At 38.0% G+C, this 127,621-nt stretch overlaps 2 protein-coding genes and 1 long non-coding RNA gene across 6 annotated transcripts; 1 reads left to right on the forward strand and 2 right to left on the reverse strand.

Moving 5' to 3' along the window:
• Positions 1-29,812: 29,812 nt before the first annotated feature.
• LOC115216600 (ran-binding protein 3) lies at positions 29,813-81,183 on the reverse strand. 3 transcript variants are annotated; one of them, XM_036506632.1, is made up of 19 exons: positions 81,041-81,182; positions 80,693-80,735; positions 73,032-73,087; positions 61,114-61,147; positions 58,852-59,010; positions 57,282-57,311; positions 56,000-56,101; positions 54,846-54,902; positions 53,739-53,792; positions 50,835-50,918; positions 49,804-50,008; positions 47,361-47,502; positions 45,803-45,947; positions 40,570-40,691; positions 37,265-37,385; positions 32,691-32,827; positions 31,585-31,730; positions 31,344-31,441; positions 29,813-30,611 (listed from the first exon to the last, which is right to left on the reverse strand). In XM_036506632.1, exons 2-19 carry the CDS (start codon positions 80,709-80,711, stop codon positions 30,559-30,561), a joined length of 1,764 nt encoding a protein of 587 aa, XP_036362525.1. In that variant the 5' UTR covers positions 80,712-80,735; positions 81,041-81,182; the 3' UTR covers positions 29,813-30,558. The 3 variants fall into 3 exon arrangements, with proteins under 3 accessions (XP_036362525.1, XP_036362526.1, XP_029641934.1); XM_036506633.1 differs by lacking the exon at positions 58,852-59,010 and having other exon boundaries at positions 81,041-81,183; XM_029786074.2 differs by lacking the exon at positions 81,041-81,182 and having other exon boundaries at positions 80,693-80,754.
• LOC118765121 lies at positions 42,388-58,923 on the forward strand. The gene is made up of 4 exons (XR_005000972.1): positions 42,388-42,877; positions 55,215-55,364; positions 57,239-57,366; positions 58,790-58,923. It is a non-coding gene; the product is annotated as an uncharacterized LOC118765121 (long non-coding RNA).
• A 9,923-nt stretch (positions 81,184-91,106) lies between the features above and the next one.
• LOC118765122 lies at positions 91,107-109,776 on the reverse strand. Of its 2 annotated transcripts, none has more exons than XM_036506634.1 (2): positions 108,989-109,776; positions 91,107-92,840 (listed from the first exon to the last, which is right to left on the reverse strand). In XM_036506634.1, the coding sequence occupies exons 1-2, from the start codon at positions 109,069-109,071 to the stop codon at positions 92,000-92,002; spliced, it is 924 nt and encodes a 307-aa protein (XP_036362527.1). In that variant the 5' UTR covers positions 109,072-109,776; the 3' UTR covers positions 91,107-91,999. The 2 variants fall into 2 exon arrangements, with proteins under 2 accessions (XP_036362527.1, XP_036362528.1); XM_036506635.1 differs by lacking the exon at positions 108,989-109,776 and adding an exon at positions 92,983-93,145.
• Between the last annotated feature and the right edge of the window lie 17,845 nt (positions 109,777-127,621).

Raw genomic sequence — 127,621 nt, forward strand, 5'->3', positions numbered from 1 at the left:
ATAATACGCACCACTTCTCTACCTTGAGTTGTGCGTAATTAAGTCAGCAGCACCTAGTCGAACAAACACTTTCGCACATGCGTAATACAATAATGGTGATGTTCTTAACTGTTATATGGGAATGTAAATATGTTTACAAACTGTTTTTGTTACATGTTATTCTGTGTTCTGAATACTTTTATTTTAATAAATGTTGCTTACTGCAAGTTATGGATGATTCTTTTATGACTTCATTGCTTTCAGGCTTAGCTTAAGGTATTTTCGCGCTCAACATCACAAAATGCGTCTGAATAAACATTGCCGGACAGCAAATAGAGACTCGGACATTGCTTAGAGATATTTTTCACTTTTAACCTTGTATATAGTACGCACTAGGGATTTTGACCTTTAAATTTTGGTAAAAAATGCGGATTATACTCGAGGATTTACAGTAACAAGAAGTTGGATGTTTTACTGTGGATGTTGTTTACAAGTTGCAATGATATATTTCAGAGCAAGGAGCTCAAATACTGATAATGTTGTCAAAAACTTGTAATATTTGTGATTTTGGAAGAATTTAAAAGGTTGTCTGTTTTTTTTATGATTTGGGCTGTACCCATAAGAATGATCTTTTGAGACTCTGATAATTTTAGGTTTCCTGGTATTTGACTATAGTATTTAAGAATGCCATTTCATACGTATCCTCAAAGCTCTGGAGATCACAGGTACAGTTGTCATTCTTTGCCATCACATTTTTGACACCTCTATTTCAAGGTCCTTGTATTTAATTTTTCAGATGTTTTTACAGAATTTGTCTTCTGATTGGATTCACTATCTATGAGCACACATTTTATCAGTGTGAGTTTTCACCTCAATATCTGGCCTATTGGCCTGAAAAGCTTGATCTATGTAAGTACCAAAGTTCCAAAGAACAATGATATCTCTTTTTTCTATTAATTTGAAGGGTTATATTCCCACCTTTTCTTCTCTTCTTTTCTTCTCTAAGTCCAAACTGACAGCATATGATTTAGTGCAAATACTGAGTCTACCATGACAATTAGTACAATCATTTGAAGCTAACGAAGATGAAGTGGTTAATTGGGCAAAGATGAAGTTGTCAATTGTTTCTCTGGTTTTGCCGTAAAAGTATCAGGTAGGATCAGCACCATTTTTAAGAATGTTTTCCTGGTAATTCTTATGAGCAGACACTCACTCTGAGCTGCTATAATGAAGCTTGCTGTTTCCAATTTCAATCCAGATGCAACCAACTATTTATGGGTCATATTTGTATCAACAACAGGATTGTCAGGCCTTGTAGGATATATATTATGTAATGTGTATGTATAAAAGAAGAACACAAATGGGGTTCAAAATTAACAACAGCTGTTTCAGCACCATTTTATTGATACATTCTTAGATTACATCATGGTAAAAACCTACCTTCGTCAGGTGATTTTAAACAGACAAACAGGTAAGGCAGAAGATATAAACTGACTTGCTCAGAGATTACACTTAATTTGACTCGGAATTCTATTTATTTTGCTTTCACAGTGGATGAGTTCTGTTCCATCTAGATGCACCTCGTGCTTTTTTTTTTACAGACAGTTTTAAGCATCACGTCATTGGTGTTCTTTAGATAGGTGTCTGACCCTATGGTTGCTGTTTTTAGAGACAGTTGCAGCTGCATCAGTTCACATTCACCATCCTTTTGTGGGATGTATAGTCTGTCTACATCTACCTTTAGGTGATACATACCATAAATCCTCGAGTATAGTCCACCCTTGAGTATAATACGCAGGGGATTTTTAGGAGGCTGTACCTCTGAAAAACCTAAACCTTGTGTATAATACGCACCTCTTCTCTAACTTGAATCAAGGAGGTCTATAAACGTCCTTGGTTTGTAAAAATGTATATGGTAACGTCCTTTATTATTATTGTATATATAACATAATGCAAATGTGTAGCTTTTTTGTGCATTTTGTTTGCAGAAAATAAAGAAATAACAGTAATAACGTTTAATAAATGTTGCTTACTGCATCTTTTATGACTTCATTGCTTTCAGGCTTAGCTTAAGGTATTTTCGCGCCCGATATCACAAAATGCATCTGAATAAACATTGCCAGGCAGCAAATAGAGACTCAGACATTGCTTAGAAAATAATTTTCATTTTTAACCTCGTATATCGTACACACTAGGGATTTTGACCATTAAATTTTGGGAAAAAAATGTGGATTATACTCGAGGATTTACGGTATGGAAAACTTGCATATTTTGGGGTCAGTTTTACTGATCTCATTCATGGACCATTTTATGATATTAAATCTGTAGATCACAACGTGTATAGCCAAGATACTGATGGCATCAGTTCAGCTTCTCTCATCAATTTCACTTTTCAGGATAGCTCTGACTCTATGGCAATATTCTTTCCTCTGAATTCTGTGTTGGAATTTTCTCCCAAAGCTTCATACTATTTGAGAGAAAATTATCAATAACCAGAGAATTATTGTAGACTCCCAAACATTTCTCAATTCAGCTTTTTTGTAATCAATCCATGCAATGTAAAGATTTTTTTTTTTTGTCGTTTATGGCAGTCCTTTAGAATCATTTTATTGATTAAATGCTAGTCTTTATATTCATACAAGCCACGTTTACAGCCATTTTTATTCATTGAGGAATATCTTGTTATCCATCAGAAAGGTATATATGTATTCAGTAATGATGGATGTTCATACTTTGTACATGCTTGTAAGACATGTTATTGGTCGGTAGTTTTGGCGGTTATTAGTTTCATCAGTTTTGTAGAGTTAATATTATTATTTTTATTATTATTATTATTATTATTATTATTATTATTATTATTATTGGCAGTGAGCTGGCAAGATCGTTAGCATGCCAAAAAAAATGCTTAACAGCATTTCGTCTGTCCTTGCATTCTGAGTTCAAATTCTACTGAGGTCAACTTTGCCTTTCACCCTTTTAGGGTCAGTGAAATAAGTACTAGTTATGCATTGGGGTCGATGTAATCAACTTACCCTTCCCCCAAAATTTCAGGCTTTATGCCTATAGTTAAAAAGGATTATTATTATTATTATTATTATTAGGGTAGAAGTCAAAAGAACCATCAGAAAACCTGCTTTGCAGTGTTTGTTCTGACTCTTTACATTTTGAGGTCAAATCCTGCCACGGTCAACATTGGTTTTCATCTCTGTGGGGTCAATAAAATGTAGTACCAGCCGAGTACTGGGGCCAATATAATCAACTAACCATCTCTCATTAAAATTACTAGTTTTGTGCCAAAATTAGAACTTAATATAATTATTGTTGTTGTAGTAGTTGTTGCTTGACCATGCCCAAACCAGCCCTGATCAGACCTGATGAGGTACCTGAGAACTCTACCCTAACACCCTTTCAAGAATAGAGGGTGGGAAAGATATATGGATAGATTATAGAGTAGTGTAGCATAGTTTTATGTAATGTTAGGCCTTTGCCCTGTATTAGGATTCAGAAGTCTTCGGTCACATATCTGATATGAATAGTGTATGGAAGTGTTGGGTAAGTGTTGTACAAATATAATGCAGAACTTTATAATTTCCTTCTGCTCCTCCTCCTTTGTTTTTAACATCCACTTTTCCATGTTTGCATGGGTCAGTTGGAATTCTTTGAGACAAATTTTTCTAGTAGATGCCCTTCCTGTTACCAACCCTCACTGATTTCCAAACAAGGAAGTATTTCACCCTGAAATGTTATGTTTTCATGGAAGATTTGCAAATAAATAACATCACTTATATGACAGTGATCTACATTTACAACTACCATACAGTGTCAAGACAAGGAAGTACAAACACACACATGCAACAAGCTTCTTTCAGTTTCCATCTATCAAATCCACTCACAAGGCTTTAGTCAGGCTGGGACTATAGTGGAAGTCACATGCCCAAGATGCTATGCAAGATGCCAAAGAAAGTTTCTTCTCTACACAGCCATGCTTGCTCCAATATCTTTTATTTTTTAGAATTAATGTACAAAGAACACTGTTTCAGTTGGTAAGGTGTGATTTGAAGACTTGACTGCTATTTCTAGCAGGAAGGCGACCATATAGAGGTTCTCTCATTTTTAAGCTAGACCAGAAAGTTTCAGTACATGATGGGTCTGGGAATTTCAAGACACAGTGTCTGTGAGTTGGTGGAGAGAAACAGATGATTACATCTAGAAAGTTTTACATGGTGGCTAGGTTACAGAGTTATCAAGTTCAATGAAGCATAAACTGAAATAGTAGTAGTGGCATTGTTGTTGTTGGTGGTGGTGGTAGTTACTGGAAGTGGCAAAAAGAAGACATGTTTGTGAATTTGATGGGAAGTGAATTAAGTGGTTAAAAGTGAAAAGTACCATGACTCCAAAAACTCTGTCGAGGGAGGGGAACCTCGAGGAGTGGTGCTTAGTTTTGTTTTCATATGAGCATGAAGCAGATACCTCTTGAGACCCCTGGTTTTTTTTTGTTTTTTTTAGGGATTGGTGAGCAGATGTGATATGAAGGAGGAAAAGATGTTGTGTCAAGTTAAGTTTAGCAAGCAGATATCTACTTAAATCTCATCCATGAGTTTTTTTTTAAGAGCTGGTCCCTAATTCTGGCTTCCTGACATGAAGTGGCTGAGAGATAGACAACTTAGTTTATGGCAGATAACATTTCCAGATGATCTGGTATGTGCTTCCATTAGCTATGTGAATTGAGGTAGCAAGGGATAAAATGTTCTGCTGAGGAACGTAATGGAATGCCTGAAATGGAATTCAGCTCTAGATCCCGACATAGTTGCATCCTCAATCACATGGCTCTCCAACCACAAGGTTTTCGGTTCAGTCCTACTGCATGGCACCTTGAGAAGGTTTTCTGTTATACCCCTGGACTAATTCCTTGTAAGTGAATATGGTAGATGAAAACTGTGTCCGTTTTCCATGCTGGCATGGTTGGATGGTTTGACATGAAGCTGGCCAGCTGGGGAACCTTCCAGGCTCCAACTGTCTGTTGTGGCATGGTTTCTATGACTGGATGCCCTTCTTAATGCCAACCACTTTGCAGAGTGTACTGGGTACCGATTTTACATGCCATTAGTATAGGTGTGTTCATGCAACACTGGCATGAGTGCATTTTATGTGGTACTGATTGATTTGTGAGCATGTGTATGTGTGTGTGTGTGTGTGTGTGTGTGTAGGTGCAGTGGTGTCACTGGAAGACTAACAGAGAAAATGGTCTTTACATGAGGCAGATGTGCAAATACATTAAACACCAGGAATATACAGAAAATAGACTCCCACAAATATCAGGGGTGGATCCTTAGAAGTAGTAGACAGTTTCCGTTACTTAGGTGACCAAGTTAGTAACGGGGGAGGTTGTTCTGAACGCATAGCTGGTAGAATAAGAATAGACCTGGCAAAGTTCAGAGAGCTACTAAATCTGTTAGTAATGAAGAGCCTCTCCCTCAGAATGAAAAGCAGATTATATGATACCTGTATACAGACAGCTATGCTACATGGTAGTGAGACATGGGCTGTGACTACTGAGGATATATGAAGGCTTGAAAGAAACGAAGCCAGTATTCTCTGCTGGATGGGTAATGTCAGCGTGCATATGCAACAGAGTGTAAGTGGTTTGAGAGAAAAACTGGTATACATAGCATCAGATGTAGTGTGCAAGAGAGGAGACTGTGCTGGTATGGCCATGTAATGCGTAGGAATGAAGACAGTTGCATCAAGAGGTGCCAATCTCTAATTGTGGAAGGAACATGTGGAAGGGGTAGACCCAGGAAGACATGGGACAAAGTGATGAGAAAGGATTTACAGACACTGGGACTCACAGAGGTGATGACAGGAGACCGAGACTTCTGGCGGTTTGCTGTGCATGAAAAGGCATGTCAAGGTAAGTAAAAATGTGGTTGTCCTTGCATACAGGCTCATCCCCAGCATCCCTCTTCAGCTGAGCATTCCTAATCTTGCAGGCTCATAGGTGCTGGTACCATGTAAAAAGCACCTGTACTGGTACCATGTACATGCACCCATATTGGTGTTGTGTAAAAGCAGCCAGTATACTCTGTAAAGTGGTTGACATTAGGAAGGACATCCAGCTGTAGAAACCATGCCAAAACTGACATGGAGCCTGGGCAGCTCTTCAGCTTGCCTGCTCATATCAAACCATCCAACCCATGCTAGCATGGAAACAGACATTAAATGATGATAATGGTAATGATGATGATGATGATGTGTTTGTGTCCCTGCTCACTGCTTGACCATCAGTGTTGATTTGTTTATGTGCCCTTAACTTAGTGGTGCAGCAACAGAGATTGACAGAATAAGAATCAGACTGTGAAAAAAAAAATACTGTTAGTCTTCCAGTGACACCACTGCACCTATAGACACAGGAGTGGCTGTGTGGTAAGTAGCTTGCTTACCAACCACATGGTTCTGGGTTCAGTCCCACCACGTGGCACCTTGGGCAAAGCCTTATGAGTGGATTTGGTAGACAGAAACTGAAAGAAGCCTGCCGTATATATGTATATATATATATACATATGTGTGTGTATATGTTTGTGTGTCTGTATTTATCACCCCAAAATTGCTTGACAACCAGTGCTGGTGTGTTTACATCCCCATAACTTAGTGGTTCAGCAAAAGAGACCGATAGAATAAGTACTAGGCTTACAAAGAATAAGTCCCGGGGTCGATTTGCTTGAATAAAGGTAGTGCTCCAGCATGGCCGCAGTCAAATGACTGAAACAAGTAAAAGAGTTAAAGAGAGTACTGGGGCTGATTTATTCAACTAAACCCTTCAAGGCAGTGTCCCAGAATAACTGCCGTCCAATGACTGAAGCAAGTTAACAATAAAACATTGAAGTCTGAAGTATTCTCAGGACTTAATAAGCAAGCAGTATCATTTAGATAAAGAATCCTTCAAACTAAAGTAACGAAATACTGGACGAGCAGCTGAGAAGTTCGTAGCTTGTATCTTATCACCAGCAGTATTGAATTGAAATGCTTCCCAAACAGCCCATTCAACTAGTCACAGCTAGCTATTCTAGAATTAGGAACAAGCCACTACTATGCTTTGTGGTAGCTCTGTGCTGGTTGATCATTGTTTCTGCCCACTCTGAGATATTTCTCAGCCTGTTTCTGTCTGAATTATGCAAATTACTTAGGCTATAAATGTGTTCTGTGAAGGTGCATGGCTCAGTGGTTAGAATGTTGGGCTTACAGTCATGAGGTAGTGAGTTCCATTCCTTAGGCTATAAATGTGTTCTGTGAAGGTGCATGGCTCAGTGGTTAGAATGTTGGGCTTACAGTCATGAGGTAGTGAGTTCCGTTCCTGGACTGGGCAATGTGTTGTGTTCTTGAGCAAGACACTTCATTTCCCTTTGCTCCAGTTCACTCAGCTGTAGAAATGAGTTGCAGTGTCACAGGTGCCAAGCTGTATCAACCCCTTTGCCTTTCCCTTGGATAACATCAGTGGTGTGGAGAGATGAAGCTGGTATGCATGGGCAACTGCTGGTCTTCCATAAACAACCTTGTCCAGACTTGTGCCTCAGAAGGGAACTTTCTCAGTGCAATCACATGGTCATTCATGACTGAAGGGGTCTTTACCCTTTTTAAATGTATTCTACTCTTTTTTGTATAAGTCTTAATCCCTTGACTGCTGGAGATAAGGTTGGACAACTGCTGTGCTGATGATGGCTATTGAGTCAGGAACATGTGTCCATGACTATCTCCTTCAAACAATAAGCTTGTCCTTTTCTTCAATGGTAATTATGACACATTCTTAAGAGGCAGCGATAATTTTAATAAATCAAAAATGTATTATATATTGTATGGTATTTGATATACCTGCATTTGTCTTTAGCTATCTATGTGTAGTTTGGAGAACACATGGGGTCTGCCAGCTTCACTCTAAAAGCTAAATGGTAACTAAATTGGTAATGTATCAGACAAGATATTGTGTGATTGGTAGTTCAAATCTTATCACCAGCACTGTGTAGTTTTTTTTGATATTTTTGACAACATGCTGGAGTACACAACATAGTTCACTCCTGTTGCATTTTAAGAAATACTCGAAGCAGCAAATACTTGAAACAACAATGGAACCTCCACACATTCATGCAGCCTGATAGAAATAGCAGCCTAATTCTTTAAAAATAAAGATCACATTAGCAGACAGTGTATGTCCTAGATAAACACTCCCCCACCCCCATCCCCCACACTCAAAGATCATGGTGGTCAACTCTGGAATGACTTTGATTATAGTTCTGCTCACTCAGGGATGACCTAGAGTTAAACATCAGCAGTAGCAGCTGTACATACTGTAGATTTCTTAAAAGCTCTATTCTTCTTTCTCTGCTGTATAAAATCCAATAGCACAGTTCAACTATCTATAAATAGGTACCAGAGGGAAGGGCCATCTCACTTCTATCAAGTTTGCATTTCCAAAATTGATGAGTACTTTATGATCCAGTGTAGATTTCCTTATTTAAGGCAGTAAGATGTGAACTGAGGAAGATGTAGCTGCTATTTCTGGTGGGTAAGAGGGATTACATTGAAACCTTCTCGTTGTATCATGCTGCGTGTAGTTTTATTCAAGCAAACTACTCATAAAAGGAAAGATTACATTTCAAGACAGTAATTTGAACTTGCACCTATAAAATTTGACCAGCTGCTTTAATTAAAATCAGTCAGGTTATTTTTAGTAGCTGATATTTGTTATCAATAGCAACGTTATGGAAGTAAAATTTTGTAGGTCAAGTTCAAATTACAGTCACAACCAAATATAGTCTTCCTTTTAAGAGTGATTCACTCCAATGGTGTTCCCATCAATAATGCTCCATTCATTTAGGAATAGCACATGTTAAATAAAATTCTTCAAAATTTGTCTCACGCATGAAATTCTATAGCTATTTATGACTCAAGATCATTTACCCACTTATCTTAAAATCAGACAATTTTCCACCATTTTGCAGAGGACAAATATAATCTATGAGATTGTGTTACAGCAGAACCAAAATCAAACTCACCTGTGGCAATACTCTTATATAATCAATCAATAATGATGTGGCTGGCATCATTATGTCGGCTTTGCATTCTTCCTTCAAGTTTTAATGATCACACTTGATACCTGCATAGGTGATTACAGAATCTAATGACATATGTTCATTGTTCAGTCACTCACAACTCTTCATTACTTTCACCTGTAACTCTAAATGGAAAGAAATTCAAAAAAATCTTTTTCAAAGTGAAACATGCAGTCACAGGTATGACCTCAAAACCAGGGATTTCCACTTAAGAACATTATATATTTTGGCCAGTTAGTCATATGTATGCCCAAAAATGGTGAGAAAAAATGGGACTTGCTATATCTTGTTATGGTTAATGAAACAGATTCAGTCCAATGAAATATATTCCTTCATATCAGCAGAGCTCCCACATCCTGGATGAGATAAGCTCTTCAATGTTGTTAAAACCCAAACTGTTCATGGCTTAAATGATTTCCTCAACAGGAATTAATCTTGCATGGAAAGCAAATGCATCCAATGGTTTCCAAGTCCATTCGCCAACGAATCCCAAACAAATGAAAATGGTTATCCTTCTCATAGATGAATAACATCAAAGTATACAGGATTCTAAGATGTGGTTGAACAGTATTAAAATTGAAAACTTTTGTTATTTTTGACAACATGCTGGAGTACATAGCATAATACACTCCTGTTGCATTTTAAGAAATACTCGAAATAATTTTCAGAAATACTCAAAGCAGCAAATATTTGAAACAACAATGGAACCTCCACACATTCATGCAGCCTGATAGAAAGAGCGACCTAATACTTCTTTAATAATGGAAGGCAAGGTTTACGATATCGGAAGAATATCGTCTCCTTCCATCATCTTTTTGTTCTTCATGTAGTTCAGGCTTTCGACAGGCAAAGAGAGAAGACTTCAAGTACAAACGCTATTTGCAACTGGTTTATTTACAGGATTCACAGGATAGGTGTAGTGTGCTGCTCTCCACTACCATCTTTAGTGTGGGCACATTGCCTCTGGAGATAGACAGGCAGATAGCCTCAGCCAGTGGTGGTGTCCGCAAAGTGACGCCAAAAAGGGAGAGATTTGAATCGGGTTTTCCCTTTATATGGTCTCCATTGCGAGCCTCGTTGTGATCTCACGCATGGCAAATGGATGCAGGTGAGGTCTCGCTCCAGTCTCGGAGATGGCAATGTCTGCCGCGAGATCTCATCCAATACGGCGCTGGCTGCTTGTGCCGCTACACTTTTAAAATAAAGAACAGATTAGTAGACAATGTACGTCCTAGATAAACACTCCTCCACCCCCATCCCCCATACTCAAAGATTATGGTGGTCAACTCTGGAATGACTTTGATTATAGTTCTGCTCACTCAGGGATGACCTAGGGTTAAATAACAGCAACAGCAGCTGTACATACTGTAGATTTCTTAAAAGCTGTATTCTTCTTTCTCTGCTGTACAAAATCTGGTTGTTTGTTGATAAGAATTAAAACATAGACAATTTGCTCCTTATGGTAGAAAATAGGTTCCTAGTTACCAAAGAAGATTGCACAAGTGTTGTTATATATATATATATATATATATATATATATATATATATGTGTGTGTGTGTGTGTGTGTGTGTGTGTATATATATATATATATATCTAGTGCCAAAGGGCTGCATTGAGTTAAGGCAAGAGACTCACACAATTCAAGATCACCAACACCACCTCTATTCATCATCATCACCATCACCATCACCATCATTATTATCATCATCATAACCACCACCACTACCACCACCATCAATCATAAAGCAAAAAAAAACATCTTCATAAGCATCAACATTATCATCATCATCTGGAGTGGCTGTGTGGTAAGTAGCTTGCTTACCAACCACATGGTTGCAGGTTCAGTCCCACAGCATGGGACCTTGGGCAAGTGTCTTCTACTATAGCCTTGGGCTGACCAAAGCCTTGTGAGTGGATTTGGTAGATGGAAACTGAAAGAAGCCCGTCGTATATATGTATATCTATATATGTGTGTATGTTTGTGTGTCTGTGTTTGTCTCCGCAACATCGCCTGTCAACCGATGCTGGTGTGTTTACATCCCCATAACTTAGTTGTTCAGCAAAAGAGATCGATAGAATAAGTGCTAGGCTTCCAAAGATAAGTCCTGGGGCCGATTTGCTCGACTAAAGGTGGTGCTCCAGCATGGCCACAGTCAAACGAATGAAACAAATAAAAGAAAGGGGAGAGTATCATTCATCGTCGTGGTCATCATTGTCATTATCATCATCACTATCACCGCCACCATTATCGTTATCATCATCATCATCATCATCATCATTTAATGTCCATTTCCCATCCTTTCCATCATTTAATGTCCATTTTCCCATCCATTCATCTTCCACATCACAGTCATCATCACCATCACCATCACCATCATCATCATCATCAGCAGCAGCAGCAGCAACATTATCATCATTATTGCTTCTTATAGACAGATTCAAGTCAGTCAGTATTTCTCTGTAGACATTGATTTATTTATACACAAAAAACAAAAAGAAAGACTGCAATATGTCATATTTTCATCAATCATGAGTCATTACCACCTCAGCGTAATTTCACATCCTTTTTAAGTTTTGAACTAATTACTTCATCTAAGGTATTCTTTGGCCTCCTCACACACTGCAGCAGTGTGTATATATATATATATATATATATATATACACACACACACACTTCACTGTGATCTCACCACACCTTTCACTCAGCATGCTTGCTACTGGCACTAATTCTCATTTGCAAATATATCAAGCAACACCAATACATGCAATTTCCAATTGCAATTTTCAGCTCATTTCTTCTTCTTCAGCGTCGGCATTGGTGGCAGCGTCGGCGGCGGTGTTTTCTTCTTCTTCTTCTTCTTCTTCTTCTTCTTCTTCTTCTTCTTCTCATATCTCTAAATTTAATGTTTCATGTTTATTTATTCGTTCATTTATTTATTTATTCATTTATTTATTTATTTATGTTGAGTCAAGTATGTCAACACCAAAATGGAAATCAAATGGAAATTGTAGCTGTGATACCTGTGCCGGTGGCATGTAAAAAGCACCAGCCGATCGTGGCTGTTGCTAGCCTCCTCTGGCCCCTGTGCCGGTAACATGTAAAAAGCACCCCCGACAAATAACGTGAGTTCATGTCTGTTTCCTGCACCAGCTTCACATAGCAGGCCCAGCATCAAGCTGTAGAAACACTGCCAGATCAGACTGGAGCCTGGTGCAGCCTCCTGGCTTCCCAGACCCTGGTCAAATCGTCCAACCCATGCTAGCATGGAAAATGGACGTTAAACGATGATGATGATGATGTTGTTATTGTTTTCCAATTTATTAATTTGAATTCATCAATACTCACTTGTAAGTCTTCTTACATTATACATTACTTTTTACTTGTTTCAGTCATTTGACTGCGGCCATGCTGGAGCACTACCTTTAGTCGAGCAAATCGACCCCAGGACTTATTCTTTGTAAGCCTAGTACTTATTCTATCGATATCTTTTTCTGAACCACTAAGTTACAGGGACCTAAACACACCAGCATCAGTTGTCAAGCGATGTTGGGGGACAAACACAGACACACAAACATATACACACACACATATTTATATACATATATACGACGGGCTTCTTCCAGTTTCTGTCTACCAAATCCACTCACAAGGCTTTGGTCGGCACAAGGCTATTGTAGAAGACACTTGCACACATGGCACTTGCAGTGGGATTGAACTCAGAACCGTGTGGTTGGTAAGCACTCCTGCGTCTGTTCATGAATCATCTTATTAATCTTTTTATTCATTCATTTTTTTTTTTTAATGGGAAGGAAATCACTTTAGTAATAATAACTGTTTCTTGAAATATTCCTTGCTGTGGATCCAACCATTCATCTACACACACACACACACACACACACACATACCTTTTATATCTTTGATCTTTTACTTGTTTCAGTCATTAGGCTGAGGCCATGCTGGGGTACTGCCTTGAAGAATTTTAATCAAATGAATTGACCCCCCACCCCCACCTCCAACTTATTTTTTTTAAAGCCTACCAGTCTCTTTTGTCAAACATCTAAGTTATGGGGATGTAAACATACCAACACTGGTTATCAAGCAGTGCTGAGGGACAAACGCAAAGACACACACGTGCGCGCGCACATACACACACACACATGATGGGCTTCTTTCAGCTTCCATCTACTAAACTCACTGACAAGGCTATAATGGAAGACACCTGCTCAAGATGCCATATAGTGGGACTGAACCCAGAACCATGTGGTTGGGAAGCAAACTTCTTACCACACAGCCACAAGAAATAGATTGCCAGTGACTTCAAATTTTCTGGCTCAGTTTCCTTCGCTGAGACTTCAAACTTACTGTCAACTATTCTTTTGTAAAAATAAAAATATATGATATTCTGCTTAATTGTATTGACTTATCTTTCATTTAATTTCTGACTGATTTTCTTTTTTTTTTTTTGGTGTGTGTAATATATAAAAGTGTGTGTGTATGTATCTGTATGCACGTATATGTGTGTATGTATATTTATACCAGTGTTTCTCAACTGGGATTCCTCTCCACAAAAGGTTCCTAGGGGTTCCACGAGAACGAGTGAAATAAGCTAAAGCTAATTTCATTATCGTAATATTACTATGCTCCGATGGATGTGTAATGCCGGTACTCACACTGGGCAGAGTGTAAGTACCTTGAGAGAAAAGCTGGACCTAAGAAGCATCAGTTGTGGTGTGCAAGAGAGACGTTTGCGCTGGTATGGTCATGTGGCGAGAATGGATGAAGATATTTGTGTGAAAAAGTGCCACACCCTAGCGGTTGAGGGAACCTGTGGAAGAGGCAGACCCAGGAAAACCTGGGACGAGGTGGTGAAGCACGACCTTCAAACTTTAGGTCTCACTGAGGAAATGACTAGAGACCGAGACCTCTGGAAGTGTGCTGTGCGCGAGAAGACCCGGCAGGACAAGTGAGTCCATAACCCGTGGCCTTCTACATGGGATGGAGCCAGCCTACGTATGCATACCTTCCCTTCTTGGGACACAAAACTCTACTTGTGAAGACGTGTTGAGGCAAGTGAGGATCAGAATCGAAATCGATCAATGGAAATTGCGGATGTGTTACCAGTGCCGGTGGCATGTCGAAACTCTACTTGTGAAGACCCGTTGAGGCAAGTGAGGATCAGAATCGAAATCGATCAATGGAAATTGCAGATGTGTTACCAGTGCCGGTGGCATGTAAGAGAACTTTCCATTTCGCGACCGTTGCCAGCACCGCCCCGTTTCGTGTCCGTTGCCAGCCTCGCCTGGCCCTCGTGCTGGTGGCACATAAAAAGCACCATCCGTTCGTGGCCGTTTGCCAGCTCCGTCTGGCACCAGTGCGGGTGGCACGTAAAAAGCACCCACTACACTCACGGAGTGGTTGGCGTTAGGAAGGGCATCCAGCCGTAGAAACACTGCCAGATTTGACTGGGCCTGATGAAGCCTTCTGGCTTCACAGACCCCAGTAGAACCGTCCAACCCATGCTAGCATGGAAAACGGACGCTAAACGATGATGATGATGATGATGATGATGATGCATTGGCTTTGGTCGGCCCGAGGCTATAGTAGAAGACACTTGCCCAAGGCACCACGCAGTGGGAATGAACCCGGAACCATGTGGTTGGTAAGCAAGCTACTTACCACACAGCCACTCCTGCACCTGTGTTCAAATTCCGTTTAAGGTTGACTTTGCCTTTTGTCTGTTTGAGGTCAATAGAATAGGTAATTGACTTAGCCCCAACCCTCAAAGTTGCTGGCACAGTGCCAAACTGTGAAACCAATATTATCTTACCGTTATACCATATGTACCCCCGCCACACACACACATACATATACACATGCGCACCATATTATGTATAACATACACACATATACATTCTAACATTTGGTCTTGGCCTAATTTGGAAAAAGAACACACACACACATACCCTTTCTTCTAATGACTTAATAGATTAGAGGTATTGTCAGTTTGGTGTTTCAAGTAATTAGGTCAATGCCTGTCTCTTCAGACAAAGATAGATAGCTACACAGATTCTCAAGCTTTGTTATATTATCATTGGCAGCAACTGCTATTGGTAACTAGGAAACCTCAGCGTTCAGCTTGCAATCATACCACAAAATTCTCATGATCAACAAGTGATTGATAAACCGCTTCGAAGCTATATCAAGCATTTAAAAATTAACGTCATTTGATGATGATGATGATGATGATGATGATGATGATTATGATGTTGGTGATGATGAAGACTGCTGCTGCTGCTGCTGATGATGATGATTCATAGCCACCATTATTAATGAATTTTAATCAATTTATCTTCATAAAAAAATATGTTAAATGTGTTCATTAAAGGAAAGCATATTTTCTCAATTAAACTAAAAAGATAAATTTAGAAAAGCCATATTGATGAATGGTTGTGTGGTTAAGAATCTTGGTTTGCAACCACATGGTTTCGGGTTCAGTCCCACTGTGCAGCACCTTGGGCAAGCCTACTATAATCCCAGGCTGGCCAAAGTCCTAAGAGCAGATTTGGTATGTGGAAACTTAAAGAAACCCTTTGTGTATATGTATACATGTGTGTGCATGTATGTATGTATGTATATATATATATATCTGTACTCTTTTACTTGCTTCAGTCATTTGACTGCAGCCATGCTGGAGCACCGCCTTTAGTCGAGCACATCGCCCCCAGGACTTATTCTTTGTAAGCCTAGTACTTATTCTATCTGTTTCTTTTGCCGAACTGCTAAGTTACAAGGACATAAACACACCAGCATCGGTTGTCAAGCGATGTTGAGGGGACAAACACAGACACACAAACATATGCACACACACACACACACACATATATACGATGGGTTTCTTTCAGTTTCCGTCTACCAAATCCACTCACAAAGCTTTGGTCGGCCCGAGGCTATAGTAGAAGCCTGGAAACAGGTAAGGGTTGGCAACAGAATGAGTATCCAGCCACAGAACATTTGTCTCAATGGAATCCATCTAACCCATGCAGGTATGTAAAAATGGACGTTAAAACAATGATGATGGGGATGATATTTAACTGTGTTTTATAATGGTCTGGTGCAGTCAGCCATCACTCGCAAGTTTGGTCTTTGCAAAACCATACTTTTGTGAATTGTTTTAGATGTCTATGATATAGTTGCAGACATAGATGTGCTCTTGTTCTTCCATACTACTCAACCTATACCCCCAGTGGAACATCTAGGATGTGATAACTGGTGTGAATGAGGAATGACCAAACTGGCACTCTGTTGGTTACAAGGACAAGGATTCCAACTGATCCAATCAACGGAACAGTCTGCCCATGAAATTTATGCATATTTGTGGCTGAGTACTCCAGAGACATGCATACCCTTAACGTAGTTCACAGGAAGATTCAGCATGACACAGAATGCGACAAGGCTGGCCTTTTGAATTACAGGTACAACTCATATTTGCCAGCTAAGTGGACTGGAGCAATGTGAAATGAAGTGTCTTGCTCAAGGACCCAATGTGCCACCGGGAATCACTCATGACCTTACAATCATGAGCCGAATATTCAAACTATTAAGCCATACACCTTCACTTGAGGGATGACCAAACACCCAGCTGGACTCATTAGAGTTTAATTGACTGAAGCAAGGGGAAAAGAAGTGCCTTGCTGAAGGTCACAATGCACTGCCTGTTTCAGGAATTGAACTCATAACTTTATGATCATCATAAAGTTATGAACATTCTAACCACATTCCTTCGCTATGACAATCAGAAATGATGATTTTAGAGCATTTCATTCATATTTAAGGGTCTTTAACCCTTTCGTTACTGTATTTATTTTGAGATGCTCTGTGTTTCTTTCAATTAATTTAAATATAACAAAGAATTTAATAAATAACTTTGTTATCATTCAACTTGTGTTAGGAACATAAATTGTGACTAAGGTTTGGTGGAAGATTTTAATTCAAAGCTTATAAAAACAAGACATTTGTACTACAAAGCGAGAGGCAGTTTCAGCCGGGTTGGTTTCAAAAGAATTAAGAATTGCTTCTCCATATATTTTGACACTTTTGTTACCATATTTCTGTTGATGCTCTGTGTTTCTTTCAATTAAATTTAAATATAACAAAGAATTTAGTAAAATAACTTAGTTATCATTTAACTAGTGTTAGGAACATAAATTGTGACTAAGGTTTGGTGAAAGATTTTAATTCAAAGCTTATGAAAACAAGACATTTGTACTCAGAACCAGAGCCGGTTTCAGCCAGGTTGGTAATGAAAGGGTTAATGGAACTCCTTATCTTGCAAGTTTGTGGAACAGTCTTGCAAGTTTCTTCGACCACTACCATCATCATCATCATTCTTTTAATGACCACTTTTTCATGCTTGCATTGGTTTGACAGAGTTTGTTGAGGTAGATTTTTCTACAGCAATATGCTCTTCCTGTTGCCAACCTTCACCTGTTTCCAAATAAGGTAATATTTTCCATGGACAGACACGTTTCTCATGGAAGACTTGAAATGAATAACCTGTGTAGGAGGCCTTCAAAGGTGATGGGCACTTCTTTACCTTTGACAAATGTATTGGCTCCAAATTATGGCACAAGGTCGGCAAGTTTCAGGGTATGAGAAATTCGATTATATTGACCCCACTACTCAACTGGTACTTATTTTATCAGCCTTGAAAGGATGAAAGGTGAAACTGACCTTGGCAGAATTTGAACTCAAAATGCAAAGATGGACGAAATGTTGCAAAGCATTTTGCCTGGCATGCTAATGATTCTGCCAGATCATCACTTTCTACTTGACTAATACATTGGTTTCAAATTTTGGCACAAGGCCAGCAAGTTCGAGGGGGGGGGGGAGCAGGAGAAAATGAACTACATTAACCCCACTACTCAACTGGTACTTATTTTATCGACCTCAAAAAGATGAAATGCAAAATTGACCATGGCAGAATTTGAACTTGAAACACAAAGACAGACAAAATGCTGTTAAGAATTTTGCTTGGTTTGTTAATGATTCTGCCAGCTCAATGCTTCATCCTTGACTGATATTCTTTTATTTGTTTCAGTCATTTGACTGCAGCCATGCTGGAGCGCCACCTTTAGCCGAGCAAATCGACCCCCAGGACTTATTCTTTGTAAGCCTAGTACTTATTCTATCGGTCTCTCTTACCAAACCATTAAGTTACAGCAACATAAACACACAGCATTGCTTGTCAAGGGATGCTGGGGAGACAAAAACAAACACACAAACATATACATACATACATACATATATATATATATATATACACGATGGGCTTTTTTCAGTTTCTGTCTACCAAATACACTCACAAGGCATTGGTTGGCCTGAGGCTATGGTAGAAGACACTTACCCAAGGTGCCACACAGTGGGACTGAACCTGGAACCATGTGGTTGGTATAAAAGAAATAACGATAAATTCTTTGTGAAATCCTTGATTGGAAACATTTCACTGATATTGCTTTCAGAATATTGATTTTTCACAGTAGTATGTCTTTTAGGTCTAACCAATCTGCAGACTTTTGTTGTAGGAGTGAAATTATAAACACAGGAATAATCAAGGTTTTTAGTCTTATAATTCTATTCACATCTAGGATATGTTATTAAACAAAATATTACAAAAGGTTAAGCCATTTAGCATTTAAACTGGCCATAGTTGACCTAGATATTCTAATTGTTTTATGTTCAAACTGACTAGATCTGGCCTCACACACCTACCCTACACTGTCATTCTAAAAATAGATAATCACACAATTGAAATCTTGAAGCTACAAGGTAATGCAAGATTAATTCAAAACAATGTGGATAGATAAACATTACATTTAACAGAATAATCTGAGGGTTAGAGTTCAATCAAATCTCCAGTACTTCATTATTTGTACATTATTCATCAATCCAAAAAAAAAGAACAAAAAAAACCGAAAGGCAAAATTGACCTCAAAAGGGCTTGAACTCAGAATGCAAAGGTTTGTAATTAAATACAGTAAACATTAAGTGCTGACACTCTAACAAATCTACCAATCAACTACCTGTTTTTCTAAAAGGGATTTTTATCCTTATACAGGACTTCATCACTTCTGAAGGATGAACCCCTCTCTGGGCTCCTTCCACCAATGGCTGTCTCTGGCCAGTTGTGGCCATGTAGGTCCCAGGTAGTAGCTGAGATCATCTTGCCATCTTGACCTTGGTCAACTTTTTGATCTTGTCCATTGTCTTGGTATCCATTCTGTCACCCTGATTGTCTGATTGTCTATCCTTTGTTCTTCAGTCATGCAATATGACCAGTCCATTTATATTTGTTCTCCTTGATGGTTCTTTTGGGTTTTTTTTTATTTATGGAAGGATTAAAGTTTATACTATTTCTTAGTACAAATGTTCTGAGAATATAAAATCTCCGTTTGCTATGATCATACACAAATCAAAGTTGCCTCTCCTGAAATAGCATTTGGCAATGGAGTATGAGTGGGGTTGTTTATGTTGGATTTTCACCTTGGATTGGAAAACATATCACATAGTTTGTTAGCTAGCTAGATATATTTATGTAGATAATTGAACTGATAAGAATTAGCCTAACAAAAAGTAAGGCACAGTCCTGGTGTGGATATAACTACTGCTTGCTTTAAACTATCCTTAAAAGGTAAATATCTTTCAAAAGAAGAAATGTAATTTTGATGTTTATGTCCTCAAATGAAAATTCAAAAACAGGCAACATTAATAAAACCCACCCACCACACAACAAACCAGTGTAGATTGTTATGCAATGTGTCCTAGTTATTGTGTATGAATTAAGAAAAAAAAAGATCGTGGAATACAGACCATATGGCTGTAATTTCAATGTGTACATGTGTGTGTGTTTGTGTGTATATGTTGTGGGAACTAGGATATTAAAAAGCTGTCCATTATATAACTTTCATCGTTGAGTCATTCATGGACACTAATTATATTCCTTTCTGCAGTGAATTTCATGTAAAAAAAAATAAATCTTAAGGTCTTTTATATATCAAATATATTCATATACTTAACATGATTTTTTTTTCCATGACATTTCTGTCAAGCCACTGTCATAAGGTTGACAAATCTCCTTAACAAAAACAACCTCCACACACCTCTTATTTTATATATCCTACTTTTTTTTTTTTCTTATCAGAGTAAATTAGAAAATCGTTTATCTCAATCCAGTCATGCATACAATTATAGTCAGTATTAAAAACTGTCCTTTTTTTTATGACTACACACAGCTAGACAACGAAACTTAAGTGTTATTAGTGACTTGTGACTCTAACAGTATATAGATTATGTGTGTGTGTGTGAGCGTGTGTGTACTATTAATAATAGACAGAAGGTAGAAAGTGACTCAAGGCTAAGACTTTTGTTCATTGGCAATACATACAAATGTATGAAACTCTCAGTCCTTGAGTCACTCACTTCAACCAACTATTCATATATATATATATATAGGAGTGGCTGTGTGGTAAGTAGCTTGCTTACTACCAACCACATGGTTCCGGGTTCAGTCCCACTGCGTGGCACCTTGGGGAAGTGTCTGCAACTATAGCCTTGGGCCGACCAAAGCCTTGTGAGTGGATTTGGTAGACGGAAACTGAAAGAAGCCTGTTGTATATATGTATGTCCAACCCATGCCCCGTCCAACCCATGCCAGCATGGAAAGCGGACGCTAAACGATGATGATGATGATGATATATATATGTATGTGTGTGTGTATGTTTGTGTGTCTGTGTTTGTCCCCCCAACAACCGATGCTGGTGTGTTTACGTCCCCGTAACTTAGCGGTTCTGCAAAAGAGACCAATAGAATAAGTACTAGGCTTCTAAAGAATAAGTCCTGGGGTCAATTTGCTCGACTAAAGGCAGTGCTCCAGCATGGCTGCAGTCAAATGCCTGAAACAAGTAAAAGAGAATATATATATATATATATATTATATATATATATATATACAAGGTGGCCCAAAAGTAGGTTTACAGTTATCATGTAGGCACTTTAAATTTTTTGTAAAACATTTTATTACATTAAAATTTTTATCTTACAAACTGAAAATTAACTAAATTAGCATAGAATAATGGTTTCATATAATTTTTATAATTAAGATCTAAACTGTTAAAATATGAATGCGGAAGTGATAGTTGAATAACTGTAAACCTACTTTTGGGCCACCCTGTATAAATATATATATAATTCAAAGAAGAATACAGTGTACATTCAAACACAAAAGAGATAAAGTTTTTATTTTTCAATCACTTTCGGAATTACAATAATTGGTGGCTTGGAGTTTTAACGTACACTGTATTCTTCTCTGAATAATATATAGTCTATTGACTAATTTTTTCTTTCTTGCTAGACCACTGGTAGCAAAGAATTTTTCAAAATTTTTTTTGCTACCCTAAGATTTATTAATTTATGATAAAAGGTTTATATATATATATATATATATATATATATATATATAATATATATATATATATATACAAGGTGGCCCAAAAGTAGGTTTACAGTTATCATGTAGGCACTTTAAATTTTTTGTAAAACATTTTATTACATTAAAATTTTTATCTTACAAACTGAAAATTAACTAAATTAGCATAGAATAATGGTTTCATATAATTTTTATAATTAAGATCTAAACTGTTAAAATATGAATGCGGAAGTGATAGTTGAATAACTGTAAACCTACTTTTGGGCCACCCTGTATAAATATATATATAATTCAAAGAAGAATACAGTGTACATTCAAACACAAAAGAGATAAAGTTTTTATTTTTCAATCACTTTCGGAATTACAATAATTGGTGGCTTGGAGTTTTAACGTACACTGTATTCTTCTCTGAATAATATATAGTCTATTGACTAATTTTTTCTTTCTTGCTAGACCACTGGTAGCAAAGAATTTTTCTAAATTTTTTTTGCTACCCTAAGATTTATTAATTTATGATAAAAGGTTTATATATATATATATTATATATATATATATATATAATATATATATATGTATATACATATATTAGGGGTCAGCATGGCTGTATAATTTGCTTCCAAAACACATGGTTCTGGGTTCAGTTCCACTGCATTGTACTTTGGGTAAGTGTCTTCTACTATAGCCTCAGGTCAACCAGAGCCTTGTGAATGGATTTAGTAGACAGAAACTGAAAGAAGCCCAACACACACACACATTTATATATATTTTGCTTAGGCATTGCAAGACTAAAAAACATGGTGTAGAACTCAATATACGAATGTCTCAAAACAAAGTGTTAGAATATGGAACTACAATAAAAAAGAGATAACATGAGTAAAAAAAAGTTTTTGTTAAGAACTCCATTGGCTTGCAGCTGTTTCTGCTATTTGATGCAGTGGACTCATAGTCGAGTGCCTGGATAACACCCTACAATATGAAGTGCAATTTATTTTGTAAAAAAGAATGACATTTTTAGAATATACAAGGAAAGAATTACCAGTGAGAAAGTCATCACTGAAGTATATGGAAAAGCGTATCCAAAAGGCAGTTTGAAACAGCTGTAAGCTGTTGAAGTTCATAACATACCCTTTGTTTTTCATGTCGTATTGTTGCTATTATGTTAAACTGTCGTATGTCCAAATGCCTTTTTTTCAATAGTTATTTTTACTTGCAGTAGCCAGTTCTTTTGGTCAAACTGGTATCTCCAACTGCTTCAGATGCCAAGATATCAAAAATTGTCAAAGTGTAGTACAATGGTTTTGGAATGGAATGGTAAAACAATTTTTTCATTTTCTGAAACTTAAGACACTTTTGCATAATAGCAACGATATATAAGAACCCATGCCAGCCTGGAAAGCAGACATTAAATTATATATATATATATACATCTTTTACTTGTTTCAGTCATTTGACTGCGGCCATGCTGGAGAACCGCCTTCAGTCAAACAAATCGACCCCAGGACTTATTCTTTGTAAGTCTAGTACTTATTTTATCAGTCTCTTTTGCCAAACCACTAAGTTACGTGGACATAAGCATACCAACATCAGTTGTCAAGCAATGGTGGAGGGCAAACACACACAAATACATACACATATATATATATGGTGGCACGTAAAAAGCACCCACTACACTCATGGAGTGGTTGGCATTAGGAAGGGCATCCAGCCGTAGAAACATTGCCAGATCAGACTGGGCCTGGTGCAGCCTTCTGGCTTCCCAGACCCCAGTTGCACCGTCCAACCCATGCCAGCATGGAAAGCGGACGCTAAATGATGATGATGATGATGATGATGATATTATATATATAAAACAGGCTTCTTTCAGTTTTCATCTACCAGACCCACTCACAAGGCTTTGGTCAGCACGAGGCTGTAGTAAAAAACATTTGCCCAAGAGGTCATGCAATAGGACTGAACCCGGAACCATGTAGTTGAGAAGCAAACTTCTTACCATGCAGCCACTCATCCTCCTCATCATTTAACGTCTGTTGTCCATGCTGGCATGGGCTGGATGGTTTGACCAGGGCTGGCAAGCTGAAAGGCTGCACCAGACTCCAGTCTGATTTGGCATGGTTTTTGCAGCTGGATGCCCTTCCTAACACCAACTACTCTGAGCGTGTAATGGGTGCTTTTACGTGCCACTGGCATGGGTGCCATTTGCGTGACACCAGTATCTGCCAACACTGTCATTTTCCTTGGCTTGATGGGTCTTCTTCTCAAGCATTACATAATGCCAAAGGTCTCGGTCATTGCTTCCATGAGGCATAACACTTGAAAGGAACTCAGCCACTTTGCCTCTATGAGGCCCAATGCTTGAAAGGTTTTTTTTTTATGTGCCACCATCATGGGTCTAGTTACGTGACCACCAGATAAGGGATTGGGGGATCCTGTCAAAGGCTTTCTCCAAGTCAATAAAAGCCAAGTACACAGGTTTATCTTAGGATATGTATTTCTCCTGCAGCTGCTTTACCAGAAATATAGCATCAGTGGTGCTTCTCCCTGGCACAAAACCAAACTGCATCTTATCTGGGCTACAACTCTCTCTGTAACTTTCATCACCTGATCCAACAATCTGATACCTCTGTAATTATTTCTGTCTAAAGTATCAACATTACCTTTGTAGCAGTTGGCTATGGTGCTGTTACATCAGTCACTGGGTATGACTCCTTCGTGTACCACCTGATTTATACTACGGGTGACAAGACCATAACCCACACTGCCAGATAATTTAAGCATCTCAGCAGTGATTCCTGATGGGCTGGGGTCTTTCCTTGTCTTCATATCCCTAATTGCTTTATCTGCCAAGATACTGTTGATTTGGGTAGCTGGTCCCTCGATTGGATCAACATTTGACAAACTCTCCTCCTCCTATTTATTCAGTAGTCTTTCATAATGGCATTTCCAAGCCTCTTTCTTTGCAGAATCATTAAATACAAGTGCACCATCATCCAGGCTGACACATTTCTCTCCTATGACATCACAATTTTCTCTTGCAATCTGAAACACTTCAATTCTTTAATCCTCATGTCGCTGAACTTAGGCAAACTTCTTTTCTGCTTCTCCCTTGGCTAGATATACCTGTCTCCTAGCTTCCCTTCTGGCCATCTGATACACTCTCTGCTACTCCACCTCTTCCAGGCTTCTTTCTTTGCTCTACTGGCCCTGTCTACAGCATTGTTCCACTACCACACCCTAGGTCTGGATGGGACTTTGCACCAGCTGCTTGTGGGGCATAGGCAGATATAACAAAAACTATACTATTCTGCAAGACAAGCCTGAGCCTAAGTACTTTATCACACACTCTGACCTTATCCACCCATTTTTCTGCAAGGGGTATGCCCACACCACCTGCCCAATCACTGTTACCTTCCCAGAAGATTTTATACCTATGTGCCTTACCTGTGAGGAACTTGGCTGAAGCTCCTCTCCACCTTACCTCTTGGATGCAACATACATCAACACGTCTCCATTCAAGCATCTCAACAATCTTGCAAGACCTATCTTTCAATGTGCCAACTCTGAAAACTGGGAATGGGATGTGGGAGTGAACATGGGAAGAAGAGATGGTATTCAGCACTTGAAAAGGTTTCAATGATTGTTTGATAAGACATCTCACATCAGTTGTTCTTGCTTTAACCTACCAGCATTCAAACATTAAAATTGTTGCCCTTAGTGGGGGTGAGTGTAATGTAAGCATTGTAAATATAGGTGTTACTACTGCAAATATAAATAGGCCTATGTTTAAATTAAGTAATTGAATAAGCTGCTATTGGTTAATCCATTATATATAGAAAGAGGTATGCGGTTTGTTAATTTACTAAGTAACACATCTCCTTTTGATGCATGCAGTAATGTTGATGATTGGTGATGGTGGGATGGAGGTATGCGAGTCTTCTGGTACAATAACACTGCTGCTACATAAATGGCCACTTGACTTCCTAGAAATAGCAGTCAAATAGACCTCCAATCATACTGTCATCTCAAAGAAAGGAAGGATACATTGGATGATTCTAAACACTGCCTGAATACCTTTGGGAGCACCGGCTTTAGTCAAGCAAATCGCCCCCAGAGCTTATTCTTTGTAAGCCTAGTACTTATTCTATCGGTCTATTTTGACGAAGCGCTAAGTTACGGGGATGTAAACACACCAGCATCGGTTGTCAAGCGATGTTGGGGGACAAACACGGACACACACATATATATATATATATATGACGGGCTTCTTCCAGTTTCCGTCAACCAAATCCACTCACAAGGCTTTGGTTGGCCTGAGGCTATAGTAGAAGACACTTGCCCAAGATGCCATGCAGTGGGACTGAATCATGACCAAGTTACTTACCACACAGCCACTCCTGTGCCTATATGGATACATTTCCTCACAAACTTTCCTTGTGGTGAACTCTATTGCAATGAACTTACCTGTAATCATAGTGGGGTGCTTACAAATGTAACCTTGATTGTTGAGCAATATTATTGTTTTACTTTACACTAAAAAAATAAAAAGCCAATTAAGAGCATATCACTTCTATGTGGACAAAATAAAATCAGTTGTTCTTTATTGAACATTTCCTTTGATGTTGTTTCACAGAAATGTGCACAATCTTGCAGTCACAATCCCAACAGAAACCTGGCATCTCAACACACTTCGTGTTGCAAATCCAACTTATCTCAAGAGAATCATGCTGTAAAGACACACTTCTTGGGTTTGTACGTGCAATGAAAGATGTACACAGGCAAGAAAATCATAATAAAGTTAGTAGTGTGCTGAACAAAAAACATCCAGGATATTTATTACACCCAAGTGGCACAAACACACCCTTGCCATCAAAGACATGAATCAGTTGACTAGCGAAATGAAAACTTATAACCAACAATGCTAGTGCTCATAAAAAAAATACGATAAATAATAATAAAAAACTAGCATAAGTGATTAATGTAACATCAAACATAAAACTAAGCTTCTCAAAAAGTCCCACGCTTTTTTTTTTTTTTACTGTAGTTTCAGCTCATAGCTGCAGCCATGCTGAGGCACCACCGCTTAACTAAATTCTCTCAATATTTTTTTTACCAATGGGCTTTGGGTTCTTAATCTATATTACTGATTCAGTCATTCCTATGCCTCTTTTCTGTTCATTTCTAGTAGGGTCACATAAGACCAAATAATTTTGAACATAATTCTTACTCCAATGACATAACTTTCGTCATTAGTTTTGGAGGTTTTTCATTCTCTGATTAAGCTATAAATAAATTGGGGTTAACATTTTTATATCAGGCATGGGCAACCTTTTTCAAGAGGCAGGTTCCATGAGACATGACTCATCATCATGGCTGGCCATGCTACTAAAAAAATGCAAGTTAATTTTTCATTAGGCATGTTATTCAGAAAGTTCCATGAACTGCAGTTTGCCCACAACTACTTTACATTGTTAGCAGGTCTGAGTCTTGTAAGCTGCCAGATAACATATCTAAGTATTGACTCCAGTTCAGTTTCTGTAGGAATGGCTTAGGAAACTGGAGGCGAAGAAAAAGCTTGGAAGAAGCCATGACACATGGATTGCAACGATAGGAAGTAGTGCATCCAATATCAAGTTATCTTCAGACCAGAAACCAAGTTCAAATCCTTCCATCCGAGTGGATTCTGCTAAAGGTAAACCCGTTAGCAGTTAAACCAGTCACATCTGGCTCAAATATTTTACCTGTTTTATGTTGGATGACATTAGGAAGAGCATCCAGCTGTAGAAAAACCATGCAAAATCAGACTGGAGTCTAGTGCAGCCTTCCAGCTTACTAACCCTGGTCAAATTGTCCAACCCATGCCAGCAGTAAAAACATCATAGAAATCTTGAAGCTTCAAGATAATGCATGATTAATCTGACAGAATAATCTGAATGCGCAGGAGTGGCTGTGTGGTAAGTAGCTTGCTTACCAACCACATGGTTCTGGAGTTATTCCCACTGCGTGGCACCTTGGCCAAGTGTCTTCTACTATAGCCTCAGGCTGACCAAAGCCTTGTGAATGTATTAAGTAGACGGAAACTGAAAGAAGCCCGCCATATATATATATATATATATATATATATGCATGTGTGTGTTTATGTGTTTGTTCCCCCAACATAGCTTGACAACCGATGATGTGTTTACATCCCCATAACTTAGCGGTTCGGCAAGAGACAGATAGAATAAGTACTAGGCTTACAGAGAATAAGTCCTGGGGTTGATTTGCTTGACTAAAGGCAGTGCTCCAACATGGCCACAGTCAAATGACTGAAACAAGTAAAGAGCTAGAGTTAATCAGCTAACAGATTCAGATGAGTACATCATCATCATCATCACTTAATGTCCGCTTTCCATGCTGGTATGGGTTAAACCAGCGGTTCTCAAACTTTCCAAAAAATTTTACGTGCTGGTCCTCTTACAGACTTTACGATGATTCACAGTCCCCTACAAAATACAGGATAATCAACATGGAAAAAAATGACATGTTCATGTACCGTAATTTCCAGACTATGAACCACACTTCCCATAGACCCGCAACCCCGAAAACCACAACTTAATCCAGGCAATGCTCCAATGGGATTACAATAAATGCACATGAAAATATGGGGAATCAGTTGATCCGTTAGTTACAAAACAAATGAGAAACAAAAAAATATCGACAGCACATGCATAATCAACCATTATACCTGTATATTTTCTAATGGCCAATCACACTTGTACAAGTGTGATTAGCAAATGAGTGTGTAGGAGTGGTGTGGGTTTTTGAGGCCAACAATGAAAAAGGATAATAGCACGGGAAAAATTGAAAGCCTTGAAATTTTAAAACTTAACTGTCTCAAGCCACCCTGTTTTCATGATACTTCAGCATCCCTTCGCGGTCCCCTAGGGGACTGCAGACCCCAGTTTGAGAACCACTGGGTTAGACAAATTGAGTGGAACTGGTAAGCCAGAGAGCAGCACCAGTTCCAGTCTGATTTGGCATGGTTTCTTATTTCTTTATTGCCCACAAGGGGCTAAACAAGGACAAAGGGATTAAGTCGATTACATCGACCCCAGTGCATAACTGGTACTTAATTTATCGACCCCGAAAGGCAAAGTCGACCTTGGCAGAATTTGAACTCAGAACGTAATGGCAGATGAAATACCTATTTCTTTACTACCCACAATGGGCTAAACACAGAGAAGACAAACAAGGACAGACAAAGGGATTAAGTTGATTATATCGGCCACAGTACGTAACTGGTACTTAATTTATCGACCCCGAAAGGATGAAAGGCAAAGTCGACCTTGGCGGAATTTGAACTCAGAACGTAATGGCAGACGAAATACTGCTAAGCATTTCACTGGGCGTGCTTACGTTTCTGCCTTATTTGGCAGCATTTCTACAGCTGGATGCCCTTCCTAATGCCAACCACTCTTTTTATGTCAGTGGCATGGGTGCCATTCACATGACACCAGCCAAGGCCATGACAATTTCACAGGTGCCATTTACATAACATGGACAACAGCCACGATTACTGTTTCACTTGGCATCGCCTCCATGAGGCCCAACATTTGAAGATCATGCTTCACCACCTCGTCCCATGTCTTCCTGGGTCTACCTCTTTCACAGGATCCCTACACAGTTAGAGATCGGCAGTGCTTTACATAGTTGTTCTTCTTCCAATCAGGACTCACGCCATTAGCCACAAAGAATAATCTATAATTCGAGCCTACTCTAATCTACTAAGAATGCATGTGGCAACTTGAAGATCCACCCACCACACGCAATAGACTGGTGGTTGCACGGGCATGAAAGCTACGTTGTTATCCTCATTCCGTAAATGGTGGCTTTTAACGGGTAGAGAGCTGAAACATCCTGGGGTACAGAGGATTCGCCATCTAGACTAAGGTCTGAAAGTTTATCACACCATAGTGGGTTAAACCATGGTTCCTCTACTTTGTGGCAGAAGTAGGAAGAAAGAGTGAGAGAAAGTTGTCGTGAAAGAGTACAATGGGGTTCACCACCACCACCCGCCGGAGCCTCGTGGAGGTTAGGTGTTTTTGCTCAATATGCCTGGACCGGGAATCGAAACTGTGTTCTTACAACCGCGAGTCCGCTGCCCTAACCACTGCGCCTCCACTCATAGCTGTTCCTGCCAATCTGCATGATATTAAAATGAATTTAAAGCCAAGTACAAAGCTGAAATGCAAAAAAACATTACGAAATAAAATGTTTCAATTTTTTTTTTATTGTCTTATCAGAAAATGTCCTTTGTTTTTGCTGTACTCTCCTATTTTATAGTTCAAATAAACTGTCCCCTGCACTTTTCCAATATTCCTTTCAGTTCATAATAAAAATGTATCTTTTAGTAACCCCAACCCCCATTCCCAATCATCTTTCTCTCATTTTCCTCAACATTCTTCTTAGTAATTTGTGTTGTTTTCAACAAGTTTTGCTTGGAGTCCAAAAAAAAAAAAAAATAAAAAAAAAAAAACAAAAACAACAAAGAAACCCTGAAGAAAGAAATGCTACAGAGAACAGGTGCCAAACTGCCAGCCTGTATAGGTGAATATATATCCAATTCTTGCACTGGAAATGCCATCAGGGAACATACTTTTATGTCACCGCAAGCACTGACCAAAATTCCAAACACTTTCTTGTCCTGTTGGATTAACCTAAAGGTATTTTTCTGGAGATAATTGATCACTTATACGCTAATTACATCACACCCATACATACAAAGTATACCCACATGCATGTATGAGAATATGTGCATGCATACTCACTCACATACACACGCAAACATATGTACGCACACACATCAACACATACACATACATATTTTGTTCAGGCTCTATCAAATTTATATTTTGAATCTGCAGATGTAATTTCCATAAGATTTTATTATCTTCCACTTCGAAAGTCAGATTATCCAGAAGATTGTTAACCACTCAGTTTGCTGCAATTATTTTTCTTAGTCTGATTCCGATCTAACTGTCTGGGATGAAGTATAACTTTCGTTGGATGCTGGAATAAAAAAAAACAACAAAAAAACACAATTATATATAAATGTTAAACTGCGGTTATGTTATATTTTAAAACAAGTTTAACCCAACAGCATTTAAATTAGCCATACCCAGCTAAAATACTCTAGCCGTCCTATGTTAAAACTGACCAGATCCAGCCTATCACACCTATCCTACATTCTCATTCTAAAATAAACAATCAGGTAAAGATCCCCTTCAGTCATGAATGACTATAGGATTGCACTTAGAAAGTTCCCTTCCAAGGTACAAGTTGGGACAAGGTCAGGTTGTTTATGGAAGACCAGCACTCGCCCATGCATACCAACCTTCCCTCTCCATGTCACCGATCTTATCCGAGGGAAAGGTAAAGGCCAATGTAGCTTGGCACCAGTGACATCACAATTCAGTTCTACAGCTGAGAAATGTGGAATATAGTGTTTTGCTTATGAACACAACGCACAGCCTGGTCCGGAACTTGCTACCTCATGATTGTGAGTCCAATGCTCTAACCACTGAGCCATGCACCTTCATGAAAATAAGCAATCCCAACATTGAAATCTCAAAGCAACAGGATAAACATGATTAATTCAAAGGAATGAAAACAGTATTCATCCTGTTGAATGTGAAGGAGGCATTCTACTGGATGGGTGTGAACTGTCTCAATTTAAACAAAATGGTAAGTTATTCTTAATAATGATGATGGTTTTCAAGAAATAATAATGTCTTCCTTCACCTTCTGTCTCAGGGTCCAGTACACTACTATCAGATTCTTCTTTTGAGATTGATTTTGATTCCACAGAAGAAACACTTGCACTCAATTCTGGAAGTTTCCTACAAAGAAAAAAAAGTTTCCATGAAAATTGTGACAACACATGAAAATCTTTAGAAAAAATTTTAAAAATAAAACTTCGTTATGATGTAAAATAAATTGAATATTTCATAAGATGTCTATAAAAGTTTTGAAAACAACCTACTTTAGTTTCTTAGGGGAAACTCTGTCTTGAGATTCTGATTTTCTTTTGGATGCATTTCGTTTTTCAAGTTCCTCTTCTTCAGTTTTCAATTGTTGTATCCTCCATTCGATGGCTCGCATTATGTTGTCACTGTCTTTAGGGTTAGCCTGATAACATACATTATGATAGCAGTTGGCAAAAGGAATGTTTTATAACATTCATGCTAGTCTATAATATTAATACAGCAAACACTACAGCTTCATTATAAATAACACTTGATCTTCAAACTCAATCACCTAGAACAGAAGCTATAAATGGACACTTTGTCTTTAAGGGGCAAAGCTTAAATTGAATTAACCCTTTCGTTACCAACTTGGCTGAAACCGGCTCTGGCTCTGTAGTACAAATGTTTTGTTTTCATAAGTTTTGAATTAAAATCTTCCGCCTTACAATTGCGAGCCGAATATCCTAACCATTAAATCATTACTTTTAAGAATTGTTTCAATAACACATATTTAAATCCTTCATTCAGTCTAAGTATAGCTATTACATGCACTCTGTTTTAGATCCAGAACCATATCAACATTGTCAAACACAGATCATCTGAATAATTAGTCTGTAAGACATCCAACAAGCAGAGTTATTTCTTTCAAACGAAAAATCTAAGATCAAGATAACTCAGCTGAGGAATCATGTTAACAGCATTACACATCTTACAACTGAACTGAGTGTGTGTGTGTATATATCACACATACAGCCAACATGTGTATAAACTGGGTCTATATTTAGTCAATACAACTCAAGAAATGAAATGAAATCAGTACATTCAGGTAAACTAAAATGAAAAGATTCACAACTGAAACAAAAGTTCAGCCCTGTTAAGTTTTACAATTAAGAGAAACAAAGAGCAGAATTAACATATGGTGAGAGTAAACCAAATGGGAAAAAAACAATGCAAAGAAAATTTTCTTTTAATTATAATTACAATAAATTTAAATGAGCTTTAGCTAATAATCAAAGGTACAAACTGATGAAAGGAAAACCTCTGAATAAAGAGAATGCATAAGTGGGGTTTGGTATAAATAACAACTAGGATTTTCATGACAATTAATTAATTAAATACTTACTACGATGAGAAATACTTTAACTCCATCACCATCGGTGGCAGTTAGTCGTACACTCTTCTGACTGGCTTTTTTCACGGTCATTCCTGTCCAGATTTTAGTGTTCAATATCACTCGTAAACTTCCTTGTGATCTCATTACTGAGGTATAATAGAAGCACAGATTAGATTAACCACAAAAATATCAAAAAGAATGTCAGTTATAAACATCAGATTACTTAAAAAAATCCTTTTGCATGTCTAAAACTATTTTCAAACAGATCTTATTACAGATTGCCTATTCTCTTAATTACCTCTCAATGTTCAGCATTCTTATCAGTATAAAAGGAAGACAGAGAATAACAACAAGTTAGTGAGATAACCAAATACTCATAAGACAAGACACCCTCAACTGTGTGAGGTATAGTATTGTGGGATGTGAAAGTATGATAGAGTGACAGGAACAAGTGACTTGCTGAAGAAGGGAACACATGCGTCAATCCTACTTCATGGTCATATTATGATTAACATGAAGAGCATCCAACTCATCATCATTGTAACATCCACTTTTCCATGCTTGCATGGGTCAAGCAGATTTTCTACAGCTGGATGCATGCTCTTCTTGTAATTCAACTCTCACCTGTTTCCAAGTAAGGTAATATTTCCCCTTGGATAAAAAGGATAAACATCCTTCCCAAGTCAAAGAGACTCAATATATATTTTCTCCCCCAGGATGGGACGTGTCCTTTACAGGATTATACATATTTGGCAGCTGAGTGAACTGGAGCGACATAAAATGAAGTTATTGTTTTCAAGAACACAATGCATTGCCCAGTCCAGAAATTGAAAAATCAACATTTGAATGTTTGGCCTCATGGAGACAAAGTGGCTGAGTTCCTTTTGAGCACTGAACCACATGGAGGTAAAGTGGCCAAGATCCTTTCGAGTGTTGGGCCTCATGGAGGCAAAGACCAAGGCCTTTGGCATTATGTTGTACTTGAGAAGACCCAGCAAGCCGAGCAAAATCAGTCGTAGCAGGCACCAATGTCATGCAAATTGCACCCATGCCAGTGGCACATCAAAGCACCCATTACACTCTCAGAATGGTTGGTGTTAGGAAGGGCATCCAGCTGGCACCTGTGTTGGTGGCACATAAAAAACACCATCCGAGCGTGGCCGTTCGCCAGCCTCGTCTGGTACCTGTGTCGGTGGCACATAAAAAGCACCCACTACACTCACGGAGTGGTTGGCGTTAGGAAGGGCATCCAGTTGTAGAAACACTGCCAGATCTGACTGGCCTGGTGCAGCCTTCGGGCTTCCCAGACCCCAGTTGAACCATCCAACCCATGCTAGCATGGAAAGTGGACGTTAAACGATGACGATGATGATTGGAAAATAAATGACACTAATTCTATGACAGTGACACTTTTTCACAACTATCACATGATGTCAAGAGGAGACAAAAACATACACACACACACACACACACATATATATATATATATATATATATATATATATATAATGAACTTCTTTCAGTTTCCATCTACCGATCCACTCACAAGGCTTTGGTTGGCCTTCAAACAGCAGACAAAAATAGAAAATCAAAGTCTAGCAATTATCTCTTCAAATTTGCACCTTAGAATAACGAAAGACATACTTTCTAGCATAATGCATTCTTCCACCTCCTCCTTCCTCTCTCTTTTCCACCCACCCTGCCTCCCTCCCCCTCTCCCTTTCTCTCCGTTGCAACCTGACAATATGAAATTAACTCATTTCTTTTTTTTTTACAGCTGCTTTGAAAAGCTGTCAAACGGATAAATTTAAGAAAACAATTCACAGAGAAACAGTGAAATGCAGAAATGATGTGTTTTAGAGATTAGATCACAACACATCTGATGGGTTGATTGGTAGAGAGGGAGTGGGTAGACATTTTATCAAAACCTGAACTGTTTCTGCTATTATATCATGGGTTCATGGTATATAGTCTAAACAAAAACATGCACAACCTTTGGGGGTATATAAAGTTCAAAGTTTACAACAGCAACTCTTCAAATAATTTATAATATTTTATAATAGAGAATTACACAGTGAAAATGTTTTTCTTTTTTAATTTTCCATATTTATTTTTTTTCAACAAAAACCACAGAAACTTGTGAGTTAACCTGTGCTGGTAAATTGATTACGATAGCAATGAATGAATCAAGCAACATATTTATGATGGCTATGACAAACACCTGTCACACTTTTAAATAACCTTTTAATTCTCCATCGTTTCAAAGTTCATTTTTCCATGCTTGCATGGGCTAGATGGATTTTGTTCAGGTGGATTTTCTATGGCCTGATGCTCTTCCTGTTGCCAACACTTATCTGTTTCCAAGTAACGTAATATTTCCCCATGACCAGATACGTTTTTATAGAAGATTAGAAACAAAGGACATTGCTTGTACGACAATAACATCTATTTACAACTAACATGGAATGTCAGGGGGGGGGGGAGGGTTTTTCGGTGAGTCAAAATACCAGAGTATGAAGAAACTGCAAGTGAGAGGTGTCAACTAACTGACATGACAACGAAAGGTATGAGAAGATAGTTAACATTTTCTGAATTATTTAACATAAAAACATACATGTGCTTAAAAAGTTAGCATTGCAATTACGTAGCTAAAAATCTGTGCCCTTACCGGCATCATGAAGGGCATCCAGCCATAGAAACCATGCCACAACAGACAGTTGTTGTCTGGAGAGCACCCTGCTAGCCAGTTCCACATCAAACCATCCAACCCATGCCAATATGGAAAGCAGACATTAAATGATGATGGTAATGATGATGATGAATGTCGCACTGAGGAGGCTCATCAGTACATTATGAATGGAACTGGTAGATAGAAACTGAATGAAGCCTGTCGTGTATGTGAGTATATATACTCTTGTCTAGGCATCACATGATGGTTGTAAATGAGCATCATCCTCATACAAGTGGGATTCATTTTTTTTTTCCCAGTCTTCTGTGAAAAACAAGTCTAACAATGGGAGATTACTATCTTGCTTAGAAACAAGTGAGGGTTGTTGACAGGAAGGGCATCCAGCCATAGAAAATCTACCTCAACAAATTCCATCAAACTCATGCCAACATGAAAAAGTGGATGTTAAATGATGATGATGATGATAATCATCATCATCATTATTTTACAATTCTTATTGGGATCCACAACTCTCATAGACTGGTGCTCATGTGTCATTTTGACAGAGTCTCTATGACCAGATGCCCTTCTAGTACCAACCACTTTACAGATGTATAGAGTGTATTGGACACCAGTGAGGGTTGACAATAGGATGAGCATTAGACCAAAGCATAAAAAAAAGACAAAACAAATGCTTCTATAAATTTTATCGTACCATGACAAAATGGAAAAGTGAACATTAAAACAATGATGATGATGATAAGCTAAGGCATGAACAGGCTGGAAGATCATCATCATCATCATTTAATGTCTGCCTTCCAATGCTGGCATGGGTTGGACAGTTTGACAGGAGCTGGCTAGACAGAAGACTGCACCAGACTTCTATGTCTGTTTTGGCATGGTTTTTACAGTTGGATATTCTTCCTAACACCAACCACTCGGTAGAGTGGACTTACAAAAAAATCCCAATCTCACATGGCAACCAAGTCTTCTCCTTGAGAAAGGCAGATTATATGATTGTGTATGAAACCTGATGTAACATGATAGTGTGATGTGACCCTTTAAATAAAGCAGATTTGTGAAGACTGGAAAGAAATGAAGTGAGCCTGCTCCACTGGAAGTAAGTACCGGTCAAGCATTGGAATTGATAAAATCAACTGGCACCCAACCCCATTTCAGGGCTTGTGCCTATAGTAGAAAGGATAATTAAAAGAATACATGCAAATAAGCAGGCTAGTTAAATGGATAATTTTTCAGTATTATTTGGTTACTAGAAGCATACTGGAAATACTGGTTAAAAGCTAAACTATGTACATCATAATAAGCTCTGGATTGCTCACAACTATTTACTAATACTAACTCATTCAGAATTATATTCTAATGTTTGATGGTCATATCTGAGGTTGTCTCCCTCCCTAACTGATCAGATGCAATTCAAGAAAAATTATCCATAAAATTATTTCATTTTAGTATTTGGTTTACAAGATTCTTGACGTGAATTCATGTGTTGAAAAAATTTTATCTCAGGAGGGTCATGACACCAATATAATAAACACATGCACTGGTTCTATTTCACTTCTTCATTTGTCAGTTGGTTAACCAATTAACTAATCTATAGTCTGATTAATCATTCAGTTGATTATTAATAAGGTTTGTCAAAGTCCTTTTATCGCCATTTATAACCTCATCAATGATAAAACCCCTCTCTATTCCAAGTCTGCTTCAGAGGGCATGTCACTGATTAATCAAACAATCAATTAGTTAATTCGTTAACCAATTAACAAATAAGAAATGAAATGGAACCAGTGCATGTGTTTATCATTGGTATAATGACTGTCTCAAGACAACAGAATTAGACATAAAAATAAGAATGCGAAATGTAAAACAACCTGGAGCAATGGTTGTCACAACTCACCTAATCGGGACTGAAATTTTTCTGAGTCATTTCCCACTAAATCATTCAACCGTAAAACTCCCTGGCCTCGCTCTATCCACACCAAGGTAGGTTTGTCAAATACAAATAATTTGCAGTTTGACTGGAAAAAGAAAATATAAATAAAGTCTTTAAATATCTCTTCATCACGCATACAAAATACAAATGACATAATCTATGTTAAATACTCCTCAAATACATCTTATAAATATACTGTAAGCATTTCCAGAACAACCTGAATATACACAATAATTTACATTATTATCGTTAGCCTTTGCTGAGACCCCCCCCCCCTTGGTCATGACTGACCATGGGATTGCACTTAGGAAGTTACCCTCCCAGGCACAAGTCCGAGCAAAGTTGTTTATGGAAGACCAGCAGTCACCCATGCATACCACCCTCCCCTCTCCACGCCACCAGTGTTATCCAAGGGAAAGCCAACAGCCGATACAGCTTGGCACCTGTGACATTGCAACTCATTTCTACAGCTGAGTGAACTGGAGCAACATGAAATAAAGTGTCTTGCTCAAGAACACAACACACAGCCCGGTCCAGGATTCAAACTCACAACCTCGCGATCGTAAGCTCGAAGTTCTAACCACTGAGCCATGCGCCTTCACATTGTTAACCCTTTAGCATTCAGATTACTCTGTCAAATGTAAAGCTTATTTATTCACATTGTTTTGAATTATCTCTTAAACGGCAGGAAAGGATTGCAAGAATGTGTGTACAAAACAGGCAAAATACACGAAAGATATCTTTTTCTTAAGGCTAATTTTAAAACTTATTTTAATTTTGAATAGCTATAAAAAAAAAAGCTATAATAATTTTTAATCTCTCACGCAATAACATTTACAATCTCATCAGTGAAAAGTGCTGTAAAATATCCATGATCCTCTACATCTGGTGTGAGCATAAAATCATTTGAGATCCCTTCATGGCTGTTGTCAAACAATGTACATTGTTCATCATTGTCATCATCATCTATCTCATCTGATGATGAGAGAAAGTCAGAAAAAAACCCCCACTTCATTTCTGTATAAATTTTCCGTTTGCAACTTGATTTCCGTCATCAGTAAGGGCCCCCTTAGGCTTATGTGCATTTGACAAAGTAGACACTTGGACATCAAATGGTGATGACCATATCCATGTAAAATTTTAAAAAGAAATCAACTGCTGATGCTCGCCATTTAAGGGTTCATCGTGCATATTCTCATAGCTTCAAGATTTCAATGATGTGATTTTATGTTCAGAATGACACTGTAGTATACATGTGAGAAGCCAGATATGGCACATTTAAATACTCAGGGGTTAACATGTTGCCTATCAAGTTCATTTGGCGCCATATTTTCTTTTGTACTAGTGGTCTAATTTTGTTATAAATTATGTGTTTTTTTAATTTTTTAACCAGGCGCAGAAGTGGCTGTGTGGTAAGTCACTTGCTTACCAACCACATGGTTCTGGGTTCAGTCCCAGTGTGACACCTTGGGCAAGTGTCTTCTACTATAGCCTCGGGCTGACCAAAGCCTTGTGAGTGTACTTGGTAGACGGAAACTGAAAGAAGCCCGTCATATATGTGTGTGTATATTTGTCCCCCCAACATCGCTTGACAACCGATGCTGGTGTGTTTACGTCCCCGTAAGTTAGCAGTTCGGCAAAAGAGACCGATAGAATAAGTACTAGGCTTACAAAGAATAAGTCCTGGGGGGTCGATTTGCTCGACTAAAGGCAGTGCTCCAGCATGGCCACAGTCAAATGACTGAAAACAAGTAAAAGAGCATATATACATTCTAGTTCACTATATACACTACCAGGTTGATTTACAGTCAGGGTGTCAATGGTGACGCCCATGGCACAGAATATATGTTCATACTGTATTGTGGAAATCACATTAAAAAGGGTCTAAATGTCTACTATACCTCCATTTGTGGTTTTACAATTCTTCTAAGAATAACTTCTTTTAGTTTATAATTTGAGCTTTACAACTGCAAATGGGTAGTTCTTTTTCTTAATTTTATTTGAAATTATACTATATTCCAGTAAAACATTACAACTGTATTATAACAAAGCATACATAGCAGCACTATCTTACTTATGAAAGGTATTTATTTTTTGACTAGGTCCTACCTCAGTTTCTATTGATTCAAACTGAAAACAATCCAAAAAATACAGAGATGTGTTCTGTATATTTCCTAAAATTTCAACAATGTAGTTTGAACCACAGTAATATGAGGCTCTGTAAAAAACATTCCCCTTGGGAGTCACTGATGACTCCCATGGTGAATATAAAGCATGGGGAGTCAGTGGCAACTCCCATAGTAGGCAGTGTTAAGGAAAACGCTACAATTGACCTATCTTTCGGTTACTTTTCCATCAGTTAATAGGGGGTGGTTGACAGTTTGGTGACAGCCAGTCACTATTGTATTATTATCAATTGTAAATTTTGTTGTCAATGAGGGAAGAAAGCATAAAAAGTAGAGCTTTCAAGAAGTACCCTACTTAGACCTCTCTTGAAAAGGATAAAAACCTATAAAAGCAAGAATTGTGAGGAAAAAGTATAGGAAATTATAATAAAATTGCATGGTCAATCTACAGTATGTGGCATACTGTAATTTTATGAACTATTTGCTAAAGAAACAATACTGATCAGCAGAATTAGACAATTGGGCTTGTTGTTTGGATGCTGACAATTTGGCATGGTTGACTGGATATAGACCTGTTTTGGTAACCATGTTCTGGTACTGAGGCAAACACAAACATGCATGCTCACAGAGAAATACACACATAGGTAAATTGATAGAGAGAGAGAGAGAGAGAGAGAGAAAGAGAGATTGCACATGCTTGCAAAATATGACTAGATGCTCGCATGCACAAACAGAAAGAGAGGGAAGACAAGAGAGAAACACTAAAATATCAGATGTCAACAAAAAAGTCAACATTGACTCAGTGACGTCAAACAGGCAGTGCCAAAACATCTCATATCCACAGATCAGCTAGCATCAATAACTAGGATCGAAGGTGGCTGGCAAAAGAGCTTCAGTGGTTTTTGAGTGGAGCCCACTCTGTTGCAAACCTTCAGTTCAGGTTTCGGTAACTTGACACCTTGACATAACATCCCCTGTATTGATGTCAAATAAGTCAGCATTGAATTAGTGATATCAAAATGACCATGCCAAAAAGTTTCATAGTCATAAAGGAATCATAATACAAACATCTTTCAGATAGCCCACCTGAATATTGAAAAATCTAATCAGCATAATGAAATGAGAATTAACAAGGAATATTACCTGTAAAACATTGGACTCATCTTCTTCACCAGTTTTTACTTCAATCTCTTTGTATTCTGTTCTGACATCATGTTTCATTTGATATTCTCGAGCTGATTCTTCAAGAGATTGGCAGGGTTTCTCTGAAATTAATCAACAGAAACAATGACAGAATTTTAACTTCAGTGATTACTAAATTTTTCTGAGTCAGTGTAAAAAAAATAAAATAAAAAGAGAGAGAAATAATACAGAGACAGGCATGGCTGTGTGGTTAAGCAACTTGCTTAGCAACCTTGTAGTCTCAGGCTCAGTTCTACTGGAAGGCATCTTGGGCAAGTGCCTACTACTATATAGCTCTGGGCCAACCAATATTTTGTGAGTGAATTTAGTTGACAGAAACTGTGTGCAAACCCATTATATATATATATATATATATATATATTGTCGCCTTACGGGCACTTGTGCTGGTGGTACATGAAAAAAAGCATTAGAGTGGGGTCATTGCCAGTGCGCTAGACTGGCTCCTGTGCAGGTGGCATGCAAAAAACACCATTTGAGCGTGGCCGTTGCAAGTACCGCCTGACTGGCCCTCGTGCTGGTGGCATGTAAAAGCACCCACTACACTCTCGGAGTGGTTGGCATTAGGAAGGACATCATAAGCTGTAGAAACTCTGCCAGATCAAATTGGAGCCTGGTGCAGCCATCTGGTTCCCCAGTCTTCAGTCAAATAGTCCAACCCATGCTAGCATGGAAAGTGGACGTTAAAACAATAATGATGATGATATATGCATGTGTGTGTGTGTGGGGTCTTTGTCTCACCATCACTAGATAACTAGTGATGATTTATGTCCCTGTAACCAAGCAGCTTGGCAAAAGGAACAGACAGAATAAATATCAGGCTTAAAAAAGAATTAAAAAAAATATTGGGGTTGATTTGTTCGACTAAACCCATCAAGGCAGTGTCCTAAGCATGGCCACAATTCAATGACTGAAACAGGAAAAAAAACAATAAAAGATAAATGATGTGTTCAATTCTATTCCTCACACCCATTCCATTTTTTTCAATCATTTCAGATTACAAGGAGACAGAAATATTTGTAGGGTTAAGAAGTTTCGTTTGCAACCAGTTCTGGATTCTATCCTGTTACACGGCATCTTGAGCAAGAGAATTTTATCATAGCTTCAGGATAACTAATATCTTCTGAGTAGAATTTGGTAGGTGGAAACTGTGCAGAAACCTGCCCTGTGTCAACACCGTTGTTTTTATAGATGGCGACCCTTTATGATACCAACCTTTTTAGTCATCTCTTATAACACATAAAGATACAGAGAATTCTTCCCAACCACATGTTTACAGGTTCAGTCCCACTGTGTGACACCTTAAACAAGTGTCTTGCACTCTAACCATGGGCTGAAGCCATGTGAGTGGACTTAGAAGATAAAAACAGACAAAAGCTCATTGTATATGCATATGTACATCTCTCTCTTTCTCTCTCTCTCTATATATATATATACATATCTGATCATTGCCCAATGGACAAACAACATCTCAAATAACAAATTTTCCCCTTATATCAATATATCAGTAACACTTCAGCCCAATTTCAATTATACAAAGAAAATAAGCTTATTCAGAAATATACTAAATACTCAACAAGACAACAGAATCAGGAAACAGTTAATTCAATCCAACTAAACAACATGAAACAATAAAAATAACAATGATACATCAAAAGTCAAGGCAAAAGGCTTCCTGTGGGATTTGAAATTAACTTCAAACCACTGTATTATTACACAAAGTATTTTTTTTAAACATTTTTTGGTGTCACTTCACGAATGATAAATTGGATCTTAATTTTAACCAAAAGCAGACCCTCAGGAAAATAAAAAAGTATTAAACAAATGCTTTTAAACATTCAGCTGTCAGATGACAGAGAAACAAGAGATGCCTTAAAGAAATCAGCCAACTGGAACAATGAACATTTGATAAGCAAATGACGTAATCCATAAATCAACCAACCAGAGCGTTGGACTACTACAGAACAGAAGACTAGTGATCAAAACAATTGATGGAAAAAGGACATCCCCAGGTTGTCGACCAATCAGAATGCTGGACTACCATTACTTGACCAGAACATTTTAAAGGAATGATATACTCAGGTAGTCATCTAACAAGAATGCGAGGCCACAGGTGGATAAAAACAACTCGTGTCATTGAGTTAGTAACTAATCAGGACTAATTTAAGACCTAGGACTTGAGAACCTATATCTTAAAACCTATAGGCGGACAAGCAAAACAAACAAAGAACAATACACCGCAGCAGAACTGGTAAAAAGATTATTTTATTTTTAAAAATCTTATTTGTATCTAGTTGCTAATATAACATTGCTTTGAATCCTATTGGAACTGTCAACTATATATTATTACGAAATTTGTAGAGCAACTGAACTTTTATAATTTCCAAATACTGTGAAGTTTATGGACATTTGACTTTCTCAGCATGTTTTAACTGCTATGGAATTTTCTCCTGTTCCTTCATTTTCTTTTTAATTTGTATCTTATGTATTTCTTTATTTATTTACACTTGAAAAACAAATAAATTATTGAAACCAGTTTTAATAAATTAAAAAAAAAAATTCTTTTAAACTACAATTCATTCTAAGACTCAGGTGCATTTTCAACCCCAAAACTAATTCTCAGATACGCTTACTTACATGACAACAAACTTTTTTAGACACACACACACACATATGAGCACGTTATGTTTGTCTCCTATCAAGTGATGTTTAGACAAAGGGCATACACACACACACACACGATAAGCTTCTGCCAGTTTATTTACTAAATCCACTCACATGGCTTTGGTTGGCCCAGGGATAAAGTAGAACACATTTGACAAAGGTGTTGTGCAGTGGGAGTAACCTGAAGACTACCAGGTTGTGAAGGAAGCTTCTTAACCACAAAAACTACACCTGTGCATGTGTATTCACATACATATGTATATGTCTCTATGTATTAATGCTTTCCAAAGAATCATACAAATCAACAATGCTGCAAAATAAAAACAAAAAGGAAATCCACTCCCTACTTCACAGTTGAATGGTTAATGTAACAGCAGTAAAGCCATCCAGCTGTTAAGGCTATTGTTCCAATAACACACCAGCTGCTTTATGAAGCACGAAAAATGAATATAAAACACATAAAAAAAAATACAGATATTAATTACAAATCTCCTTTCCTTGGTTCACCTACCAATTATAACATGGAATTGTTTCAGTTCATTTATCCATAGCTAGAAACGACTTACATTTGATAGAAAAGTGTCCACAAATAAAGAAATGTTCAGAAATTAAAGGACAATGGACATGAATTTTCAGAATTATTCACCCTAAGCTAAAACAGAAAATATATTTAAAACAATGACGCGGGCACAGGTGTGTCTATGTGGTAAGAAAGCAGTGGCAAGCTGGCAGAAACATTAGCATACCGGGTGAAATGCTTAGCGGTATTTTGTCTGCCGCTATGTTCTGAGTTCAAATTCTGCCGAGGTCGACGTTGCCTTTCATCCTTTTGGGGTCGATTAAATAAGTACCAGTTACACACTAGGGTCGATATAATTGACTTAATTCATTTGTCTGTCCTTGTTTGCCCCCTCTGTGCATAGCCCCTTGTGGGTAGTAAAGAAATAAGAAGTTTGCTTCCCAACCACATGGTTGCGGGTTCAGTCTCACTGCGTGGTACCTTGAGCCAAGTATCTTCTATTATAGCATTGGGTTGACCAAAGCCTCATGAGTGAATTTGGCAGGAAGAAACTGCATGAAACCTTTCATGTGTATGTGTGTCTGTGTTTGTCCCTGGCCACCACTCAACAACCAGTGTTGGTGTTTACATCCTTGTACCTTTGTGGTTCAGCAAAAGAGACCAATAGAATAAGTATCAGGCTTTAAAAAAAGTACTGGGGTCGATTCATTCAACTAAAAGCCTCTCAACATGGTGCCCCAGCATGGCCACAGTCCAATGAAAAGATTAAAAGACTGGTGCAGGTATGGTTGTGTGGTGAAACAGCTTGCTTTGCAACCATGTGGTTTGAGGGTCGGTCCTACTGTGGGACACCATGAGTATGTGCCTTCCGTAATAGCTCTGGCCAACCAATGACTTGAGTGGGAATCTGTGTTGAATTCCATCATATGTGTGTCTTTGTGTTTGTTTGTCCCACATCACCTGACAACCAGTGTTAGTTTACATCCTGGTAATTTATCAACTTGGCTAAAGATACTGATTGGAATGAGTGCTAGACTCTAAAAAATGAATATTGGGGTTAATTAGTTTGACTAAACCTTTCAAAACAGTACCCCAGCATAGCCACAGTCCAATGACCGAAACAGGTAAAAAATGAAAGAAAGACACGAGAATTTTCAGAATTATTCAACCCAAGTCAAGATAGAAAATATATTCTAAACGTGAGATAGTGATATGTTGGGCAATATGCTAAGCTTGAGAAGACCCATCAAGCCAAGCGACATCGTAGTCATGGTCAATGCCAGTGTAGCATACCTGGCACCCGTTGCCGGTAACATGTAAAAAGCAACCTTTGAACTTTGGGCCTGATGGAGTCAGCGACAAGTAACCGAGACCTTTGGTAATGTACTATGCTTAAGAAGACACCAAGCTGGCAGAAACATTAGCAAGCCGGGTGAAATGCTTAGGAGTACTCCGTCTGTTTTTACGCTTGAGTTCAAATTCTGCCGAGGTCAAATTGGCCTTTCATCCTTTCAGAGTCGATAAATTAACTACCAGTTGCGTACTGGGTTGATCTAATTAACTGGCCTCCTCCCCAAAATTTCGGGCTTTGTGCCTAGAGTAGAAAAGAATATACCATGCTAAAGAAAACCCCTTCAAGCCAAGTGAGATTGTAGTCATGGCCGATGCTGGTGTTTAGTAACTGGCACCTGCCACTATATTTGGAGTGGTTGGTGCTAGGAAGGGCATCCGTCTGGAGAAAGCATGCCAAATCAGACTGAAACCTGGTGCTGCTCCCCAGTTTACCAATTTTCAATCAAACTGTTCAACCCATGCCAGCATGGAAAACAGACGTTAAATGATGATAACGAACATGTTAACTGTGCAATCTCCTATGAAAGAACTGGTCATGCAGAGCTCACAGCCCATCAACCGACACCCTTACCTGCACACCCACCATACGATGACAACCAACGCTTCCATTAAATGTCCAAATATCAAAAGAACACTTACCGTTATTTGTGATTTCTTCAGACGAGTCATTGTGATCTGGAAGGGGAGAGGATGGTTTGTCGGCAGCCACAACTCTATCAGCAAGATTTTCCCCAAACACAAATCCAGAACAATTATTACTCTTTTCTGAATTTTGATTAAGACCCTATAAAAATTGCAGACAACACAATATTAAAACAAAGTGGATACAAACTATAATCTTAATTTCTGCGGGAAGGTGGTGGTGGTGGGGGGGGGGGAGAGCTTTTCCTTAACCCTTTAGCATTCAGATTACTGTCAAATGTAATGCTTATTTATTCGCTTTGGTTTGAATTAATCATGCATTATCTTGTAGCTTTAAAATTTCGATGGTGTGATTGGCTTATTTTTTACAATGACATTATAGGGTAGGTGTGAGAGGCCAGATCTGGCTAGTTTGAACATCAAACAAGTAGAATATTTTGGTTGAATATGGCTGGTTTAAATGCTAAAGGGTTAAAGTGACAATGGTAAATTAAACAGAAACTACTGACAAAAGAATAACAACTGCAAATAAGAAGAGTTGTTAGTTACAAGATGTGGCACATAATTTGTATGTGATTATTATAAGGACCTGTCCTTATCCCATGAAATTAAGCCCCAAAATGCATTCAATATTGCTACAGTAATATTTAGTTCAAGTTAGCAACAACATTTTAATGTTAATAATAGGAAAGAGTTTAGTTTTTACAATATGTGACTATTTAATGTAAAATTGAATTCTTTTGAGTCTAAGATCTTTCGCAAGAGACAAAAGTTATTGCATTTTAACATGTATAAGGAACCCCTAATTTTTGGGGCTTAAAATTTGAAAAAAAAAGTTTTATAAGGGATTATAATACTTATCCATGTATAAGAAACTCCCATATTTTTTAACCAATTTTTGACAAAGAAGGGTTCCTTATAAATGTTAAAATATGGTAAATAGCTTTCCATTTCAGACATAACCACAACCAAAAGTTATTTTGATTTTTTAGAGAAATAGCATCATTTAACCATTTTGTTACAGCATTTTCAATGAAATGTAACACTTTGGTTTCAATTAATTTGGAAAATAATGAAGAATTAAGTTTGATGTTTTGAACACAAAATAACAAGAAATACTGGTTTCAAATTTTGGCACAAGGCCAGCAATTTTGGGAGAAGGGATAGGTCGATTACATCGACCCCAGTGATCAACTGATACTTATTTTATCAGTCCTGAAAAGATGAAAGGTGAAGTCAACCTTCTGGAATTTGAACTCAGCACATAAAGCAGATGAAATGCAGTTAAGCATTTTGCCTGATGTGTTAACGATTCTGCCAGCTCGCCAACTTAGATTACAAAAAATATTAATGCAAGGTTTAATTTAGATGACTTTAAAACAGGAATTTTTTTTTATCATAGAACCAAGAACAGGGTTAGGTAATTTGGTGTGAAAGGGGATTAAAGAAATATACTGCAGGTAAGACTAAGAATGGAATAACAAGTAAAATTTTGGTGTCACTTGTCATCCATAGAATTTGTAGGTAATCTTTAATAAGAAAGCATGAAACTCACAACCACACGTTCATGAAGATTGGTACCAAAGAGAAATTCTCCTCCAGTAGAAGTAGTAGTAGTGGCAGCAGCAGCTTCGGTATTATTATTTACACTAGTCTGGCCAGTGTGGAGGTTCACAGGACTGTTGTTATTGCCAACTCTGCAAACAGACAGTTTCAGTTTCCAATAAACATTTACAAGAAACATTATTTTGATGAAGTCAACAATTTACAAACCAGATCATGAGACACCAGCATGTCCTCTCTCTCTCACACACACATAAATTAGCATATTTGAGGGCATGGAAGATGCCCTTTTTACCTCTCAAAGAAAAAAAAAAAACTGTCTCAAAACCACACTCTAGATCCTATCTAAGAAGTTGGACCTCTCATAAACTTTAATGCATTAAAAACACTTTTCTCCTGAATGTGCACTGCAGAAGTTGTGGTGGTGCATCTAATATGCTCATGTGGTTTTTATGCAATCAAATACAGTGTATCTCAGTACAGAAATAGTGTTATGGACCTACTACATACTCATGCATCTTTAGAAACTTATATCTATTATGTAACAGGAATGAGTGTTTCCTATTTATATAAGTGCAAGCTTGGATTGAACCTCGGACCATGAATCGACTAATGTTTTGAGTGGAATTTAATAGATGAAAACTGTGCAAAACCCCATTATGATAATATTCTTTCTAATGCTGTTGCCACAATAAAATGCACTCAGTAGAGTCTGTAAAGTGGTGGGTCATCAGATAGATACATAGCAGTAGAAATCAAGCCAAAAATGTATTATACCAGTAAGACATTGTTTGCCCCACTTAGGAGAGTAGTAACTTTGAATAAGAATTGATTCAAACTATGACAACCCATCCAACCTACATTAGTATGGAAAGTGAATGTAAAAAAAAATCATCATCTAATGTCTATGTTTTCATGCTAGCATGATCAGATGAAATTTGTCAAAGCAGATTTTCTAAGGCTGGACGCCTTTCCTGTTACCAAGCCTCAATTATTTCCACGGTAATATTTTCCAAAGCAAGACATGCTTTCCATGGAAGACTAGAAAGGAACATCATTTGTATGACAGTGATGTTTGCTTACAACCATCATGTGATGTCAAAGCAATGGAACACACAAACACACACATACATACAGCAGCCTTCTTTCAGTTTCGGTCTACCAAATCCACTCACAAGACTTTGGCTGGCCTGGGACTACAGCAGAAAACACTTGCCCAAGGTGTCACACAGTGGGACTGAACTCAAGACCATATGAATGGGAAGAAAGTTCCTTAACTACACACCCACACTAGCATCTTAATAAAACAATGATGATAATTATGTGTGTATGTATTTATAATTATTGGTGTAACCTAATGTGTGAGTTGTATTCCTTAATGTCAATTAAGTAACTCAGAAGTCTGACAAAAAGAGATCAATAAAATAAGTACCAAGCTGAAATAAGTATGGGATCTATATGATTGACTAAAAAACACTTCAAGCTGCAGTCCATTAAATGAAACCAATAAAATAAAGGGAGAAGGCAAGTCACTGAGAAGGTCAGAAACAGAAACAAAAGGACTTTGACTAACAAATAACTCATTGGCATAGGAGTGGCTGTGTGGTAAGAAGCTTGCTTCCCAATCACATGGTTCCGGGTTCAGTCCCACTGCATGGCACCTTGGGCAAGTATCTTCTATTATAGCCTCGGGCTGACCAAAGACTCGAGTGGATTTGGTAGAAGGAAACTGAAAGAAGCCTGTCGTATATATGTACATATATATATATATGTATGTGTGTGTGTGTATATGTTTGTCCCCCCAACATTGCTTGACAACCGATGCTGGTGTGCTTATGTCCCCATAACTTAGCGGTTCGGCAAAAGAGACCGATAGGCTTACAAAGAATAAGTATTGGGTTTGATTTGCTCGACTAAAGGCAGTGCTCCAGCATGGCCACAGTCAAATGACTGAAACAAGTAAAAGAGACTGATTGTTAAACCAGCACATTAAACAAATGATCAATCAGTTAGTTGGTCAGGTATTTAACCAACTGACTAATAAAAGAGCTGATTGTGGACTTGTTATCATTATTATTATTGGCATAACGATCATCCCAAGACCAAAAAAAGAAAAAAAAAATCCCTATCTTGCTAATGCAATTATTTTTACAGTGGATGTGTTTCCTATTACTAATAACTCAACCAGGAAAATAAGAGTGATACCATTGTGAAACAAATTGGAGGAGGCAACTAGTATCAAACACAACAGTTGTTTAAAGCAAGAGGGATTGAACTCATGGCCATGTAGTCAGTAGTACAAAATCTTTAACTAACTCACAGCAATAATTTTGGATCAATATTAACAGAGAATTAATGAAACGAACCATTAATCTTAACATCATATTATGAAAAAGCAAAATGGGGAAATGTCAGTTAACACTGTGTTGTATTACCTACTAAAAATTGGTGTGGAGAACTTAGATGATGATGATGATGATGAAGATGATGATGATGTAGTGTCATTATCACCAGTTGTGGTTGTAATTCCACCATCAGCAGTTTTCTGCTGGTTTAAATCGCTGTTGGAAGAGACATTTTCTTTTGGCGCTGCAGTGTCACCAACTCGTTTCGATGACGACGAGTCAGCATCTTGTTGACCTGAAGACAGAAAACAATGGAAACTTGCTCAGTTTTAAAAGAAAATTAAATTAATGCTTTTCTAACCATATTTAGAAAAAAAAACATTGTTAATTATAAAAAAAAAATACTAATGAATGTTAAATACAAATGGTAAACAATGTAGTCTCTAACTGAAATATTTAGTTGTAACAAATATTCAACAAAACAAGGCGATATATTTGTAACAACAGACATATTTTATCTATACACACAGATAGACACGCTTTTGGATAGAAAAAGCCAAAGGCTGTCAGTAGGCACCTCCCGAAGCCATGACGGGCAGCCTTTGATTTTTCTTTCCAAAAGAGTTTTTCAAAGCAAAATTTACAAGTTACTACTCATAGCTCTATGTGCTTCAAGACCCAATGTTCCAAAATGTAACTATGTATACATATATATATATATATATATATATATATATTGATAAAAATGGTAAGATAACAAAAGAAAGAAAGAGTCCTTGATATTATGTAAAATAGAGGAACTTAGCTGTAAATGAGACAATTATTTGGTAGCCATGATAAAACTCTGAGTTTCGGATGCCAAGGTGGAAATCCATGCCATTATTTTCATAGCATTTTTCCGATGGCTGGATAACTGAAGAGATGGCAGCGTGGATTTCCACCTCGGCATCCGAAACTCGGAGTTTTATCATGGCTACCAAGTAATTGTCTCATTTACAGATATATAAATATATACACACACACACACACATAAAGAACACATTTGATGGCAAAGCTTCAGTATGGTTATAGTCCAATGACAAAAACCAGTAAAAGATTACGAAGCGATAATCCAAACTTACTTTTATCAACAGAATTTTTATTTGTAGGGTCTGGTAAAGTGGCAGGTTTGATCAAAGAGTGAACATTCTGAGAAGACTGAACATCTAGAATGGGAAAAAAAAAATCAATAAATAATTCAAATAAAGATTATCTCCTTTTGGCATATATTTAAGCTATGTGTGTGTGATCATCGTTTAACATGAGCTGATGAGCCAGAGGATATGCCAAGCTCAAATGTCTGTTTTGGTATGGCTTCTACAGCTGGATGCCCTTCTTAATGACAACTTCTACCCAAAGTGTACCAGTTACATTCTATATGGCACCAGTACTAGTGGGGTCACCAAGTAACTTGCAAGAGAAGACCTTTCAGCCAAGGGAGGTGGCTTTACATCAAGTGATGAAAGAAGGGTAAACACAGGTGCCTTACAATAGAGGAGATACATGGCTACTCCAGTAGAAAGAAAGAAAATAGTGAAGAGGTGTCAAGGCATACCCACAAGTTACAGGAAAGTGAATATATTAAAACACAACAGATACCCTAGAATATTAAACTGAATGATCAGGAAAACGAATCCCACCATCCATTTCAATTTTGTAATTTGGTAAATTGCTCTGTAAGAACCTCCATTGCCCTCCCCAACTTCTCAGAGTTCAATCCTCTTGTCCACTAGCATGAAGCTAATCCTTTCACCCCAGAATCTGTAGTTCTGGGAGTTGCCTGGCAACCTCAATAGTGTAGGTGACATAAAAAAAGCACCTAGTCCATGCTTAACCCTTTTGTTACTGTATTTATTTTGAGATCCTTTGTGGTTTTTTTAGATATGACAAAGAATTTAGTAAAATAACTTAGTTACCATTAAGTTAGTATTAGGAACATTAATTGTGACGGAACTTAGGTGGAAGATTTTAATTCAAAACTTATGAAAACAAGACATTTGTACTACAAAGCCAAAGCCGGTTTGTAATGAAAGGGTTAAAGCAGTTGGCATTAGGAAGGATATCTAGCTGCAGAAACCATGTCAAAAGATACTGGAGCAGAATGCAGTCCATGGACAAATTGGGTCCTGTCAAACCATGTGCTCATGCCAACATAAAACACAAACGTTGAATGATGATGATATCTTATGGCATCTACACCAATGTTACTGAAGTTATATGAATAGACAACATCAGCTTCAACCAATCACATCATCATCGTTTAATGTCCGCTTTCCATGCTAGAATGGGTTGGACGATTTGACTGAGGGCTGGCGAACCAGATGGCTGCACCAGGCTTCAATCTGATCTGGCAGAGTTTCTACAGCTGGATGCCCTTCCTAACGCCAACCATTCCAAGAGTGTAGTGGGTGCATTTTCGTGCCACTGGCACAAGGGCCAGTCAGGCAGTACGGGCAACAGCCATGCTCGAATGTTTTTTACATGCCACGGGCACAAGTGTCAGTAAGGCAATGCTGATTTATAGTTACTGAATGTCACTGGTTGGATGTTTTTGTCTTTTCTTCATGGCTCTCCATCAACTCTGATGAAAATTTCTGATAGAAGTTCTGGTTATTAAGCAAACCTATGATGGAAGCCATTCCAACTATGACTATCCTGATTGTTTTCATACTCAAGATAACATCATCCCATATGTTCTTTCTTTCTTTCTCTCTCTCTCTCTCTCTCTTTTTAAAATACTGTAGAGAGTAATCCGATGATATTTTGTTACTATTTAGCAGGTTGAATGATTGCTTTGTTAACTACTATTTGTGCTTTCTGATGTCTGTCTAGTTCAACATAAAGCAAACACTATTTGTCCAACACAATAATTTCATTATTAGGTATTTAATGAACACTTTAGACACAGATTGCATGCCAAATGTACTGAGAAAGTAACTAATTGCTAATATGCAAGAAAGACTACTGCAGTGCTAAGAGCACTTAATGCACATGGGAAGTAAAGTGATTGAAAATGTTTAAGATATTTACAAGATACTATATGGACTACAGGCAAATTGAAGAAGACTTGGAATTTAGTAGTTAACTGGAACATAAAAAGTTACAATTCACAAATGAAATAAAGGATAATGTGTTGGTAAAACAATAAGTTTGTACATCATGTGATGTGAATACAAACAGAGGCTCAGGAGTGGCTGTGTGGTAAGTAGCTTGCTTACCAACCACATGGTTCCAGGTTCAATCCCACTGTGTGGCACCTTGGGCAAGTGTCTTCTAGTATAGCCTCGGGTCAACCAAAACCTTGAGAGTGGATTTAGAAACTGAAAGAAGCCCATTGTGTGTGTGTGTGTGTATATAAGTGTTTGTGTGTCTATGTTTGCCCCCTCCTCTATAGCTTGACAACCGATGTTGGTGTGTTTGCACCCCCATAACTTAAGCAGTTCGGCAAAAGAGACCAAAAGAATAAGTACTGAACTTACAAAGAATAAGCCCTGGGGTCAGTTTGTTTGACTAAAGGCAGTGCTCTCGCATGGCCGCAGTCAAATGACTGAAACAAGTAAAAGAGTAAAAGAGAATAAGTACAGGCATGGTTGTGTGGTAAGTTTCCTTCCTATTCCAGGTAAGTCCCACTGTGTGGCACCTTGAGCAAGTATCACCTACTATAGTCCTGGGTCGACCACAGCCTTATGAGTGGATTTGATAAGTGGAAATTGAAAGAAGCCTATTGTATATACATATATATATGTGTGTGTGTGTATGTGTGCTTGTCTCCAGTATCAAATGTCTAGTCATCTGTGCTGAACCATCAGTATTGAAACCACCACATCTTATTGACTGATACCAGGCGGTAAAAGACTGTATTACCATAATGATTATTAACCTCATCATCGTTATCATCATCAATTAAACATCTGTGTGTTTTGTTTTCTTTTATACTGGTATCAATAGGAAAAAAAAATAATAAAAGAATTGATAATAATACTTACTAAATTTAGAGGGAGCTAAAAGGGATGTGTTCCAGAAAACACTACGTTTTCCATCTGTGGAAAGAGGAAAAAAAATATAAGTATTAAAATGCTCCACAACCACCTATCTAAACAAAGCCCATAACCCGCAGACCAAAAATAGTAACAGTCCTTAAAATACAATTTAATATATTTAAGTACTGTCAATTCTTTTTAGAGGAGGCACATGGCTTAATGGTTACGGTGTTTGATTCACAACCATAAGATGGTGGTTTCGATTCCTAGTCTAGGTGATGCATTGTGTTCTTGAGCAAAACACTTTATTTTACGTTGCTCCAGTCCACTCAGCTGGTAAAAATGAGCAATCTTGCAAGAGTTCAGCGTCCCATCCAGGGAGGAATATAAGCCAGAAAAAAATGGGAAACCAGCCCTATGCTCCTTACGGGGCAATGTGAACTGATCTAACCATCTCCTTTTAGCTGAGCATAATTAGAAAACAATATGCAAAGTTATATTATGGCAGTTAGTCTGAAGTGTTAAGATATAATGCTTGTTAGTCCTATAGTGTCAATAGTATCATTGTTTGTAGCAAGTTTCTAATGAGCCAATCATGGGTTTGCTGCATTTCAGAACAAATACCACAAGGCAATTTTTATTTGAAAGTACTGGTTTATCAGTTCACACCTTATGATAGATGTAAATCAGTGGAAAAGCCATACACATAAATTTGTTCATTCGTTTTGTCTGCTTTCCCATTCTAGAATGGATTAGGCATATTGTTGAAACACTGTTTTACAGCTAGATGTCCTTCCTGTAACTAACCCTTTCTTGATTCTCGAGTGAGAGTTTTCTTACACATACATATAAATGTATCTTAAGATAAAAGATTTCGAAGATTCAAGCTGCATTCGTTCTTGTCATTATTATGGGACAGACAGGAAGTTATAGACAAAAGATATGTTTTAATTACATTTCAGTTATATCATTATTTAAAATAATACTCTCACAGAATTATCTCCCTTAGACACTTCCACAACAGTGTATTTGTCTTGCGCCCAGAAATCCTAAACAGGAAAACCAAGTATGTTATTGAAAAAAATTTATAAATAGTAATTGGTCTCAACATACCAGTAGAATCTGGATCAGCTTGGCGGGATGCACCAAATCGACTTGGTGCAATAATACCTATGAAATAAAAGGAAATAAAACAAAAGATGTAAATATAAGAGAAAGGAAAATCAATTGAAAGATGAACTGTAAAGGAAATATCAAGCGGTTAAGTCAATCTGTCATCAAAGCCCAAGAAAGAGTCACTAGTTGGTATCTAATCATTAGTATGATGCTGAGCCTGTAGCAAAGATATTTACCAATCAATATTATAATCCAACTGCAAAGAGGTTGTTGATTAGGTTTACTCCTTTAGTATTCAGATTACTCTGTCAAATGTAATGCTTATTTTTATTCATTGCTTTGAACTAATCATGCATTATCTTGTAGCTTTCAGATTTCATTAAAGTGAGTGTTTGTCTTCAGAATGACATTATTAGGCAGATGTGAGAAGCTGGATCTGGCCAGTTTGACCATAAAACAGCCGGGATATTTGGGCCAGATATGACTGGTTTAAACACCAAACAGTTAATCCAGTAGGTATGATCATTGGTTTTCCAACTGTGACCACCTCATCTTTTTTATTCAGATATTGTACACTGAACTAAATTATCCATATCTTCTCTTGTGTTAAAGAATGATTTTTGTTTTTTGAAGGAGATTTTATCTGGGTTATTTTGAGTTTAGACATTCATAAATTTAAAAAAGACACTTTTGTTGAGGTTAAAACACTAATATATTTAAAATTAAATTTATATTTGCTTTACAAAAACAACTGGGATTCACAATTATTTTAAGAATTAACTGAAATACAGTTTTTCTACAAAAAATATAAAGCTCATACCAGCGGTGTAAGGGACAGTTGTCCTTGGGAGTAGGTATAAGGGGGCACAGAATTTCCTTTGATGTCAAAAATATTTTTGTCTTTAGACTCTGAGAACCCGTACTAAGCCACTAATTAAGGTATTGATTTAACAACGGGCTTCCATCACTGATGTTTTTGAACTGCTCAGCTATGGTCTCTTTCAAGCAGCTTACAAGGGAGAAAAAAAAGACCTAAACCTTGCTGTAAATAACCCTTAAAGCAGATATAAATGACAAAATCAATAGCTAGCTTCATGTCAACAACAATTAAAAGAGAAACAAATACTAAAAGTATAAAGAAAATAACTGACCTTCACAAGACTGTGATGTTATAGATGCCAGTGATACAGTTTCACTCTTTAGGGAGGCTTTAGGAGCAAAAGGGTTTGGCATCATTTTACTAGCAGCAAGAACTGTAAGATAAGATACGGGTTGGCATTTCAATAGAACCATAATAAAGAGGGTAAAGATCGGCATCAGACACAAAGCAAGATAAATATTAACTTCACACATTATTCCTACAATTAAAGGAAGATTAGTGGGGGGGCATATTAAATTTTATTGTATTCCTGCTCCTTTACACATCTGGTTTCAGTTTCCTTTCGTAGCAATTTTTCATTACAAACTAATACTAGCTCTGGGGTTCCTGATTTGTAAAGCTATTCTGAATTGTAGAGGCAATTCAGATAGAATTTTCATGACCTTCTCATCCAGCAGATAACAAAGATGGTGGTTGTGGTGTTGGTGGCGTGAGGGTGTTAGGTTATCTTAAACAAACACTTCAAGAAGAGACAGGAGTGGAAGTAAAAGGAGGGTAGCCAGATAGATGTTATTACAGGGTGGAGAGAGTGGCATGATAAAAAAAAAAGAACCACTAGGAGAGGCAAGTGCATCATGTAAAGTCGATAAATGCAACAGTATACTTTTTACAAAGTATATCTATGCAACATCTACTGCTAGCTAGTAACCATAGCTACAGAAGAAAGTGGAGATTAGGAAAAAGGAATTTTATAGCTGTCACTGATAATGCAAAGAGAGATTTTGAAATAATTTATGTAACAATGAAATTGAGATAACCAAGGCATAAGTATGGCTGTGTGGTTAAGAAGCTTGCTTAACAACTACATGGTTTTGGGTTCAGTCCTACTGTGTGGCACCTTAGGCAAGCGTCTTCAATTAAGGCCTTGAGCCAACCAATGCCTTGTGAGTGAATTTGGTAGATGGAAACTGTGTGGAAGCCCATTCTATATATATGTACATATGTGTTTGTGTTTGGCACACACACACCCCACTGCCCATCACTAAGTAGTTTGGCAAAAGAACCAATAGAATAAGTACTGGGGTCAATTTGTTCAACTACACATTTGAAGGTGGTGTCCCAGCATAACTGCAGTGCAATGTTTGAAACAAGTAAAAGATAAAAGATAAATTAAGCTAGACCAGAAGAGATTAAGAAAACATGACACCCTACCACAGTGATTTGGGTCCCTAAAATCCCAGAATAATAATCAAATCTATACAGAAAACTAAAACTATTTTTACATTTTCAGACAAGAAATAAGAAAATAAAAATTTCAAGTCTTCTCAACTTACCTGGGTTAGATGATGTGGAAACACCCAGAACTGTAATGAGACAGAAATGTATATTAAAAAAAGGTGAAACTTCATAAACCAGCAAGTAAATGATTTTTTTTTCTTTTTATGCCAGCATATTAAAATAGTTTGTCTTATTTATTTTTTTAATCATGCTAGGAATCAGAGATTCACTTAACAACCATATGGTTCTGGGTTCAATTACACCGTGCAGCACCTTGGGCCAATGTTACCTAGCATATATTTGGGTCAACCAATACTTTCTGAGCATAAATTGGTTGATGGAAACAGTAAAAGCCCAGTGAATGTACATACATATATATGCATGTGTGTGTGTGTGTGTGTGTGTTTGTGTATAAGGCAAGCTAGCAGAATTGTTAACCTGCTGGGCGAAATGCTTAGTGGTATTTCGTCAACCTTTATGTGCTAAGTTCTACCAAGGTTGACTAAGCTTTTCATCTTTTTGGGAGTCAATAAAATAAGTATTAGTTGAGTGCTGGGGTTGATGTAATTGATTTTACTCTTGAGTGTAAGTAGTGATATATATATACATATATTAAAAAAAAAAAAAAAGAACCTACATCCTTCTTATTTCTGTATTGCCCACAATGGGCTAAACATAGAGGGTACAAACAAGGACAGACAAATGGATTAAGTCGATTACATTGACCCCAGTAAATAACTGGTACTTAATTTATTGACCCTGAAAGGATGAAAGGCTAAGTCAACCACGGCAGAATTTGAACTCAGAACGTAACGGCAGACGAAATACCACTAAGCATTTTGCGCAGCGTGCTAACGTTTCTGCCAACTTGCTGGCTTCATCCTTCTGCCAAACCACATCAAGCCAGTGCAACAGTAAGCTCATCAAACTGGTATGGTCTCAAGCTCAAAATCACAGCCTTCACATTGGACCACGGCTTGTGGAAAGAACATACTGAGGCCTTCATCCAGCAATGGACCAAACATAGGCTAGGCAATCCAATCCAACACTATTTGCATGAATTGATGCCACAAGTTTTGTCTGGCATCTAAGCCTCTCAACCACTAAATATTGCAGTTCTGAGTGTTTGTCAAGCAACAGCATTACATGGCTTGGGTAAGCAATAAAAAATACTCATCATCATCATCGTTTAACGTCCACTTCCCATGCTAGCATGGGTTGGACGATTTGACTGAGGACTGGCGAACCAGATGGCTGCACCAGGCTCCAATCTGATCAGGTTGTGTTTCTACAGCTAGATGCCCTTCCCAACGCCAACCACTCCGAGAGTGTAGTGGGTCTTTTTATGTGCCACCGGCACGAGGGCCAGTCAGGCGGTACGGATAGCGGCCACGCTGAAGTGGTGTTTTTTACGTGCCACCTGCACAGGAGCCAGTCCAGTGGCACTGGCAATGACGTCACTCGAATGTTTTTCACGTGCCAGGAAGGCGGTGTACTGAGTAACATGGAATCATTCCTTCTTTTATTTTAATGCCATATCTTTTTTGTTATATTTCTTTTCAAGCAAGCCAATCAGTATTAAGATTAACATGAAGTCAAAGCTGAAGTAAAGTAAAACCATCATACCTGTAACAGAAGGCTTACAAAATCTAAGACGAGATGGTGAAATAAACGAAGATGATACAGTCTGTGGAGAGGCTATACTTGATGATGAACTTTGACATGAACCCAAAGATGAAGTTGAGGAGACCACACCATTTGTGTCTCCAGTTTTACTTTCTGAAACTAAATAAATTGATAAAATAATTATAAGCAGAAGAATATTGAAGAAAACAATTGTTTCAATCAACATACAGCAACTGGAAGCTAAGAAATAGATTGCACCAATAAATTAGTGATGCCTGTAAAAAGAAGCCAAATTCATAATTATTCCAGACTAGGGATTATTCGACTATATTGAGTTTCTTGTATGCTTTATATTATTTCACCCCTCTAGCATTCAGGTTACACAGTCAAATGTAATGCTTGAATTAATCATGCATTATCTCATGGCCTTGAAACTTTGATGATGCAGTTCTTTTATTTTTAGAACGACATTTTAGGGTCAGTGTGAGAGGCCAGATTTGACCAGTTTGAACACAAAACTGGAAAAATATTTGGGTTAAATATGGCTGGTTTAAATGCTAAAATGTTAACTCATTTCATTAAATCATTCCTCCAAGGAATCATCTTAAATATAATAAACTAGTCTATAAACATTATTTTACCACAATAAAAAAATCATTTTAAAATGACAATATTCTACCTAGAAAAATATGATCAGATATAAGGGACAATAAGAGCTGCAATGTGAGAATCAAGAATTTAGATTTTAATTGTTTTCAACCATAATCTGTTCCTAATTTTCTACATAGGCGTAGGAGTGGCTGTGTGGTAAGTAGCTTGCTTACCAACCACATGGTTCCAGGTTCATTCCCACTGCATGACACCTTGCACAAGTGTCTTCCACTATAGCCTCGGGCCAACCAAAGCCTTGTGAGTGGATTTGCTAGACGGAAACTGAAAGGAGCCTTTCAATATGTGACCGGGTGTGTATTGTTGGCGATTTTTTTTTCCTCTGTCTTCCCTTCCTTGAATCTTTTCCTTTTCTATGTTTCTGATGAAGAGCTCCGCCTTCTTTCTTTCCTTTCCTGAGCGTCCAATAATACTATACTTGTTCCATGTCCTCGCATCGTTAGGTTTTCTCTGTTTTCACGTTTAGATTATTAACTGTGTGCGTGTGTGTGTGTGTGTCTGTGTTTGTCCCTCCAACATCGCTTGACAACTGATGGTGGTGTGTTTACGTCCCTGTAACTTAGCAGTTCAGCAAAAGAGACCGATAGAATAAGTACTAGGCTTACAAAGAATAAGTCCTGGGGTCGATTTGCTCAACTAAAGGCGGTGCTCCAGCATGGCCGCAGTCAAATGATTGAAACAGAAAAATTTATTACAGAAAAATTAGGAATTAAAGTTGTTATTTCATTTTATCATAAATAATTAATTTTTGCATTTCATGGTTTTAGAATTTCTTTACCAGATGTAATACTCTTTTACATGTTTCAGTCATTTGACTGCGGCCATGCTGGAGTACTACCTTTAGTCGAGCAAATCGACCCCAGGACTTATTCTTTATAAGCCTAGTACTTATTTTTTATCGGTCTCTTTTGTTGAACCGCTAAGTTACGAGGACGTAAACACACCACCATGGGTTGTCAAGTGATGTTGGAGGGACAAACAAGGACACGCAAACATATACACGCACACATATGTACGATGGGCTTCTTTCAGTTTCCATCTACCAAATCCACTCACAAGGCTTTGGTTGGCCCAAGGCTATAGTAGATAACACTTGCCCAAGGTGTCATGCAGTGGGACTGAACCCAGAACCATGTGGTTCATAAGCAAGCTACTTACCACACAGCCACTCCAACGCCTAGTTGTGTAAACCTTTGAGAAAATTTACAAAACTGAAGCTATGAGAAGTGTTTATCAGACTGATTACACAATAAACATCGAAGTAATTATCTTGATAATAATAAACATAAAATGTGCTGAAAAATCTATTTGGGACATAAAGGTGTACAGTATCAGTGCTTCAAGATGACACTTTAATTCCGTTTAAACATAATTTTAAGTAAATAGAACAGAACCACGTTATTATTGCTCTTTTTGACAGTAGTTATAAAACCATGAGAGTGCCAAATGTGCTACAACAGAATATTTTAAGACATGCTTATGTGTAATAAAACATTCAATGAAAATTTTAAAGCAGATGCTTTAAATTTGAATAAAAAAAATAAAAGGGGTACATAATTAAAATATAAAGGGGTATAATATGTAAATACTGACCTGATGGGCTTGCATCTTGTGTAGTACTATCGGCCTAGAATTTAAGAAAAAAAAAAAAAATTTTGAAAAACATCTAGAGAGATGTTGTAACCGGGACATAATGGTGAGCACCAAAGCCACAGAATGGAATATCAGAAACTTGAGAATTAAAAGTGACAAACATAAACATTAACAGTCTATGCATGTGGCAAACCCACCCACATGTATGCAGATTAGAGCTAAGTTCAATCTACATTTACTCTTGATAAAGGATTTTTAACTCTTCAGCATTCAGATTACTATGTCAAATGTAATGCTTATTTTAGTCACATTGTTCTTCATTAATCAATGCATCATCTCATAGCTTTCAGATTTTGTTGATGTGAATATCTATTTTTAGAATTACTTTGTAGGGTAGATGTGAGAAGCCAGATCTGGCCAATTTGAATATAAAACAGGTAGAATATTTGCATTAGATATGGCCGGTTTAAATGCTAAAGAGTTAAGGCTTCAGTATCATATATATTTTTTCTTTGCCCTTTTAAAGCCAAGCCAGGCTCATGGGCCTGGTTTCCCGGTTTTTATGCCATATGTGTTCCCAAGCTGGACAGGACGCCAGTCCATTGCAGCGTTACTCATTTTTGCCAGCTGAATGGACTTGAACAATGTGAAATGAAGTGTTTTGCTCAAGAACACAATGTGTCGCCCGGTCCAGGAATCGAAACCACAATCTTACGATCATGATGCTGATACTCTAACCACTAAGCCACATGTCTCCACCATCATAATATATATTTATATATAAAAAAAAGATTTTTTTTTTTTGTCACTTCTATATTTCTAACTCACATTGATTGCTGTGATTTTCTAAAACACTTTCCACTCTAATTTTAAATTGCTTCTTGTAAATATTATATTGCTTTAATATATTATTGTTAATGCCACCAAAGCAAACACCATCACCATCACCATTAAGAGAGCATCTAAGAATAGCAACGAAAATCTACCCTCGAATTGTACACTCATCTCTGAAAACATCAATCTTAGTAACTTCAATATTTATAATCCTCGGTGTTTGCACTTCCTCCTACATCAATAGAGCTGCTGTGCAACTATTGAAGTTATTTGTGTATGATACAAGATATTTAACATAAAAAAAATAAGCACTATCAATATTGGGGGAGTAGATATTATACTCCAGTATAATAAGTATATATATATGACTGAGACCTTTGGCATTATGTTGTGCGTGGAAAGAAAACACATCAAGAAAAGTGAAATTGCAGTTGTGGCAGATACCAGTGTCATACAAATGACACCTGTGCCGGCGACATGTAAAAGCACCCATTACACCCTTGGAGTGGTTGGCATTGGGAAGGGCATCCAGCAGTAGAAACTGTGCCAAATCAGACTGGGGTCAGGTACAGCCTTCCAGCTTGCCAACCCTGGTCAAACTGTCCAACCCATTCTAGCATGGACAACGGACGCTAAATGATGATATATATATATATATATATATATAAACCCACTCACCCTGTCCAATCCTCCATACCTCTCTTTAACTTGAGGGTTAATTCCATGGGTATGATCATTAGCTTTCCAGCTGTGACCACCTCATCTTTTATTCAGATATTGTACATTGGACTAAATTATCCTTGTCTTCTTGTTTTAAAGAATGTTTTTTTTTGACACACCTTCACTATCATCTTGTCCTCATCTCTTTTACAACTAGGGTAGCCATGTCTCTCATTTACAGCAAGATACCTGCTAGTATCACTCTATCATACTCCAGCCATTCACTATCTAGGACAAAACCATATCCCTTAATACTACCCCCCACCCACCCCCGTCAGTTAAAGGGCCTAGTCTTGCAAGATATCAACAAGTTTATTTGGTGTCTTCATTGGTGCCAGTGCCACACAAAAAGTACCTAGTACATTCTGTGAAATGGTTGGCATCAGCAAGAGCTTGGCAATCCTCTGGCTAGTCAGCTCCAGTTGAACCGTTCCACCTATGCCAGCATGGGAAATAGATGTTAACTGATGACGGTGATAAACACAACAAACCTCTGTAAATTAAAGATAACAAAGGCAGTAACCTTGAAACAGCTAACATCTAATGTGTACACTTCATTGCCTGCAGTTATGAAACACTACGCATAATAAGGACATTTAACAACAACTGTAAACTGCATTTATACACTATTGTTTGGAAGTGATTAATTTAAAAATACAGCTTAAAACATGCAAGTTAATGTCACTGACATATATATGCTGGGAGTGTGAAAATCCTCAGAGTATGCTCTTGTAACAACAATACAGATGTGAAGAAATGAGATGTACTGCTTACAGTGCAAAAAATTTCAATTTGAAGACAGTGTGCAGTTGGTGACGTTTTAGAGTAACATTAATCTATGGAGAAACAACAAAACTCAACTAAAGGAAATGTAAGGCATTAAAATCTCCAAGGAGGAAGCAAGCTATCAAGAGCTAGTAAAATATTTGCTGGAAGTGTGTTTGTGTGGGGAGGGGCAAATATAACAAAACCGCAAGTAAAGAAAAGTTGAATCAAAAGGAATGACAGGATAATCAGATGATGACTAAGATTTTGGGAGTTTTTGAATAATAAGGATTTTGTGAACAACGACCTATTTATTTTTAACCTGTTTTGCAACCTACACTCAACAGCTTTTAAACAAAGGTTACTGAGCAAAAACATGGAAGCATGCTAGTATTATTGTTTGTATTTTCAGTTGTTTAGCTTTTGTGTCTTAAACCTTTTGATATCAACCTGTTTGAAACAGGCCCTGGCTGTATGACAAGTTTCTGTTTTAAAATGATCAGAATAAAGAAAAAACCTCCCATCAGAATTTTATGTAAATTTAAGTTACAAACACCAGCTTAACCCTTTTGATACTAATCCGGCTGAAACTGTTCCTAGCTCTGTAGTACAAAAGTCTTGTTTTCATAAGTTTTGAATTAAAAATCTTCCACCAAACCTTAGTCACAATTTATGTTCCTAACGCTAGCTGAATGATAACTAAGTTATTTTACTAAATTCTTTGTTATATTCAAAATTAATTGAAAGAAACACAGAGCATCTCAAAATAAATACGGTAACGAAAAGGTTAATAACGACTAAGTTATTTTGCTAAATTCTTCATTACTTTCAAAATAAATTGAAAGAAAGCCATTGTATTTCAACAGAAATATGATAGCAAAAAGATTTTAAGATTTATAAGAATTTTACATGCTGGCCCCACGTAAAAAGCACCCATACCACTGTTATGTTAAAAGCACTCATTCTGGCACCACATAAAAAGTACCCAGTACAGTCTGTAAAATCCAGCCATGGAGACCATGCTAAAACAGATGATTGGAGCCAGGTGCAGCCCTCTGGCTTGCCAGCTCACATTAAATAATCTAACCCGTGCCATCATGGAAAACATGTAAAATCACGATGATGATGATGATTTCTTTAAAACAAAAAACAAAAAAAAAAACTAACTATAGGTGTACTCGTCAATCACATTATATAAAAGGATAGTCTTTTCAATCTTTCAGCCTTTTATTTGTTTCAGTCATTTCACTGAGACCATGCTGGAGCACCACTTTTGTCAAACAAATCGCCCCCAGGACTTATTCTTTGTAAGCCTAGTACTTATTCTGTTGGCCCCTTTTGCTGAACTGCTAAGTTGCGGGGACATAAACATGCCAACATCGGTTGTCAAGCGATGGTGGGGGGGACAAACGCAGGCACACACACACACTAATATATATATATATTTGTGTGTCTGCATATATATATATATATATACGCGATGGGCTTCTTGTAGTTTCTATCTACCAAATCCACTCACAAGGCTTTCGTCAGCCTGAGGCTACAATAGAAGACACTTGCCCAAGGTGCCATGCAGTGGATAAAAATACATAAAAATATTGTTGGATTTCAGTTACAGAAAGTCATCAACCTCATCAGTTAATGCCCAGTTTCCATGCTGGAATGGAAAATAAGGATTGTGTTATATTTGAAACTGAATCCTACCCAAGTGAATACATTAGTAACATCCTCCATACATATTCCTGTTTAGCATATGGATATGCTAAATATATTTGATATCTTTCTCCACTCTTAATATCAGATCATCCAACAACAGCCTACAACAAATTACTCACTGCACATTCATATATCAATTGCACCTCCAACCCCACCCCACCACACACACCAGTGCCATTGGCACTTCTGTTGACTGGTCAGAGCTCTACAATTTCTACACAAATTATTTATGGCAGCAAATGTGACACACCAGAGAGCAGTTAAGTAGGTAACTGCTAACGTCTGTCCACAGACGTTAAAGGGATTGAGTGGGGCCACTGTGAGAACTTTTCTTTTGTAGTTGCTCCATATAGCTGATTGAGAGAAAGATAGAAGAGGAGAGAAGAGAAACTAACCTCGGTACTTGACTGGCACTTTATTGACTCTGAAGAGAAGAAAGGTGAAGCTGACCATAGCAAGATTTGAACCCAGAGCCCAGAAAGCCAGAACAAGAGAGTAAGGTATTCTATCTAAAGCTCTAATGCTTCTGCCCAGTTCACCAGTAGGCAACTGAAAGACATGACCCAAATCCCCTAATTGCTCCATTTGTAGCTTTACAGCAGCAGTACAAGCCAACAACATGATCCATAAAGCTTGCAACAGAAGTGCCCCAGCATGAGCTGAAACTTGGAAAAGAAAAAAAAATCCTGGCTAGAAACACACAACTCCAGCAAGATCCCTTACAAAAATGCTTACGCAACTTGCAACTCTTCTAAATTCTTTTGGTTTCTTGTCAAAAGGGTCTCTACTGATTTTACCAGATTGTTCTACTCACCATTCCTCAATGGTTTCATAAATAGTTCTCCTGCTGAGAAAAACCTATACATTCGAATTTCAACTCCACACTAGACTAAACTCCTTCAAAACTCATCTTATCTCCTCCCATATGCATACCAGAATACCATTGAATACACATACTTGCTAAAAGCAAAAGTAGCTCTGGCCACCTCAATCAACAAGGCCAACAGCTTGGACAGAATCCCTTTCATTACCTTCAAACAATGCAACCCAAAGCTAGTCCCTATCTCTTCAATCTCTCTACCGGCATCTATCCTGATTTTTGGAACAATAGATTCCATTCTCATGAAGGGCAATCTCTCCGACACTACCTGCTACTAATTACTCTCATTTCCAATACCCCAAGAATGATAGAGACATCATTAATAATCATTTTCTCTCTCTCTCCTCTCTATACAATATCTGTAAAGCTAAATCTTCTTTACCTATGTCAAAAGCAGCCTTTGTCCTTGATAAATTTGGCCAAAACAAGGCGGCGAGCTGGCAGAAACGTTAGCATGCAGGACGAAATGCTTAGCGGTATTTTGTCTGCCGTTACATTCTGAGTTCAAATTCCGCCGAGGTCAACTTTGCCTTTTATCCTTTTGGTGTCATAAATTAAGTACCAGTTACGCACTGGGGATTGATGTAATCAACTTAATCCCTTTGTCTGTCTTTGTTTGTCCCCTCTATGTTTAGCCTCTGGTGGGCAATAAAGAAATAAGAAACCTCAAAAACATTCTCCATTGAGAACATGTTAACTTTGTTCTCCTTTAAGAGTAGGTAATATGCTAGTGGAATATTGTACTGGATAGAAACATTACTGATAAATCAACAGATTTATGATATGGACATATAGTTACCCTCTGTGACCATAATAACACACTCTCAAGCATTGTCAGAATGAGATGATTGCATGCAGCTGCTTGGATGTTGAAAACTTGGCATAGCTGACTGAACATTCAGCCTGTTTTGGCAATGGTACCTTTTGGTATCAGAAGCAAACACACACACACATATATATATATATATATATATATACTCTCATTACTCTGTCTAGCTCAAATATGTTTTTCGTTTAGCCTTGTCTCCCTGTTGCTCCCGGTTCATAGCCACTTATCTTTTCCCTAAAAATCTCACTTTTTCAGATTTTTCAAACCTACTTTCTTGCTCATACGATTAACAGAACCTCTTCCTAGTTTATGGACTAGTTAGATTGCTTGACGAACTCAGATTTTACCTTTTTTGCCCCAAGTCTATATTAGTTATCAAATAATAATTATTATCGACACTGCTGTCCATTTTCAACTATGCTAGTCAAAGTTCCTCACACCACTTCCTCCCACGTGTTCCCTGATCACCTCTCTCCCCCCCTCTCTAACTAACGCTATGTTTCTCTATGTCCCCCTCTTTCCATAACCACCATTGCCATATATAAACGAGCGATCGCATTATCGTTAACCCCACTCGCTTCCAAATATCTAATGAAGAAATACGCACAGATCATGAACGGTTAAAGTTAAGAAATTCTTCTTTCAGCCTCGCTTTCCTCTACCTTCTATCTTTGCACGTATCATCATTATTCTTCGATTTCTCTCTCATTATATTGTTCTTTCAGTACTCTCTCATTATATTATTCTTTCTTTCTTTCTTTCAGTATTCTCTCATTACTCTGTCTAGCTCAAATATGTTTTTCGTTTAGTCTTGTCTCCCTGTTGCTCCCGGTTCATAGCCACTTATCTTTCCCCTAAAAATCTCACTTTCTCAGATTTTTCAAACTTACTTTCTTGCTCACACGATTAACAGAACCTCTTCCTAGTTTATAGACTAGTTAGATTGCCCAACGAACTCAGATTTTACCTTTTCTGCCCCAAGTCTATATTAGTTGCAAGTCTATAAAGAGCAAATGCTCTTTCACCATCCCTACCCCTAGTCTCGACCTATGTAAGGTAATGTTCATAGAGTGCAAAATATGAAAGGCTAGCGTTATGCAGATTGAACTGAAGGCTACTGTATTACTTGCCCATGAATTCTGCCAAATGCGAGCTTTCTTTTCAGGTACATGAAGCTACTGTCCACCGTCCCAGGGTCTCTAGGGCCCATACCTCCCACACCCTCAAAGGTAGGTCTGGCGAGATAGACGAGATGCTTGAACGGAGATGTGTGGATATATGTTGCATGCAAGAAGTAAGGTGAAGAGGAGGATCTGCTAGGTTCCTCACAGGCAAGGAACACAGGTACAAGATTTTCTGGGCAGGGAACACTGACGGGGTTGGTGGCATGGGTATACTTATCGCTGAGAAATGGGTAGATAAAGTAATTGAGGTAATCAGAGTATGTGACAGAATACTTAAGATTAGATTAGTGCTTCATCATAGTTTAGCAACCATTATATCGGCCTATGCTCCTCAGTCGGGGCTACCCGATGGACAGAAAGACCGATTCTATGACACTCTACTGCAGACTACCTCGTTGACGAATGACAGAGATCTTCTCTTTGTGGCTGGTGACTTCAATGGTCACGTTGGACGACATGCTGGGGGCTTCCATGGCGTACATGGAGGCTATGGTTCCCGCAACGAGGAGGGAACCAGGCTGCTGGAGTTCTGCGATGCAAATAATCTTATGATTTGCAACACTAACTTCAGGAAACCTACCAGCCACCTAGTTACCTACCGATCGGGCCAACATACCAGCCAAATTGACTACATCCTTGCCAGGCAAAGGGAGAGATGGCTGCTTATAAATGCCAAAACCTTCCCAGGCGAAGAATGTACCCCACAACATAGACTGGTAGTTAGTGACTTTAGGATCAGGACTAAGAGGACAATCAGAAGACGACCAACATGGAGAAGAAGGATCTGGAAGCTTAAAGATCCTGCGAATGGACAGAGATTTAGGGACATGCTACTTGAAGCCTTTGACGAAGTAGAAGGGGATAGAGTATCACATGGGGTAGAAGGCAACTGGACGTTTCTAAGGGACAACCTGCTGAGACCACTGACCAGATCTGTGGCTGGTGCAAAGTCCCCTCTCGTCCCAAGGTAACGTGGTGGTGGAACAGTGTTGTAGACAGGGCTATTAGAGAAAAGAGACAGACTTGGAAGGACTGGAAGAATGGTGGTAGCAGGGAATTGTATCAGACTGCCAAAAGGGAAGCTAGGAGACAGGTCTATCTAGCCAGAGGGGAAGCAGATAAGAAAAAATTTGCCAATGTTCTGCGCCGTGAGGACCAAAGACTGGAGGTGTTTCGCGTTGCAAGGCAGTGTGTGAGAGAGAATTGTGATGTGGTAGGAGAGAAGTGTGTTCGCATGGAAGATGGTTCACTTGCGCTAAATGAGGATGCAAAGAGAGAGGTTTGGAGACGCCACTATGAAAGGTTGCTGAATAAAGAAAATGAATGGGATAAAGAGAGTCTGCTGAATGTTGACCCAACAGAGGGACCAGCTATCCGAGTTGACAGTTCCTTGGTAGTTAAGGCAATTAGAAGCATGAAGACAGGGAAAGCCCCAGGCCCATCAGGAATCACTGCAGAGATGCTCAAAATATCTGGTAGTGTCGGCTATAGCCTAGTCACCCGTATAGTTAATCAGGTGATACACGAAGGGGTCATACCCAATGACTGGTGTAGCAGCATAATAGTCAACTGCTACAAAGGTAAAGGTGACGCCCTAGATACAAATAATTACAGAGGTATCAAGCTGTTGGATCAGGTGATGACGGTTACAGAGAGGGTCATAGCCCAACTAATTAGAGAGAGAGTTAGTTTAGATGAGATGCAGTTTGGGTTCGTGCCAGGGAAAAGTACCACTGATGCTATATTCCTGGTAATGCAGGTGCAGGAGAAATACCTAGTCAAAGATAAGCCCCTGTACCTGGCTTTTGTTGACATGGAGAAAGCCTTCAACAGAGTCCCCCGATCCTTTATCTGGTGGTCAATGAGGAAACTAGGGATAGATGAATGGTTAGTGAGAGCTGTGCGAGCCATGTACAGGGACGCTGCTAGTAAGGTGAGGGTTGGCAACGAGTACAGTGAAGAATTCCGGGTAGAGGTAGGGGTCCACCAAGGCTCAGTCCTCAGCCCCCTCCTATTTATCATAGTCCTCCAGGCAATAACGGAGGAATTCAAGACAGGATGCCCTTGGGAGCTCCTCCATGCTGATGCCCTTGCTCTAATTGCTGAGTCACTATCAGAACTAGAGGAGAAGTTTCAGGTGTGGAAGCAAGGATTAGAATTGAAGGGCCTTAGAGTCAATCTAGCTAAAACCAAAGTCCTAATAAGTAGGAAGGTAGACAAATCACAAATGTCTTCAGGTAGATGGCCCTGCTCGATCTGTAGAAAAGGTGTAGGTAGAAACTCTATAAGATGCACCAAGTGTAAGCTATGGACACATAAGAGGTGCATCAATGTCAAAGGAAGGCTAACTAGGAAGATGGTTTTTGTATGTGGTAGATGCTCAGGAACAATAAACACTGAAAATGTGCAGACCAACTTCTACCACATTCCAGGGAGAAAAATTAGAAATAGTTGATAGCTTCCGTTACCTAGGTGACCAAGTCAGCAGCGGGGGCGGGTGTGCTGAAAGTGTAACTGCTAGAGTAAGAATAGCTTGGGCAAAGTTCAGAGAGCTCTTACCTCTGCTGGTGACAAAAGGCCTCTCGCACAGAGTAAAAGGCAGACTGTATGATGCATGTGTACGAACAGCCATGCTACATGGCAGTGAAACATGGGCCGTGACTGCTGAGGATATGCGTAAGCTCGCAAGAAATGAAGCCAGTATGCTCCAATGGATGTGTAATATCAGTATTCATACTCGACAGAGTGTAAGTACTTTGAGAGAAAAGCTGGACCTAAGAAGCATCAGATGTGGTGTGCAAGAGAGACGTTTGCGCTGGTATGGGCAAGTGGCGAGAATGGATGAAGATAGTTGTGTGAAAAAGTGCCACACCCTAGCGGTTGAGGGAACCTGTGGAAGAGGCAGACCCAGGAAAACCTGGAACGAGGTGGTGAACCACGACCTTCAAACTTTAGGTCTCACTGAGGAAATGACTAGAAACCGAGACCTCTGGAAGTATGCTGTGCGTGAGAAGACCCAGCAGGACAAGTGAGACAATAACCCGTGGCCTTCTACATGGGATGTAGCCAGCCCACTTGTGCATACCTTCCCTTCTTGGGACACAAAACTCTACTTGTGAAGACCTGTTGAGGCAAGTGAGAATCAGAATCGATCAATGGAAATTGCAGCTGAGTTACCAGTGCCGGTGGCACGTTACAGAACCATCCGAACGTGGCCGTTGCCAGCACCGCCCCGACTGGCCTCGTGCCGGTGGCACGTAAAAAGCACCATCTGTTCGTGGCTGTTGCCAGCGCCGCCCCAACTAGCCTCGTGCCGGTGGCACGTAAAAAGCACCATCCGTTCGTGGCCGTTGCCAGCGCCGCCCCGACTAGCCTCGTGCCGGTGGCACGTAAAAAGCACCATCCGTTCGTGGCCGTTGCCAGCCTTGCTTGGCCCCCATGCCGGTGGCACATAAAAAGCACCATCCGATCGTGGCCGTTTGCCAGACTCGTCTGGCACCTGTGCCGGTGGCACGTAAAAAGCACCCACTACACTCATGGAGTGGTTGGCGTTAGGAAGGGCATCCAGCCGTAGAAACATTGCCAGATCAAGCTGGGCCTGGTGAAGCCTTCTGGCTTCCCAGACCCCAGTTGAACCGTCCAACCCATGCTAACATGGAAAGCGAACGCTAAACGATGATATATATATATATATATATATATATATATATATATATATAGAGAGAGAGAGAGAGAGAGAGAGAGAGACATGGGTTGGACAGGAGCTGGTAAAACCTGGGGACTGCACCAGGCTCTATTGTCTGTTTTGGTGTGGCTTCTACAGCTGGATGCCCTTCCTAACGCCAACCACTTTACTGAGTATACTAGGTGCTTTTTATGTGGCACCAGCACCAAGTGACATAAACGCTCTCCCTCTCCTCACACAGAGAAATTTGCTCTGAGACAGAGAGAGAGAGAGAGAGAGAATGAGAGAAACATTAAAATGTTATATAAAATCAGCAATGTCCAATTAGCAGCACCAAAACATCTCAAACCCAAACACTGTTAATCAAATATGGATAGAAGAAGAAGAGCTACTCTCAGAATCAGCAAAGAAACCAGCAAAAGAGAAATCAGATATAACATCAAGAAAAGCAATGAAGGCTATGAAAGCTGAAGCACTAAAGATTGCGGTTCTGATTTTGTAGAGAGTCATTCAATTTTGGTCCAGCTAAAACCATGTCTGCTCTAAGAGTCAGATTGTTTAAATATATATATCCCGAAGACAAATTATTTAGTAGTGTAAAGTACATGCTCTGAATGGCTTTAATTGTTAGCTGGCTGCAGAAAGTAACCAATAAGCAACACACGATGTTAACCCACAGTTAACCAAGAAGGTAACAGGATAACAGCTGCAACTTACAGGACACCATCTGTGGTGTCCAGAGTTGACTGTCAACCAAGTCATCATATGGGGTCCAACCCATTAGAAAATGAATACTTAAGTGTCACTAATGGTTAAATCTTGACAGAAAAGATAGTGGTACTGCCAGTTGCTGATGAATTTAAGGAATAGGAGATGTAAAGGAATGTAGTACATCTATCATCATGCTAGATTCTATTACATGTCTTAGCCCAAAGCTACTTAATATATTTTTATAATACATATGTTATCTAGTGCACTACACTACAATGATTTGAGAAAAAATACTTTGCATTAGCATTGTGAAATGGAACCAAAGGAACTATATTTCAAGTGAGACTGCAAGAAATATATTTGGCAAAGAACTCTATTTTGCAACTGATGATTATGGTGACAGTGATGGTGAAAGCACAGATGATACATGATTATAAAGAGCTACAAAATACACAAAACAGTGTGTATGTATGTATATAATAGTTATAGTATGTATATAGTAGTTTTCTCAGTCAGAAACTGAAGTATTATACTGAGCAATCTTGCAAGAAAACTTATTGTATAAAGTTGATTAAGAAAGCAAAGATATCTTACTAGTTTCTCCTTATTACTTGATCCTGGCTCACTCTCTAATGAGCCTTGAGTCGGATCTGAAATAAAAAGATAAAAAAATATTACAAAAATAAGTTAGTCATGCTTTTGTAAATGAAAAATATAGTCATGTTTATAAATAAAAATTGCAATGATGACAATGGTCATTACTAAACCCAATTATTGGTTATTTCACTGAGAGACACTGACAGATGTTATAACTGAAATGCTATTAAATACTAATCAACTGACTGTTTTATACCTGAAGGTCATAAACCAATATTAACAACATATGTAAAGTGTATAAATTACATGGATATGAATCATCATCATTGTTTAACGTCTGCTTTCCATGCTGGCATGGGTTGGATGGTTTGACTGAGGACTGGCAAGCCAGGAAGCTGCACCAGGCTCCAATCTGATGTGGCAAGGTTACTACTATAGCAATAAGCTGACAAAAGCCTAGAGTGGTTTTCGTAGATGGAAACTGTAAGAAGCCTATTATGTGTATTAGTGCCCCTTTGCTTTGACATCGCATAAGAGTTGTAGAAAGACTGTTGCTGTCATACAAAGCAGTGACATTAATTTCCAATATTCTGCAAGAACATGCTGTAACCATGGGTGAGGATAGGCAACAAGAAGGATATCCAACTGTAGAAAGTTTGTCTCAATAAACTCTGACCCATGCAAACACAGAAAAGTCTATGTTAAAATGATGATTGAAATTCTTGTTTACAATTATGTTGTTCACTACTTGAGATTAATCAATCATCTATGTTGTGAGATAAGATTGATTAAACAAGCAAGTATCCAGCTCAATGGATTAGAGAATTTTTTCCATCAGAGGGAATGAGCAGAACAACAATTAGTTTGAATATAACATCCATCTTTGATGCTGACATTGGTTGAATGGTTCAACAGGAGCCAATGAGCCAGAGGACCGAATCATTCTTCATTTATACTAAGCAAACAAACACTTGTGTGCCAAGAGAAAAATAAACCATTACCTCAAGTTGAATGCTCTATTAACCATTTAGTAATTCAACTAAACTGACAAGAATGCTCATTTCAAGACAAAACTTAAAAACAAACGTTCCTTTTGCAGAGCTTCTAACTATATATATATATATATTTATAAAACAAAAGCATGTTAGAACTCAGTACTATTGTCTTTCTGATGATTTCCACAATTCTTAACAGTATTAAAACAGTATTTTTTGTTCAAAAGTACTGAAGCAGAGATTGAATAGATACAAATTTCAAGTAGTTTTCATCTTTGGAACAATTGGTTCTTAATACATTTTTTTTGCTTCAAAAATCTGAGAGAGCGAAGGTTGGGTTGGGGGAGTGCTTGTATACATATTTAAAATCCTTTCATACTTTTGTTAAAGAGCCACTTGCCACACTGCTTGTTCTGCTATTATTATTGCTTCAACAAGCTTTTGCTTCTGTCAACTTGCTGACAAGTTCTCATCCTGACCATCCCAGTTAACTAACATTTACTAATATTCAACATTCAACTGTAATTTGGAGATGGAAGTATATTGAAATTCCATCTTTACTGATGGAGAAAAACAGCAAACAAAACACCTGTTACTATAATAGCAACCTTAGAAAAGTTAAATTGTAGACAATGGAAAAGTAAACATTTCAATGTATACAATGAAACGTGTACTGAAATTTGAAGAAAATTTGAAGCTAGTTGACTGCAAATCAATAGCTGATAACAAAGTCCAAATTAAATATTTTGTCATAAGTTATAGTTTCCTTGTTGAGAATGACCAGTATACTCGTCTTAATCAGCTATCCATAACTATATGAAAAAAAAAGAGTAATCAACAAGTCATATACAAGAGAAAGGACTGTATTGGTATAGATAGGTGATGCATATGAAGGATGACAGCTGAATGAAGAAAGGAAATGAGTATGTAGAAAGAGGAAGATATTATTGAAAATGTTGAGGTCTGTCTGACCTCAGGACACTGGATCTCACAAAGAACCTCAGTAAGTAGCAAAATGCTGGAACAAACTTGTCCAATCGCTATCAGGAAGGAAAAACAAGCGTAAAATTATATATCTAATATAATAAATGCGAATGTCAGTGTATCACACTTTTGCAACTTTGCTCCTACAGGCTGTAGCCCAACATATCATACCATTTTGGAATCAGGCCGACTCCGTGAGTAAATTAAAAACATTCCAGGCCAAATGGGAACTGCAATACCGAAATTTTGGATTCCCAAGTTTTCATTACTGTGAATGTTTTCAGCAACAAATTTTTTTGTACAATAACAATTTTTATAACTTGGAAATAAATTTTGAGAATAACTGAAATTAATTGCAAAATCCAGCAATTGCTTTTGGCAATTTTTTTACATGATTTTTTGTGACAAATATGATCATTATTGGGATATGACTCTGGAGGAAGCGATTGCAACAAATTCTCCAAAACAAGTCAGAGATCTGTTTGCAAATCTTCCCATTCAGGGTCAGTAGCTTAAAAGTCGCTCTATCAAGCGGCTTTTAAGCTAGTATATACATATATATATAAACCTTCTCCTAAATAGGTGCAAACATGCTGGGTGGGTATGAAGTGAACATTGTAATCAAATAAATTTGGACTCAGTCACACTGTGCATGTGTCTTCTACTATTGTTCCAGGACAACCAATGCCCCATGAGTGGAATTGGTATATGGAAACTATATGAAGATCCTTCGTGTGTGTGTACACACCTATATGTTGACTTTTCACAGCTGCACTTGCCACTGTCTAAGCAAAATGTTGATAAGATGCTTATAATCTATGCTGATATTATGACCAGTTGCTGTGCTTTTGAAGGCCAATAGAATAAAAAAAAAGCAACACCTCTTATTTGTAAAACAAGTAAGTGTTGGCAACAGGAAAGCATCTGGCTGTAAAATGCTGCACCAAACAAATCATCTGATCCATGCAAGCACAGAAAAATGACCATTAAAACAAAATAATACATAAACATGGATGTGTGTGTGTCCATATATATTATGTTTTCACTCTATAGCATTCAGATTATTCTGTCAAATGTAACACTTATTAACTCATAATGTAACACTTATTAACTCAGAATTAAACATGCACCATCATGTAATTTCAAGATTTCGATGATGCAATTATTTATTTTTAAGAACTACATTATAGGTTCAGTGTGAGAGGCTGAATCTGGCCAATTTGAACATAAGTAGAATATTTTGGCCAGATATGGCTGGTTTAAATGCTAAAGGGTTAATGTTTATTTACATATTTCAGTATGTATGGCTAAGCTTCAATTTGCTATATTTAAGTTTATATTCTCAAGTATATTATACACACACGTATGTATGTGTGTGTGTATCATCATCTTCGCTTAACATCCATCTTCCATGCATGCATGGGTAGGTTGGTTGACAGGAGCTGGTCAGGTAGAAAAACTACCCTCAGCTGGTGTGTCATATATATATATATATATATATATATAATATATATATATATATATATATATATATGTATAATATACAGAGTTGTTCATGTGTCCAATCAACTGAGTTACCTACTTAACGAATTATACTATCAATGGCTGAATATTCCACAGGCAGGTACCATTAATGTAATCCTCAAGCAGAATCAGTGTGGCAGGACTAGCTCCTTGAATTGAAGGCATGGCCTGTGTGGTGAGAAATTTGTTTCCCAACCACAGGATTCCTGGTTCAGTCTCACTGCATTTCAACTTGGGTAAGTGTCTTCGACTATAACTCCAGGCTAACCAAAAAGGCTTGAGTGAATCTGGGAGATGGAAACTGAAAGAAGCCCAACATACATATGAGTGTGTATGTTACTGTCTCCTTGCCATGACATCACAGAATAACTGTAAACAAGTGTCACTCATGCAAAGTGTCCTTTGTTTCCAGTATTTTATGAGAAATGTATGGTCATGAGGAAATATTACTTAACTTGGAAACAGGTGAGGATTGGTAGTAACAAGAAGGGCATTTGGTCATAGAAAACCTGCCTGACCCAGGTAAACATGAAAAGTGAATATTAAAACAATGATGATGAGTCTATCTAAGAAGCTCCACTATTTGTCTACCCATTTTCATAAAATTTGGGTTAGCCTCAGACTAAGGTAAAAGACCCTTGCTTAAGATACTATACAGATGGTCCAAGCCCAAGATCTCATGATGACCAACCGAACCTCTTCGACTACTTGGCCTTGCTTGGGTTTTTATATATACACAGATATGGAGTTTAAACGAGGAAAAGTATATTATGGAATCTACCCTTATTCAAAATTTACTTCGAATAGCAGACTATATCCAATAGCACCTGTCTAAGATATTTCATCTTGTATATCATACATACATCACCCCACAGTTATTAATAAAAAACCAATGTAGGTGAAAAATCTTCTTCACACATGGGTGATTATTAAGGCTTTAAGAGGATCTCGTCTCTTGTGAGCAAACTGCATTCTAAGCTTTCACCAGACAGTCATTAAATTCAACCAAAGAACAATTGCTGTGATGTTGTGGTGTGCTTCTGAACAAGGTACATAACTCTGTGCGTGCTCTCGTATGCCTGATCAAAACAAATCGACTCCTATCTCTTAGCTTGGGGAAGTATTACAATATCCAGCAGCAAAAGTAGTCAACCAACCTTACAAATAAATAAACAAATAAAAACCTATCCCAAAATAGATAATTCATCATTAAAACATAAACACATCTACTATATATTATAAAATATATTTTTTAATAAACTCACTATTCCAAGCTAGTTAAGGTTTTTAAAAATTTTTATACCAGCCACATCTTTTTATTTAACATATTTTACTCATAGTCCTACCAACTTCAAGCTGTATACATTAGAGAATCCAAAATGGCTATGTTGATTAAATATTTTATAATTTATTAATTATAATTTTTTTAAATATTTTGAGTAAGTTTCCTTCAACACAGAATAAAGAGGAGATATTTGGATGTTACACTTCACTGTTCAACTAATTCACTTCTTGATACTTGTGAGGTCGCTGTTCTGGTAAAGGCTTGATGCTATTAATAAGACAATTTTGTGTGTGATACTTATATAATGATAGGTAGAAGACAAGACATGTACGTGGGATATTAAAAAAAAAAACTTTGTTTATATATCTTAGCAATATGCTTCCTTATTTTGGCGTGAAGCCAACAGTTTTGATGAGAGGTGGGGAAAGTCGATAACATCGACTTCAGTACTGGCATTCTTTCGATATAACTCGACAAAATCAAAACATTTCACTTTGGGTATTTCCGTGGGTTGTGGAGTATAGATATAACGAAATTATGCCAGCAATGTCTCATTTTAAACTTGCATATTTGTTCTTAACTGTTTCATGCGTGTATGTAAAATCCGCAAATTTCCAAGCAGAAAACAGAATCAAAACTGTCATTTGCTTCCACGGAAATACCCGAAGTGAAATGTTTTGATTTTGTCGAGTTATATCGAAAGAATGCCCCAGTACTTAAATGGTACTTATTTTATCGATGTATCTTAGTAATATTATTCGTAAATAGAGTTTCATATCATCTCTTAATCCCCTAAAACTAGGCAGAGATTTCAGTTATTAGTTATGCCCCTAACACCATTATTACTACTAATACAGATTTACATCCATTACAGTATATCTGCAAAAGCAACACACAAATAAAGCTATGTAACAATATATATTTAGGTTGCTTCGCTTATAGTGTACAATAACCTGATACGTTAATTCACAAGCGACAGAAGTCAAAAGCAGAATATAGACTAGGACATCTAAAAAAAATATTTTAGAAAGAATTATTGTAATATATAAAAATGTAAACATATTTCTCATCTCTGTACGACCATGAATGACATTTACCTACTGGTATTAACATGAAGACAACAACCATACAATAATTATCAATATAGAATTTAATTTACTGAATTTACATATGAGGAACTAACTCTTCTAACATGAGTATTTTAGAATAGAGGGGGGGAAAACAGGAAATGAGTTGTGCATGTTTTTCTCGCTTAGATTAGCGAACTGAAATTACTCTTGTTAAGATATTAAATTACATATAATTATTCTAAAACGTTTTTTTTTTTTTATTTAATATAATAATTTTATTCCCGAAAACAATCTAGATTTTGTTTTTCTTTTTTTTTTCAACAAGAATGAACTATATAGAAATGAAAGCAATTTGTTTCCATTCGATGTTCTATGGAAGATAATCCAGATTCAACTACCAAAATGCTTCTCTCTTTAATTGCCAACAATCTATCAATCCCAAAGACAGGAACTATTTATGTCACATGACTAACGTTCAAATTGTGGTTCGTTTCGTTAGATTTCGATGTAACCTTCACGTCATGTATGTTTTCTAAGTTGTGGTAGTGCACTGTAAAATTTAATAAACATCAAGACAAACTATTCCAATAGTAAAAGAGCACATATCTTCATAATATAATCAACATATATATACCTACACATGAACGGCAATTGTTCTAAAACACGATTGTTTTTTTTTTTCGTTTGTTTTTTTGTTTTTAAATATCCAAGTTGAATTTCTAGTCATTACCAAAATGATTTACAATTTTACATTAAGTGACTTAACCTCTGTAAAAAATATAATTAGACCGGGAGACAACGTACAAACTAGATCTATGTGAAGATAATAAGATTTCCAATAAACAAAACAGAACAACAAAAAAAAAACAATAAATAAAAGCAAAGTTGAAAGTATGAAAACAATAGAAGAAACCGTGATTAAGAGGATGGCTTAAGAAAACTAATGAAAAATAACACTAATCTGTTGGGAAAAAATTAACCATCTAAGTAAAAACTGGATTAGAAGTGTTGACAATAAAATATATGCTTTTAGCTTTTATTAGTTTACCTGCCAGAACAAAAACAATGTCAGCGAATATTCAAAACCAACTAGACAAAGAAACATCTAGTCTTCATGAAATTAAATCTAGATGAAACCCGTATTTTTTTTAAAAATTGCTTTTTATTATGTTTCTGACACAAATGCAAATTATGAAGAGTAAAGATTGCTGTATTGTTGAATTCTTTTAAAATCCATTTTCTATGCACATTAAAATATTTTAGTGCTATTAGTTGAAATACACAAGATTTTTTTGGTAAAAAGCAAAGTGATTATGGATACGAGTAATTAAATGCATTTTAATAATTCAACTATTATTTATATGAATAATAGTTTTTAATACAGGTTAACAATTATTGGTTTTTGTTTCGGTGAAATGGGTGGGAAGTGTTATTGAAATAAGTGAAGGGGGTGTCGTTAATATTTTGGTTTCGGATTGATTGGTGTTTTAACCTCACACCCGCTTATCGTTTTCAGAAAGATAATAGGTTTAAATGTTAAATTAATAATAAAAAGGTGCAAAAAAAGAACTTTAATAATGAGAAGTCGGGGATTATTGTATATGGAGCTTCTTCCAAATCGTTGGTACTGGTTCTCAATAAGCGGCGAAACAAACTAATATAATCATTGGTTGAACGATAATTATTCACAAAAGGGAAGGAAACTGAACAATGCTTTGTTGCGAAGAAAATATACTTCAAATAAAAGTAATTAGACACATAAAATCACACGGAAAACCTATTGTTTTCCCGCGCGCTTACCTGCTTCGGTATCCGCCATATTTCTTGTAAGTAATCACGTGACCTGTTACATTATAAAATAAGAATTGGAAATTGGTGGAAAACGAAATAAAATTGTATATTTGTTAACATTATATAACACCCGCCACTTGCAATCTAGGTTGCGTAAGATAATATAATTTTTTCTGTGATACTGTGTAACCGAGGGGTTAAAACTGCTTTAAAAGCTTCCATTTTTTTTTTTCTTCGATAATCTAAATAATATTTCATTCATTTTGAAATGAAAACAAGTTACTCAAATTTATTTTCAAACAGATTTGCCAACGTTAAGTTTCTCTGAAGTTTTCAGTACATATAATTTTGACATACCTATGCATTTTCACATAACTATAAGTTACTTCTAGTAATCAATTATCGATATCGAGGCAATATTTAACAGACTGGCTTGATTCCTCCTGAACTCTTAGCATCTGCTGATTTTTCGCCGGTATTTCTGGAGTTTGCTCCTATATTGTGATGACGGTTCGAAATAGAAAATTTTCAAAACAAATAGCTAACAATCAGATTTGTTTTGCTTTTAGCACATGCGCAAATAATATTTGCGATAAAAAATTTTCGGCAGAAAAACACCCTTTCTGTTTTCGAGGAATTAGAAATTATTTAAGCTTAATATCTAGAGGAACTTTCCACTTGTGACCAACTCTAATCCTAAACCGTAAATCATAACCCTTAAACTCTAAAGGCCTTAACCCTAACCAAACCATCATCATCATTATCATTTAACGTCCGCTTTCCATGCTGGCATGGGTTAGACGATTTAACAGCAGCTGGCAAGTCAGAAACTGCGCCAAGCTCTACTGTCTGTTTTGGCATGGTTTTTACGGCTGGATGCTCTTCCTAACTTTACAGTGTGGACTGGATGTTTTTTATGTGGCACCATATCCAGTAATACATATTATAAATTGTTTTAAATTGTATTTAACATAACTGCATGCATAAAAACCAAAATGAATAAGTATTTGTTTCGAAAATGTTTTGTTTCAAACCATGAAGTCTGGAAATGTTGGCGTAATGTTTTATAATTCCATTCATGTCTAGAATGCTTTGTAGAAATATTAAGTTGATTATGGTACCATCGCCTGACTCGCCCCGTGCCGGTGGCACGTAAAAGCACCCACTACATTCTCAAAATGGTTGGCGTTAGGAAGGGCATCCAGCTGTAGAAACTCTGCCAGATCAGACTGGAGTCTGGTGCAGCCATCTGGTTCGCTAGCCCTCAGTCATTCGTCCAACCCATGCTAGCATGGAAAGCGGACGTTAAACGATGATGGTAATGATGATGATTATATAGCTGCCACTTTATTTTATCATTCTCATTGAAAGATTATAACCAAAATTGATCATTGGTGTGTTCTAAACACAGAAGATAAATTGCTATCCATAAATACCATAGACACTTTATTCAAATCTCTTGTGATTCTGTCAAACTAGGCTTGTGTTCATAGCTGTAGCCCAGTTGAGTTTGAACCGAAATGTGCTGGATTAGATCTTGCTCATAACGAATTTGTGAGCCTGTCTTTCTTAAATCCAAATACAGGTACAGCACTGACTTTCTGGACACTGATAATCCATACTAATTCACTTCAAATTCCTGTAGCCACCAGACTATTTTACTGGTACCTTGCTTAGTACAGTATTAATAAATTTGTATATTTTATACTAATGTACAGGTACTTGTTTTTCATCTAGTTATTTAAGTAAATTCAGTATTTGTTTGATTTAGAGTTTCCCCACACCTTGTTCTGTAATCTGAAATGACTCTAGAACTAAAAGCTCACAAAATTTCAACTTTTTACTTGTACTGCTTTCAAGTAGTAAACTAACAGTATACTGTCCATTAGCAATCTTTTCACATCAGTGGTTCCCTTAATGGCTACGGTGATCCTATCTCCTATGTTCATACTTTATCATCTCTGATTCAAACAGCTATTGAAAGCAAAAGCTTTTTTTGTTACTTTTGTAGTAATTATTTAATGTTTGGGTGAATGTTTCATTACAAACTACTCTGCATCTGTCCTTTGCAGCAGACTTCCATAACAAAGCATGTATTAAATGGTTGTTACATTACAGATGTTAGCAGACTCATTTGTATGGAGACACACATGTTTATACAATTATACAGACTCACTTGTATGGATGCAAACCAGCATACCTATGCATAAAATCCTTTATGCACCACATGCCTACTGATTGAGCATTTCTTTTACAATTCTAGCATTAAAAGAAAATTGTGTTCACCATATCATTGCCTAATATTCATGTCATAAACATTAAATTTCTGAATTACATAACTTAACCTGAACTAACATGTCCTAATATTAAAATGGAAGAGCTTTTACTGTCTGCAGCGCCTTTGTTTTATTCTGCTCAGACTAGTTACAGCCAAAATTAGTAATGCTATATAGGAAATGTGTGGAGGCGCGTGGCTTGGTGGTTAGGGTGTTGAACTCATGATTGTAAGGTTGTGGTTTCGATTTCTGGACCCGGCGATGCATTGTGTTCTTGAGCAAAACACTTCATTTTTACATTGCTCCAGTCCATTCAGCTGGCAAAAATAAGTAATCCTGCAACAGACCGGCGTCCTGTCCAGGTGGGGAATTTCTACGCCATTGAAATTGGGGAAACCGGCCCTTATGAGCCTGGCATGGCTCGAGAAAGAACATTTGTGGAGGCGCAATGGCCCAGTGGTTAGGGCAGCAGACTCACAGTCGGAGGATTGCAGTTTTGATTCCCAGGCCAGGCGATGTGTGTGTTTATTGAGCGAAAACACCTAAAATCTCCATGAGGTTCTGGCAGGGGGTGGTGGCGACCCCTGTTGTACTCTTTCGCCCCAACTTTCACTCACTCTTTCTGTTTCTTGAGTAACACTGTGATGGACTGGTGTCCCGTCCAGCTGGGAGGAACACATACGCCACAGAAACCGGGATACTGGACCCGTGAGCCTGGATAGGCTTGAAAAGGGCGCATAAATAAATAAGAAAATATAGGAAATGTATTTCATTCAATGTTTTCTATAGAATAAAATTAGCTTCTATTAATCTGTGTTATGTACTTTTCTACATGCTCTCTAATATCTTTTACCTTGTACTTGTTTCAGTCTTTGGATGAACTCATGCTGGAGCACTGCCTCGAAGGGTTATAGTCAAGCAAATTGACTCCAGTACTTTTGTTTTTAAGTCTGGTACTTCTACCGGTCTCTTCTGCCAAACTGATAAGTTGCAGGAATGTAAACAAACCAACACTGATCATCAATCAGTAGGAGGTGTGCAGACACAAACACAAAGACATACACATAGACATATGCATTAGGAAGGGCATCCAGCTGTAGAAATCATTTCAAAGAAGACGGTAGATCATTGCACAGTCTTTGGGCTTGCTCACTTCTGTCAAACTGTCCAACACATACCAGAATGGAAGATGGATGTTAAATGATGATTATGATACAATGAGCTTCTACAGTTCCTGTCAATCAAATTCACTCACAAAACATTGGTCAGCCCAGGGCTACAATCGAAGATACTTGCCCAAGGTGCCACACAGTGGACTGAACTCAAAACCATATGGTTCCAAACTGGGGTTTTTAAACGCAGCCATAACTATTTCTATCCAGTTTTTTTCTTCATTTTGTCATTTCTGCAGTCTTTATCTTTAATTCTTTCAAGATTAAATAATTCAGAGATATTAGCTACATAAGAAAATCAATACATCTTATTTAAACCACACTACAACTTCAGGAGGTATGATGAAGGATGTGTTTAGTTGATGAGGTCAGAATAATACCAAAACAAATTCAGAGTTATCTCTCACACTTACAGAAAAAAAATGAAAATATTGTTACTCATTGGCTAGTATAATTTTCTTTTCATCCTCATTGCATATTTTTTTCTAGCTAGCTTTTTAATATTCCACACATTAAATATATTAACTCTGACTTACAGTCCTAATGCTTTAAATAATTTTTTTAAAGAATTCATTTAATGATTTAATGTCCAACACATCTCTGGTGGCGTTTCATGTAATTACTTAGCATCGTTTTTGAAGAATATACTTATCTCTGAAGGAGTTACTACTTCCTGTTCAATTTTGAGCTTTCAAACCTCTTGACATTTGCTTATTTAATTGGTTGTTGATTCCAGCACGATTTGATTGTAGGATGTAGTGAATTGCAATAAAATTTCTACCAGAGCCTCAGGCTGACTGAAGCTTTGTGTATGGATTTGGTAGATAGAAACTGAAAGAAGCTTGTCATATATATGTGTGTGTGTGTGTTTACATTCCCATAACTTAGCAGTTTGGCAAAAGAGAGTGATACAATAAATACCAGACTTCAAAAAAGGATGAGTACTAGAGCTGATTCATCTGACTAAAAGATTCTTTAAGGCAGTGCCCCAGCATGGCTGAGGTCTAATGACTGAAACAAGTAAAACACACGCACATATATATATATATATATCAAAAGGATATGTTATAATACTATTCCACAGCCATACCAACAATCCAACATACCACCATCATCAGCTGCCCCACAGATATCATTATGGTTTTGACACCTGGGCAGTACCATTCAATCTGGCAGTGCAACAGCACTAAAATAAGTGTTGTTTACTCTTTTACTTGTTTCAGTCATTTGACTGCGGCCATGCTGGAGCACCACATTTAGTCAAGCAAATTGACCCCCAGAACTTTTCTTCGTAAGCCTAGTACTTATTCTATTGTTCTCTTTTGCTGAACCACTAAGTTACGGGGACGTAAACACACCAGCATTGGTTGTCAAGTGATGTTGGTGGGACAAACACAGATACACAAACATATATACGATGGGCTTCTTTCAGTTTCCATCTACCAAATCCACTCACAAGGCTTTGGTCGGCCCGAGGCTATAGTAGAAGCCACTTGCTCAAAGTGCCACGCAGTAGGACTGAACCCGGAATCATGTGATTGAGAAGCAAGTGTCTTAGCACACAGCCACTCTTGCGCTTATGTTTGGGAACAAACAAACCAAAGAAACCACAACTTTCAAACACATTTACCCTATGTACAACCGTATCAGTAAATAAATATATGTATCATTTGTAGAAAACATAAATCTGGAGAAGAAGCACACTCTAAGAAGTAGAGCAGTATATATTTTTTACTGGGGAAGGCTGGTTTATGGGATTACTCTGGGTTTCCCATCCATAAAGTGTTTAACTTTATGGCATATCATCAAACTCCAAAACCTGTTGGCCTCAGGCAATATGCCATAAAGTTAAACCCTTTACGGATGGGAAACCCAGGGTAATCCCATAAACTGGCCTTCCCTAGTAAAAAAAAAATATATATACATATACACACAATGGGCTTCTTTCAGTTTTTGTCTACCACTTACAGTTTGAAGGCACATCCCCAAGATGCCTTGCAGTGGAACTGAACCCAAGAACATTAAGCTGGGAAGTAAGCTTCATAACTACAGTCATACATGCACCTTATGAATTTCTAACATAAAAATCCCATTTGGTCATTACAAAATATCTGTTTTCTGTGGATTTCAATTTCAATTTATTCACAAATTTCATTCAGTAATAAGATGCAGCAACTTATATTTTTCTTTCATCAGTTTTTCCATTTATAAAAACTGAAGGAATATAATAATAATAATAAGGATGATTTCAAATATTGGCACAAGGCCAGGAGCTTCAAGGGGTGGGGTAAGCTGATTACATTGACCCCAGTGCTCAACTAGTATTTATTCTATTGACCCCTAAAACATGAAAAGCAAAGTCAATCTTGGCACCATTTGAACATAGAACATAAAGAGCTGGAAGAAATGTCGCTAAGCATTTCCTTCAATATGGTAACAATTCTGTTAGTCTGACATCTTAATAATAATAATAATAATAATGATAACGATTTCAAATTTTGGCACAAGCCTGCTATTTCAGGGCAAAGAGCAAGTCGATTATATTGACCCCAGTGCTCAACAGGTACTTACTTTATTGAGCCCTGGAAGGATAAAAGGCTACGTTGACTACAGAACATAAAGACAGACAAAATGCTGCTAAGTATTTTTTACAGTGTGCTAATAATAATAATAATAATAATAATAATAATAATAATAATAATAAGAGTACTCAGAGCACAATCCTCCACCAAGGCAACACCAATAACTTCTCAATGATTAGTCAGAAACGATTTTTAAAATGGGAATATTTGAAATAAACTCGATTCCCCTCACAAATGAGAACATTAAAAATGAACCTGACGGCTCTCAAAAATTAAGTAAAAAAACAGGAAAAAAAATCCAGAATCCTTGTCCGGTACCAGATCGATCCCAAAATCTAATCAGTTTGTGTCAGTCATGAGGCCAAACATCCCTGAAAGTTCCATCCGAATCCATCCAGCAGTTCTTGAGATATTTTGTACACAGACATAGGCTCAGGAGTGGCTGTGTGGTAAGTAGCTTGCTAACCAACCACATGGTTCCGGGTTCAGTCCCACTGCGTGGCATCTTGGGCAAGTGTCTTCTGCTATAGCCCCGAGCCGACCAATGCCTTGTGAGTGGATTTGGTAGACGGAAACTGAAAGAAGCTTGTCGTATATATGTATATATATATATGTATGTGTGTCTATGTTTGTGTGTCTGTGTTTGTCCCCCTAACATTGCTTGACAACCGATGCTGGCGTGTTTGCGTCCCTGTAACTTAGCGGTTCGGCAAAAGAGACCGATAGAATAAGTACTGGGCTTACAAAGAATAAGTTCCAGGGTCGATTTGCTCGACTGAAGGTGGTGCTCCAGCATGGCCGGCCGCAGTCAAATGACTGAAACAAGTAAAAGAGAGTAAAGAGTAAAGAGACAAACAAACAAATGTGACTGAAAACAATACCTCTGCCTTAGTGAAGGCAGAGGTAATAAAAACTTTAATTGAAATACATAACCTTGTAATGAAATACACAAGTCAAAGTAATGATAAGATCTTTATTTACATATATATATATATATTTACAGTTGGCACTCTATCATGAAATACCTACCAAATATCACTGAGTGTGAAACACATTGAATGTTTGCGAAGTTAATGATCTGCAGAGAAAAATCATGAAATTCTTAACCCTTTAGCATCCAGAATACTTTATCAAATGTAATGCATATTTATTTACATAGCTTTTTGTTAATTATGCATCAACTCCTAGCATTGAAATTTTGTTCAATGGGGTGATTGTTTATTTTTAGAGTGACATTGTAGGGCAGGTGTAAGAAGCAGGATCTGATAAGTTTGAAAATAAAACAGGTTGAATATATGGGTCAGATATGACTAGTTTAAATGCTAAAGGGTTAAAGTGTAACAAAAAAAAAAAATAACAGCTGACTGGCTGAAAGAAATGAGGTAAAATATATATATATACACAATAATCTCTCTCACTCATACATATAAAGTAAAACATATATATATATATATTATATATATATATATATATATATATATATATATACACATACAATAATCTGTTTCACTCATACATATAAAGAAAAACATATATGTGTGTATATATATATATATGTGGCACGTAAAAAAAAGCACCATCCGATTGTGGCAGTTTGCCAGTCTCGTCTGGCACCTGTGCCAGTGGCACGTAAAAAGCACCCACTACACTCACGGAGTGGTTTGAGTTAGGAAGGGCATCCAGCTGTAGAAACACTGCCAGATCAGACTGGGCCTGGTGCAGCCTTCTGGCTTCCCAGATCCCCGGTCGAACCGTCTAACCCATGCTAGCATGGAAAGCAGACACAAAACGATGATGATGATGATATATACATACACAATATCTCTCTCATCTATACATAAAGTAGAAGTAAATATACATATCTGTCTCATCTATACACATATATAAAGGATAAAAAAAAATGGATAAAGCTCCGTTTTGAGTCATACTGACTCATAGGGCTGTTTTTCTGGATTCTTTGGTGTATATATCCCTCCTGGACGGTATGCTGGACCTTCACATGAATACTCACTTTTGCTAGCTGCTGTGGATTGGAGCAACATGAAATGAAGCGTTTTGCTCAAGAACACAATGCATTGCCTGGTCCAGGAATCTTACAATCATGCATTTAACACCCTAACCACTAACTCAAGTGCCTCCACATATACAAATATAAAGCCAAAGTAAATAGATTTTTATCAGTTTCAAGGCTGAGTACTATAGCTGCTCAATCAACTGAGCTGCCTGCTCATTGACTTATATATGTTGAGTATTCCACAAACACTTATATCTTGTACCCTTATTATATTAAAATCCTCAAGCAGAATCAGTGTAAGTCCATCCAGTCAGCTTCTACATAGTTTTGTCTACCTAATTTCTCTAACCGAGGCAAGAGTTGACTTTGAGGATATGACAAACGGTACATAATAAAATACCATGCAGTGGGATTGAACCTGGGATTTCATGATTGCAAAATCAAGCTCCTTAATCATTCAGCCATGCCTGTATCTATATATGTCATTTCAGTGCCATGTTTGGGTCATTGTATAATAATGCCCATTTCTATTCATAATTTGATTCCCTACCACAAAGGTGTCTTAACCAACAGAGTTAAATACATCATAGTGTTAACCTTTTCATTATCAACCCAGCTGAAACCGGCTCTGGCTTTGAATACAAATGTCTTGTTTGCATAAGTTTTGAATTTAAATCTTCCACCAATCTTAGTCACAATTTATATTCTTAACAATAGCTGAATGATAACTAAGTTATTTTACTAAATTCTTTGTTATATTTAAAGTAATTGGAAGAAACACAGAGCATCTCAACAGAAATACAGTAACGAAAGGGTTAATGACAAAATACAAACTCATTCATGACTTTTCAGTTGTGAGGTTTGATACCTACTCAACTTATTGTCTTAAACCTATATTTTATATATGTATATTTCATGATATGTATATTCATTACTACAGATGGCTAGTGATCTACAGCTATGGATGCCACAGCATGGCCATACTCGAGTAGGTCGTCCAAACACAAAATGTGTAGATCAACTCATCAGAGTCACTGGATGCCTCCTCGAAGACTTCCCTGAACTAATGCAGGACCAAGATGGATGGCATACATGGGTTAGAACTGTCCAAGGAAGCTCAACCAGATGATTACTACACAATGTTTTTTTATAATTTATGGAGGTGTTCATGAATATTCATATATCATTAACTACTTTTAGTACCAAACTGCTTGAACCAACCCTGGTTTTATGATATGAATTTCCTGTTTTAAAATGATCTAAGTTGAAATCTTTCATTAAATTTTCATGAAAATACATACTCCAATCACCAAGTTAATGATGAAATTATTTTCTGAAAATCTTTCATTATTTTCAATATTAATTAAACAAAGACAGTGTATTTAAACAAAAATATGCTAATAAAAGGGTTCTGAGACCCCCTTCGGTCACGATATTGACCATGGGATTGCACCTAGAAAGTTACCCTCCCAGGCGCAAGTCCAGGCAAGGTTGTTTATGGAAGACCAGTAGTCGCCAATGCATACCAGCCTCCTCTCTCCACACTACCAGTATTATCCAAGGGAAAGGCAACGGCTGATACAGCTTGGCACTTGTGATGTCGCAACTCATTTCTACAGCTGAGTGAACTGGAGCAACGTGAAATAAAGTGTCTTGCTCAAGAACACAACACGCAGCCTGGTCCGGGATTCGAGCTCACAATCTCATGATCGTAAGCTCGATGCTCTAACCACTGAATCATGTGCCTTCACTTAAAAATAAAAGGGTTAAGGTAATATAAATTAAAATCTTCCATCAAAATCTCACATTACTTTATGTTCTAAACACTAGCTTAATAACGACAAGGTTAGTCTATTAAATTCTTCATTTTTTTCAACATTAATTCAAACAAAGGCAGTGTATTTCCACATAAATATATTAACAAAATGGTTAATAAAGACTAGGTAGGTATTTGGATCCATTTGTGCTTCATTCCTGAGTATCAATTCTCCTCCACCTGGAGGTTTTCCTTAACTATATATAGTTAGACACTATAGCAATATATTCAGTCAGTGAAAAATTTTAAGCATAATGAGAGTGGTGACTACTATCACTAGCCTCTAATCATTTTTGTATATCCTTTTCTGATTCACAAGGTAACTGTAGTTAGCTCCAGTTTCCATAGCAGTGGATCAGAGATAAGTTTCTCCTTGGATAGTATAGTGGTCTAAGGTAGATATATTTTCCCACAGGAAGAACTGAACCTGATATTGTAATACCCATTACTCATCAATTTTCAACAATACTCTATCTTTCTTTTTATACACACACATTCGTGTGTGTATTTGCAGAAGTTATGAGTAGGTAATTTCTTTGACGTGACGTATATGCATGCTTTCATTTTTTTCTGACTTCAGCTTCATCATAGCTTTTTTTTTTTAATTTCAATTCACAGAATAACAATAATCCGTTTTGAAACAATTCCTGATATCATTGCTAATTTAGTATAATGACTTTTTTTTTCTTAATGAACCTTTATAAAGCTTTAAATAGCTAATTAGCACCAACGTTGACAGTATACTTTTAAATTTTAACAAAAATTTAAAATTTATAACACCAAAGATCACTAACAAAGGGACTTAACCAATGTATTTTTATGCCTGCACAAACACATATAAATAATTTCTTTTGTTTTGAGAAAATGCATGAAGCATCATGAATTTGAAATGTGAATACAAGAAGCAGTTACTTTTAGTCAATATATATATATATATATATATATTTTCATTATATATATATAATATATACATTATAAAGTCATTTTTGTTACTGTTTGCTTCATAACCTTGATCAGCAAATGTTGCTTAGAGCAATGAAAATAAAGTTGAACATTTAAAAATTTTTAGTTAATGTCCCTTAAATGATACATTATTAATCTTGGTACCAACATTTCAGTTGATATTCTGTAAACTGAAGGGAAATCACGTCAAAAATTTGTAAAACCGGATTAAAATATGTAACGTTTCACTCATTTCAGTGTTTACAATAGTGCATAACCAAAGCTCAGAGTTTGTAATATTTACAACCAACTTATAGTTTCCAAGCAAATTTTATGGTTTTCACTATCAATAATATTCTCAAGCACTTAATACCTTTTGTGTCATGAATTCTAAATAATCGAATTCTGAATCACGCAAAGCTAGTTTTGATAGTGGATACTTAGTATATTTTTCTTGTTATGATTTTGTGTGGAAAAGTTAATGGAAAAGTTAGTGTGGAAAGCAGAGTTATGATTATTCATGTTTTAATCTAAATGTTGAGTTGATGATCATGTGTTTTGCTCGGCGCAACATTTTTCGCAGTTTTGTGATTTTATTCCGACAGTTATTTGTTTCACGGCAATTTGAAAAGCACTGGAGTTGTTTAAGAATACCAATAACATCAGAAGAACAGTTATGGTGTTTGTTATTTTGGTTGCAAGAGAGAGAAAACTGTGATTCACGATCTTGAAAGTCATCAGCCACTTGTCGGTATGCAGAAACAGCAAGCTTGTATAAATATTTCCCTGCAAGGAGATAGTCCTGAATGACAGTCATAAAAGTTGTGTATTCACTATGGTTGATGTAGGAATTTTTATTTTTATCAACTAACTCGAATGTACATATTGCTCTTTGAAGAAACTGAATGAATTCAGAAAGACGCTGTTTGGCCCACTGCAAGCGAGCTTTTTGTCGACCATGATGATGGGCCTCACTTTCAATCTGTTTAATCAAACGTTCTCCAAGAGAAGCAATCACACAACCAACAACAGTTTTCAAAGAAACGTCATTGGTGACTACTGGTGTAGGTAGGATTTGAAACCAGTTATTGCGAGTAGGTTTTAATTTCCCAGGAAAGAAATTATTCATATTTCCTTCAATTATTCTCAAGTAATGGGTGTCAGGGTCGATTTTTGGTTGTGCTTTGTTTGAGACAAGAGACGTGAGTATTGTGGTCAACAGACCTGATGTTTTCTTTGCAGTTTCTTCCACGGTTTTTCCAGAATCTTTAGAACGATCATGAGGGTTATATGCCTCACACCTGAGAAAACCAAGCAGGTAGAACAGAAGTATTACTCCAATATTCATATTGATTCTGAAAATAAAAAAAAAAAATTTAAGTTAGTCTTAACTAAAAGAGAATTTGACAGCTTTGAGCTAGCCAAGTATGATGACGATAATGATGATTATGATGACAATGACCAGTAAAATTAAAAGAACGCAAAGTTTTCATCTACCTGTCAGCTATTTCCAATCAATAGATGACAATTAAAACCATAACAGTGGTACACCACCCTGGTGGCTTATCACAGCCAGAATCACGAATTTTATATTCTGTATGGCAATTGTCTCGACCAAAATGTAAACTATACAGTTGATCTGAAAGAGGATGCAGTTGAAATATTGTACTCCTGTAACGTAGCATCTTTATGGTAAATTTATAGTTTCATATTTTATTTCAATATACTCTCACAATATTGTGTATACATGCACAGAACCAAATCTCCAACTCATACAAAAAGAAGACTAAATATCTTTGATGCATAGGAGTGGCAGTGTGGTAAGTACCTTGCTTACAAACCACATGGTTCTGGGTTCATTCCGTGGCACCTTGGACAAGTGTCTTCTACTATAGCCTCGAGCCGACCAAAGCAGTGTGAGTGGATTTGGTAGATGGAAACTGAAAGAAGTCCATCGTATATATGTTTATGTATATATATGTATGTGTGTGTGTATACATTTGTGTCTGTGTTTATCCCTCCAACATCTCTTGACAACCGATGCTGGTGTGTTTACATCCCTGTAACTTAGAGATTCGGCAAAAGACACTGATAGAATAAGAACAAGGCTTACAAAGAATGTCCTGGGGTGATTTTCTCGACTAAAGGCGGTGCTCCAGCATGGCCACAGTCAAATGACTGAAACAAGTAAAAGAGTAAAAGAGATGGAGCAAACTAAATATTTTCTCCACAACTGTAAAAGAGTGGTACCTCTGATACAAGCGTGAGCTTATATATGTTGGTAAATGAGATAAATAGTAGAATCATACACAGCTGCCGAGGATAAAACAGACAAGTAAATTCGTTCATAAAGAAAGATTTCATACGATCACAATTTAATGTAGGGGAAATTAACTACCTAGGCATATTAGATGTTAAGAGCGAGTCTCTTTTTCTCATGGAAAGATCTATGACAATCTCATCGATTTTCTTTTTTTTTTCCCCTCTCAAACTTATAATAATAACAGAGTAATTATTAACTTTTATGAAAAGTTTAATTACTGAACTTTTTTTTTTTAATTGCTATGTAACCCCTGTAGATCATAATTTGAAGGAAATTAAGCAGACAATTTTAATAACGATTGTTAACAAGGGTTTACAGGTTGAGTTACTTCCCTTCATACAGAAAAATCTGGGCAGCACAAAGAAAACTATTGGCGAGCTGGCAGAATGTTAACCGATTATGAAAATAAAGAAAATACTCGATCTTATTACACACTATCTTAGAGAAAAGGATAGAGGGTTATCACGAGAAAATTGAATAAGTTTTTCCTTATTTGCATAATTTATATATATTTATTTATATTAAGGGCATTACTATACATAAATACTTCACGCTAGGATGACTCTTAAAGTCAAAACTACCATAATAAACACCGATTAGGTTTATTATGGTAGTTTTGACTTTAAGAGTCCCTCCTAGTGTGAGGCATTTATGTATAGTAATGCCCTTAATGTATATATAAATCTATTTAAAAGGAATACTTAAATAAATTTTTCCCTTATGAGGTTTTTCACGCTAACTACTTGATAAATTCTTATAAAGATTTTATCCTATTTTTCAATTATATATATATAAATACTCCGAATGCCCGAGTGCTGCGATATTAGCTTTTTTTTTTTTTGGATGAAGTATTAACAGCATTTAATGACTGAAAAATAGAATGGGGAAGCGGGTAGTACAACATTTAAAAATTGTCAAATAGTGTTCTGAAACAAGGAAAAACGGTAAAAGATAAAAAGATAATCGTAACACCAATCTTAATATTTTTGATAATGTATATTTTTTTTCAAGCGCAAAGAAATCAGCCAACTTATTTTTCATTGTTTCATTGATTTCCTTGTTTAGTTACACCAGGTATTGAATTCACTATGTTCTCGTGAATTACAAAAACCTTTTCACTTTTTATTGCTTTAGTCATTAAATTGCGGTCCTTAATTTTTAAGATTGTGCTTGTGGTTGTCCTCTATCACCTCTTGAAAACTGGTGTGGGTTTGTTTACTTCCCGGTGACTTAGTGGCTCAGCAAAAACAACCGATAGAATAAGTAAGAAATTTCAAAATAAGTAATGGGGACGGTCTGTTCGACTAAAACCCTTCAGAATAGTGGCCCCCAGCATGGCTGCAATTCAATTACTGAAAGAAGTGTATCTTTCATCATCCAGTCAGGTAAAGTGTACGATTTGCTGAAAAGGTCCAAGGAGACCGAAACATATTAGGAGTTGTATCTCTTATTTGTCGAAATTATTAAAACACTTATTAGTCATTAGGCTAATGCTGTCGTTTTCTCACTTCATAATTTTTTTTTTTTAATTAGGTAATTAATGTTTTGAAACCATTATTTAAATTAGTTATTAAATTTTGGCACAAGGCCACAGCATTTTGGGGGAATGGGTAAGTCGATTACATCGACTCCAGTGATCAATTGGTACTTATTTAATCGACCCCGTAAGGATGAAAAGCGAGCTCGAACTTCGGCAGAATTTGAACTCAGAATGTAAAGACGAACGAAATGTCGCTAATCTTTTTGCCCGGCGTGGTAACGATTCTGCCAGCTCGCCGCCTTTGACTAATTCACATATTAAGGCAGCGAATAATTAAACACTCTTGTGTATCGAATAGAATAGAATTCTTAGTAACATCTGTTTCAGCTCTTAAGATGGCGAGCAGACAGAATCGTTAGGATTCTTTTCTGTTTGGCTGCCAGCGTCAATTTCTGATCGAACTGATTTCATATTCAGTGTAATGATACACTTTTGTAGACTAATCAATACTATAAAAATAATTTTCGCATTAAATAAATAAATAGTTATTAGCTATCAAAGTTTGAAAATTTTGGGTAATTTTAGCCAATCGTAAGCCACAGACACATTCATGTCTGTTTCGATAGTAACAAGCCGAACATGAGAAATATTTTGTCTGCGAGAAAGCGCTTGTTCAAGTTATTGAGATGGTTGTCATATGTGCTAAAAACAGCAGCCAAAGAGGCCTTAAATCACGCACCACAGGAGGATGTGGTTTCGTACTTGCAAGAAAAGGGTTTGACATTTTGCCTGTCCTTATGTTCCGAGTTCAAATGTTGCCTAAGTAGATTTTTGCCTTTCATCTTTTCGGGGTTAATAAAATAATTACCTGCTGAGCACTTGGGTCGATGTGATCGATTTAACCCCGAAATTACTGGCCTTCTGCCAAAATTTGAAACTTATATCTGCTCAAGCTCTATATTCACATTCCACCACTATAAACCTTGCCAAGACTTCCTTTTGTACCCCGACCCCAAATCCTTTTAACAAAAAAAATTTGTTTGGAAAGACTTCCGCCTGTCCCCACCCCATTTTCTCCCTAATTTGTTTAATTTGTAATTTTTTTCTTTTGCCAAAAATCCCCGTTTTCGGATACGGAGGTTCCGGAAAATTGCCAAAAATCGGCATTGTGAAATTCTCCCCCTTCCCCCAACTTCTTCAGTTTTGACTTTTTTCCCCAACACTAACCCTAATCCTAACCTTAAAACTGTAACCGTAAGTACAGAAATGATTTGAAATTTTTATCCGAATCATGGTGTCTGTATTTTTCCGCATATTTAGAAAAAAAAAATCTTAAAAAAATTTTACAAAGATTTTTGGCAATTTTCAGAATCATAATCTTTTTTTTCCGCATATTTTGAAAAAAATTTAAATGAAGGAAATGGGGATGGGGGGTGTTTAATTTAGAAATGTCGATTTTTGCCAATTTTTTTGCAGATTCGTATCCCCCATAGCCGAAAGTGGGGGGTGTATCGAAAAAAAATTTAAGGGTGGTTTTTGGGTGGGGAGACGGGCAGAAATCTTGCCCCACCACTTTGAGTAGCACTGATCTAGAGAGTTATGTCAATGGAGCGCAATCCCTTGGTATGGAAGCACTATCGTCAAGGTTAAGAACCACAGAACTAAAGCGTGAAGTAGCTAGGAGCACGTGATGTCATGACGTAATATTTCTACACGCGCGCGCACACAGAACTTTCCCCAAAAAAAATTGCCATGTGACCACTGCTGTGAACGTTACATAATTTTCCTGTACAAAACCGATGTTTAGGAAAATTATTCTAGATTTGCTTCCCTTGCTTACATCCAACTCAGGTCGAATCGAATTCGTCTTTATCCCCCTGGCACACAAAAGATATATGCCAGTTACATAATAAATTCCGCTCTATCGCAATTAGCATTGCCGAGAATCCAGGATTTTTGCAAGTCCAAACTAGAAAATGTTTTTAAACAAAAAAGCTTGCCAGTTCGATACATTTTAGTTTACCGTAAATCCTCGAGTATAATCCGCATTTTTTCCCCAAAATTTAAAGGTAAAAATCCCTAGTGCGTACTATATACGAGGTTAAAAATGAAAAATATTTTCTAAGCAATGTCCGAGTCTCTATTTGCTGTCCAACAATGTTTTTTTCAGACGCATTTTGTGATGTAGGGCGCGAAAATACCTTAAGCTAAGCCTGAAAGCAATGAAGTCATAAAAGAATAATCCATAACTTGCAGTAAGCAACATTTATTAAACGTTATTACTGTTATTTCTTTATTTTCTGCAAACAAAATGCATTATGTTATATATACAATGATAATAAAGGACGTTACCGTATACATTTTTACAAACCAAGGACGTTATATAGACCTCCTTGACTCAAGTTAGAGAAGGGGTGCGTATTATACACAAGGTTTAGGTTTTTCAATGGTACAACTCCCTAAAAATCCCCTGTGTATTATACTCAAGGGCGGACTATACTCGAGGATTTACGGTATGCCCACGTGAAAAGACGTCAACACAACAATAACTTAGCTGATTAAATCTTATTTTAGGAACCACACACACCAAAAATAAATAAATAAATAATAAACGGGAAAGTAAACGAAAACAAGTTGATGATGACAGTACAATAGGAAAGAAAAGCAATGGAAACAAAACTAGAAGCGTAAAATTTGATATACTCTTTAACTCTTTTACTTGTTTCAGTCATTTGACTGCGGCCATGCTGGAGCACCGCCTTTAGTCGAGCAAATCGGCCCCGGGACTTATTCTTTTTAAGCCCAGTACTTATTCTATCGGTCACTTTTGCCGAACCGCTAAGTGACGGGGACGTAAATACACCAGCATCGGTTGTCAAGCGATATTGGGGGGACAAACACAGACACACAAACACACACACATATACATACATATACATATATACGACAGGCTTCTTTCAGTTTCCGTCTACCAAATTCACTCACAAGGCATTGGTCGGCCCGGGGCTGTAGCAGAAGACACTTGCCCAAGATGCCACGCAGTGGGACTGAACCCGGAACCATGTGGTTAGTTAGCAAGCTACTTACCACACAGCCACTCCTGCGCCTATATGATGCAACATGAAATTACATATTATGTCTATTCTCGGTTTTCATTGGGGTTTGGTTTTTTAAAAAACCCTGATAAATGAAACACCTCCATACACTTTGTAAATAGAACAAATGGTAGATTCATTGACACCAAACTCGCGGCCCGCAGCAGAGAAGCTCCAACGTCACGTATTTTCTTCATCATCTTTACATTTTCCTATAGAGAAAACAATCGTCTGTGTTGCTTGTTAGGATCAAACGCTTTCGTATTTTTTTTTTGTCACTGGTCCCATGTTTTGGGGCTCGAGGACATAAATCCGTTTAAATATAAGCAAACTCGCTCTACGGTGATATAAACACATGCAATAGTCAGTGCAAACAGTCTTTGACTGATCGCTGATCCGTGTTATCACAGATCAATGTGTGATAGGTGACACATGGTTCACATTTGAGCGTACTGATTTGTTCTGGATCAGTGATGAATGAATCAGTGATAAACGAAGCTACATATATTTAAATGAAAATCATATTTTCATTTACAGAACAGCCGGTGACATTGAAGACCTCCAGTGTACATGGCCCTGCTCACTGCTTGTCGGAGCAGATATAGCTATCCGCAAATACGAGGCCGTGAGTTGGAGCGGCTGTTCCAGCGCGTCGCCACTGCCATTCTCCGGAGCAAACGCCTTTTCCATTTTGTCTGTTGGGGCCATGAAGCTGACTGACAAGTCTTTTTAGTTGTAGCTGTTATATCTATTGAGATGAATAGAAGTTAAATAAAAAAGAAATTTAAGATGTTTACTACCGTACATGAAATGTAAAATTTATAGAACAAATTAGTTTGACAGCCAGTAGCTACTCTTTTATGTTTACCTGCCAGCGAAGATAAGAGATTTGTTCGCGTGCATGCAAGATATTTTGGCTTATGGTTTAAATGATCCAAGTTGAAAGACACCTGTTGTTATGTCCTGTTAATTGCATTTGCATTTGTGTAACATTTCTGATTTTTTTTCGTCCTTGTTCCATATACATTCGCTGCTTTCTTCCAAGGAATGTAATGCTCTTAGCTTAGTTTTTCCTTGGAGCTGGCCAAATTGGAGCAATCTCGAGTATAACCAGCCGAAATTGCAAAGATAATCTGGAACTCGACTGAGGATAGAAAACTCCGAATGATCCGTTCTTGTTTTCCTTTTATCGACTGTCTGGCTATTTTGTTTTTCCTTTTTTTTTGTTTCACCTGTCTGGATGTTTTGCATTCTTGACCCATTTTTGTATTTTTTATATATAAAATATAGCGGCGTACGTACACTTTGGTCTCTTATATGTAAGTATAAATATCTAAATTTTGTACGACTCAATTGTTCTTTGTATTCTTTCCTTCTTTCTTTCAGCCCTTTCACATTTCGTCTTTCGTTCCCCCTCTCTCAAATTTCCTGGCCTTCTCTTCATGCTCACTTTCCCTCTTTCACTTCACTGTGTCTCTTTCATTTTCTCTCGCCCCTCCTTAATTCTTCTATCCCCGTGCCTCTACCTCTCTCTCTCTCTCTTCTCTCCTCACGCGACCGGTGTTCGGCCAGGCCTGACCTTTCTTTCTTGGTTGGACTACTGTCCGTGCAACATCTATATTCCTTCTTGTGCTTGTTAAATTTTATGTCCCTGTCGTAAGGCTTTACTTCCACACACGCCAGCTTAATTTAATTTGTCCTTAGTCGAAAGACACTTGTTATGTCCTGTTAATTGCATTTGTATTTGTGTAACATTTCTGATTTTTTTTCGTCCTTGTTTCGTATACATTCGCTGCTTTCTCCCAAGAAATGTAATGCTCTTGGCTTACTTTTCCTTGGGGCTGGCCAGATTGGAACAATCTCGAGTATAACCAGCCGAAATTGCAAAGATAATCTGGAACTCGACTGAGGATAGAAAACTCCGAATGATCCATTGTCTGGATATTTTGTTTTCCTTGTTTACTTCACTTAACTGTCTGGATGTTTTGCGTTCTTGACCCATTTTTGTATTACACACACACACACACACACACACATAATGTTGTATTTCGGGATGGTCATTTTTTTGCCAAATAAGCACATGCACTATATATTCGTTCTTCACTCGTTTATTATTGTCCTTAGTCTAACTCCTGCCATTGTTCGGAAATCTTTCGCCACACATATGTGACCTCTTCAGCGACACTTTCCATCTTCGTGCTGAAGCGGTCACAGATGTGTAACGAAAGATTTCTGGACAATGGCAGGAGTTAGAATAGGAACAGTAATAAACAAGTGAAGAACGAATACATAGTGTGTGTGTTTATTTTTCAAAAAAAAAAAAGACCATCCCGAAATACAACAATGTTTCAACACACGGTTTCATATCAGGAATCTTGCAACACAAATTCATAAACACACACACACAAACATATTTGTGAGGAATTATGAATAGCTTTTGATTTTTAGCAGTATTTCAATATTTCATAGAACAGAAATTACGATTCTGAAGAAAAAAGACAAAAAGCCCCCTCCAAATATCAATTTGCTTTTACGTCTCCCCAAATTTCTACATCTTTTTCCTTTCCCATGAGATACAGGACATCGAGGGGACAGTTATTCCAAAACTACGCCCATAAATATTTGTTCAATCCGTTCACTACCCGATTTATTCCAGTATTTAAGGTTTTAATGTGAACTCTCAGGAGAGGATGATTGTAATCAGATCGCTTAGAATTTGTTGTTCATTTTCGTGTTGTTTTTGCTAACCTAAAATATAAGGAAAAATTCCCAAAGCAAAATAACTCGAAAATCGTCACTGCCAACAACACATTTTCACTGCACGCAAAAATATTACCCCATTAAAAACACAAAATACAAATTAAAAAAAAAAAAATTCATCACCGACTGGAAAACCAACATAAGAGCTAAAGATTGACGAAAGTGAAAGTAGAGCCGACCAAAACCTTAAGCGGATTTGGTAGACGGAAACTGAAAGTTATGGAGAAACAAAATAGACTCGAGTGAGATATCCGAAACTCCTCTTTGTCCCATCGAAAAACATTTTTCACCTCAAATTCCGATATAATCGAAATCTATGCCATCTGAAAAGTGTTTTTAGAGAATTTCATTTAAAAATATCAATTTTTTCTGAAAGTTACTTGGGTAGGAATGCTGAAGTTTTGTGATAAAAATAAAATGTACTATAAAAAAACATAGCTATGGCAGCTGAAACCAACTCAAGGTGGGTCCGGTTAGCAAGAGATCGTAAACGGCACCCTTTTATAAGCGAAAGCTAATTCAGTCATGTCTGTTCCTCACAGGAGAAGCGTACAAAGTGGATAACGTGCAGTATACGGCCGTAAACAAGTAAAAGTGAACAGTCCTAAAATTGATGAAAGCAAATTCCGATAGAAACCGGAAGTGTTGATAGTGACATCCCGCAATTTCATGTAAACTATGACATAACCAATATATAGAACGTACATATATCCTATTATGAATTTCAGCAATGTTTCTCTGTTACGGTTTTATGTTCGTGAACTCCTCCTAGACCATTGGTACAAGGACGACGAAACTCAAACCAGCAACTCCCCTAATCCCAGGGTATGTCCTAAGGGGTCTATTATTTTAAGGGCCGCCTAATTGGGGCCCCACTGACCCCCTGTTTTTACTGCATTTTAAACAGAATACATGGCATTGGCGACCAAATCGAAGCAATGACAATGAATTTCATACCATGAACTCCCAGGGAATATCGTAAGGAGGTTCGATTTCTGAAGGGCCAATTAAATGGGATCCCCACTGCCGCCCATTTTTACTGCATTTACCTCGCTCCTGCGCTTACTGATTAAACTATGATCAGCATCAGTGCTTAGCACATTTGCAGAAATGAGTTTGGGCATTCTAAATAACTTCACGTACGTTCAAATCGAGATAGTATAACAGGTACGTTTCAAGTGTGGTAGTGTGGGTATTTATATTTTGTAGTTTATGAAACTTATGTCTAGTATTTGACAGAAACATAAAAACCGTATGTATATTTTATATAAGATAAAACCAATCACACTTCTTGGGTATAGTACATTGGAACGGTGTACCTTGGCTGCTACTTCTGAAATATTGGGTTGTCCGGAAAGATCGTGCCGATTTTTAAAGGAAAGAAAAAGGTCAATAAATACTTTCTATTACATTTTTAATCAACCAAATATGAACCATTTTGTTGCACAATGCGTTTCCATCTTTCCCTTAATTTGAAAATACCCTCTTCCTAGAATTGAGGTGGTTTCATGGCAAAGAATTCATCAAGGTATCTTTTTACGTCATCCAAGGAATTGAAATTTTTACCATTAAGACTATTCTGCAGAGATCTGAATAAGAGGAAATCCAAAGGAGCAATATCTGGTGAATATGGAGAGTGGGGTAACACATCTCAGCCGAGCTGCAGCAATTTTTGTCTGGTTCCCAAAGCATCAAGTGCCGAAAATGAACTTTCTTATCTTCCATTTTAAAGGGTTACACAATTAACACAGGTTATAGGAACATAAACCTTCTTCCACTAAAAGATAGCTTAAACTGTACTCTAAATGGAGGTGTAGTCAAATCCTATTTTATGGACTCAACCACGTTCTAAAATAAATCGAAAGGTAAGCTACTATAAATCGGCACGAACTTTCCGGACAACCCAATACTTAACATGTCACTAGAACGTACTATACACGTAAGTGCTTGTGGATGACGTAATGAGGGGGTTCTTTGTATTTTTAAATGAAATTATGGGATGTCAACGTCATCACTTCCGGTTTCTATCGCCATTTAATTTCACTCTTTAACAAGTGTAAAATTTTTGATAAGCGCTCATTAATTTCCTTCTGCCTACCATTCGTATACATACAGACATGTTGTTATTCGAAAATTTTTGTAACGAGTCAGCTTATTTACCTCAGTTCAATTTTGTTGTTATTGGAATATCATTAATGCAAGAAAAGTTCAAATATCTCAGGGCTGTATTCACTGGGAAGCAGAAGGATGACCTGGATACTAGAATTGTAGGTACTAGTAAAGTAATCCACAGAATTTGGTAAAAAAGCCAAATTTGCCTTTTTTTACTTTGGTTTTCGCGTCTATTCTCACCTATGGTCATGAACGTTAGGTAATAACCAAAGCAGTACAATGGTGAATAGAAGCGGTCAGAATGGTGTTCCTCCGAAGGAACTCGACAGGGTGGGTTACCCGGAATTCAAGGAGTCTTTCCGAAATTGAGTTACTATTTCTCGTCATTGTGCGATCACAGCTAGAGCACCACAGAAATGTGGTTAGAATATCTCAAGAAAAGATTGCAAGACAGACTTTTCAAGCCGTGCCAACTGGCATGATGAGACCTAGGGGTAGATTAAAAACGAGAAGGGGGAAATTTCCGTAGTCTTAGTTTGTCACGCGTGGGAACCCTGAAACAGAATGTAATGACGATTGCTTCTGATAGGACCCTGCGGAGGACTCTACTCCCACTACACTCCATCCTCCATCAGGAATAGCGGTCGGCGAAAATAAATGGTTGTTATATTGCTTTCATTTGAATCGGATACTCCTTTACTTGTTTCAGTCATTTGACTGTGGTCATGCTGGAGTACCGCCTTTAGCCGAGCAAATCGACCCCGGGACTTATTCTTTGGAAGCCTAGTACTTATTCTATCGGTCTCTTTTGCAGAACCGCTAAGTTACGGGGACGTAAACACACCAGCATCGGTTGTCAAGCGATGTGGTGGTGGGGGTGGGGGGGCAAACACAGACACACACACATACATATATTCATATATACGACGGGCTTCTTTGAGTTTCCGTCTACCAGAAGGCTTTGGTCCGCCCGAGGCTATAGTAAAAGACACTTGCCCAAGGTGCCACGTAGTGGGAATGAATCCGGAACCATATGGTTGTTAAGCAAGCTACTTACCACACAGCCACTCCTGCGTCTATATGTTAAAAAGGTTTAGAAAACGGAACATATTGTGTAAGATTACTATGAAATAAAACGTTAGGAAAACAGATCGATCGTTTACAATATCATTCTGCTTTAGTCTGTTATGTAACGCTTAACTATGGAACAAAATTATAGACCATAGCCCATTGAAAAATTAAAAGTATACTTTGAGTTTCGCCTCTGCAAGTCAAAACGAAATATCGCCGTGTTGTGGCAAAATTTGAAACAATTATTATTAAGGCGACGAGCTGGCAGAATCATTAGCACGCAGGGCGAAATGCTTAGCAGTATTTGTATTTCGTCTGCCGTTACGTTCTGAGTTCAAATTCCGCCGAGGTCGACTTTGTCTTTCATCCTTTCGGGATCGATTAAATAAGTACCAGTTACGCACTGGCGTCGATCTAATCGACTTAATCCGATTGTCTGTCCTTGCTTGTCCCCTCTACGTTTAGCCTCTTGTGGGCAATAAAGAAATATGAATCGTTAGCACGCAGGGCGAAATGCTTAGCAGTATTTCGTCTGCCGCTACGTTCTAAGTTCAAATTCGGCAGAGGTCGACTTTGCCTTTCATTCTTTCAGGGTCGATTAAATAAGGACCAGTTACGCACTGGGATCGATGTAATCGACTTAATCCCTTCTCCCAAGGGTGGCAGCAATTTTGAGGGAGAGTATAAATCGATTACATCGACCCCAGTGTTCAACTGGTACTGCTTTTATCGATTCCGAAAGTGGAATTTGAACTCAGAACATTAAAACGGACGGAACACCACTAAGTATTTTGCCCCATGTGTTAAGACTGGTACTTATTTTATCGACCCCGAAAGGATGAAAGCTCTGTGGAATTTAAACTCAGAATATTAAAACGGACGGAATACTACTAAGTATTTTGTCCCGTGTTTTAAGAATTCTGCCAGTTCACTGCATCAACAACATATATCCTCGTTTTAACATCCAATTTTTTCTGGGTGGAGGTAAAGAATACGCACACCACCCGTCTTCGGTGTAACCCTAAACCTAACCCTAAAAGACCGGGTGTGCGTATTCTTTATCTTGGCCTAGGCTACAATTCTTGAGTTAGAGAAAATGACAAGTGTATAACAAAGAATATAGTTTTAAAAGATGTGCTCACCGAGCAACCTTCAGTCCTGCTTATATCAACATTGGGCTAGCTCCAGTATCAAACACTTCATAAAAACATACATAGGCGTAGGAGTGGATGTGTGGTAAGTAGCTTGCTTACCAACCACATGTTTCCGGGTTCAGTCCCACTGCGTGGCACCTTGGGCAAGTGTCTTCTACTATAGCCTCGGGCTGACCAAAGCCTTGTGAGTGGATTTGGTAGGCGGAAACTGAAAGAAGCCTGTCGTATATATATGTGTGTGTGTGTGTGTGTGTCTGTGTGTATGTTTGTGTGTCTGTGTTTGTCCTCCCCCCCCCCCCCAACATCACTTGACAACCGATGCTGGTGTGTTTACGTCCCCGTAACATAGCGGTTCGGCAAAAGAGACCGAGAGAATAAGTACTAGGCTTACAATGAATAAGCCCTGGGGTCGATTTGCTCGACTAAAGGCGGTGCTCCAACATGGCCACAGTCAAATGATTGAAACAAGTAAAAGATTAAAAGGCGATCTTTCGTCTCTAGTAGACCTTTCCGTCGATTTCCGTAAAGAATTTTTTTTTTTTACATATGGGCTTGCGGGAACTTACACATACACACATACATGCATACATACATATACACATACACCGAGTAAAAAATTTCAGTTATCTCTTTCTTTCACACATTACTCTCTCTGTCTCTTCACACACACTAACAGAAGCACTTCACTTACACAACATACTTTCTGTCTCCCACACCCTATCAAACACACACACACACATGTACATCAATGCTCCCATGCACGGTAACTTCAAAAGAACTTCCCTCGTCATACAATCGCTTTCTCTTAGTCTCTTTCGCTCTCATTACTTCAAAAGTTCCCGCAAGCCCATATGTAAAAAAAAAAAAATTTTTTTTACGGAAATCGACGGAAAGGTCTATTAGAGACGAAAGATTGCCGATAGAGACGAAAGATTGCCGATTAAAAGAGTATAGTTTCAAAAGAAGTTAAGTATTTCCTGATTGTCTCTAAACTTCCAAGTAACCATGGAATTTCCACGGACGCTACTAGCTGTATCGACTACTTGTATGAATTTTGATAATGAATATGTCAAAGTTTCAGTCATGCCTCAAGCTAATGAATTTCAACATTTGATTTCGATCCCTTTCTTGTAGTGCGTTCGGATCAACATGTAAGAAACAATGTTTTTAAGTAGTAAGGTCAGTGGATTAACAAACGGTGGAGCATCAAATACAATTCATTGCAATAAGTAGTTACGGTTCCTTACGTCGGCTCCTTGCGTTCTGATTTCAAGTCCTGCCAACGTCGCTTAGATTTTTTATCCTCGTGCAGTCAGTTGATAAAGTATCAGATAAATACTGTGGTCGATTTAATCGATTAAAACTTGAAAATGGTCCAAAAACCGAGTATCCGTATATCAATATTAGTCGTGGCACTCCGTCGCTTACGACGACGAGGGTGCCAGTTGATCCGATGAACGGAACCGCCTGCTCGTGAAATTAACGTGCAAATGGCTGAGTATTTCACAGACACGTGTACCCTGAACGTAGTTCTCGGGGGGGGGGGATTCAGCGCGACAGAGAGTGTGACAAGGCTGGCCCTTTGAAATACAGGTACAACAGAAACAAGAGTGAGAGAAAGCTGTGGTGAAAGAATACAGCAGGGTGCACCACCACCCTCTGTCGGAGCCTCGTGGAGCTTTTAGGTGTTTTCGTTCAATAAACACTCACAACGCCCGGTCTGGGAATCGAAATCGTGATCCTAGGATCATCAATATTAGTAGTAATCTATGTTTAAAATGGTGAAGGTGGCGAACTGGCAGAATTATTAGCATGCTGGGGAAAATGCTTAGCGACATTTCGTCTGTCTTCACGTTTTGAGTTCAAATTTCGCCGATGTCGAATTTGTCTTTCCTCCCTTTCGAGGTTGATAAAGTAAGTACAGTTGAGCACTGGAGTCGATGAACTTGCCAGCCATGTGCTAAAATTGGAAATCAATAGAGGCGATTTTTAAGCACGTGAAGTCGGCGAGCTAACAGAATCGTTATTACGCCGGGCAAAATGCTTTGCGATATTTCGTCCGTCTTTCTGAGTTCAAATTCCGCCGAGTTCGACTTTTCATTTCGTGGTCGATTAAATAAGAACTATTTGAATATAGAGGTCGATTTTATTGACAATGCCTCTGCCCCAATATTCGTTTCTACTCTAAGAAACAAGGCCCGAAATTTTGGGGCAGGGGGCAGTCGATTAGCTCGGCCCCAGTACGCAACTGGTACTTAATTTATCGACCCCGAAAGGTTGAAAGGCAAAGTCGAACTCGGCGGAATTTGAACTCAGAACTTAAAGACAGACGAAATACCTATTTCTTTACTACCCACAAGGGGCTAAACATAAAGTGGACAATCAAGGACAGACAAAGGGATTAAGTCGATTACATCGACCCCAATGCGTAACTGGTACTTAATTTATCGACCCCGAAAGGCAAAGTCGACCTAGGCGGAATTTGAACTCACAACGTAACGGCAGACGAAATACCGGTAAGCATTTCGCCCGGCGTGCTAACGATTCTTATTTCTTTATTGCCCAAAAGGAGCTAAACATAGAGGGGACAAACAAGGATAGACAAAGGGACTAAGTCGATTATATCGACTCCGAAAGGATGAAAGGCGAAGTCGACCTCGGCGGAATTTGAACTCAGAACGTAACGCAGAACGAACGCAGAAATACGAAATACGGCTTACACATTTCGCCCGGCGTGCTAACGTTTCTGCCAGCAGCTCGCCGCCTTTCCCAATATTGTTGGCCTTATGTCAATATCAGTTATAAAGTCAACCTTGGTGGAATTTGAACTCAGAACAAATACGGACGAGATTCCGCTAAGTATTTTCTTGCCCGGCGTGATAACGATTCTGCTAGCTCGCCGCTTATTCAAAGTAGCTAAGGCAACGTCTTAATTCTGAATTTGTTCAGAATTAAGACGTTGCCTAAGCTACTTTGACTTTTATTTCTGATATGATGAAATATTAAAATCGTATTAGGAACAATTTATTCAACCATACTCATTCCTTATATAAAAAAGAAAACTCTTGGCTAAATGCTGAAAAAAAAAAAAAAAAATTGACATTTGATGTTACACGAAAAAATTTCGGTAAAAAAATCCCATTTTTTTCAACTAGTTGGAACATCAAAATTTCATGTTTCAATTTAAAGATATATATGTGATGTGTATTAGTATGTATGTACGAGCGATCAACAATTTGTTAAAACATTCACATCAAACTCCGATGAAACCGTAATCCTACACTATCTGAATGGTGCTTGTAGAAAATTTCATTAAAAAGTATTCGGGGCACAATGTGTAGGTATGCTATCATCGGAGACAGTTATAATAAAGTTTGGGCTGAATAACAATTAAAGCTATATATATATATATATATATATATATATATATATATATATATTTATATATAAAACCCACTGTAATATTATCAAAATTATGATTTAATAAAACGATCTTGAAACAACTTACCTCAATGTGGTTTTTGCAACTTTTTGCATGTGTCCAGCTTTCAGTTTATCTGAGTAGTATGTCCGTTTGTCTGGAGCATGCATTTAAATAATGTGTCGAAATAAGACTGGGTTTATTTATATGTGAATGAATGGGGGTTGAATGAAGGATTGAAGAAATGATATTCGGAGACCGCTAAAGGTCACAGACGGGGAAGAAAGTGTGTTATGAAATAACGAAGATAGTTTAACTTGTATCAAAAGAATAGCAATTGATGTGATTGATTGTGCGTGTGCATAGCTATAAAGATAGCTAGATAATATAGATAAATTATCTAATTAAATAGCTATCAAGCACAGGCAATATGAATGACAGCTCTTGGTTATATATTCTAAAAGTGATTAATAGGTGCTTTTAAAAACCCAGTAGGTGTAAATAAATGTTGGTCGTTTGCTGTACGGAAAGTCAAGTGTACAGTGACGGCGCTGAACGTGGAAAGAACTAAGCAGGCTACATCAAAGTTGGGGCGAACTGTGGGTGTGTATGAAACCGAATATACAGTGAAAATATCCACAACTTTTGTCACAGCTAATAAACAAAAGCATCAAGAACGTTCTAGCTTGATCTTCCTGACGTGACTACTCTCTGATCCTCACACACCGCCACCATTCTCATCCCATCAATTATTGTGATCCCTGTCTACAACACCAGTATGACCTTTCCCAACAGCACAAACTCTCACAATAAGAGCAACATGACAGCATCCCATCTCTCTGTTCCTGTCTTGTTTTAATTTCTCTCCCTCTCTCTCTCTGTCTCTCTCGCTTTCATTTCCTCTCCTTTGTGTGTACGTGTATGTATATATATTTCTCTCTATCAATGTTTTTCTTCCTCTGTGAGCCTATTTGCGTCCGTACAGAAAAATGTAAGGGGAACAAGTGTGCCTGAGGGAGGAGTAAATAGGAAAAAAAAATAGAATTAAAAAAAAGAAAAAAAAAAGAATTTATAAAGATTGAAATCAAATAGTAATGAATAATTTTCAAGGAGGCTTTCAGTTGTTTTATTGAATTGTTACTGGCTGGTCAAAAGGCGACGTCAAAGAGAATTGCCGCCTTTAATGAACGGTCTGCGATCTTTCACCGGACCCCATACCGCCTGTCATTTTCTTTACGGTCAAAGATGTCTTTGATGTATTGTTAGCATTTTGGCTCGGGACCGCTGTTGAGTTGCTTGGCTGCTGATAAGCGGCATATCAAACGTTGATTATACAGTTGTTAGTAATATTGTGTATGTATCCCGTGAGGCAAACTACGTAGAACAGGTGCTTGGTCAGAGATATATATTTTTTCTTCCTTTAATTTGGTGTTTGGCGGTGGTAAGCTAGCAATCAAAGTAGTTCGTTCCAGATACACACACACTGTTACACACACTCACACATACACACATACATCCATACATACACACACACACATATATATATACATACATACATACGCTAGCGTACGTACACATATATACTCGTAAGGCGCAATACTCCAAATGGCTAAAGCACTAAGACTATTTTCTCAGATGTATGAGTTTGCTTCCAGCTGAGCAAAACTTTCGACCTAAGTCTGCTTCCTTAGCACTAAATTAGTGTGAAGCACTTTGCTGTGTTTACCTCTGAATTACACACACACCACACGCACTCACACCTCTCTTTTCTACAATAACGATTTCTTACATTGACACAATTCCACAAAATTTGGAAGCAGAAGATTTATAAACAAAGCGATCAAATCCACTTCAGTACCTGACTGTGCTTGTATTGGTATCGACGACCTCCGAGCATGACAACGGCAGGATTTGAATGCCTAACGTACACAACCATTACAAATTACCGCAAGGTATCTCAAGTCATCGATAGAAGCTCTTAGTCATTGGTTCTCAACCATTGTTTTACCTATGGACCCCATTGGCTCCTATTTTACTCAGGTGGATCCCCAAAGCCATTCAGTGTTTAAAAGATGCTCTCGGAACACCGGATGCTGATTTGCAAAATAAATGCGATGGTGAAACGTACAGAGGAACTAAATACTTATACTGCAGTTTATCTTATATTTAGATATTATTAGAAATTGTATTAAAAAAATGTTAAAATATTTTCTGTACTGTAGAAGTATAACGTATTTAGTGCGCAAAAATTTTAACCGCAAAATTTTATATAGACCTCCAGGAGCCCGGTTGAGAACAGCTGCTCAAAGTGGTCACTCGACTTGCTATATATAGCGGCCAAATTTCTTGTCTATCGAACGACAGTGTACTGTCTTGAAATTTGAAGGTTATATTAAATAATACTTTCTGCTACATAAGCACAAGGTCTGAAATTTTGGGAGATGGGGTTAGTCGATTGCATCGACCCCAGTAATTGATTGGCACATATTTTATCGATCCCAAGAGGATGAAAGGTAAAGTTGACCTCGGCAGAATCTGAACTCAGAACGTAAAGATGGACGAAATGCCTTTAAGCATTTTTGCCCGGCGTGCTAACGATTCTTATTTCTTTATTGCCCACAAGGGGCTAAACATAGAGGGGACGAACAAAGACATACAAAGGGATTAAGTGTCGATTATGTCGACCCCAGTGCGTAAATGGTACTTAATTTATCAACCCCGAAAGGATGAAAAGCAAAGTCGACCTCGGCGGAATTTGAACTCAGAACGTAACGGCAGACGAAATATCTATTTCTTTACTACCCACAAACAAGGACAGACAAACGGATTAAGTCGATTATATCGATCCTAGTGTGTAACGGCTACTTATTAATCGACCGCGAAAGGATGAAAGGCAAAGTCAACCTCGGCGGAATTTGAACTCAGAACGTAGCGGCAGACGAAATACCGCTAGGCATTTCGCCCGGCGTGCTAGCGTTTCTGCCAGCTCGCTGCATTAGGGTCGTATTAAATAATGTAGTCCTAGATATATAATACCTGAGAGAAGGTCGAGATGGCTACGGCTGGAATGTCTTTAAAAATGTTTGTTCAGTCAGAACTCATATTTGGGGTTAAACCAACAACTATTTGTTTCTTTTTTGTCTTTTTCCCTTGCGCTCTCGATTGCAAGATCGTGGTTTCAATACATGGACCAGGTGGTGCGCTGTGTTCTTCAACAGAACACACACACACACACACACACACACACACACATTAGCAAATTAAGATAAACACCAATACTTTTTTACTTGTTTCAGGCATTTGACTGTGGCCATGCTGGAGACCACCTTTTAGTCGAGCAAATCTACCCCAGGACCGATTCTTTGTAAGCCTAGTACTTATTCTATCGGTCGCTTTTACCAAACCGCTAAGTTACGGGGCCGTAAACACACCAGCATCGGTTGTCAAGCGATTTTGGGGGGACAAACACAGACACAGAAACATATACATACACATATACATATAAATATATACATATACATATATACGACAGGCTTCTTTCAGTTTCCGCCTACCAAATCCATTCACAAGGCTTTGGTCGGCCCGAGGCTATAGTAGAAGACACTTGCCCAAGGTGCCATGCAGTGGGACTGAACCCGGAACCATGTGGTTCGTAAGCAAGCTACTTACCACTCCTACACCTATGGTGAGAAATATTGAGTCTGTCCCCCCAGGGTACTGTGAGTTCGATCTCGATGATTGCTTTTGTACTTCAGGAGAGCAGAAACATGTCTGGTTGGAGTCATGTGACCACTATCTCATTTCCTCTGAGAAGACAAATCTGCCTTTCAGATCCACTTGTATTTCCCCGCGAACGCGTACCACCCGAACAGTCGGTACTGGTTTGTTTACATCTTCAGTTCGAACAAAAGTGACTGATAGAATAAGTACCAGATTTAAAGAACTGGAATGGACTTGTGGAAGCACTCCGTCGGTTACGACGATGAGGGTTCCGGTTGATCCGTATCAACGGAACAGCCTGCTCGTGAAATTAACGTGTAAGTGGCTGAGCACTCCACAGACACGTGTACCCTTAATGTAGTTCTCGGGGAAATTCAGCGTGACACAGAGAGTGACAAGGCCGGCCCTTTGAAATACAGGTACAACAGAAACAGGAAGAAAGAGTAAGAGAAAGTTGTGGTGAAAAAGTACAGCAGGGATCACCACCATCCCTGCCGGAGCCTCGTGGAGCTTTAGGTGTTTTCGCTCAATAAACACTCACAACGCCCGGTCTGGGAATCGAAACCGCGATCCTATGACCGCGAGTCCGCTGCCCTAACCACTGGGCCATTGCGCCTCCACGGGATGGACTTGTACGGCTAAACCAGTAGTCCACCTGGACCATGAAAAAGAAATGTTGATTTAGACGTATTTATTGCAAGAAACAGCTCGGTTTCTTTCGCTAATGTTTTACATAGTTTAACATGTTTCCGGTCATTGAAACATATTCTCTCAGACAGTATTATTCTCTAAACCTATATAAGTGAACGTGTGATAAACAAAATAGGAATCTTGAAAGACGTATCTATGTATCTATAATACTAGATTTTAAGCACTGAATGGCCACGGTCTCCACAAGAATAAAATAGTAATCAATGGGTTCATAGGTATGAAAAAAAAAAAAATGGATGAGACCCACAGGGCTAAACCAACTCTTCAAGGTGGTGCCATAGCATGACCGCAGTCAAATGACTGAAACAAGATAAAAGATATTGTATAGTTATATCTAATCCTGTGGAGTAGGGTGTCCGAACCTTTTTCGTTTCGTTTAGTTCCTGTCAACTTTTTGAAAGTAAATTTATCTTCATTCTGTTTTGTTCAATGATTTAAGTTTATATTTGTCATAACAATCAAAGCAACCAGCAAAGAGGAAATTTGAAATACTCACACTTTTCTCTCTATCACCTTCAACTTTCTCTATCGCTATCTTTCTGTCGTTCTCTCTCTCTCTCTCTCTCTCTCTCTCTCGTCATTTCTCTAAATATTCTGCCTTGAGTTTTCTCTTACTCTTACTAAACTCACCATGTTATTAAACAGTCATAAAAGTAAAGTCATAAAGTATTGCATCAAACCATAGGACTCGGCAATAACGACAACAATAGCACATAACAATGTTATTCAATTTATTTATGAGTGACTGTGTGGGTATGTAGCTTCCAGGTTCAGTCCCACTGCGTGGCACCTTGGACGAGTGTCTTCTACTATAGCCTCGGGTCGACCAAAGCCTTGTGAGTGGAGTTGGTAGACGGAAACTGAAAGAAACCCGTTGTATATCTATCTATCTATCTATCTATCTATCTATCTATCTATCTATCTATCTATCTATCTATCTATCTATCTATCTATCTATCTATCTATATATATGTGTGTGTGTGTGTGTGTGTGTTTGTGTGTCTGTTTGTCCGCCCAACATCGCTTGACAACCGATGCTGGTGTGTTTACGTCCCCGTAACTTAGCGGTTCGGCAAAAGAGACCGATAGAATAAGTACTAGGCTTCCAAAGAATAAGTCCTGGGGTCTATTTGCTCGACCAAAGGTGGTGCTCCAGCATGGCCACAGTCAGATGAGTGAAACAAGTAAAGTGTAAAAGAGTAATGATGAACAAATGCCAGAGCCGAACATAGTCTTCTGAGTTAGACTACTCTATTATCTTTCACTTATTTCAGCCATTGGACCATGGTCATGCCGTGGAGGCGCAATGGCCCAGTGGTTAGGGCAGCGGACTCGCGGTCATAGGATCGCGGTTCGATTCCCAGACCGGGCGTTGTGAGTGTTTATTGAGCGAAAACACCTAAAAGCTCCACGAGGCTCCGGCAGGGATGGTGGTGATCCTGCTGTACTCTTTCACCACAACTTTCTCACTCTTACTTCCTGTTTCTGTTGTACCTGTATTTCAAGGGGCCGGCCTTGTCACTCTCTGTGTCACGCTGAATATCCCCGAGAACTACGTTAAGGGTGCACGTGTCTGTGGAGTGCTCAGCCACTTACACGTTAATTTCACGCGCAGGCTGTTCCGTTGATTCGGATCAACCGGAACCCTCATCGTCGTAACCGACGGAGTGCTAAGGTGCTTCCATGGTCATGCCATAGCACCACCGTCTTGAAGAGTTTATGAATTAGTGCCTTTTAAGTGAGCTAGGTAGACAGAAACTGCGTGGAATTTACATATCTGTGAGTGGACAAACGAGAGAAAGAGGCACCCACATATTTAGAAAGTGTTACCTATATTATTGAAAATGCAAGTGTGTGTGTTTGTTCCTCACACTGCTTGTTAGAGATTCGGCAGAAGTGACCGATAGAGCAAGTACCAGACTTGGAAAAAAAAAAAGAAGAAAGAAAAAATAGAAGTCGATTTATTTGACTAAGCCCTTCGTGGTAGTGCTCCAGCATGGCCGCAGTTCAATATATATATATATATATATTTATATTATATTGCTTACCAACCACATGGTTTCGGGTTCAGTCCTCGTTTCGTGGGACCTTGGACAAGTGTCTTCTATTATAGCCTCGGGCCGACCAAGCCTTGCAAGTGGATTTGGTAGACGGAAACTGAAAGAAGACCGGCATATATATATATAATAGTTATATATATTATATTATATTATATATATATATATATATATATAATTTTATTATATAGAAGGAGCTTCTACAGGACTAGAACTGTTTCATTCAAGAGAAATCTTCAGGAAGCTAGTTACAAGAATTGTATTGGCATTTATACATTTAGGCAGTTTAAAGGGGTGGCGGTGGGGACTTTTTGGGGGTAGGCATAGCGCAAAAAAATCATACTTTGGGGAGTGGTCAAGGAGTCAGTGGTAAATTAGATAGAAGAATAAAAATGATTTTTTTGCGCTATGCCTACCCCCAAAAGTCCCCCACCACCACCCCTTTAAACCTGCCTAATGTATAAATGCCAATACAATTCTTGTTAACTAGCTTCCTGAAGATTTCTCTTGAATGAAACATTTCTAGTCCTGTAGAAGCTCCTTCTATATAATAAATTAATTTTACTCTGCTATGTATTGAGTACCTATTTACTGTGGTTAACCCCGAATCAACCCGGGACCTACATATATATATATATATATATATATATATATATATATATATATATATATATATATATGATATGTGTGTGTGGTGTGTGTGTGTGTGTGTGTGTGTGTGTGTGTGTGTGTGTGTGTGTTTGTGGTGTGTTTTGTGTGTGTGTGTGTGTGTGGTGTGTGTGTGTTTTGTGTGTCTGTGTTTGACCCACCCACTATCGCTTGACACCCGATATTGGTGTTTTTACGTCCCCGTAACTAGCGGTTCGGCAAAAGAGGCCGTTAGAATAAGTACTAGGCTTACAAAGAATAAGTCCTGGGGTCGATTTGCTCGACTAAAGGCGATGCTCCAGCATGGCCGCAGTCAAATGACTGAAACAAATAAAAGAATATGGATAGGTAGATAGATAAATAGGCGAACGGACGGAGAGAGAGAGAAAGACATAGATAGATAGATAGATAGATAGATAGATAGATAGATAGATAGATAGATAGATAGATAGATAGGTGTGAGACGATACAACATAACAACAGTAACAACTCCAAAAACAAAACATATGACAAATAGCAGCAAGTAAGACATGTAAAAAATTTCAAAATAAGGCAAACAACTTCTGTAAACAAGCCCACAACACTAGCAACTTTTACAGCAACAACAATAACTATAACAACATCAAAAGAAACAAGAAGAAAAACAATGTCAACAGACAATAAAAGAGGTGAAATGGTCTTATTATTATTATTAGTTCTTTTTATTTTTTTTATTTGAAGCTCAGAAGAAAAAGCGGAGTTTGATGTGTGAGTGGATGTAAAAAACTAGTTGAGAATCAAAGGGGAAAAAAGCACTTTCTGATGAAGAATCTTTTTCTTTTTTCTTTCTTTCTTTTCTTTTTTATATTTGCCGCTGAGAAGAGAAAAACAAATTGCTTCCGGCTGTGGTATATATTTTTGGCCACGTGGTAACAAAGAGTTCCATGTCAAAGGTCAGATTGCAAAGCCGAGGAAAATAACAGAAAGAACTACAACGAGAAACGAATGTATTATAAAATAAATATCATTTTTGTAGTCAGTCTATCAGAATTTGAAAGAGCCAATGAGGGAACCTTGTTCGTTTTGCTAGAAATAGCGACCAAATCTTCTTCGCATCACGTCCTACAACTAATAAATGCGCCCTTTTAAAGCCTAGCCAGGCTCATGGGCCCGGTTTCAATGGCGTATGTGTTCCCGAGCTGGACGGCACGCCAGTCCATCGCAGCGTTACTCATTTTTGCCAGTTGAGTGGACTGGAGCAACGTGAAATGAAGTGTTTTGCTCATGAACACAATGCGTCGCCCGGTCCAGGAATCGAAACCACAATCTTACGGTCATGATGCTGACACCCTAAACACTAAGCCACGCGCCTCCACTCGTCCTACTACTACTACCATTTTAAAATAAAAGTATATTTAAGTGCAGGCGTGGCCGTGTGGTAAGAACCTTACTTCCCAACCACATGGCTCCGGGTTCAATCGCACTGTGTGGCACTTCGCGCAAGTGTTTTCTACTATAGCCTCGGGCTTGTGAGTGGACTTGGTAGACGGAAACTGAAAGAAGCTTGTCGAATATGTGTGTGTGTGTCTGTGTTTGTAACCCCTGCCATCGCTTGACAAATGATACTGATGTGTTTATGTCCCCCGTAACTTAGCGGTTCGGCAAAATTACTCGATAAAATAAGTACTAGGCTTACAAAGAATAAGTCCTGGGGTCGATTTGCTCGACTAAAACCCTTTAAGGCGCTGCTCCAGCATAAAACAAGTAAAAGAATAAAAGAAATATTAGATATAGAGGTACACCTTCGATATTCCGGAATCTTTGGTCCCAAAAGCTTTTCCGGATTACTGTCACCTTGGTTAAACAAATATTTAATTTATTTAAATGTTTGTTCCTTCTCGAGCCATGCCTGGCTCATAAGGGCCGGTTTCCTGGTTTCCTTGGCGTATAGGTTCCCCACCTGGACGCTGATCCGTCGCAGGTGAGCTGCAAGATGCAGGAGGAAAGAATGAGAGAAAGTTGTGACGAAGGAGTCAGCAGAAGTTCGCCATTACCTTCTGCCGGTGCCGCATGGAGCTTAGGTGTTTCGCTCATAAACACACACATCGCCCGATTTGAGATTCGAACCCGCGATCCCTCGACCGCGAGTTCGCTGCTCTAACCACTAGGCCATGTGCCTCCAAGGTTTACTTAAATAATTCATTGAAATACAGGTTCTTGTACATTAGTATAAATCAGTAACGGTTATAAGATGTTCCGGAACATCAGTGTCCGGAAAGTTAGTGCTGTAGCTGTACTCAGGGCTGGGTTTTAAGGTATTTAAACACATTTGTTCAAATTGGGCCCTGCGCCAAGAAAGGGCCCCGCTCACTCACTCGAACGCAGGATGCCATGATGAATTTTCTTGTATAGCAAGCCCCCAACGCTTTTTTGACTGGAACTGACGTATTACACGAATCATAACACGCCGGTTTTCAACTTTTGCAGAGTAGAGAGTCCCACTGACAATTCTCTAATTTAGCTCCACATTTCCGAGCGCCGACCCTGCTGTACTGTGATGGTATGCTTTGATATACTCAATTAATGTTAACCTGGAATTAAATACCAACCACACCAACACCTCTTTATCTTCTCTGCTAATGCCCTTGGGAAGAGCAGGACTATTGCACTTACCATAGCTCTCAACTTGCAAATGTGTCAACATCGACGCTTTAAACATCTTCATCGGCACAGAAATTACGCTGGAGTTTAATTCTGTCCGGAAACGTTCTGGGATCTTGTTAAATTTTTTCCAACTACTTGAAGTATTTCATATTTTCACCAGATTTTTCCCCCCAAAATCTCCTACACTGATATAACTTTTTATTATTAATTTCTAGGAGTGGCTGTGTGGTAAGTAGCTTGCTTACCAACCACATGGTTCCGGGTTCAGTCCCATCGCGTGGCACCTTGAGCAAGTGTCTTCTACTATAGCCTCGGGCCGACCAAACTTTTGTGAGTGGATTTGGTAGACGGAAACTGAAAGAAGCCCGTCTTATATATGTATATATATGTGTGTGTGTTTGCACGTCTGTGTTTGTTCCCACCCCCAACATCGCTTGACAACCGATGCTGGTGTGTTTACGTCCCCGTCAGTTAGCGGTTCGGCAAAAGAGACCGATATAATAAGTACTAGGCTTACAAAAGAATAAGTCTCGGGGGTCGATTTGCTCGACTAAAGGCAGTGCTCCAGCATGGCCGCAGTCAAATGACTGAAACAAGTAAAAGAGGAAAAAATGTATATGATTTTCGTCATCAGCATTTAAAGCTACATTTTTTGGAAAATAATTTGGTGAAAATTTGAAAAACTTCATGCGGTTGGAAGAAATTTAACATAGGACCATATCAATATTATCTTGTCTTGTATTCTTGGAATGTAGCCGTGCTGGGACAACGCCTTGATGGGGTTAATCGAATAAATCGATCCCAGGACTTTTTAGTCTGGTACATATTCTATCGGCGTATTTGCTGAAAACGTAAACAAACGAGCACCGGTTGTGAAGCGGGAAAATATAAACATATACACACTCATATACATATAATATATGCGACGGGCTTCCTCACAGTTTCCGTCTATCAAATTGGTCATTGATCAGCCCGGGGATATAGTAGAAAATATTTACCCAAAGTGTTGTGGAATTGAACGCGAAATCTCGTGGTTGCAAAGCAAACTTCTTAACCACACGGCCATTAAGAAATCATTTCAGATATATATATATATCACTCCGACTGCTACGAGTGATACGAAATACGACAGAAGCAGTAAAAGTGTCATGAGATGCATGTAAGAACACGATGAAACCTGCACAAGAGCGTGTGTGTGTGTGTGGGGGGGGTGTCACATGTAGCCCTTGTGCCGCATGTAGCCCACTAGTCGCATATCTGACACCTCTGATGTAGGAAGTGAGAGGAACAAAACTGTTAAATTATGACATCGTTCGTGCGTTTGTACTGGTTTCAGCTTTAAGGTTTTAGGGTTAGGATTTGGGGTTAGGGTTAAGGTTAACGTTTTAGGGTTAGGGTTAGGGTTGTCATAAATAACAGTGACAAACGAAATATACACCGCCGGAAGTTGTCGTTGACAAACAACGGCAGTAATTTTATTCAGGTGAATACACGTCATTGATTGGTTAAAATGACCGAAATACTACAACTTTAACGTGAAATATAACTTCCTAAATATAAGCTTTTCTCAAAAACGCTAAGAGTAAAATATGTTTTATATGACACATTCTAACACTGTCCGAAGTTTTAAAGTGTTTAGTTACAAAAAAAATTATTTTAAAAATCTGTCGGTCAAAAGGTAAAGATCCCAAAGCATCCCGAATATTATTTTAGCTTAAAGTGATTTATTTCGTGCCGTAAACCATTTACGTAACATTTCTGTGATGTCCTCTCTTTCCCTTCATGCCCTAAGTACGTGCTTATTTTGCTTACTAGTTTAATCTAGAGCTGCCTAGAAAGCATTTTAGATGTTAATGGAATTATAAAAGAAGAAAACGGTTACTCTCCTCCAGTTTCATCTCGTCTGCAAATAAAATTATTCGTAGCATTTACTTTTTCGCCACAGTTTGTGTGTGTGTCTGTGTGTGTGTGTGTGTTGTGCGTGCGTGCGTGCTTCTATCTATCTCAAACATTCTCTCTCTTGCTCTCAATTTTTCTCCCTCCTCCCTTTACCTCTCGCTAATACACAACAAACACATTCTCTCTTTAAAACTACTTCCTAGAGCAACATGCAAGAGTCTTCCCCGCATTCCAGCAGAGTCTCATTTTTGGAATTCGCTTCCTGTTTATGTATTTCATATTAACTAAACTTTGACCTTTTCATTGGAATTATTAACTACTTTTTTTTCTTTTCTTTTCTTTTTTGGTTCCAAGTCATTCTATCCAGCACTGGAACACTTCAACAAGCTGTGGGTTCTACGTTTTTTTTTCTTATTTTGGATCAACAAAAAATTTCGAAGCTCCGTGTGTGGTTGTGATGGTGAGAGGATGAAATAGAGAGAGAGAGGAGAGGGAGAGAGGGAGGGGGAGGGAGAGAGAAAGAGAATTGCTGTGAAGACAAGAATATTTCCCTACGGTATGCAAGTACTAAGAACACACGCATGCACAAGCATGTGTGTGGTGCGTGTGTGTGTATGTGTATATATATACATGCATATATATATATGTATATACTCTTTTACTTGTTTCAGTCATTTGACAGCGGCCATGCTGGAGCACCGTCTTTAGTCGAGCGAATCGACCCCGGGACTTATTCTTTGTAAGCCCAGTACTTATTCTATCGGTCTCTTTTGCCGAACTGCTAAGTTACGGGGACGTAAACACACCAGCATCGGTTGTCAAGCGATGTTTGGGAGGACAAACACAGACACACAAACACACAAATATATATATATATATATATATATATATATATATATATATATATATATATATATATATATATACATATATACGACAGGCTTCTTTGAGTTTCCATCTACCAAATCCACTCACAAGGCTTTGGTCGGCCCGAGGCTATAGTAGAAGACACCCAAAATGTCACGAAGTAGGACTGAGCCCGGAACCATATGGTTGGTAAGCAAGCCACTCCTTACCACACGGCCATCCCTGCGCCTATATATATATATATATATATTATATATATATAATTATATATATATATATATATATAATATATATATATATATATATACATGTGTGTGTGTGTGTGTGTGTTTATATGGAAGTATATTTGTTTATATATGTATATATACATACGCATATGTATGCATTTATATATTATATTTGTATATACATGTCTATGTATGTACGCATATATGTCTATATTTATTTATACACACGCACGCACACACATACAGACACACACACACATACACACTCATTAATAAATATACCCGCATAGAGTACCCATGAACCGCTCGGTCTACAATTGAAAATATTGGGGTCAAAAGGGTTCGTTTCATCATACTACCTTCCACCTATCCACCACCCACCCCACACACAACCACAAAACCACCGACAGTCGAATTCATAACAAGCATTAAACAGATGGAACGACTCCCCTTCTCCCCCCACCTCTTAGTCTTGTTCCATTTAATAATATAGATAAATAAATAAATAAATAAATAATCTATTCATAATAGAAGGAAGAAGGAATAGATTTAATTGCATTATTTATCAAAAAAAAAAAAAATAATAATAATAATAATGATAATAATAACAATGATGATGATAATAATAATAATGATAATAATAATAATAATAATAATAATAATAATAATAATGATAATAATAATAATAATAATAATAATAATAATAATAATAATAAGGATAATAATAATAATAATGATAATAATGATAATAATAATAATAATAATAATATAATAATAATGATAATGATAATAATAATAATAATAATAATAATAATAATGATAATAATAATAATAATAATAATATAATAATAATAATAATAATAATAATGATAATAATAATGATAATAATAATAATAATAATAATAATAATAAAATAATAATAATAATAATGATAAATAGATAAATAAAATTCATTATTTAAAGGAATTTACGGATCTTTTCAACCTCGGGAGGGGGATTGTGAAGTTGACAGTTGTTCATGCTGTCCATCACACGCGCACGCGCACACACACACACACACACACACACACACACCACACATTCATATGTAAAGCTGATAAAACCTCGAATGGAAACAAGGAAAAAGGAGAGGGTTTAATAAATTAATAAGCTGTGGTGGTAGTTTTATATAAGCTCTTGTTCAGATCGTCAACACACCTCCACTCTCTCTCCGTTTTTTTCTCTCTCTCTCTCTCTCTCTCTCTCACCCTACGATTTGCTGGAAATAACAGCCAAATCTCTCTCAATGTCACGCGTTGACATTATATAAAAGAGAGAGGACACATTGGATAAGACGGGAAAAAAATACACTTTCAGTTTTTCTCATCCAGATAAAAACGTTAAGAGTTAACCGTGTTCTACGTGACATATTCAACCAGTATCCGAACTTTCAAACTGTTTAGTTAAAAAATTAAAATCTGACTCAGATTGAAAAGACCCCAATTTACAAGAAAACATACTCTCTCTCTCTCTCTCTCTTTACTCTTTTACTTGTTTCAGTCATTTGACTGCGGCCATGCTGGAGCACCGCCTTTAGTCGAGCAAATCAACCTCAGGACTTATTCTTTGTAAGCCTAGTACATATTCTGTCAGTCTCTTTTGCCGAACCGCTAAGTTACGGGGACGCAAACACACCAGCATCGGTTGTCAAGCGATGTTGGGGGTGGGGTGGGGGTGGACAAACACAGACGTGCAAACATATACGCACACATACACACACACATATATATATATGTGTGTGGCAGAAATGTTAGCACGCCGGGCGAAATGCGTAGCCGTATTTCGTCTGCCGTTACGTTCTGAGTTCAAATACCGCCGAGGTCGACTTTGCCTTTCATCCTTTCGGGGTCGATAAATTAAGTACCAGTTATGCACTGGGGTCGATGTAATCGACTTAATCCGTTTGTCTGTCCTTGTTTGTCCCCTCTACGTTTAGCCCCTTGTGGGCAGTAAAGAAATATATATGTGCATAAATACGACGGGCTTCTTTTAGTTTCCGCCTACCAAATCCACACAAAAGGCTTTGGTCGGCCCGAGGCTATAGAAGAAGACTCTTCCCCAAGGTGCCAAGCAGTGGGACTGAACCCGGAACCATGTGGTTGGTAAGCAAGCTACTTACCACACAGCCACTCCTGGAAAATTAATGATGGAATGTCATAAGCTTTTATTTATTTTTTTCGTTGTGTTTCCTTTAAACTTTTGCTTAGGGGTTTGTCAGTAAGTTTATATTTCCCGAATATGTCGCTTTTCGGGGAAATCATGAAAAAAAATAAAACCTTGTTTTTGTTTTATGTTCGTTTCTCTTTGCATTTTTTTGTTTGTTTGTTTTTGTGAGTGCTTTTATATATTTGAAATTTCAGTTCAGTTACCATTTTATTTTATTTCTAATTCTAACATAAGGGTACAGACAGCTACTGAAAAAGGGAACATTATCACATACTTGCTTCATTGTTTTTTCGTTTTTAAAAAAAATTTTTGTAGTTTTTTTTTTATAGGCGTATCAACATTTTTATTTCTTTTACTGAAATACACTGACACACACACCTACACACGTACGCACACACACACACACATACACACATATGCACACACTCATACGAACACATAGTCGCACACACACGATCATAATTACATATCAAGAAATGCCACACACACCGAGGAGTACACACGCAGGTGGGTAGATGGATATTGATACACAGTTCGTTTATTTTTTTCTTTTACTTATTTCAGTCATTTAAACTGCGACCATGTTGGAGCATCGCCTTTCTTTCTTCTTTTCTTTTCGCCCTTTTCAAGCCTAGCCAGGCTCATGGGCCCGGTTTCCCGGTTTCTGTGGCATATGTGTCCCCCCCCCCAGCTGGACGGAATGCCAGTCCATTGCAGCGTTACTCAAGAAACTGGAAGAGAGAGAGTGAGAGAAAGTTGTGGCGAAAGAGTACAACAGGGGTTACCACCATCCTCTGCTGGAGCCTCGTGGAGCTTTTAGGTGTTTTCGCTCAATAAACACACACAACGCCCGGTCTGGGAATCGAAACCGCGATCCTCTGACCGCGAGTCCGCTGCCCTAACCGCTGGGCCATTGCGCCTTCACGGAGCACCGCCTTTAGTCGAACAAATCTTTGTAAGCGTAGTACTTATTCTATATGTCTCTTTTGCGGGGCGGGGGTGTAAACACACCAAGATATGTTCTCAAGCAATAGGGCGGGGGGCACAGACACACAAATACATACATATTTCTTTCTTTATTGCCCACATGGAGCTAAACATTGAAGGGACAAACAAACGGATTAAGTCGATTACATCGACCCCAGTACGCAACTGGTACTTATTTAATCGACCCCGAAAAGGATGAACTCAGAACGTAGCGGCTGAGGAAATACTGCTAAGCATTTCGCCCGGCGTGTTAATGATTCTGCCAGCTCGCTGCCTTAAATACATACATATTATACACACACACACACACACACACACACACACACACACACATACACACATATGCACACACTCATACGAACACATAGTCGCACACACACGATCATAATTACATATCAAGAAATGCCACACACACCGAGGAGTACACACGCAGGTGGGTAGATGGATATTGATACACAGTTCGTTTATTTTTTTCTTTTACTTATTTCAGTCATTTAAACTGCGACCATGTTGGAGCATCGCCTTTCTTTCTTCTTTTCTTTTCGCCCTTTTCAAGCCTAGCCAGGCTCATGGGCCCGGTTTCCCGGTTTCTGTGGCATATGTGTCCCCCCCCCCCAGCTGGACGGAATGCCAGTCCATTGCAGCGTTACTCAAGAAACTGGAAGAGAGAGAGTGAGAGAAAGTTGTGGCGAAAGAGTACAACAGGGGTTACCACCATCCTCTGCTGGAGCCTCGTGGAGCTTTTAGGTGTTTTCGCTCAATAAACACACACAACGCCCGGTCTGGGAATCGAAACCGCGATCCTCTGACCGCGAGTCCGCTGCCCTAACCGCTGGGCCATTGCGCCTTCACGGAGCACCGCCTTTAGTCGAACAAATCTTTGTAAGCGTAGTACTTATTCTATATGTCTCTTTTGCGGGGCGGGGGTGTAAACACACCAAGATATGTTCTCAAGCAATAGGGCGGGGGGCACAGACACACAAATACATACATATTTCTTTCTTTATTGCCCACATGGAGCTAAACATTGAAGGGACAAACAAACGGATTAAGTCGATTACATCGACCCCAGTACGCAACTGGTACTTATTTAATCGACCCCGAAAAGGATGAACTCAGAACGTAGCGGCTGAGGAAATACTGCTAAGCATTTCGCCCGGCGTGTTAATGATTCTGCCAGCTCGCTGCCTTAAATACATACATATTATACACACACACCACACACACACACACACACACACACACACACACACACACATACATATACGACAAGCTTCTTTCAGTTTCCGCCTACCAAATCCACTCCCAAGGCTTTGGTCGGCCCGAGGCTATAGAAGAAGACACCTGTCCAAGGTGCCACGCAGTGGGACTGGACCTGGAATTATATGGTTGGGAAGCAAGCTTCTTGCCACACAGCCACGCCTGAAACTACATATCTTTTATCTTTTTACTTGTTTCATTCATTGAATTGCGGCCATTCTGGGGCATCGCCTTGAAGGATTTAGCCGAATAAATCGATGTCCACTGCATGTTGTTTTTTTAAAGCCTGTTAACCATTCTGTGGGTATCTTCTGATGAGCCGCTAAGTTATGGCAACGTAAAACTATCATTGGTTGTGAAGAGGTGGTGATGGTGGGAGTGTATATGTATATGTATATATATATGTATATGTATATATACACACACACACACACATATATATATTCACTGTTGATCGTTAGAGTCATAACAAGGTTTGCAAGATAGCCAAAAGGAATGTGAAATTCCAGCAATTCGTTGTTTATCATCAACATAGAAGGTGGATTATACACACACACACACTCAACAGGCATCCACAGTCTACTTCCTAGCCTACCAAATTCAGGTACTCTTTGGTTATCTCACCCCCATTAACAAATTGGGTTATCTCCCCCCCGTTTTACGAGAAATATCGGTAGTTTTGGTTATCTTCTTCGACAAAAAAAAAATTTTTTTTAACCCTCAATAAAATAAAGAAAACAGAATGAAAAAAATTAATAAGCATAAAGAGTGAAAAGATGAAACATTGTTTTGAATCTGATAATATTTTTATAATAAATCATACCATGCCTATTGAGGAAGCCAAACGCCGACAATATGTTGAAGTATTGAATCAAAAGGATCTAACTCTTTTAATCTAATCTCTTGTCACGTTAACTCGATGTTTTAGTGGGGAGATAACCCAAGTTTTTAATGGCAATTTTTTAATGGGTGTGATATAACCAAAAAGTACCCAAATTCACTTACAAGGCATCGGTCGGCCAAGGGCTATAGTAGAAGACATTTTACCCCAGGTACCGTACAGATGGCCAGAACTCGAAACCACACGGTTAGAAAGTGAGCTTCTTAACCAGGCAGCCATGCATGTGTGTGTGTGAGTTACTATAAAACGATAAACGTCGCCCTATTCAAGCCTAGCCAGGCTCATGGGCCCGGTTTCCCCGGCGTATCTGTTCCTCCCAGCTGGACGGGATGCCAGTCCATCGCAGCGTTACTCAAGAAACAGGAAGAGGGAATGACAGAAAGTTGTGGCGAAAGAGTACAACAGGGGTCACCACCACCTTCTGCCGGAGCCTCGTGGAGCTTTTCAGTGTTTTCGTTCAATAAACACACACAACGCCCGATCTGGGAATCGAAACCGCGACCCTCCGACCACGAGTCCGCTACCCATTGCGCCTCCACTGTGAGTTACTGTATATTCTTATATTTAAGAATTTATACAACGCATTCAAATGTTC

Source organism: Octopus sinensis, linkage group LG10 (assembly GCF_006345805.1).
Source record: "Octopus sinensis linkage group LG10, ASM634580v1, whole genome shotgun sequence".
NCBI lineage: Eukaryota > Metazoa > Mollusca > Cephalopoda > Octopoda > Octopodidae > Octopus > Octopus sinensis.

What these genes read in the sequence shown, in the direction of transcription:
- LOC115216600 (XM_036506632.1), bottom strand. An exon ending in AACATCACAGTCTTGTGAAG is followed by an intron (nt 54,903 to 55,999) that starts GTCAGTTATTTT and finishes TTTATTTCATAG; the next exon opens with GTATTATTGCACCAAGTCGA. An exon ending in TGAAGAAATCACAAATAACG is followed by an intron (nt 40,692 to 45,802) that starts GTAAGTGTTCTT and finishes GATTAATTTCAG; the next exon opens with AGAAACCCTGCCAATCTCTT.
- LOC118765122 (XM_036506634.1), bottom strand. Translation starts at nt 109,071, where the DNA reads ATGCATGCTCCAGACAAACGGACATACTACTCAGATAAACTGAAAGCT. An exon ending in GTTGCAAAAACCACATTGAG is followed by an intron (nt 92,841 to 108,988) that starts GTAAGTTGTTTC and finishes TTTTATTTTCAG; the next exon opens with AATCAATATGAATATTGGAG.